The 143,541-nt window shown below is 38.8% G+C and overlaps 2 protein-coding genes and 1 long non-coding RNA gene across 5 annotated transcripts; 1 reads left to right on the top strand and 2 right to left on the bottom strand.

Annotated features, from left to right (window-relative positions):
* Positions 1 to 15,074: 15,074 nt before the first annotated feature.
* ZNF282 (zinc finger protein 282) lies at positions 15,075 to 51,928 on the bottom strand. Of its 2 annotated transcripts, none has more exons than XM_077149055.1 (8): positions 51,647 to 51,928; positions 48,487 to 48,906; positions 25,650 to 25,776; positions 24,970 to 25,089; positions 22,546 to 22,665; positions 21,241 to 21,354; positions 20,065 to 20,178; positions 15,075 to 17,568 (listed from the first exon to the last, which is right to left on the bottom strand). In XM_077149055.1, exons 1-8 carry the CDS (start codon positions 51,809 to 51,811, stop codon positions 16,790 to 16,792), a joined length of 1,959 nt encoding a protein of 652 aa, XP_077005170.1. In that variant the 5' UTR covers positions 51,812 to 51,928; the 3' UTR covers positions 15,075 to 16,789. The 2 variants fall into 2 exon arrangements, with proteins under 2 accessions (XP_077005170.1, XP_077005160.1); XM_077149045.1 differs by lacking the exon at positions 51,647 to 51,928 and adding an exon at positions 51,042 to 51,150.
* A 4,296-nt stretch (positions 51,929 to 56,224) lies between these two features.
* On the bottom strand, positions 56,225 to 130,807 carry ZNF398 (zinc finger protein 398). Of its 2 annotated transcripts, none has more exons than XM_077149006.1 (6): positions 130,438 to 130,807; positions 126,762 to 127,157; positions 116,911 to 117,037; positions 112,934 to 113,047; positions 64,233 to 64,346; positions 56,225 to 63,315 (listed from the first exon to the last, which is right to left on the bottom strand). In XM_077149006.1, the coding sequence occupies exons 1-6, from the start codon at positions 130,459 to 130,461 to the stop codon at positions 62,162 to 62,164; spliced, it is 1,929 nt and encodes a 642-aa protein (XP_077005121.1). In that variant the 5' UTR covers positions 130,462 to 130,807; the 3' UTR covers positions 56,225 to 62,161. The 2 variants fall into 2 exon arrangements, with proteins under 2 accessions (XP_077005121.1, XP_077005115.1); XM_077149000.1 differs by lacking the exon at positions 130,438 to 130,807 and adding an exon at positions 130,261 to 130,396.
* A 113-nt stretch (positions 130,808 to 130,920) lies between these two features.
* Positions 130,921 to 135,177, top strand: LOC143673985 (uncharacterized). The gene is made up of 3 exons (XR_013170805.1): positions 130,921 to 131,466; positions 134,337 to 134,386; positions 134,962 to 135,177. It is a non-coding gene; the product is annotated as an uncharacterized LOC143673985 (long non-coding RNA).
* The last annotated feature ends 8,364 nt before the right edge of the window (positions 135,178 to 143,541 follow it).

Below are 143,541 nucleotides of genomic sequence, written 5' to 3'. Positions count from 1 at the left end.
TCTGCCACTGATACTTTATTAGTTACATTTCTTTTCCCCCTTTTGGTCAGGATGGAATTGTTGATCCCACCACCTGGAGGTTATTCTTATGCATTATATGGATATCCCTTTTTAGTTTATGGTATGTTGGAGTGGCTGGAGGGAAGTACCTGAAACTTTTGAACTGTTTCCAGTAGCCTTGATTCTTGAAGATGATTGTATAACGATATAACTTTTGTAATGTGACTGTGTGATTGTGAAAATCTTGTGTCTGTTGTTCCTTTTATCCAGGGTATGGAAAAATGATTTTAAAAAATAAGGATAAAAATAAATAAATAATAGGAGGGGATAAAGGGTAAAAAGTTGGGTAGATTGAAATACTAGTGGTCAATGAGAGGGAGGGATAAGGGGTATGGGATATATGAGTTTTTCTTTTGTCTTTTTATTTCTTTTTCTGGAGTGATGCAAATATTCTAAAAATGATCATGGTGATGAATCCACAACTATATGATGATATGAAGAGTTCAAGAAGGATTGGTATTAATTCTTCCTTCTTTTCCTGGTCAGACAAGTTACTTTAAAAATATATATTTTTTATTGAGATATCTTCACAAACCACACAGTCCATCCAAAGTACACCAACAATGTCTTACAATATCATCACATAGTTGTGCATTCATCACATAATCATATAAATTTTGCACCAAATAAACATCTCTACCTTTGTTCTCACATGGAAATGGAAGTTTTAAAATATAGACCTCAGCATCCTTCAACCTGTATTCTGATTTACCTTAGTCCTATCCAGATGAGATTTATTTGTATCTCTAGTTGAAGTCTGATCACTTTTTCAACTTTTTAAAAAGTTGCTACATGGGGAAATGCTTACTTGCATAGCTTCAGGGCTCTAACTGTGAGTCTCAAGTGCCACACAAATGCATGAAATTACATAGAGTGACCAAGTTATCTGCAAAGAGCTCAGCATCTGAGAATTTATAAATAACAGCTAGAACTCAGGAACAGATGTGACTGCTATAAGAGTTTACAATCTAGGAACCTTTAAAATAGGCCTTAATCTGATAACCTATGCTCTCTATTTCAATTCTCTGAGTTTATGTATCACAGTTAGTCCATATGATTGAGGCATGATAATATTTGTCTTTTGTTTCTGACATTTCATTCAACATACTGTCCTGAGATTCATTGACCTAATTGCGTACCTCACAACTTCATTCTTTCTGGCAGCCGCTCAGTAGTCCATTGTATGTATACACCACAGTTCCCACTTCCATTCCTCACAGACAGTTACTTTTTTTTCCAACAAAATCAGTATAATCTTGATATCAAAACCAAAGACAGTACAATAAAGAAACATTGCAAGCCAATGTCTATCATGAACATGGCTGCAAAATTCAAAATAAAATGCTAATTAAACAAAACCAGGTGTTTATTTTAAAAGGGTAATATATCATAAACAAGTGGCATTTATGCAGAAATGCAAGGGCAGTTAAACATTGGGAAAAACAAGTATAATTTACTACATCAACAGATTAAAGGGAAAAAAAAAGATAATCACCTGAAAAAATGCAGCAAACAATACCCCTAGTGGTGAAAAATTAGGAGCATATCCTTTAAAATTGGGAACAAGAGATAGAAACTCCCACTTCCTACTTCTGTTTGTCATTGTACAAGATTCCCTAACAAGCGTTGTAAGGTAAGAAAAAGAATAAAGAAATGTGTGAAGATTGGAAAAAGAAGTAAAAGATGTAGGTGTTGGAATAGTCATTATTCATAAAGATATAATTGCCTACATAAAATGTCCCAAGAATATTCTGACAAATTGTTAGTAATAATAAGGGAGTTTACCAACATAGCTAGCTAGAAGACCAATGCACAATTTTCATTAGACGAACTTTATGTTGTTATTGTAAACTGCATTTTTTAAAATTATCTTTTCTGTTTATTATTGTTGCACGCCTATTATAAAGTTGCCAGTTTTCCCTAATTTGATCTATAGAGTCAATTTAATTAATTAATTTTTTTTGCTTTAATGTTTGTTCCCTCTATTATGTATTTCTTTTCAATCCACATGTTTTACTCATCTGTTGATGTTCTAGTTTGCTAGCTGTCAAAATGCAACATACCAGAAACAAAATGGCTTTTAAAATGGGAAATTTAATAAGTTGCTAGTTTAAAGTTCTAAGACTGAGAAAATGTCCCAATTAAAACAAGTCTATAGAAATATCCAATCAAAGGCATCCTAGTAAAGATACCTTGGTTCAAGAAGGCCGGTGAAATTGAGAGTTTCTCTCTCAAGTGAGAAGGCACATGGTGAACACAGTCACAGTTTCTCTCTCGACTGGAAGGGCACATGGTGAGCATGGAGACATCTGCTAGCTTTCTCTACTGGCTTCCTGTTTCATGAAGCTCCCCGGGAGGCATTTTCCTTCTTCATCTCCAAAAGTCTGCTTCCAATGGCTGTGTCTTTCTGTTCTGCTCTCTCTGAAATCTCCCTCATTCTCCAAAACGTTTCCTCTTTTATAGGATTCCAGTAAACTAATCAAGACCCACCTGAATGGGTGGAGACACATCTCCCCTAATCCATCTTAACAACCACTCATGATTGAGTCACATCTTCAGGGAGATTGTCTAATTACAGCTCCAAACATACAGTACTGAATAAGGATAAGAAGAAACATCTGCCTTTACAGAATGGAATTAGGATTAAAACACGGCTTTTCTAGGGTACATATATCCTTTCAAACTGGCACATTCCACTGTCTGGACCCCCCAAAAATGACATGTTTTTTCTATATACAAAGTACTTTAATTCCATCACGGTGTTAGAAATTGTTAAATCATTTCAGTAGCAATACTCTCATGGTCAGGTTCATGTGTCAACTTGGCCAAGTGGTGCTACCTGTTTGTCTGTTTGGGCAAGTGCTGACCTGTTTGCTGCAGGCACTGAACCCTTGCAGTTTCAAGAATCAGCAGAGCAAAGTCCATTAGACTTCAAAGTCTGAGAGTTATTTATCTTCAGAACTTTAGAAAGTAGCAGTCCCACCCTTTCCAAGGGTCTGCACAGAGGCCTGTCTCTGTGAACGCAACCTTGAGGGACACTGGGGAGATCACCTTTTTCTTGGCTCCACCCTCTCCAAGGGTCAGGGTTGCCACCTCTGGGGCACATGCTCAACTCCTCCATTTGGTGGCAGCCAGGCTCTCTCTAATGCCCAAGGAATATGCTTCATCCTCTCCAAGGCCTGAGGTGGCATAACTCTTCCACTGAAATGAGGTGGAAGGTCCATCCTCTGCCTTTGGGGCAAATTCACCATCTCCATGTGGCTGGTGGGGTTCATTCTCCTAGCCCAAGGCTTCTTGACTTCAGCCTTCAGCCTTCATGGTTTTGCCTCTGAAGTTATTTTTCATCCAAATTTGTCCCTTCTCTGTCCCTCTCAGTCCCAACTGGCAGTGATTCTCTTTATAAAACACTTTTGTTGGTTTTCTATGCAGTAGCCTTGGATCATGCCCATCAGACATAAGGAGTTTCCACAAATCCTTCCTGGATAACTCCATGTCCAATCCTGGCTTTCTCTGAAATGGCTGGCTGGTTCCACATTTGGTTAAATCCTCATACAAGACACTATTCTCTGGGGTCTCCCTTTCTTGAGGCCCAGAATTTTCCAGAACCTCAATTTCTGGTTTCTGTGTACCCAAGAGTACAGTTTTCAGCTTATCTCTTTCCTGTCACATTTCACTATAAGCTTTCCACATTTAATTTGGAGAGCTCTCCTGCTAAATATCCAAGTTCATGGCTTTTAAAATCTGCCTTCTAGCCAAAGCCACTAGTCAACTTTGCCAGATTATCTGCAATTTTAAAACAAGGCTTGCTTTCCTTCCAGTATATAATAACAAGTACCTCATTTCTGTCTAAGCCCTTATCAGAAGTGTCTTTAGAGTCCATATTTCTACCAATAGTCTCTTCAAAGAATTCAAGGCTTTTTCTATCAAGCTTCTCTTGACACCAACTCTTCCCGAATATTCTCCTTATCCATTTAAAAAGCCATTCCAACATGTTTGGTATTTGCAAACTGCAGCAGCACCCCACTCCTGGTACCAAAATCTATTCTAGTTTGCTAGCTGCCAGAATGCAATATACCAGAAACTGATGGTTTTTAAAAAGGGGAATTTAAAAAGTTGCTAGTTTACAGTTCTAATGTCCCAATTAAAACAAGTCTATAGAAATGTCCATTCTAAGGCATCCATGGAAAGATATCTTGGTTCAAGAAGGCCGATGAAGTTCAGAGTTTCTCTCTCAAGTGAGAAGGCACATGGCAAACATAGTCAGGGTTTCTCTCTCATCTGGAAAGACACGTGGTGAACACAGAATCATCTGCTAGCTTTCTCTCCTGGCTTCCTGCTGCATGAAGCTCCCTGGGAGGCATTTTCTTTCTTCATCTCCAATGGTCGCTGACTGGTGGACTCTGCTTCCAATGGCTGTATCTTTCTGTTCTTCTCTCTCTGAAATCTCCCTCATTCTCCAAAATGTTTCCTCTTTTATAGGATTCCAGTAAACTAATCAAGACCCACCCAAATGGGTGGAGACACATCTCTCCTAATCCATTTTAACAACCACTCTTGATTGAGTCACATCTCCACGGAGATTATCTAATTACAGCCTCAAACATAACATACAGTATGAATAAGGATTAGAAGTAACAGCAGCCTTTACAAAATGGAATTAGGATTAAAACATGGCTTTTCTAGGGTACATACATCCTTTCAAACTAGCATATGTCCTAACATATAGTCTATCTTAGAGAATAATCCATGTGCACTTGAAAAAAATGTGTATTCTTCTGTTGTTGGGCAAAGTAATCTATATCTATATCTTATCTATGGATAGACAAATAGATAAGACCTAGTTGGATAATAGTGTTGTTCATGTCCTCTATTTCCTTATTGATCTTCTGTCTAAATGAGCCATTCAATATTGAAAATGCTGTATTAAAATCTCCAACTATTATTGAAGAATTGACTTGAACAATTCTGTCAATGTTTGCTTCATGTATTTTTGCAATCTGCTGTTAGATGCATATATATTTATAATTGTTAAATCCTCTTTTTGAATTGACCTTTACATCTGCATGTTATGTCCTTCTTTGTCTCTTGTAACAGTCTTTTACTTAAAGTTTATTTTTGTTTGATATTAATATAGCTATGGCCATCCCAGTTCTCTTTTGATTATTATTTCATGAAGTATTCTTTTCCATCCTTTCACTTTCAACCTATTTGTGTCAATGGATCTGAGATGTGTTTCTTATAAAAGCATATAGTTGGGTCCTTCACCCATCCTGCCAATTTCTGCCTTTTGATTGAAGTGTTTAAACTATTTGAATTTAAGGAAACTACTAATATGGCAAGATTTATTTTTTGTAAGTCATACCTTTTTCATCCCTCCTTTCTTCCATACTGTCTTCCTTTTTGTTTAGATGGCTTTTATAATGAACCATTCTGAATTGATATTCTTTTCTTTAAAAAAGAAAACAGTTTTATTTGCACACCATTATCTCCTTTTTTGTGTTTGGATTTTTGAAAAGATATTTTCTTTATGGTTACCCTGATACTACACTTAGTATCCTAAATCTATTACAATATAGTTTGTGTTGATTCCCACTTGATTTTAGCCTACACATACACTGTTGCTCTTGTCAGAAATTACATCTTTATGCATCATGTGCCTAGTAACAATGATTTATGCTTTTCATGCATTTGAATTTTAAATCTTATAAAAGTTAAAAGAAGGGTGCATGGGTGGTTCAGTGGTAGAATGCATGCTTTCCATGCGTGAGACCCGGGTTCGATTTCCAGACCATGCACCAAAAAATAAATAAAATAAAAAATTAAAAGACAGCATTACAAATGAAAAATGCTGGCATTTATATTTACTCTTATTGTTATTCACACAGGAGACCTTTATTTATTCATCCAGCAGCATGATATCATCTAGTGTGCTTTCCTTTTCACTTGAGGACTTCTTTAGCATTTTCTGTAAGGCAGATCTAATGTTCATGAATTCCTTCAATTTTTGTCTGTCCATAAATGTCTTAATTTCTCCTTATTTTTGAAGGACAGCTTTGTCAGCTATGTTATTTTCAAGCAGCAGTTTTTTTGTTCGTTTGTTTTTTTCCGGCATTTTAAATATGTCCTCCCTCCTGCCCTCCATGGTTTGTATTGAGAAATCAGATGTTAATCTTATTAAGGATTTTCTATCTCTGTTGCATTGCTTCTCCTTTACTAATTTTAAGATCCTGTCTTTGTCCTTGGCATTCAACAGTTGGATCATAATGTGTCTCATTTTAGATCTGTTTGGGTTCATCCTGTTTAGCATTTGTTGGGCATTTCGGATTTGTATATTCATTTCTTTCATCAGATTTGGTAAGTTTTCTGTTATTTCTTCAAAAAAAGTTTTTGGCCTTTATCACTCTCTTCTCCTGGGACTCCGATGATGCATACATTTGTATACATGATGATGTCCTACAGTTTCCTCAGGGTCTTCATTTATTTTGTTGTTCTTTTTTTCTTTCTTCTCTTCAACCTGGACAATGTTGTTTCTTCAAGTTCACTCATCCTTTCCTCTGCATCCTCCAATCTGCTCTTGATCCCCTCTATAGAATTTTTCACTTCACCTACAGCTCTTTTGAATTCCAGAATTTCCATTTGCTTCCTTGTGATTTTTATCTCATTATTATAATTCTCTATTTATTTATTTATTTATTTATTTATTTATTTATTTATTTATTGTTTTCCTGATTTCCTTTAGGTTTTTGTCCATGTTTTCCTTTAGTTCATTGACTCTATTAATAGTCTTTCTAAAATCTTTGAGGCTGTGCTTTCTCCAGAATACTTTTTGTTCAATTCTTTCTTTTCATACTTCCCTGTTTCCTTGTAAGTAATTTCTGTCTTTAGAAACCGGACATTTCTAAAGAAATGTAAATAAAGTATTACGTTGAGATCACTCTGGAAATCTAGTTTTCCCACTCTTCAGTCCACCAGACTAAGAACAAGAAGAAAAAAGAAATAAAGAAAAAGAGGGCGGGGGTAGAGAGAGGAAAAAAATAAATAAAAACAAAAATCAAAAAAAGAAAACACACACACACAAAGGAAAAAATAATGTGCACTGCCTCTCCAAGTCAACTGCTATGTTCTGGTGGGAAGGCAGAGTTGCTGTGGAAACCCAGGTCAGCATCTCTAACTATCCCCTGGGGATCCACCAGACCCAAAAACACACAAGAGAGAAAGAAAAAGAAAACATCCTAAAAAACAGAAAAAGCGGTGCACTAGTTCTCTTTGTGTCCAGGTAGATGCTAGCATAAGGCCAGAAGATGCTGCTTGTGAGAAAACAGAGTTAAAGTCTGGTCCCTCAGGAATCTGCCAGACTCAACAACACAAGAAAGAAAAATAAGAAACCCAATCAACAAAAAGATTCACTGGATCTTTAAGACCTGGTAGGTGTCGGTGTGAGACCAGAGAGGGCTGAAACCAAGCCAGAACCTGCGGTCAGTCCTCACTGACCTGCCAGACCAAGAAACTCCCAAAAAGAGAAGGAAAAAAAAAGCCAAAGAAGGTGCACTAGTTCTGAAGTCCATGCAGGTGGATAGCGGTGGGAGGCTGGAAGCACTGCTGCTGGGAGGGCTGAAACAGGCCAGCTTTCCTGGTCCCTCAGAGACCCCTCAGGTTGACCTTGACCCTCAACCTCAATTTTTAGAGGAGGAGTTTTCCTCTGCCACCCCTGGACCCTCCAGGCTGAGTTGCTGCAGCTGCAGCCATTTCTGCAGCCACTGCTGTGGGTTGGACAATGCAGGCTGGTTGCTCATCTGTGTTTTCACCTAAAACTGAATCTTGGCAGCTTCTCACTTCCTCTGGCACTCTTGCAGTTGTTCTAAGAGTCCATTCTGGTTCTAGATTTACCACCAAGTTCATTCCAGTCTCCTTTTGCAGCTCCTTATTTTTTTCTAGTGAAGGAAGTGATTTGGAAAACTTCCTCCTCTGCTATTTTGCCCCTTTTACTTCTTTTGTTAAGGTTTCCTTTAGTTCTGAGGACATGTTTATAATGGCCATTTTGAAAACTTCCTGGTAAATCTTACATCTAGTCATTCTCACAGGAAGTTTCTGTTGCCTGATTTTTTTTTTTTTAAATCTGGTGTAGGATTTATACTTTCCTGCTTCTTCTCATGCCTCATAATTTTTTATTAGAAACTGGACATTTTAGATAACATACTGTGGCAATTCTGACTACCATCCACTCTGGGGGAGGCTTGTTATATATATATGTGTGTGTGTGTGTGTGTGTATTTTTTATTTGTTTAGTGACTGGCTGGATGTTTTAGTGAAGTCCATTTCCCTTCCCACAGTGTTAAATCTGCAATGCTGCTCCACGGGGAAGTGGGGCCTTGGGTGTGCACCTTGTAATGATAGTGGTTTGGAGAGGGTTCTCTTCCTCTCTTTTCCTGACTGCACCCCAATCAAGCCCCACCAATTGCCAGCTGATTGTTCAAGTGTTTTCAACAATGTCCTGGGGTATAAACTGCTCTGCCCAGTATTCCAGTCACATTATGGGTCCTTTGAAATAGTTTCTGAGGTTAGGTTTTGAAATTTGCTCATAAAGGAGGGCTTCTCCCATTTATTTCCCAGTTCTCTCTGTGTAAACTAGGCTGCCTCCATCTTTATCTCTTCCCAATCTCGCACCACCTCCACTGTTTTTGAGGTGCCCCTAGGCTTGACTTTTTCTAAATTCTGTTGCAAATGAAGTCAGTTCCTTTGGAAGGGATTAGGAGCTATCAGTTTTAAGGCCTGCTTCTCCCCCAAGACAAAATCTCTGAGCTGGGATCTGGAACTGGAGGTAGAGACTGTGGCAAGCTTCTCTCTAGGTGACTCCCTGCTCTAGGAGCTGAGTGCTCAGTGGCGGCAGGGGAAGCAGCCTGAAGTGCTCTCAGTTTGCCTGGATAAGGATGGTCAAGGCCCTGGTATACTCAGTGCACTGCCCAAGGTAGAGCCTCTATTCCATGTGTGGGCTGGGCAACAGAAGGGAGCCCCACCTTTCAACCACATGCACCCAGGACTCAGCCTTGGCAACAGGCAGCTGGGGACTGAATAAGAAACACTGACCTCCTGCTCCTCCTGTAAGAAAGTCCTCCAACTGGAAGGTGGCAGAAGAAGGAGCCCTACGTTCTTGGCTGCGGTAGTCTGGAATAGGATGTCTGCCTCTCATTGAGCTGGGAGAGGGGAAGGAGGGAGATGTCATGGTTCACATACCACAGATTCTTGCATTTCTTACTGAATTTTTATAGATGTTCTTGAAAAGATGTTTCTTCATTTGCTGTTTGTCCTTAGGACCATTTCCAGAGGCTTGAAATGTATATATATACAGTTTTGACGGCGAGCAGGTCAGCAGAGCTCATGTTGTCACGTCAAAGTCAATCTCCTCTAAACATTTTTTTATCAAAATGTTTATAGACCATGACTTTACTCCATTTAGTTTTTCACATATCTGTTTTGTTTCTCTTAGTAAGTCCCTAGATGGCAAGGATCATGTCATGTGTGGGGTAGCTGATGGTTGGTTAGCTGATGGCTGGGGGTAAGCGGCCATACTGAGTCAGTCACACAGATGCAGAGCACACAGCGCACGACTCAGGAGACAACCCTCAGGGGAAAATGGAAGGCGTCTGCTTTATTCAGGAAGTGCACAGGCTTATATAGGCTGGGAAGCATGCAGGGACATGTGTCAGGCTGGGATTGGTGGCCGTTGTTGCTAGGCTGGAGGGCAGATTACCGGGATTGGTCACCGTTGTTGCTAGGGTGGAGGGCAGATTTCAGGTTAACCATTTTGTGTTGCCTTGCATCAGCCACGGCAGCCATGTTAGTGATGTTTTATGGCTTCTCCAACAGTCATGTGTGCTCCTTTGCTCATATATATAATCCCCTGGACAGCATGCCCTTTTGGGCTTCCAGGTCAGTGAGAATCCCAGAGTGAATATAGCTTGACCCAGGCAGCCTCCCCTCCTGTCTATGTGTCCGTGCTGGACAGCTGTTAACTTTGTCAGGTTAGCATGTTGTTCTTCTCCCTTCCTTTTAGACACTTAAAGCTCCTCCCTGGGTTTAGCCCTGTATTAGAATGAGTGCTACCATCTTCTTATGTGACAGCTCCAGCCTGGTCACAGTGACTGTTTGAAGGGTGGGCTTCTGGCTCCACCGAGTCCAATCACAGCACTCTAGCATCCTGGATGGATTTAGTGATGGGCACATGACCCAAGCCTGGGAAGTCAGAGCTCTTCCCTGGGATTCTTCTAACTGGAGCTGAGGGAAAAGGAGAATTTCCTCTCTGGTAATGCTATAAAGATTTGAATCAAAGAACAGTTTTGTCCTCTATTTTTTGGAGAAAGTTGGTTTAAAAGAATGATCTCAACTTATAGAAAGGAGCAGAGATAAGAGACACATTGTTGTCTCTGTCAGGACTGGTTGTTCAGCTTTTCCTTTGAGTCTTCCAATGATTTCAGGTTTTTTCCAGAAAGTTTCCCTTTTCCCTTGGTTGGACACTCAGTTTCTGTGATTGTAACCAAAAGCATATTGACTAATAACAGTATCATTGTTCTTTGTGCATACAAACTGAGCAGTCCAGAAGGCAAGGACTACCTTTTATTCTGTGTCTCTACCTCTCTTAGACACACAGTTTCTTAGATGATGAGATATTTCTAACAATTCCGTGGGAAAAGAGGTGATAATCGTAATTGAGTGGAGGGGCAATCTTTCATAGGTGGAACCAGACCTGGGTCTGGAGAGAACAGGACTTGGAGAGAGATTTTCTGGCTCAGGATGCCTTGTGAATGAGGGCCTGAAGATGGGAATTGCTCTGGTATGGTTTAGAATTGGTCAAGAGACAGGCCTTGGTTGAGCACGGAGGGATAATTTTGGGCAACTCCATTGGGAGCCTCCATAGAAATATTAAGTTTTTGTGTTGTCATCACAGTTGTTGTGTAGAGAAAGAAAAGGTATTTTAAAGGGTGAAGGCAATCAATAGGGACCTGGTGAAATAAAAAAGATCACACATCTGATAGAAAACTATGCAACTGTGAAATGAAGAAAGTTTTAAATGTATTGCTCAGAAGGATCTCCTGGAGATTTCACTTTGTTGTTGTTGTTGTTTTTTAAGCAAAATGAAGAACAAAGTGTTTAGTATGATACAATTTCTTGGGGAAAAATAAGGGGGAATTAGAATATATACTTTTTTTGGTATATTCTTAGGAGTTTATGAGTATATGAGAACAGATAATTTGGATACTTCTTAGGAAAAGTATTTGTGTCTGGGCAACAATATTTTTTTTTACTGTTCATCCTTTGTACATTTTGAATATATTAATGTAAATCCTATTCAAAAATTCACTGGTTGATTGATGACAAAATAGTAGTAGGATTCCTCTTTGGGAGAGAGTAGTGTTTTTGTTTAGCAAAAAGGTTTTATGGTTCATTTTAATTGTGGAAAAGTAGATTTCAGGGCATGGCTTGGAAGGCAGAAGAGTATGCAAAGTAAAACTAAATTGTTCTACATCGTAAATTAGGATTTTGGAATTTACATGGGTATCCAGGAAAGAAGGGGTAAGGGGGCCCCAGAATGAGAGAGGAGAGCTAAATAGATAACAGAAGCAGGGAAGATAAAAGATTGAGAAGGGGAGGTGGCTAATTCTGAGAAATTACTGTAAGATGTGTTAAGAATAGGGATAGCTAATTTCTTAGGTCTGATTTTAGGTTGTTTGCTGTGCTAGGTTGAGATGAGACCCTTCCCGTAACTTCCAAAATATAACATCTGTTAAACTTAAGCATCTTATCCGGGGAAATCAAACAAAGAAAAGGCACTGTGTTCCTCATCTGGATTCATGCAGAGCTAAGAGAAGTGACCACCAACATGAGGCTAGTTATGTGATTTGAGAATGCAGAAAGCAAGAAATGGAGGCACGAATTTACAAATGGAGGCATGAATTTACAAAGGAGAACAAACCCCCTCTATTCCCAAATCCTCAAGATGTTTTCACACCATATGTAGGATGGAGACTCAAGCTGCTTTACGGTTCAAGAATATTGACCCCATAGGGATGGTGGCTGGGAACACCCAGGTAACCAAACTGTTCATATTTCTGATACTGAATACGGGATCTCCCTTGAATCTTGAAAAGGAGAAAAATCATAGGCCGTTTTCTTTTATGACAGGAGAAAGTAAACCTGTAGAAATTATTATGCTGATAGGTGAGATGGGTTTAAAATTATTTTAAGATATTTGAAGAGTTTTCTTTAAGCCACATTCCAAGTGTCTCACTGCAAAGAGTGATTTTTTTATGGAAGCAGGCATATAGGAGCCTCTCAGGGACAGGGTGGGATGTATGTATGTATGTGATTTAGATATACACCCAGGGCCCCTCTTCTAAAGACTTGGTTTAGAGAGATCCCTCCTTAATGTTCCCTAAGGAGTCATTGGGAATGGAATGACAGCCATGGCCTTCCCCAAACTGCCCTGCAAAGCTCCAGTAAACACATGACCTGGTGATAGGATTCTCTATTGCATGTTTTAAATAAATAACTGTAGACGGCCTACAGTTGGACAAGAACCATGAAACACTAGTGTGAAGTTTTGACTTTTTCCCCTTACTCTCTGCCAACACTCAGTTCCCAGGGGCCAGATCTCAGAGAGCCAGTAATAATGCCTGATTCTTTGATCATATAATTATGTACCCAGGATTTTTCATTCTGTGGTATCTAGCTTAAATCTGCCTTTTCAAGACTTCCATTTTCATCTTCTCTGACCTTCTTTTAGAGCTATGTACTCTGCTTCTAAGTGTACCTCAGGGGGCTGTAGTGGGGGCCAATGGCACAGTGGATCCCAGGTTAAATGGCAATCTATGTCTATAGAACAGTCTTGGTGTTCAAGGTCCAGTTGTGACTCACCTTTCAATTACATCGCCTTCAACTTCTTCACACAAATTTGGCTCTGACCCAGCCAATCTCCTGCCTCGTTTCACCCTCAACCCAGTTTCCTTTCTTTCCATCTGCCCTATTCCAACTTTTCTGACTCTTAAAGCATCGTGAGCTATGGCTCCTTACATCACTCCCTTGGCAAGCAAAATATGCTTCCTTGTATCACCAGTTTCCTCTCCGTGAGAGCCTGTCTCCTAGACTCCAGGCATCTGAACTCCTTATAGTCCCCATCCTGACTGGGCATATTAAACAATAACAAAGCAATTTATTGAGCAAAACAGCCCCTCTAAAACAGTATTTACCAACCTTGCCCAGGCTGGTATCATTGTGGGGTCCTAAGGGCAATCAAGTATGTACTTCTCAAATCTCCACACTTATGTACTCATAGGCTTTCTAGTAGGTTTGTTTATACATATCTTCTGTTAGATTTCAGGCTTCTAGAGGACAAGGACAGGGTCTCATACTTCCTTGTTCCCTAATAGATGTTTGCTAAATACTGAATGATGATCCAGCCCCCCATCAATTCTCAATCTCATCCTGCTAACTCCTGTTTTCCTCTTTATATCTCAAACTGGCAAAAGGTAAGGAAGAGACTAAGGCCATGAGAATGAAGGCCACTGAAGGTAACCAGTTACTGAAGGTTCTCTAGCTCTCTGAGCTCTCTAGAGCCGCTGCCTTTGCAGAGAAAATGGAATGCTACAATCTTTGTCTCCCTGTTAGAACTCTCCTGGCTGACAGGGACACAAAGCCCAGAAATAATATACTCTGAGATGAGGAAGTGTCACGGTTAGGGACAGGTGTCAACTTGGCCAAGTTGTGGTACCTGTTCACCTGATTGGGCAAGCACTGGCCTGTCTGTTGCAATGAGAACATTTCATAGGATTAGGTCATGATCACGTCAGCTACATCCACAGCTGATTCCATTTGTAATCAGTCAAAGGGGAGTGTCTTCTGCAATTAGTGATGCTAAATGCAATCATGGGAAGCCTTTTAAGGAGGACTCAGAGGAGACAGGTTCCATTCCTGCTTTGGCTGGTGAGCCTCTCCTGTGGAGTTCATCCAGGCCATCCATTGGAGTCATCGGCTTCGCAGCCTGCCCTGTGGATTTTGGACTCTGCGTTCCTACGGTCACATGAGACACTTTCATAAATTTTATATTTGCAAGTGTTCCCTGTTGATTCTGTTTCTCTAGAGAATCCTAACTAATACAGGAAGCAAATCAAGTATTTGGGAAGTTGAATGTAGTTCTGGAAGTGCATATAAGCAGCTGTTAGCAGTGGAAGCTTCTCAGTGGGGTGTCAGGTAGGAGTTTTCCTCTTCACTGTCTTCTTTTACCATTTGAATTTTTATCAGATGTATGCATTTTTTAAAATTACTTTCATAAACACATTTCAGAAAGAAAATAAAATTCTACCCCAAAAGCAGGGCCACTGTAAGTGGACCCCAGGGTCTATGCTGAGGATCTTAATTGCCTAGGAGCTGGCAGTGATCAAATTCTGAATTTCGGTCACATTTGATCCTTTTGGCGGCAGAGCTTAATATTGGATTCTGCTAGGGCCTGTGCTGGAGGTTGGGGCAACTCATGGTGTAGCTGAAGGGAATTCAATGCAGTGGGATCCAAGAGGCTAGGACCCAGGAAACCAGGGAACTAGTCTTGGCTTTCTTACAAAAATCAGTCACTAACCCTCTTTGGAAATTTGCTCCTTGATGGTAAAGGGATTAGACTAAATCTAAGTGTTCAAATTTTCAAAACCCATGCCTCAACAGTGATGTTTCTCTTCTTCATACTCCCAATAGCCAATAAAATTTATTGGATGTTTTTTATAATTTAGATTATGAAAATGATTTTCTACATGCTTTTTAAAAGTAACAACCAAATCATTAGACTAATGCATCTCCTTTGCTGTAACAAAACAACTGAAACTTCTCATTTTTTCATTTTACGTACTTTTCTTAAGATCTGTCTCTTTCAAAGAGTAGAACAATCCCCTTTTCCCCACACCTAAATCCCAAATAACCAGATTCCACTTCATTGAGGCTTTACAGCAGGAAGGCAAGCTGGAGAACACTCTGGCTTTGTGAACAAGCAATCTGCAATCTGGATACTTTTTATTTAATTTCAAGAATTCCCTTTGCACGGCAAAAAGGGGTCTGAGGAAAGCAGAGCAGCACAGACGAGGGGAAGGGTGGAAGCAGAATGCTCACAAAGGTGGTGCCAAGTGCTGGCTGCCCACTGTGTTCCCTGGCTGGGAGAAAAGCGGAGGTTGATGGGGAGAAGCACGAAAAGTCATTCTTGACACAAGGGTTCTGGGGCAAGCCACCCCACCCAAATGTCTGGCCATGCAAGTTGCAGAAGTGGAGACTGTGGCCCCTCAGGACATAGTGCCTGGAGCCATGGCGCAGATGCACCAACTTGAAAAGGGAGTCCTTTGGGTACTTCCCAAAGTGCCTGCAGGGTCTGGAGCAGATTAGGGTCTGTGACCATGTCCATGAGCATGGTTAACTAACAGATAGCACCAATTGAGAGGCTCAGGGCAGGAGAGAGACTGAGGCACTCAGACTCTCTAGCACCCACTTGCCTGGCTCTCCTGGGAAGAGACCCACTTCCTTGATGGCTGCTCTCTGCAGCAAAAGCCCCTCCCTTACCCCTCTGTGCCCTTGGGAAACTGGAATACATTTTCAGGATGAGGTCTGACCCAGGGCACCAGCTGCCTCTGGAGGGCCAGGTCACTATTGTGCAGTGAAAAGATGCTGCTGCACCAGATTGAGGCCGGAAGTGGGAAGGACAGACTGGGGGCAAGGAGGGGCTACTGCCCAGGAACTCTCACATAGGAAGAGGCTTTCTAAAGTACAGCCTGGGGCATTTTGCAACCACTCTGTTCCCCATTACCCATAACCCCACAAGCTGGCCCCTGGTTGCTTTTGACTTTTTTTGGTGGGAGAGGGGGAAGGAAAGAGACTAGGAGAGGCCAGGCCAGAGAGGTCTCTCAGACAGCAGAGGTAGGGCAGTGTGGTATGGTGGCAGACACTGCACTGGCAGTCAGGAGACCTGTGGTTCTGGTCCCAGCTCTACCACTCTCTTGTGCAGTCTTGGGTAAACTGTTTCTATATCTCATTTCCTCAGTTACCAAGTCAGGAAAATTCTTCTGCACCTATCTCAGAGGGATAGGCTAAGGGTGAAAATAGATAATAGAAAACACTTTTTAAAAAAGTATAAAGCGCTTTTCACGCGAGGCAGTGTTGTCATCATAAAGATGTTATCCCTTAGCACATCCCTCATCTCACCATTATACTTTGCTTCTTTATTCCAGGGCATCCCTTAATCTTAGGACCTTATTTCCTCTATCTCTGAAGGTGAGGTGCCCAAGATCCCTGGTTGTTTCCCTGGTCAGGATCTATGACCCCCGAGGCCACATGGGCAGGCAGGTGAATTGGTCCTGGCCCCTTTTACAGAGATAGCCTGAGGGGAGTGGCGAAGACTCTTGCTTCCTTACTGCTCCTTCTGGCACTTACCCTGGGGAAACCTCACAGAGGGCCATTTGGTCCAACCTAAGAGATGATCTGGGCTGTCTACTCAGGCCAGGCAGGTCTAGGGTACCCCTCTCCAACTCTTGGGGTACCCTGTCTGGAGTGCAATTTCTGTTCCCAATATCCAGTAGGTGGTGGTTAGAGGGAGGGAAGGGAGCCAAGAATGATGGGGCAGGATCTTCAGTACTCAGGAGCCCCCAGGCCCGCCAACCCGCCCCCTGCTCCAGTCACCAGGCCCCTCTCCCCTCCCCCTTCCCCAGCCCTAGTCTCGCTCGGGTGGTGCCTGGAGGGGCCGCGGAGCACCAAGACCCAGGCCACCGCTGTGCACGCGGAGGTGGTCCTTGAGTGACTCCTTGTAGCGGAAGCTTTTGCCGCACTCGCCGCACTGATAGGGCCGCTCGCCCGTGTGGATGCGCTGGTGCTTGAGCAGGTTCTGCTTGCGGATGAAGCTCTTACCGCAGAGAGCGCACTGGAAGGGCCGCTCGCCCGTGTGCAGCCGCTGGTGGTTCTGAAGGTGCTCCTTGCGGCTGTAGGTTTTCTCGCACTCCGAGCACTTGTAGGGCCGCTCGCCGCGGTGCGTCATCTGGTGGCGGATGAGGCCCGAGTGGCAGTTGAAGCTCTTCTCGCACTCTGCACACTCGTAGGGCCGCTCCTTGGTGTGACTGCGGTGGTGGATGATGAGGCTCTTGCGCACGCCGAAGCTCTTGCCGCACTCCGGACATGAGTAGGGCTTGCTGCGACCCCCGTGCAGAAAGAGGCTCCGCCGGAGGCCGCCTGGACAGCAGCTGCCGCACCCGCCGCCCGCGCCCCCACCTGCACCGCCACCCTCCCCGCCGGCCGAGGCGTTGTTTTGCGCCTCACACGCACCCCGCTCGCCAGGGAGTGTGGAGAAACTGTCCTCCAGCATTCCACCAGCCCCGCGGCTCGGCGGGCCGCCTGGATTCTCGGCCACCGGGAGTGGGGGGAGACTCTGCTGATGGGGCTGGGGCTGGGGCTGTGGAGGGACTTGGGGCGGGTTCTTCACCATCAACATGCTGTCACCTGGGAAAGGAGACAAGAAATGAGAGGCTGACAGTGCTTTTGCCTCGACCCCATTGTCCCTGGGGGGAGATCCAGATCTTTTAACTGATTTTCACTATAAAGCTTTGCTAGTCATAGGCTATCTGGGCCTCAAGGTTCTCTCTTAAGAAGGGGGGGGGCCTGAACAAGATAATCTTAGGGCTTCAGGGCTCCCTGGCCCTCTGACCTCCCAAAGCCACTCTGTTGGAGAGCACCAGAAACAGATCAAGGAGGTAGCACACACAACGGACAAGAAACAAGAAACACCTCTAGAGTTCTGAGGGTTAAGGAATAGGGAGGCAGGGAGGGGAATAAGTTACCTTGGAAGAATTTCTGCCAAGCCCAAAGTTAAAATGACCAGGCTTAATTGTAGTCTGCAGGACAATTTAGCTAAGGAGAATCTCTCAACTGGAGGGAAGGAATCTGTCAGAAGTTACCCTACGAATGGAATGTGCAGACCTGGGACCATGTGCACCCGATTTGCAGTCTGTTTCCACCAAGACAGACCCAAGCATCTGACGCCCTCTGGACCCTGTTAACACTGTGTTCCGCCTCTTGGGCCTCTCAGTCCCTCTTGGCCCTGAGGCTGGCCAGCCTGCCTGGCCATGACACTGCCTCTGCAGTGATGCCTTTTTGTTGCACTCTAACACCTCCAGGCAATGAGTCTATAGCAGGCCTTGGCATTAAGTGGGGGACAAAATTCCAGCCCTGAGCATCAGAACAGTGATCTCAGCCTCAGAACTCTGTCTTCTAAGGGACTACTCAGTTTTCCAACTATATCTGGGATTATTTTTATTACTTCAACAGTCCCTCTGGGCTTTCCTTTACCCTCATCACTTCTTCTGGGCCGAACAACCTCTAGTTCACATTCCCATCTCTCTGGAGAAGTCCTTCTCTTCCATTTAGAGGTAGCCTGCAGAAGGACTGTGAAGAAGGTGACACGAGCTCTGGAAGGACTGTGAAGAAGGTGACACTTGAGCTCTGTTCCCTCACTTCTCATGGACACCCTTTCTCTTATCTGTGCTCCCAAGGATAAAATACCTCAAGGTATGAATTGGCATATCCAAACTAAAGAAGTTAAAGGTTGGTAATTTGCAGAACCTTGCAAGTTCTTCATAGATTTTCCAAGATCCACCTCCTCAACTGCATAGCTTCCTGGGAAAAGGCTCCTTCCAGCCCATGCCCTAGGGCTGACTTGGAAAAAGCAGAAGGTAGGAAGATGGCATAGAAAGTAATGACAGGAATTGGATGAAGTAATTGATCACAAATGAACTACAGTGAGATGTGTAAGAAAATATAAAGAGTTCTGATGGGCTATTTAGATGACACTCAGTGCAGTGAACTGCAGGATTTTTGTCCCTGAGTCATGGCAGACAGAAGAGCCAAGAAGTCATGTGAACAAGCGTGTGAATCACTGAAAAGGCAAGACTGTGAAATGGCCAGCAAGCACTGTACAGAGGCCCTCCTTTCTCTAAGCCAGTACTGCATGGCAGAACACATCAAAAGTGAGAGTCTCCTTTACAGAATTGCCTCATTTTTGCAACTGAAAAACTATGGACAAGCTGATGAAGACTTTACGCATGGTACGTTTAAAAATGGGACCCTTTTCTGAATTGAAGGCTTTGAATTATATAACCGAGCAATGTTTGCAGTTGTACTTTTTCAATTGCTAATTTCAAAAGTGATTATAATATATTAAAAAAATTGAAAAAAAAAAGTGTAAGGTAGACCTGAGGGACAAGTGTTCAGGCAATATTTCTTGGCACAATATTTGATGAACTAGTCAGCCCGGGGACCGTGGAGAAAGAATTGGAACAGGCTGCTGTCATTTCTTTCTCTCCTCTCAGTCATTCCACTGGCTTTTCCCCCACTTCATCTCACCATACCAACAGGTTAGAAAGAGAACTACTTTAAATTCTATTTTAAACAAGCGGATGCCTCTCCCATTATTGCCAAATCCTCTAACTACCACACTTGAACTAAGTTTATCTCACAAAGAATGTAAACTATTTACTTGAGTTTGAAACAGCTTTTCATATTCAGAAACAGGCCATGTCCTCAAGCTTCAGCATCTAATCTAGTAACTCCTGGGCGTCAGTCTGAGGTGATTTGGGTCAATGTTTCCTAGTTATGTGAGTCATAACTAGACTACTGCCATCAACTCCTGCCTCTTTTCCTAATATCAATGTTAAGTATCAGATCCAAGAATCAGCAGCCAAGGGGATTCCCTGCCTGTGTAAGTTGTTAGCCAGGCCTACAAGCTAACCTCTTGCCAGGAACTACTGGCTCAACTCTCTCCTGCCCCACATCAAAAGCAAAGGGCTTAGTGCTATGGTACAGATTTTTGAGAGGCTGCTGTTGGCAGAACATTACCCAATAAGGGAGGAGGTTGAGGTGAGACTCTCATCCCTCAACCCAGGTCTCAGATGTTCAGTTCTAAACAAAACATCCAGGAGTTCAGATGGATGCATTACTCACCAGTGCCAGAGTCTAATCCGAGCTCTCCTTCCACTGAGTCACGTGAGCCCCATGGGTACGGCTGCTCCTCCTGCTTGATCCATGACAAGATGTCATGTGCTGAAATCAGAGACTCTGTTTTCATAGAGAAAGGCAGTCTTAGGTTTTGCTCATTTCTGTTGAGTATCCCATCAAAAGGGTGAAAAACAGTTATATGCAAAGGTCAGTGCTCTGGCTGGCAGAGCTTGTGGCATTTTTGGTATCTGTTTCATTTACTGGCAGTTTCTTCTTACCCTAAAGTACCTTCATAAATGGGATCTCATTTGCTGCTCAGTACATTTCAACGAGGCCCACAGAGAATGAGACTTGTCCCAAAAGTCTGTGTAGCGGCAGAACCAAGATTAGAACTCAGGTCTTCCAATTTGGTTCACTGACTCCCAGAAGAACCTGTGGCCCATAACAGGCCAGAGGAAAGCCTAATCTTGACGGTCAACAGAATACTCAATATGACTGAAATATCGGCAATGGCAGAAGGAGTGACTGAAGAGCTGCAATGCAATGAAGACAAAGCTCTTCATCAGGAAGGCTCTGTCTTTCCTTCACTGTAAAATTATAAAGCTGACAAACTATAAGGAATCCTAGGTTTTACTGCTGACATGGGTGGGATGACACTTTGATGCCAGAACTACAAATAAGATAAAACCGGACTTCTCCAGTGTGGTACACATATAAGCACACAGCGCACAAGCCCCAAGCAGGTGGAGCTCCTGTATTGCTCTTTTGTGCTTCCTTATATACCTGAGCCCTCCCCAGAAATATCTTGAGAGACATCTGTTAGTATTCACTCAACAGAAATTCCAGAAAATGTAAGTTATTTTCTACACAGAAATATACACAGTTTTCAGAGGCTATTTGGGTCGATTTTATTGTTCAAAAATCAATACTGAAATAATTTCAGTATTAATTACACTGATATGAGAAAATCTCAATTTAATGATTCCTTTTGGAAAATCCTCTCCATTTGACTAATAGTCATATTCCAAAACCTGTTTAAAGCCACTAACATGACAGTTTTATTCTGTGAGCTTTTTGTTGGCCTATGACCAAAAACAACTTAATCTAATTGATTTCCCAGCAGTTATAAAAATTAGCTGAGATGCTGGTTTTCCTTGATAGTCATTCTAGCATGTTTCTCACCTGAATTGGGGTCTGTTGGAATATCTCTCTCTACCAAATCCTGCTGATCCCACACACACTGATGGTCCTCCTGTTTAATTCTGGACAAGAGGTCCTGGGCAGAAATTGGGGAGTCTATTTGTGGAAACAAGAGCAACAAAAACATCAGAAAATGCTATAGTATGGTTAGTTTGTATTTTGAGTAAAACTGATTTCATATAATTACTTCTTTCCTCTAAAACTCAGATATAATTAAATTATTCTAATTAATTGAGGTTTTAAGTCAGCTTGGCTCTTTTGCTGTAAACAATTTGATACTATCAAGAAGTGATAGAACAGTGACCTCAAGGTCACTGATGTACAAGAATCTTAATGTACTTCACGAACTTAAACCTCCTGAATGAGATTCACGCTCTAGGACTGAACGCCACCATTATTTCTCTGGCAGCACCACTGAAAGAGGTACTCCTCATTCTAGAAAAATGACATCTTCCAGGAAGGCTTTTATCTTAATTATCTTAATGGGATTTTTCCAAGATCTATCTTATATTTTCTTTGTTCTGTGAATCTATTAAACCTAATTTGCCTTTTCTTGACATTTTAGCTCTCTGAGGATAGCTATACTGTATAGTAACACTGTGATGCTTTCAAGGAACGTGGCCTAATGAAAAGTAAACGGGCTTTCCTCTACTTAGAGGCTATATCACTTACCTATGGGTATGAGGCTTTGACTAAGGGGACAATGAGATTTTTGGAGCTCTTATCTGTGGATAAGTAAAGAGCGACAATACGTTAACATAGCCGCTCTAAGAGAGTCCACACAGAGCCAGAATGCAGCTGGCGTATCATCTAAGAGGAAATACACAGAGTATACCACACAGCTGCTACCATGTGGGTGCCTGGCACAAAGGTGGCAAGCCATAAATATTCGTTTGAATACGTGAAAACTATTCCAGGTCAGAAGCAGGTGACCTACATATTCACCCACGCAAGGTGCCTACTGAGGTACCTTATACTTAGTAGTTCTGCCATTTTTTTTTAAGAGAAGAGAGGAATAGTTGAAAACTGATAAACTGACATTCTGAAGCAGAGAAGAAACAGAACAAGCTATGCTGTGATATGATAGCAAACTGACAGTCCCTTGTGCCGTGTTTATGTCCACGGAGAAATCCAATCTCACAGCCCAGTACTAGATCCACAGTTCTTTCAGGGCTTCTTGTAAAGCCCTCTGGTCCATGCACATGACAGACAACTTTAGTGGCCTGCAAACCACACTAAACTCTTCCTTACCTCTCTCTGGTTTGGGCTACTATTTGGCTCACTCACCGGTAATGGATTCCGTGGGGATTTCTCTGTCCTCCAGGCCCCGCTGACTACGGATGCAAAGTGCTTCCTCTCGCTTAACCTGAGAGGATGTATCCTGTGCAGCCATCAGGGGTTCTGCTCCTGGGGACAGAGAATCACATCATCTGGTGTCATTTTGCTGCGTGACTGTCTCCAGGCCCTTCTTGGGGCCAGGAGCTGAACAAACAGCCAGCAAATGAACATGGTTGGCAGCACTTGCCAGTGAATAGTACAGAGGTCTCAGGTTTCTGTTGGTAGCTATGGGGGAACCCAAGGAGCAGAAGGTTCTGGGAACAGAGAAGCTATCAATCTCTAAGATAAAGGGATAGGCCAAGCAGCAAAATAAGGTGTGATAAGGACAGAGAGACAGTTCTGGAAATAATCCCATGCTATGTAACTGGCTGGGTGCTAATTAGGACTAGATCATAAGTTTGATCTCTGTGTAGGAGTCAGTGGGCCTTGTTCTTCATTCCAGTCAGGAAGAGCTGGCCAGACTCTGGCCAGATAGACACACACATATGTGTTTGTGTGTGTGTGTGTGTGTATGCATATATTAAGAAGTTAGACTGGGAAAAGACACAACCAAGTCTTATTTTTAGATGGATAATGCATACCAATGACATATCCTCTACACTGAGCCCTAAGGTGTAGGTTCCATGCTGCAATATATTAGTCCCTGACAGAAGACAGCTTAGGTACTAGGCACTTCATTCCTAGATGAGGAATTGGAAAACTTTTAAATTTCAACTGTGCCACCAACTGAGTGGACACGTCATTTAAACTCTTTGGATAGTGGTCTCTCAATCTCATCTATAAAATGGGTAAAGTGATTCCTATTCTTTCTAGTGCAGAGTGACGGTATAAAACTCAATGAAATTGTTGAGGTTACAGTACTTTTAAAAAAGCTATCGCATAGTACTAGGTACTTGTTATGATTAAGTTTATGTGTCCACTTGGCTTGGGTATAGTGTTTAGTTGCTTGGTCAAAAAAGCACTGGCCTGATTGTTACTGTGAGGGTATTTCATAGCTTTAAATAATCAGTCAGTTGCTTGCATCTAAGACTGATTACATCTGCAATCAACAAAGGAGACTGCTTTCAGCAATGTGACAAATCTCATCCAATTAGTTGAAGGCCAAAAAGGAGAACTGATGATTTTAGCAGTCAGAAAGAATTTCTATCTCTACTTCAGTCAGTTAGCTCTCCTGAGGAATTCACTAAAACCTTCATCAGAGTTCCCAACTTGCAGTCTGCCCTACAGAATGTGGACGTGCCAATCCCCACAGATGCATGAGCCAATTCCTATAATAAATCTCAAAATATTTACATATATATACATATATCCTGTCGGTTCTGTTTCTCTGGAGAATGCTAATATAACGTTACCATAGCTGCTGAGTGCAAACATTTGCAGTACTTAAGACTGGTAAGGAGCCATTTATAAGAAATGTCCAGAATTTTGCCAGGAAGTGGAGTTGCCAGGGAGTGGGGGAAGGTAGAATGGGAAGTGACTGGTTAATGGGTACAGGGTTTCTGTTTGGAGGGATGAAAATGTTCTGGAATTAGACAGTGGTGTTGGTTGTACAACTTTGTAAGCTACTAAATCGTATACTTTAAAAAGGTGAATTTTATGGTATGTTAACTATACCTCAATAAAAAGAAAACACTGGGAAAGAGGGGGAAAGTTTTACTGTCCGCACATAGATTTTACCTAGTTCAACATGAATCAGGAGAATAAGGCCCAGAGAAGCTGAAAGACCTTTAGGATAGAGCTGAACTTCCATCCCAGGGAAAGTTGACCAAGGGTAATGTTCTTAAATAAATGGATTTCTTCAGGACTTAAGATTCCTTCTTGAGTGAGGCAAAGGCCTGAAGGATGAGTCGGACTGTGATGTGTACGTGTGTGTGTGTGTGTGTGTGTGTGTGTGTGTGTGTGTCTGAACAAGAATGAGATGATAACACTGTAGATTACAACCAAGCAATAAGCAATGGTGCAAGGCAAAACTACCCAACCACTACCTCTTGTCAACCTCCCAGAACCTGATGGCCTGGGTTTCGTTGGCTGCTTCCAAATCCAGGGCCTCTTGCTGTAGATCCCCATCTAGGCCTGGGAGGTTACACAAGCCTAAACCCTTCTTTTCTATACTCAACTTACCTGTGGTTCCAGAGTTACAAGGTTTAACTCAAAATACAAACACTGACAGTGGGATCTCAGGCCCTGAAATCTCTGACTATAAGTAACCATTAAATTTCAACTATAGCAGTACTGGACCCTATGAGCAACTCAATAGATACTCTCTCTTGAACATATGCAGTAGTAATTCCCAGGAGGCAGAGTGCACAGAATAGCCAGGCTTTTCCTTTTCTGCCCTTCCTTGCAGGTAGGGCTATTTTCAGCCATCATCACCTGTGTCTGGATCCACTGGGATCTCTCTTTCTTCTGGATTACGATGTTCCCACACACAAGGCTCTTCCCTTGGCTCAACCTGGGATGGAGCATCTGGCTTGGGCACTGCATCCTTTGCATCTGGAAACGAATTGGAAGGGAAGTACTGAGTGAAGTTTATCAATGATTCTAGATCAAGGGAAAAAAGGCAGAGGTCTACTCTACCCCAACTTTCTATTCCCACTAGCATGTCTCCTCTGGATGGCAGCACTTCTGTGGGGATAAACTGCTACCATCCAGAGGGAACACACGAAATCTTTTAGAAGAACCTGGAAAACAAGACAGTAGATTCCCTTATTTCTAGTGCAGAATTAGCTGGTCTCTGAAAACCAACAGGAGGCCAATTTTGGCTTATCCAAGAATATACAGATGCACCAAGGGGTTAGAGAAGTAAAATGATAGTTTGCTCCTACTCCAAATAGCAGCAGGGTAGTGCTGAATTCTATGGTAGTAGGTCTTATCACTGGGATTTTAATTTTTATCCTATTATAAGTAGTTCTGTCTTACACTAAAATCAGTTTCTTGAGTTCCCATTATGTATAAACAGGAAAGCCCTTGCCCAGGTAGTACTAATATTGGTTAATAAACATTTCACAGTCCTCTTCAGAAACTGCTCACTGAAGAAGGAAGGTATACCTTACCCAGGGACATAAGGGTTTTGTAGTTCTCCTTAACAAGGTTGTTGTAAAGCTCCTTCTGCCATTCATCCAAGTTCTTCCACTCGTCCTCAGAGAAGTAAACAGCAATGTCGACAAAAGTCACTGGCACCTGGGACAGCAAGAGTTTTATTCTAGCACCTCCTAGCCAACTCTCCAAGGTCATCACCTCCCCCTTCACCTGAAGGCCCCAAGACCTATTCCATCATTAGAACTTTTACTGTCCTTTGTTTCCTACTCTGCATCCTCCAAATTCCAGCCCAGGTGAGTCTGGTTTTAATGGAGTTAGTGCACTCCATTCTTGATATTCTGGAGATTATGATAACAATCATGATCAATGCTGCCCTTTCCTGGGCATTTACTCACATCCTGTCTTGCTTTGTTACTTAGATAAACTGGCTGTTGGAAGGTAAGGTTGTAGTCACTGTGCTGCTTTTGTCATTCAGAGTGACAAGGTGTGGAGGTTCTCAGAGTAGGTATCAGTCAGTAAAGTTCAGTAAAACCCTGTTACAAAACCTGTATTTCAGGTCAGGTCAGTTACTTTCCTTTTTTCCTTCTTCACAAAAACACGTAAAATCTAAAGGCATGTTCTAAACTCAAGGATCTTAGTCTGTTTTCTTAGACTGTTTCTTAGTCTGTATCCCAAGCATCTAGAAGCATATAGTAAAGAGCCAACAAATACTTGTTGAATAAGTAGAGTGTCAATACTTAGGAAGTTCCACGGTAGCCTGAGTCATTGTCTAATGTCAATTACTTGTTATTCAAGATATTCTCATCTGTTATAGAGAAGAAGTTATTATTTCAGTTTCATAGGGATCCTCATCTGTGTTCATTTCAGTCACTTACCAGTGTGGCCTCACCTTGGACTTAATCATTAAAATGGTTTTAATTCCATGACTTTAATAACCGAACTCCCCTTCTCTGATCACATCTTTCCCTCTTACCACTTTCAAATCCCTACTGAACCAGCTTTTCATTCTCACTTTGAAATGCAACCCCTCAAATCTCTCCCACCCTCTAATCCTAGTCGTTAGTCTTCTTACCTGCCTCTAGAGGACCAAAACTAGCATCTACGGTACCTTTGTATGAATTAGAACGACATCACTGTGGGCAGAGACAGCCCCACACCTCATGCCTAGCTTGATGAGCATGCAGTGCTTTTAGACAAATTGGAATCAGCTCCTGCACCAGGGTCACGGAGCCCTAAGGGCGTCATGTGCCGGCACATTGTGCACAACTGTATGCAGTGGCCCTGACCCTATCCACTGATGCCTCAATTGCATCTTTAGAATCAGAACTAGAACTTTTAATTCTCTGCACCTGCCACTATAATCCAGGATAAATCTCCCACCTGGGAAAATTGTCACAGACTACTTTCTTCATTTTAACTCCCTGGTGCTAGATAAAATTCACAAAATCCTACAGTCAACATCCATCATAAATTCATACCACTTATCTCGTGTCTGCTTAGGAAACCTTTAGTTGATCTCTTGTTGACACCTTGCTGTGTTCCCTGGGATGTTTGTTTCAAACTTTTTTATTTTCATTTTAATTTATTATTATTTATATTAGAGAAGTTGTAGGTTTATAGAAAAATCATGGATAAAATACAGGGTTCCCATATACTACCTTATTAGTAACATTGTGCAATGGTGTGGTACCCTTGTTACAAACGATGAAAGTACATTTTTATAATTGCACCATTAACTGTAGTCCATGGTTTAACTTAATGGCTTTCATTGTGTTGTGCAGTTCCATGGATTTTAAAAAAAATTTTATTCTAGTAATATATATATATAACCTAAAAGTTCCCCTTTTAACCACATTCAATGATATAATTCAGTGCTGCTAATTATGTTCACAATATTGGGCTACCATCATCACCATCCATTACCAAAATTTTTCCAATCCCAAGCAGGAACTCTGTACATTTTATGCCTCAACACTGTATTTCCTACCCCTACCCCATCCCATGGTAACCTATATTCTAGATTCTAAGAGTTTGCTTATTCTAGTAATTTTTTATCAGTGAGATCATACAATATTTGTCCTTTTGTGGTGGGATTATTTCATTGAACATGATGTCTTCAAGTTCGATCCATGTTATCACATATATCAGAATTCCATTCCTTTTTAGGGCTGAATAATATTTCATTGTATGTATACATAGCATTTGATTTATCCAATCATTGGTTGATGGACACTTTGTTTGCTTCCATCCTTTGACAACTGTGAACAATGCCACTTTTTTTTTTGTGGGGGGAGGGTGCATGGTCTGGGAATTGAACCCAGGTCTCCTGCATGGAAGGTGAACATTCTACCACTGAACCATCCATACACCCTAGAGCAATGCCACTTTGAAGATGGTGTGCAAATAACTGTTTTGAATATCTACTTTCAATTCTTTGGCGCATATACTTAGAAACGGGATTGCCGGGTCATATGGTAATTATATACTTACTTTCTAAGGAACTGCCAAACTGTCTTCTATAGCAGCTGCACCATTTTACATTCCCATCAGCAGTGAATGAAGGTTCCTATTTTTCCACATACTCTCCACATTTGTAATTTTCTGTTCTTATAATAGTAGTCATTGTAGTGGGTATGGAATGAGATCTCACTGTGGTTTTGATTTGCATTTCCCTGATGACAAAGAACACCTTTTTACGTGTTTATTGGTCATTTGTATATCGTCTTTAGAGAAATGTCAATTCAAGTCCTTTGCCCATTTTTTGATTGAGTTGTCTTTCTATTCTTCAGTTGAAGAATCTTTTAATATATTTTGGATATTATAATCCTTATTGGATATGTGATTTCCAAATATTTTCTCCTAATATGTAGTTGTTACTTTACTTTCATAATCAAGTTCTTTGAGGCACAAAATTTTTTAATTTTGATGAGGTCCCACTTATGAATTTTTTCTTTTATTGCTTGCGCTTTGGGTGTAAAGTCAAGAAGCCACTGCTAACCAAGGCCCTAAAGATGCTTCCCTGTTTTCTTCTAGGAGGTTTCACGGTTCTGGCTCTATTATTTAGGGCTTTGATACATTTTGAGCTAATTTTTATATTTGGAATGAGGTAGGCGGCTACCTTCATTCTTTTCTAAATGGAGATATTTTTTCTAGTACCATTTGTTAAAAGACTATTCTTTCTCAATTGAGTGATCTCCTTGTCAAAATTTCCTTGGCCATAAATGTGAGTGTTGATTTTTGAACTCGCAATTCAATTCCATTCGTCTATATGTCTGTCCTTGTGCCAGTACTATACTATTTTGATTACCGTGGTTTGGGAATAAGTTTAAGAAGTTGTAAGGCCCCCAACTTCATTCTTCTTTCCCAAGAGGCTTTATTTGGGGACCCTTACCCTTCTAAATAAATTTGATGATTGGCTTTTCCATTTCTGCAAAGAAGGGTGATGAATTTTGATTGGATTGCCTTGTATCTGCAAATTGCTGTAGACAGAACTGACATCTTAACAATATTTAGTCTTACAGTCTATGAACATGGAATGCCCTTGCATTTACTCAGGCCTTTTGATTTCTTTTAGCAATGTTTTGTAGTTCTCTGTGTAGAAGTTCTTTATATACTTGTTTAGATTCATTCCTAGATATTTGATTCTTTTAGTTGCTATTGTAAATGGATTTTTTTCTTGATTTCTTCTTCTGATTGTTCATTACTAGTGTACAGAAACACAACAAATTTTGGGGTCTTGAGCTTGTACCATGTTGCTGAATTTATTATCTCTAGGAGCTTTGTTGTAAAATTTTCCAGGATTTCCTATATATATAGGATGCCATATTCAAATAGGGAAAGTCTTACTTCTTCCTTTACCATTTGAATGCCTTTTATTTCTTTTCTTGTCAAATTTATCTGGCAAGAAATTCCAGTACAATTTTGAAAAACAGTGATAATAGTGGGCATCCTTGTGTTAGAGGGATCTTAACATCATCATTAAATATGATATTAGCTGTGGGTTTTTCCATATAGGTACTTTATCATGTTGAGGAAGTTTCCTTCTATTCCTAGTTTTCTGAGTGTTTTTTATCAATAAGAGGTGCAAGAGTTTGTCAAATGCCTTTTCTGCAGCAAATGAGATTATCATGTGTTTCTTCTCCCCTTCATTCTATTTATGTGGTGGATTATATTAATTGATTATCTTACTTACTTCAGATAAATTCCATTTGATCAAGGTGTGTGATTCTTTTAATGTGCTGTTGGATTTGGCTTGCTAGTATTTTGTTGAGGATTTTGCAGGTATATTCATAAGAGATATTGGTCTGTAATTTTCATTTCTTGTGGTATCTTTAGCCTTAGTATGAGGTTGATATTGGCCTTGTAGAATAAATCAGGGAGTGTTCCTTACTCTTCAATTTGTCAGAAGGGTTTAAGCAGGATTGGTGTTAGTTCTTGGAATATTTGGTAAAATTCACCTGTGAAGCAATCTGATCCTGGGCTTTTTTTTTTGCAAGGCTTATGATTACTGATTTTCTTTGTTTGTTGAGATCTTGTGTTTCTTCTTGAGTTAGTATAGGGAATATGTACTTTCTAGGAAGTTTTCCATTCCAACCAGGTTATCTCAATTGTTGGTATACAATTGTTCACAGTATTCTCTTTTTTTTTTTTTTTTTTTTTTAAATTTTTTAATCAAAAAAAAGAAAAGAAATTAACACAACATTTAGAAATCATTCCATTCTACAAATGCACTCAGTAATTCTTAGTATCATCACATAGATGTATGATCATCATTTCTTAGTACATTTGCATCGATTTAGGAAAAGAACTAGCAAAACAGCAGAAAAAAATATAGAATGTTATTATAGAGAAGAGAATTAAAATAATAATACTAATAATATATATATATATATATAAAGGAAAAAGAAAAAAAAACAAAAACAAAAGATGCAAACACACAAACAAACAAACAAAAAACCATATTTCAGGTGCAGCTTCATTCAGTGTTCCAACATAATTACATTACACTTAGGTATTATTGTGCTGTCCATTTTTGAGTTTTTGTATCTAGTCCTGTTGCACAGTCTGTATCCCTTCAGCTCCAATTACCCATTATCTTACCCTGTTTCTAACTCCTGCTGGTCTCTGTTACCAATGATATATTCCAAGCTGATTCTCGAATGTCGGTTCACATCAGTGGGACCTTACAGTATTTGTCCTTTAGTTTTGGGCTAGACTCACTCAGCATAATGTTCTCTAGGTCCATCCATGTTATTACATGCTTCATAAGTTTAGTCTGTCTTAAAGCTGCATTATATTCCATCGTATGTATATACCACAGTTTGTTTAGCCACTCGTCTGTTGATGAACATTTTGGCTGTTTCCATCTCTTTGCAATTATAGATAATGCTGCTATAAACACTGGTGTGCAAATGTCCGTCTGTGTCTTTGCCCTTAAGTCCCTTGAGTAGATACTTAGCAGTGGTATTGCTGGGTCGTAATCCATTCTGCCATTCTATGTCTTTTGATTGGGAAATTCAGTTCATTAACTTTTAGTATTATTACTGTTTGGATAATATTTTCCTCTACCATTTTGGCTTTTGTATTATATATATCATATCTGATTTTCCTTCTTTCTACACTTTACTCCATACCTCTCTCTTCTGTCTTTTCGTATCTGACTCTAGTGCTCCCTTTAGTATTTCTTGCAGAGCTGGTCTCTTGGTCACAAATTCTCTCAGTGACTTTTTGTCTATAAATGTTTTAATTTCTCCTTCATTTTTGAAGGACAATTTTGCTGGATATAGGAGTCTTGGTTGGCAGTTTTTCTCTTTTAGTAATTTAAATATATCATCCCACTGTCTTCTAGCTTCCATGGTTTCTGCTGAGAAATCTACACATAGTCTTATTGGGTTTCCCTTGTATGTGACAGATTGTTTTTCTCTTGCTGCTTTCAAGATCCTCTCTTTCTCTTTGACCTCTGACATTCTAACTAGTAAGTGTCTTGGAGAACGCCTATTTGGGTCTATTCTCTTTGGGGTGCGCTGCACTTCTTGGATCTGTAAATTTAGGTCTTTCATAAGAGTTGGGAAATTTTCAGTGATAATTTCTTCCATTAGTTTTTCTCCTCCTTTTCCCTTCTCTTCTCCTTCTGGGACACCCACAACACGTATATTTGTGCGCTTCATATTGTCATTCAGTTCCCTGATCCCCTGCTCAAGTTTTTCCATTCTTTTCCCTATAGTTTCTGTTTCTTTTTGGAATTCAGATGTTCCATCCTCCAGTTCACTAATTGTAGCTTCTGCCTCTTTAGATCTACCATTGTAGGTATCCATTGTTTTTTCCATTTTTTCTTCTTTGTCCTTCACTCCCATAAGTTCTGTGATTTGTTTTTTCAGATTTTCTATTTCTTCTTTTTGTTCAGCCCATGTCTTCTTCATGTCCTCCCTCAATTTATTGATTTGGTTTTTGAAGAATTTTTCCATTTCTGTTCGTATATTCAGCATTAGTTGTTTCAGCTCCTGTATCTCATTTGAACTATTGGTTTGTTCCTTTGACTGGGCCATATCTTCAGTTTTCCGAGCAGTCATCCATTATTTTCTGCTGGTGTCTGGGCATTTGATCAGATTTCCCTGGGTGTGTTACGCAGCTGGTTGAAAGCTTTTTCTGTGAAATCTCTGGGCTCTGTTTTTCTTTTCCTGCCCAGTAGGTGGCGCTCGTGGCGCTCGTCTGTCTGCACCGCAGTTGGCCCGGGAAACCGCGCGTGGAGGTGGGGGTCGCTGGCCGCCGCGGCTTGGGAGAGTGCCGGTCCTAATTGCCCAGCTGGCCCAAAACGCCAAGCGTGACGGGAGGGCCCCGCTATCCAACGTTCCCAGTCAGGCCGGTGAGCCACGTGCGTGGAGGGGACCCCAGTCGCCAGCCGCCCCAGCCGGGAAAACGTGCGCCCCTCGGGTAGCTCACCGCAGCAGATTCTCCCTGCCCGTTCAGCTGTTCCAGAATGGGGTACGCTGTCTTTTTGGTCTCTGTCGTGACTCCGGGAGCTGTTTCGTATTGTTTCTGTTTCTTTAGTTGCTTTTCTGGAGGAGGAACTAAGACCCGCGCGTCTTACTAAGCCGCCATCTTCTCCGGAAGTCCACAGTATTCTCTTATAGTTCATTTCACTGGGGTCGGTAGCTATGTCCCCTTTTCATTTCTGATTTGAGTTATTTTGTATCCTCTCTTTTTTCTGTAAAGATTTGTCAATTTTATGGATTTTCAAAGAAAAAACTTTAGGTTTTATTCTCTCTATTTTTTATAAACAGTAAATATTTATCTCCTCTCTAATCTTTGTTATTTCCTTCCTTCTACTCACTTTGGGTTTAATTCACTCCTCTTTTTCTAGTTCTTCTAATTTTGAGGTTAGGTCTCTGATTTGCAGTCCTTTTATAATGTAAGCATTTAGATATATAAATTTCCCTCTTGGCCTAGATTGTAAGCTCTTATAGCAGTCACATTTAGCCCTGAGTGGTAATTATTATTTCTGGATTTTGAGAGGCTGTTTTATATACGTACAACCTGGCATTTAGAGTTAAGAATGAAGCCATTCATACCGTGTTCATGGATTGGAAGACTAAATATAGTTAAGATGTCAATCCTACCTAAATTGATTTACAGATTCAATGCAATACCAATCAAAATCCCAACAACTTATTTTTCAGAAATAGAAAAACCAATAAGCAAATTTATCTGGAAGGGCAGGGTGCCCCGAATTGCTAAAAGCATCTTGAGGAAAAAAAATGAAGCTGGAGGTCTCGCGCTGCCTGACTTTAAGGCATATTATGAAGCCACAGTGGTCAAAACAGCATGGTATTGGCATAAAGATAGATATATTGACCAATGGAATCGAATAGAGTGCTCAGATATAGACCCTCTCATCTATGGACATTTGATCTTTGATAAGGCAGTCAAGCCAACTCACCTGGGACAGAGCAGTCTCTTCAATAAATGGTGCCTAGAGAACTGGATATCCATATGCAAAAGAATGAAAGAAGACCCGTATCTCACACCCTATACAAAAGTTAACTCAAAATGGATCAAAGATCTAAACATTAGGTCTAAGACCATAAAACAGTTAGAGGAAAATGTTGGGAGATATCTTATGGATCTTACAACTGGAGGCGGTTTTATGGACCTTAAACCTAAAGCAAGAGCACTGAAGAAGGAAATAAATAAATGGGAACTCCTCAAAATTAAACACTTTTGTGCATCAAAGAACTTCATCAAGAAAGTAGAAAGACAGCCTTCACAATGGGAGACAATATTTGGAAATGATATATCAGATAAAGGTCTAGTATCCAGAATTTATAAAGAGATTGTTCATCTCAACAACAAAAAGACAGCCAACCCAATTACAAAATGGGAAAAAGACTTGAACAGACACCTCTCAGAGGAGGAAATACAAATGGCCAAAAGGCACATGAAGAGATGCTCAATGTCCCTGGCCATTAGAGAAATGCAAATCAAAACCACAATGAGATATCATCTCACACCCACCAGAATGGCCATTATCAACAAAACAGAAAATGACAAGTGCTGGAGAGGATGCGGAGAAAGAGGCACACTTATCCACTGTTGGTGGGAATGTCAAATGGTGCAACCACTGTGGAAGGCAGTTTGGCGGTTCCTCAAAAAGCTGAATATAGAATTGCCATACGACCCAGCAATACCATTGCTGGGAATATACTCAAAGGACTTAAGGACAAAGACACAAACGGACATTTGCACACCAATGTTTATAGCAGCGTTATTTACAATTGCAAAGAGATGGAAACAGCCGAAATCTCCATCAACAGAAGAGTGGCTAAACAAACTGTGGTATATATATACGATGGAATACTATGCAGCTTTAAGACAGGATAAACTTATGAAGCATGTAATAACATGGATGGACCTAGAGAACATTATGCTGAGTGAGTCTAGCCAAAAACTAAAGGACAAATACTGTATGGTCCCACTGATGTGAACAGACATTCGAGAATAAATTTGGAATATGTCCTTGATAACAGAGTCCAGCAGGAGGTAGAAACAGGGTAAGACAATGGCCAATTGGAGTTGAAGGGATACAGACGGTGTAACAGGACTAGATACAAAAACTCAAAAATGGACAGCACAATAATACCTAATTGTAAACTAATCATGTTAAAACACTGAATGAAGCTGCCTCTGAGCTATAGGTTTTTGTTTTGTTTTGTTTTGTTTTGTTTTGATTTTACTATTATCACTTTTATTTTTTTCGCTATATTAACATTCTATATCTTTTTCGGTTATGTTGCTAGTTCTTCTAAACCAATGCATATGTACTAAGAAATGATGATCATGCATCTATGTGATGATGTTAAGAATTAATGAATGCATATGTAGAATGGTATGATCTTTAAATGTTGGGTTAATTCCTTTTTTTCCGTTAATTAAAAAAAAAAAAAGAGAGAGAAGGGATAATTGGAGCTGAAGGGATACAGACTGTACAACGGGACTGGATATAAAAACTCAGAAATGGACAGCACAATACTACCCAATTGTAATGCAATTATGTTAAAACACTGAATGAAGCTGCATGTGAGTTATAGGTTTTTTTTTCTTCTCTATTATTGTTTTAATTCTTATTCTGTTGTCTTTTTATTTCTTTTTCTAAATCGATGCAAATGTACTAAGAAATGATGAATATGCAACTATGTGATGTTATTAAGAATTACTGATTGTACATGTAGATTGGAATGATTTCTAATTGTTTTGTTAATTCTTTTTTTAATTAATAAAAAAAAAAGAATGAAGCCATTCAGATCAGGATAAAAGTAATTCAGAAAACAAGGGTAAAAAAGACATTGTCTACATTTTAGAACCTCATCTTCTCTTTGAGACCAAAGGAAGAAAGGTTTATTTTGTCCAGAACATAAATTTTCTCAATCTGTCTGGATAGAAAATTTTCTCAATCTGTCTGGATAGATCACTTGAATAATCCATACACAGGGGGTCCAGAATAAGAATGAGGACCTTTAATCCTGTATAGCTAACGTAATGCCTAGATACATCCCAGAGTATATTAAGCAGACAATCAAAAAGTATTGGTGAAGTCCCTTGAGGATGGGAGAAAATATAAGGAACTGTTAAACTTAACCATTTGGGAAACCCCAGATACTGTGTCAAACTTTAGGGACATTCAAATCAATAGGCGAAGCCCTTGATCTTGAAGCTTGCTCTTGTGAAGCTTATGTATATAGTGGAGAAGTTTAACCTACCTATAGTAGCTATGACTAAGAGTTACTTTTGGAGGACCTTTTCTGTTGCTCAGATGTGGCTTCTCTCTCTCTCTCTCTCTCTAAGCCCAATTCTGCAAGTAAAATCATTGCCCTCCCCTATACATGAGACATGACATCCAGGGGGTGAAAGTCTCCATGGTGGCATGGGAGATGACTCCCATGGATGAGTCTGGCCCTGGCACTGTGGGATCAACAATGCCATTCTGTCCAAAAGGGGGAAAAGAAGTAGAACAAATAAGGGATCAGTGACCGAGAGAGTTCAAATAGTGTTGAGAGGCTACTCTGGAGATCACTCTTATGCAAGCTTCAGTCAGACATTGATACCTATCATAACTTGCCAAACCCCAACCAAAACCAATCCTAAAGAATACCTGGGGTATTATATAAGATTTTACAAAGGTTCCATGCACTAGGGTAACTTTCCAGAAACCTACAACCTCCAGATAGGTCACTGGACCAAATAAGTCCTGAAATACAGAGGGGCCAGACTCTCCAGAATATCAACCAGTTCCATCCCCCATCCCATATTATTGATAGCCCCTTTCAACATGAAAAATTTAGAATAGGCATAGTCCAAATAATCCTATAGAGTCAGAGAAAGGACACAGGCGATGGTGGAGTTATACAGAGAAGATATTCAGCACTATGATTGCTGAATCGGTATATTGATATTTCTTTTAGTCTCAACTACCTTAGAGTAGCTAGAAGTAAAAACCTAAAATGGTGGAATTGTAACCCATACCAAACTCTGAAATCTGTTCTATAACTAATTGTTGCAATGTGCTTTGGAATTCATTGCTTTTTAATATATATTTTATTTTTCACAAAAAAGAAAAAATTTCAATATTTCTTCTAGCCTCCAGGGTTTTGGAGAAGCTAGAAGGAAAAGTGTGAAATAGTGGAATGGCAACCCATAACAAACTCTGAAATCTGTTCCATATCTACTTATTGAAGTGTTCTTTGAAAATCATTGTGTTTTTCTCTTTGTATATATCTTGTATTTAACAATAAAAAACGTTCGCAATTTTTTTTTCATTTCAGCTCAGCTTTTGCTGTATCCCATATATTTTTAATATATATATATATACACACACATATATATATGTATATATATTTTTTGCATGCTGTATGGCAGGGGTCACGTTTCATTCTTTTTCCATGTGAGTAACCCATTATTGGCAGCACCATTTGTTGAATTTTTGTTTGTTTTTTGTTTTGGGGAGGTCATGGGCAGGGAATCGAACCCAGGTCTCTCACATGGGGGGCAAGAATTCTACTACTGAACCACCCTTATACCCCTTTTTAAATATTTTGCTTTTGTTTGTTGCATGAGCAGGCACTGGGAATCAAACTCGGGTCTCTGGCATGGCAGGTGAGAATTCTGCCATTGAGCCACCGTTGCACTGTCTTAAATATTTTCATTGACAGTTTTTACATACATACATTCCATATATGGTGTACAATCAGTCGCTCACAATAGCATCACATAGTTGTGTATTCCTCACCATGATCATTTTTTAGAACATCTTCATCACTCCAGAGAAAGAAATAAAAGGAAAAAGAAAAAACTCATACATACCATACTCCTTACCCCTCCCTCTCATTGACCACTAATATTTCCATCTACCCAATTTATTTGACCCTTTGTCCCCCCCGTTATTTATTCATCCTTTATCCATATTTTTTTTTACTCATCTGTCCATAAGCTAGATAAAAGGAACAACAGATACAAGGTTTTCACAATCCCAGAGCCACATTATAAAAGTTATATCTTTATACAATCATCTTTAAGAATCAAGGTGGGGGTGGTGGTGCAAGGGTAGTTCAGTGGTAGGATTCTAGCCTGCCATGCAGGAGACCCGGTTTGATTTCCGGACCATGGACTTTCCACCCCCCAAAAAAACCACACACACAAAAAACAAACAAACAAAAGAAAGAAAATAAATAAACAAAAATTCAACATATGATGTTGCAATAACAGGATACTCACATGGAAAAAGAATGAAATGTAACCCCTGCCATACATACAGCTAAAACAAACAAACAAAAAAGAATCAAGGCTATTGGATCACAGCTCAACAGTTTCAGGTACTTCCCTCCAGCCATTCCAATATACTGTAAACTAAAAAGGGATATGTATATAATGCATAAGAATAACCTCCAGGATAACCTCTTGACTCTGTTTGAAATCTCTCAGCCACTGACACTTTATTTTTTCTCATTTCTCCTTTACCCCTTTTGGTCAAGAAGGCTTTCTCAATTCCCTGATGCTGGGTCCTGGCTTATCTCAGGAGTTCTGTCCCACATTGCCAGGAGATTTACACCCCTGGGAGTCGTGTCTCACGTGGTGGTGGGGGTTGGCGGGGGAAGGGCAGTGAGTTCACCTGCTGAGTTGGCTTAGAGAGAGGCCACATCTGAGCAACAAAAGAGGTTCTCTGGGGGTGACTCTTAGGCCCAATTTTAAGTATGCTTAGCCTATCCTTTGCAGGAATTCATTTCATAGGGGCGAACTCCAAGATCAAGGGCTTGGCCTATTATTTGGTTTTCCCCACTGCTTGAGAGAATATGAGAAATTATCCAAATGGGGAAATTAAATATTTCCTCCTTTCTCTGAAGTCCCCTAAGGGGGCTTTGCAAATACTTACTGACTGCAAATTACTCTTGGATATATCAGGGCATCACAATAATCTGGACAAACCAACAAGGTCTCACACCCTGTTCAAGATTCCATGTACTTATGGTGTTCCACTAAACTGACCATACAAGTTAAATTAGGAAATGTACTACCCAAAATATAAATTTTGCACCAAATCAACATCTCTCCCTTTGGTCTCTCACAGAAGTTGAAGTTTGAAAATATGGACCATATCCTCTTTTACTCTGTATTCTCATTTACCTTAGTCCTATCCAGATCAGCTTCATTCATTCTCTACTGGAAGTTTGATCACTTAACTTTTTAAACAGTTCCTTTACGGGGTACTACTGACTTTCATAGCTACAGAGCTCTAACTCTGAGTCTCAGGTATCACATAAATACCTGAAGTTTCTGGGAACAACCAGGTTATAAAACAATCAGCTCAGTATCTCAGAATTTAGAAATAACAGTTAAAACTCCTGAATATATCTTACTATCGTAAGAGCTTATAATCTAGGAGCCTTTATAATAGGTCCCAACCTGATAACCCATGTTATTAATTTCAGTTCACCGAGTTTTTATATTACAGTTAGTCCATATGATTGAGGCACAATAATATTTGTCATTTTGTTCCTGATAGTTTCATTTAATATACAGACCTCAAGGTTCATACACACAGTTGCATGTCTCACAACTTCATTCCTTCTTGCGGCCACTCAGTAGTCCAGTGTATGTATAAACCACAGCTTCCCCTTTCATTCCTCAGTCATTGTACCACCTCCATTCTTTGTTGCATCCCATAAGTTTTAATAGTTTGTATTTTCATTTTCCAGTCACCTCAAGATATTTCCTAGTTTCCCTTATAATTTCCTTTCAACCTATTGGTTAATTTCCACTATTTATGAATTTTCCATTTTTCCTTTTGTTACTGATTTTTATCTTCATTGCATTGTGGTTGTAGAAGATACATGTATGATTTCAATATTTTAAAATTTACTGTGACTTGTTTTGTGACCTAAAATATGATCTATCCTGGAGAATGATCCACGTGCTGCACTCTCATAGAATGTATATTCTGCTTTTGTTAGGTTCAGTGTTATATATTATACATACACATATATATATACATATACATATATGTTAGATCTAGTTGATTTAGAGTATCATTCAAGTCTTATATTTCCTTATTGATCTTCTGTCAGGATGTCCTATCCATTATTGAAAGTGGTGTTTTAAAATCTCCTATTATTAATGTAAACTCTGCATTTCTCCCTTCAAATCTGGCAGTATGTCCTTTTTATATTTGGGTGCTCTGCTGTTAGGTGCATATATATTTATAATTGTTAGGTCTTCTTGTTGATTTTTTGTCTTCGACAGTTTTTGACTTAAAGTCTATTTTACCTGATATTGGCTAGCTCTCTTTTGGTTGCTATTGGCATGGCATATTTTTCACTTTTAACCTACTTATGTCTTTGATTTATGGTGAGTCTCTTGTAAACAGCATAAAGTTGGGTTATGTTTTTTTATCCATTCTGGCAATCTCTGCCTTTTGTTGGGAAAGTTTAATCCATTTACATTTAAAGTCACTACTGATAACAAAAGACTTTCTTCTGCCGTTGTCCTATTTAATCCCTATAAGTGTTATACCTATTTTGCCCCTCAATTCTTCTTTTGATGCCTAATTTCATATTTATTTGATTTTCTTGTATTGTATAATATTAAGTGCCTTCTCATTTCTATCTGGATATATTTTTCATATATTTTCCACGTAGTTACCATGGCGTTAAAGTTGAATGTCCTAAATATTTAACAATTATATTTGATATGATACCAACTTGATTTCAGTAGCATACACATTTACTGTTCCTATACCCTTTCATCTCCCTTTTGTACTTGTTACAAATTATATCTCTGTACATTGTATGTCTCAAACCACAGATTAACCATTATTTTTTAGCATTTGTATTTTAGCACCATCTAGGAAGTAAGAAGTGGAATTATATACCAAACAATACAATACAATAGTACTGGCATTTATAATTACCTATATGATTAATACACCAGAAGTTTTTATTTCTTTATGCCAGTTTGAACCACTGTATTAGCATCCTTTCCTTTCAGTCTGAAGAACAACGTTTTGAATTACTTGTAGGACAATTCTGGTAGTGATGAACTCTTTCAGCTTTTGTTTATCTGAAAGTTTTAACCTTTCCCTTTTTTTGAAAGAAAGCCTTGCTAGATAAAAAATTCTTGGTTGGCAACGGTTTTCTTTCAGCACTTTAAGTGTTTCAACCCACTACTTCTTGCCTCCATAATTTTTGATGAGAAATAGGAACCTAATCTAATTGGAACTCCCTTGTATATAACATGTCTCTTTTCTCTTGTAGCTTTCAGAACTTGTTCCTGGTCCTTCGCATTTGAGTTTGATCAGTATGTGATAGGGCATATTTTTCTTCATGTTTATCATGTTTGGTATTTTCTGGGCTTCTTGGATTGCATATTCATATCTTTTGCTAAGTTTAGGAAGTATTCTGTCATCATTTCTTTTAATATTCCTTCTGTCCCTTTCTCTCTTTTGTCTCCTTCTGGGAATCTCATAATGCATGTATTCTGCATATTGGTACACTTAATGGTGTTCTGGAGTTCTCTTAGGCTTTTAACACTTTTTTATAATTCTTTTTGTCTTCTACTCCTCAACTTGACTCATTTCAGTTGTCTTATATTTGAGTTCACTAGTTCTTTCTTCTGTCAACTCCAATCTGTGGCTGAAATCCTCCTAGAATTTTTCAGTTCAGTTAATTCAGTTCAGTTATTGTGGGTCTTCAACTCCAATAGTTCTGTTTGGTTCTTTTAAAAAATACATATCTCTTTACTGAGATTCTCTTATCATTCATTCATTGTTTTCCTGATATCCTTTGGTTCTCTGTAAATTCCTTCATCTCCTTGAGCATACTGAAGATCATTTTCCTTTTAAGTCTTTGTCTGGTATGTCCACAGTCCAGTCTTCTTCTTGATGATTTCTAGATTTTTATCCTCTCCTTTGAATGGGCCATCATTTTCTGTTCTTTTGTCTTGTAGTCTTTTGTTGCACACTGTACATTCTAATATTTTAAAATGTTACGTCTGGAATTTTTCCCTGAGATATGCGTTTCTTGAATTTATAACCAGCTGGTGATATGACAGAGATCTTCCTAAGTGTCAGGAGCTAACAAAACCAAGAATATATAAGCAAAAGCACTTTTCACCACCTTTCAAATTGGCTTTGCTTTGGCTGATGCTCTCTATCAGCAATAGCCCTCCTATCAAGGTCAGCCCAAGGCAAATGCAAAGTGCAGGTTCCTCTCTGTCTTTTCTGGGCCTGTGTATTGTCCTAGGCTTCTGCTTGCTAGCGGTCTTAGGAGTTCCTCTGTTTACAGGAGTTTGAATGCCCCTTCTAATTCTCAGGAAAGATGTTCTCACTCTGCTGGATTTTTCCATGGAAGGACTTGGAGCAGGGAAGCCTTTGCTCCAGGCTGTCCATCTTAATTGTTTTTCACACTGCTTTTGTTTATTAGAGGGCAATTTGGGGGTGGGGGGGGTGGGGGCATGGAGAGGATGCCATATGTCACAGAGGAGTTTTCCAAACTGTCCTGGGGAGGGGATGAGAGAAAGTTCAGGAAAGGCTTCCCAAAACTGTGCTTCCTTGACTCAGCCCTTATCCAGTCAATGCAGCCCTTCCAACTGTCCTCTACAACCCTGAGGAAGTATACTGTCCTCAAGTTTCCTCTGCCACCTTTATCCAGGATGGGTTGGAACGATGGCCATCCTCAGAACTGGTCCCCTAGAGATCCGAAGTAGCTAATCAAAAGCAGTGATCAAAGACTGGCCCATGCCTCCCCTCACCCTCCTCCCCACCGCCCCAGATCTCGGGGAATTTTTATGTCCTTCTCTGACATGGGCAAGCTACACCACACTACTGCCTGCCATGAGGGCGGGGGATTGGGTATCAGGGCAGAGAAAGCAATTTACTGATATTTTCAATAATTTACCAGCACTTTCCTCCTGCTCTTCCATGGATGCTTCACAGTATTCTTTTGACTCCAGAGCTTTAAAATAGTTGATTCAGACAGTTCCTTCCTATTTAATAGCTACTTATTCTAGTGGAGGCACTGATTCCTGGAGCTTTTTATTCTACCATCCTTTCCTTGCCCCTCTCCTCCTCACCAAGACCAAACTCCTCCACATTTACCCTTCATTTATACTCCACCTCTTTAATCTAAATAATGTTTTCTCTTTCACATCTTCAGTTTTCCCTTTGGCTCCTTCCTTTCAGGGTCATCCCGACCTAAGGAAGAACCTTCATTTAACTCTGCTACTTCAAATTACCATCCTCTCACTTTTTCCGTTCTGTTTTTGCTTCTTCAAAATCCAAACACAGTTTAACCTCTTAAAAAATATCTAAGCATCTACCTTCTCTGAAATTACACCTTTAAATAAAGGTCACTCTTTCTGACTTCTTTGAAATAGCTAGCACTAGGAACAATATACTTCTGATCTAGAAGTTTCTCCAGCTATTTTTCCCATAACTGTGTTGCCTCCTATCCTCTTGGCCCATGTCTTCTCTACTGCTTCTTCTTCCTACTCCAGGACCCAAGGTTCTTTCCTTATTCTTCTCTGGTTCATAACTTTTCCCCTGGCAATTTCAACTTACAACTTTACAACTTTGGCTGTTATCTCTTTACAGATGACTTCCTTCAACTTTCATTGCTCCCTTCACAAAGTTCACATATTCAACAGCCTTCTAAGTAGCTCCATTTAATCATCTTTTAAGTTTCTCACACTAAATATAGCTAAAACCAAATTCATTATCTTTTCCAACATACCAATTCCTCTGCCTCCCTTCACCATTTCATATGAAGGATCAAAACTATGGAGTCATATTCTTACAGTTGGAAACAGACCTCATTTTCTTAAAATTTTTGTAATTTTGTATATAGTAAGTACTTTTTGAAACTTACCACATACCCAACACTGAGCTGGGATTCAGCAGAAGTCTGAGACACAGTCCCAGGTTGCAGGTAGCCTATAATCTACATAGAAAGACTACCTAAGAACTATGAGTGATACAACAAATAGATAAAATAGAAGCAAAGAGGCACAAAGGATCTGAGAGAGAAGATCCTTCCTTGAATCTGAGAGCTTAAGAGAATGCATTAAGCCCTCCCAAGAATACATGATGAATTATAACTATGGCCAACGTCACTAATTAACTCCTATATTGTGTCACGGTTATGATGGTTTTAAAATATGTCTACAAATTCTTTGACAGTCTTAAAAAGCCTAAATCCCTTCCTCTTGAAGGTGGGCAGGACTTAGTGACTTGCTTTAAAAACAAATAAAACAGAAGTGACAGTATACTACTTATAAAATGATGATATATAAGACATGAGAGCCTTTGTCTTGGTTTCTCTCTCTGGATCACTTACTCTGGGGGAAGCCAACTGACATCCGGAGGACAGTTAAGCAGTACTATGAAGAGGGCATGTGGCAAGGAACTAGGGCTTCTTCTCAATAGCCAAGTGAGGGCATTATTTTGGAAGCGGATCCTCTAACTTCGATCATGTTTTCAAGTGACTGCAGCTTTGGCAAAGAGCTTGACTATAACGTCATGAGACTAAGAACCAGTTAAGCTGCTTCCAAATTTCTGACCCACAGAAATTCAAAGATGATTAATATTTATTGTTTTAGGCTGCTAAGTTTTGGGGTAATTTGTTACATAGCAATAGATAATATGATGATTTCCACACTGTTTTCCCATACACAAAAATCAATCCTCACAATTCCATGAAGTATTATTAACACCTCCATTTGACAGATGAGAACACTGAAACGCAGAGGGACCAGCTGAGAATTTACCTAATTATTTATTTATACTTCATTTCTTTCAAAGAAGAACTGAAGAGGCTCAGATACAACAAAAAACATACTTGTCCAATGTAGAAAAACCAGTATGTCACAAAGCCAGGATTCAAACCCAAGTCTTCTGATTCTGTGCTTATTTCATCACTTCTTGATAGCACATGTCAACTCAACACTTAATAAATGCTCATAAGGATGCAACACGGAGTTAAAGCATGCAGTATAGATAAGAAAAAAGGACCGGCTACTAAATGCTGATTACAATGAACAAGCAAAATAAGCAAAATCACACTGAAAACAAGTGGGCTGCAGAGGCCAGGGAATATTTTATGGAGGAACCAAAGCCACTACCAAAACTCCATTCTGTGACATCTCAATAAATAAATGTCAGACACCTCCCCTGTCAAAGTAATTAAGTTGATTGCCTCAGTAAATACAAAGACAAGACCTAGCCCCTTACACTGATGTGTTAGCTGGAGAGATTCATTCAGCAAATACTTTTTTTTTTTTCTCAGTGAAAGCTTTTTTTTAATTTATTAATTTAAAAAAATTAACAACAAACAAACAAAACATTAAGATATCATTCCATTCTACATATATAATCAGTAATTCTTAATATCATCACATAGTTGCATATTCATACTTTTTGAATACCAACTATCAGCCAGGTTCTGTTCTAAGCACTGGGGACAAAGCAGTAAACCATGCAGGATTTACATCTGGTCAGGGAAAACCACTCAAGAAGACACACAAAAAAAGTAACTATTTAAGATGTTCAATGGCATATCTACTTTGGAGAAAATTAGAACAGGTTCTGGGAAAAGAATATCCTGGGGTAGGGGTGAACTTGGTTATTTTATATAGGGTGGCCACAGAAGGGCATAGTGATAGAGTGATAACTGAGCAGGCACCTGATGGAAGGGAGGGAGGGAGCCATACAGATATCCAGGGAAAAGTACATGTGCTATGTTGGCACAACAAGGGGCCCATGTGTTGGGAAGGAGTGGGCAAGAGGGTGCGTAGCACAGATGAGACTGGAAAGGTGGGTAAAAAAGCAAAGGCCACTGAAGCAACTGTGGCTCTTATTGTGAGTAAGATGGGAAGCCATTTTACATCTATATGCAATGGAGAGATTGATTTGTAAAAAAAGATGGGAAGCCATTTCAGAGTTTTAAGCAGAGGTGTAATATGAATGATGTGTAATTTTAAAGGATCACTTGGGCTGCTCTGATGAGAACAGATTGTAAATGGCACAAGAATGGAGACAAAGAGAAAGTTTGGAGACTATGGCAATAATCAGATAAGAGATGAAAGTGGCTTGGCCCAGATAATGGTTAATGTGGCAAAGGTGGTGAGGAGTGGCCAGATTGTGGATTTTGAAGAAAATGCAGATCAAATCTGCTAACGTATTAGAAGTAGGGTGTGAGAATGAGAGGAGACAACTAGGATGACTACTCCAAGACTTCTGACCTGAGCAACTGAAAGGATGGAGTTATCTAAGGGAGACGGGAAAACTTTGGGAAGATCAAAATTTCAGGCAGAAGATCAGGAATTCATGTTCAGTCAGATATTTACTGACATCAAAGTGGAAATGTTGACGTAACAGGTAGGATCTGGCATTCAAGGAAGCCTGGCAAGATACAAAGAAAGAGACCTACAGATTATATTTAAACCATAAAACTGGATGAAATCATGAAGGGAGTGAGTACAGATAAAGTAAAAGACAAAGACTGAGCCTTGGACCATGCCAAACATTAAGAAATTAGGCAAAGGAAGTGAAACTAGCAAAGAAGACGGAAGAAACAGCTAGTAAGGTAGGAAAAAAGTCAAGAGAGAGAGTGTTCTAGAAGTCATCTGAAAAAGGTATTTCAAAGAGGGATTGATCACCTGTGTGATATGCTGCTGATGGGTCAAGGAGGGTGAAAACCAAGGCCAACCACTGGCTTTAATACTGTGCGCATTCTTAGAGCCATGCGAAGAGTAGAGAAGATGGAGGGGTGTGAGGGAAAGTCTGATTGGAGTGAGTTCCAGAGAGAATGACCCAACTACCAATTTACTGGAATACTGAGAACAGAGAACATGTTAACTGACACCACAGGGGATGCAATTAGCAGAATCTAGACAATGAGAAAGAAACTGGACAGGACAAATGATCCAGTTTCCTCCACAAATAAACTTCAAGGAAAGATAAAACAGATGGAAGAGGAACCTATGGATTAAAAAAGATTTATCAATCACAATGGACCTTATTTAAATAAATAAATGAAAATAATTATCAAATTCTTGAAGCAATTTGAACTTTGAACACTGAATGGATATTTGAGTACATTGAGGCTTTTATGTGTTGTTGTGGGGGAGGCGGTAATAATACTGTGACTGGGTTTTGTTTTTTGTTTTTGAGTCCTTACATTTTAGAGCTACATACTGAAATATTTGCAAATTAAATGAATGCTGTCTGGGATTTGCTTCAAAATAAAATGGGAGGGTTACAAAAATAAATAAATAAATAAAATGAAGGAGAAGAGTGCAGAAATTTAGATGAAACACGACTGGCCAACAGTTAAAGCTGAATGATGGGTATAAGGGGTTTTACCACACTATTCTGCCTACTTTATTTATTTTTTATTTATAATACATAACCACATACATACACAAACATTCTTGTCATATGATCATTCCATTCTTGTTATATAATCAATAACTCACACTATCATCACATAGTTAAATATTCATCATCATGATCATTTCGGAGAACATCTGCATCAATTCAGAAAAAGCAATAAAAAGAAAACAGAAAAAAATTCATATATACCATACCCCTTACCCCCCCTTCACCCATCACCAGCATTTCAATCTACTAAATTTATTTTAACATTTGTTCCCCCTATTATTTATTAATTTTTAATCCATATGTTTTACTTATCCGTCAATAAGGTAGACAAAAGGAGCATCAGACACAAGGTTCTCACAACCACACAGTCACACTGCAACAGCCATATCATCATACAATTATCTTCAAGAAACATGTATCCTGCCTACTTTATGTTTGAGTCATACATAGTTAAGAAGAAGGAAAAAGGAAAGAAAACGGGGGAAAAAGAATTGGAGACAGCAGCAAAAAAAAAATTGCAGACAGCAATTACAGACAACTCTTTAAAGGCATTTTGCCATAACCAGAAGAGAAATGAGGCAATCACTGGAGGGAGCCACAGGTCAAGGGATGTTTTTTATTACAGAGATGAGTAATATCACAAAATGTTTACATACTGATGGGACGATCCATACAGAGGGAAAATTGATGATGCAGAGGAGAAAGAGGAGGATTGGTGGGCGACTTCCTTGAGTAAGTGAAAGGAGATCTGATATGCAAGAGGCTGGTCTCAGACAGAAGCAGGGGACAATGAAGAGCATATGGGCACAGACACAGGTAGATGGGTACGTGTGGGGGTGGCATGTGTTTATCTCTTTTGAGTGACTTCATTTTCTCAGTGAAATAGAAAGCAACATCATCAACTGAGAATAAGGTGAGAAGGAAAAGTGTGAAATTATCCAGGAGATTGAGAGAGCAAGTGGAAGAAGGGATGTAGTACAAATTCTGAACTGTGAGGAGGGTCCACTTGAAGTTGATGGTTATGACTTGAAAGTGATTCCAGTTAACATGCTTTCAGGTCTTTCTCCAACCACATTCAGACATGCAGATACAAAGATAACTAGTGACATATGGTCATTTATAAGCATCAAGTGAAAACAAAAGGCAATAAAGAGCTGCAGGAATTTATGAGACAGTCAACCAGACAACTCAGAGAGGGTCAGGGACTAATGAGAGGAAAGGGTCAAAGACAGAAACATGCAGACCCTGTGGGGAGTGGATGGAGGTCAGTCTCATTGACGTTCAACACTAGAGACGAGGTTAATTGGAGAGGGGATTTAAGAGGTTCCTGAAATTAGAGAACAGAGAATAAGAGCACTGACTAATTGAAATCAAGGACTTTCGTCACCTATGCTGTTTCTCACCACCTTCCCTGCCCCTGGAGCTGCACATACCTTGGGAACCTCTCCCTTGCTACCTGGGGGCAGCCGCAGGACCCAGAAGTTCCTGTTTCTCAGCAGGTTCTCCATGTTCTCCAGCCGCCTCTGCAGCAGCCCATATTCCTGCAGCAGGGTCCCCAGCACGGCCCACTTGCTCTCCATGTGGTTTCCAAACTCCACGGCCGTCTTCTCACAGTCAGCCAGCTTCTTCTCGGCTGTCCCTGTCCTCCCCTCCAGGTTCAGCAGCTGGCTGGCCTGGGCATCTACCTTTCTCTCCACAGCCTGAATGGCAGCCACCACGGTCCAGAGTGAGATTTCTGCGGTAGGCAACTGGGGCTCACGCATCATGCGGTCAGGGAAGACAGGTGCCCTATCAGGGAAGGGTGGGAACTGGAAAGGCATTGGTCGCCGGGTGTCCATGTCCCATTCCTGAGCCTGTGTGCAGAGGGAGAAGTCCAGGGTGAGACTCTGTGTTAGAGGCAGGAGGGCAGCCAGAGAACAGGGGATCATATGCTATTGCTCTGCGTTCTGTCAAGCCTCCATCCTCAGGCTATGGCCCTTTAGAACCCCCAACGATAACCAGAATAACTAACCACCCAGCTAACCACCTCCCCATTTCCTGCCTGCAGGGGTCAGCCTGGTCACTACTTTACCCACCTTGACCCTTGGCAAATCAAGGCTGTGGAGCCCAACCTTAAATGTCACATACCATTTTCTTTGACTAGAATAGCAGCCCTCCTCAATGGCTAAACTTAATAATAAACACTGTATTTGACTAGTGGTTTGTTTATGTGTGTGTTTTCAAAGAAAGAATTTCCAGGCAAGCTATCATGCTCTAATCTTCCTAGCGATGTATAAGCAGGTTAGGGCAAGAATGATTATCTCTGCTTTCAAGATGATGAAACTGAAGATTAAGAGTACCAGTCCAAATATAAAGGTCAAGACAGAGAAGTGGCTGTTCCTTCCACAGTGCCTCACTTCACTGCCAACTGAAACAGCTCTAGGTGCTGCAGGTAACATAAAAACACATTTCAGGTAAGTGCTGCTGCCACCATTCCTGTCAGGGCCATGGCAGGGGGTAGAAAATTAGACAGCTCAGACTGAAGAACAGATGAGCAGTGTTTTGATTCCTCCAAAGTGAAAAGAAGTTTACAAAAAAAAAAACAAACACCAAAAAACCCCTCATTAGGATGGAAAAGGGGGGCAGTATTTGTTCCCATGCCCCGAGGCCTGCAGGCTGGGGCTAAGGAGAAAATCTCCTGGCCCCCACCCTGCTTCCTGAGGGAGGGGAAGTCCCATGGTCTGGGGCTTCCCCCCTTATCTTCCCTGGAAGGTGAGGCCTGTAGGTATTGGTTGGTGGTTGAACCATTATGGCCACAGGGATGAGTTGAGGGTGGTTAGCAATTCAATGACAATCTGGGAACTGAGCACTTGGAGCTTACCACGAAACAGCACTGGCCAAAAAAAAATCGCTCTCCTTTCCACAGAGACAGGAGAAGGTGCCATTTTCTAACCTCCCTGCTGCAGTTGTAGAGGCCCTCAGATTGGGAAAACTGGAGAACTGCCGCTTTGAGGTAATGTGGGCTCCTCTTTCCCTGCTCAGAGCCAGTGATGAGCACATCAACCACCTTCCCTAGAGTGGCTGTGACAGCCACCAGGAACACCCACCAGCTTCCTGAGAATCATTCTGCAATGTGGGAGAAAAGAGAGCAGGGCCCTGGGAATTCCAGTCCTTGCTAAGTAAGTGGTGGTGATATTTCCAACAAAACCATTCTTTTGGGCTCCTTCTGGGCTTCACTCAGGCCCAGCCCACAGCAGGGGATCAGCAGTTGACAGCAGAAGTCTAGAATGCCATAGGCCCCCATTTAATTTCCACAGATTTGGTGACTAAAGCCGAAAAATGATCCAACAACACAACGAACTCTTGGCCCAACTTGTCAGAACACAGCTGAGAAAAGGAGCTTAGGAAAGCTCTTCAGGTCATCTCTCAGAACCTACCTCCTATCTCATATACAGTTCTTTAAAAATGCATTATAAAACCTCAAGCAGATTAAAAACAGTGGATCAGAAGGCTGGGGGAAATGTAGATCTTTCTGATGCCTGACCAAATAGTAACAAGAGAAAACCACTACAGGTGAAATTAGAAAAGGCAGTGGGCAGTACTCTGGAACAGATTTAGAACCTGGTTCTCAAACTTGTCTGCACACTGATATCACTTAGGGAGTTTTAAGAAATACACGTGTCTAGTCTCCCTCCCTCAGCTTCTGATTTCATTGGTTTGGGATGAGGCTTGCTAGTCAGGAGTGTTAAAAGCTGCTCAGGTGATTCTAATGTCCAGCCAAGTCTGTCAAACACTGGTCTGAAGGCAGTCACCTCTCAATTGCCCCTGCTCTGAATAGCACCTCGGTGCAAAGGAAAAGTGAATTACTCATTATATTTTGATAAACAAGGGAGAAAAACATTAAATATATGTATTTTCATCAAACTGGTTACAATTTAAATACTGATGCGTGCACACAGACACACACACACATAAATTCCAGGCCGGGGCGTAAATACTGCCAACAAACCTTTCCCGCTGGCCCAGTGCACTGGGTCACGGCTCCTTCAGGTCCCAGGAATGCCCCCTGTGGCCATCTCCCCTGCCTCCCCACTGGGTATCCTCACGCCCAGGACGCCCACCGGCCTCAGGGAACTGCTGCTTCTCCCAGGCCGCGGCGTGCCGAGAGCGGCGAGTGCTGCGGGGCCTGCCAGGTGCGCCCAGTCCCCGGCGCCGGGCGAAGGCCGAAGCCGGATAGGACGCGGGACTTCAGGCCCGGTCGCGAGAGCCGGCCGGGAGGCAGGAATCCGCTTCAGGGCCCGCCCCGCCTCTGCCTCTGCCTCGCCGCGCGAGCCAGGGCAGCTGCCGGGTCCCATCTTGGGCCTCCGTTTCCACGTCTGTACGACGAGGGGGCTGGGCGAGGCTTTCCACGGTCCCTTCCAGCGCGCTGACGGCCGGCACGCTCCGGGGAGTGCCAAGGGCTGCAGGGCGCCCATCCCGCGCGGGCCGCCTAGCAGCTTCCGAGCACCCAGCCGGCCCGGCAGGGTCCGACCGCGGGCAACTTCCCGGGCCCGCCCCGCCCCCACCGGCGGAGGCGTCCGCAGCCATGGCGGTGGGGGCGGGGGCTGCACCCACCTGCATGGGAGGCATTCCCTCGGCCATTTCCCCGCGCAGTGCCGGCTCCTGGTGGCAGACCTCCTCCGGGGGCAGAGCCTGGGCCCAGCTCCAGGTCCCGCTGTCCAGCCCCAGGCCCTGGATGCCCAGCTGCTGAGGCTGCGGCCGTGTTGACACAAACTGCATCCTGGGAGTGCTGTTCCCCTCTCGGGCCGGCCTGGGAGAAGAACGTTTTCCAGGCGCCTTCCCCCTCGCTGGGGCCGGACAGCTCCATCTACAGCCCGTAGGAGCAAACAGTCCCCTTCGGCGGCGCTCCCCCGCCCCTCCGCAGCCAGCGCGCCAGCCAATGGCCTCCGAGCTCCTGCCCGCCTGCGGGGACCCGCCCTGCCGACTTCGGGGCTTGGGGGCCACAGTTGCCGCCAAAGCGGATACAGGGAGGTTTGGCGCGTAGAGCAAGGGCCCTAGGCGGGTATGTTCTTCAGAGCCCTTCAATCCTGGATGGCCTGCCTTAGTGCCCCAAACAATGCAATGATCTGGTCTGTGCGTTTGATTTCTGTTAATTCTGCAAATGTATTGAACATCCCAGGGGAAAATGGTGACTGCCCCTTTTGAAAAATTTGCAAGAATAATTCTACTTTCAGGTACTTTCTTTTGGCCTTCCTTTCCTTCGCTCACTGTTTGTAGGCTTTATATCCCCTCTCTTTTTCCAACCCAAATTTACTAGACCAAATCGCAGGGCTTTTGCATTGGTCAGGATGATAGAGAAGCAGTCCGTGCTAATGTGTCAAAAGAGGGCCAAACTCTTGCTCTGAGATAAGGTACATTGCATTTAAAAATGGCCTCTTCGAAAACCCTTTATTATAGGTCAACCGTGTGCCTTTAAAACTTCAGGCCAAGACAAAAGAGAAACCAAGGAGGCCAGAGTAGGCTGATGGAAAAGGTTGGGGTCAAGGAAAATTGTTAATTCATTCATTCCTCAAATATTTACTGAGCACTTACTATGTACCATGTACTGTTTAGGCAGAAGGTGGGCTTTGCTGTTGGATACACCTGGGTTTAAATTCCAGGTTAAATTCATTGGCAACAAGCTGTGACTTTGAACAATTCATTTAACTTTGAGCCTCACTCCATGTCCTCATATATAAATGAAGAAAATGCCTACCTGTAAGTTGTAAATGTTAAATGAGAATAGTGCTGAATACATAGTAGGCATTCAGCAAAGTTAGTTATTGCCAAAAGTTACTTGTGATTACCCTCAAAATAATGTCCACTTTATTTTCATAAATGACCAGTTCCTATCTTGTAATGAAGAAGATCTCCAAGCTATCAGCCTATATCCAGGCGAACCTGCTTCACAGGCGCCCCAGACTGGCACCCTTTATTCAATTGCACTTAGGAAAAAAAAAGTTGACATCATCTTAGTAAAATAAAGAACAAGTGAGACATGCAGTTAGAGCACCATATTCAGGAGGTTAATTAAACAAGTTCTTTCCTCTGTCAGGAACACTTCCAGAATACAAAAATTAGTATCTCACATACTTAGTACTCTCCTCAAGGAACTTACAGGCTAGAAAAGGTTATGTTCCCAGAAGTCAGCAGTTCCTTACCATCTGATCACAGGGTGCAGCCTGATTGTAAATACCATATCCACTATTATGCAGAGAACCAGGCACAGAGAATCCAAAAAGCTCCAGGTAAATTCATTTCCACAAGCAAGAAACATTTCAGAGCCTACATTCTGACCCATTGATCATCTACCACGAGAAGTGAGGTCTGGGTTAGTCCCAAGCAGTTAAGCTATCTTTTCAATATAAAGTAATATGTAAGTAGTTGTAACTACTTCCCATTTTACATAATAAGAAAGATTCATAGTATGTCCACTTCATGCTTATCTTTATAGAGGATGGATTTACACACTTTTATCCCTTATGGCTAGGGAGTGGCTGCCCAGGACAAGAAATTCAGTTCATGGTTGTAATATATGAGCAAAACTGCTTGGTTCAAGCATAATTTAAATGTACAGGCTTCATTGTATAAGCATTATATTATAACCAACAAGGCTAGCAACCACAGGCCACAAAATCCAGTAGTGAATACAAGGGCAATAAATAGGGCTATTAGGAGGCACTTCTGAGAAGGAAAACGAGAAGGGCATGAGGAGGGAACAGCCCAGGCCATGGACCCTATTACAGGTACACACTCCAGTGGTACTCCATGGGCTGATAGGGCTGAGAGATTGTTAGATGGGAGACATCCCGAACTGGGAGAAGTGTCCGATCATCAGATTAGTTTCTATGAATCATTGGGTAACTATGAGGCAGTTATCTAATTCATTGAGGAGCAGAATGAACAAGTGGATAAAGTGAATTATAAATGTTAAGTATCTATCATTGTTAATAAACATTTCTCAAAAGGGAAGAACCTACGATCCCTCAATCTCTGAGGCGGGAATGGGTGGGAATTGACTAATTTTCATTTCCTCACCTAGGAATTCCACAGCTATTGCCCTGGGATATTTGAAGTGATAGATGCTGAACTAAAGGATGGAGAAGCCAAACGAGAAGAGGATCAATAATTGCCAGAACATTTATGTACCTATCTTTTCCTAAGAATTCCTGCTGCTCTCAGCAGTCTGTGGCCTTTCAACGACAAGCTTTATTTGCAGGAAGAAAACCTCTAGATTTACTCTTAGCCAAGTAAGGAGGGTAACCAGATTTGCACTGACATCTTAGTGTCTCCCTATGCCAAATTTAACAAGCAGACTTAAGGATAACTAGTATTATCAAGGACAGAATAAAGAAAAGAGAGGGCAGCATCAGATTCTCAAGCTTTCCCTACCCACTGGCATGTACATGGCTACAACTTCTTACCTTAATTTTAGGACACTTCCTAGTTGTAATGCCAACCTCTAAGGAAGGGTAACTCCTAGGTTACAATGTCATTGTCATTCTAGTGTGACTAAAAATCAGAAGGCAGGACTTAATTGGAGGGGAGGATGGCATGCTGGGGGCAAAGTGATCAAGTTCCAAGGCTACTTAGAAGGGGCAGAAAATGGCAATGTAGGTGTCACAGTCAAATATTTTGTATTACCAAGTTTTAAGGACAATTTACTAGTTAACGAATTTTCAGCATACCTTTTTCAGACCCATCTTTTGCCAACATTTTTATTCCATCTTAAATACCCCCCCACACACACATACATATACACTCTTCTATCTCCCTCATTCTCACTAATTTCTGTTTTATACCTATGTAAAATTGGGAGAAAATACTATTTTTCTCCCTCTCGAGTTTACTCTCAGCCTAGTTTAACAACACGTTTCATCACCTTTACAAATTTTGATACTTTAGAGAAGTGAAGTTCATTGATTTCTTTTCAGTTTTTAAGGCTCTACATTATCTTTCCCGTTTTCCAATAAATAGGTAATTGCTTAGTGACTGGGCATGTTACTCAGCGGTTCCAACACAACAGAAACCTAGAGTTTAGAAAAGCTTTATGTCTAAACCTAGAGTTTAGAAGACATATTTTACGTTGGTAACAATTGTAGTACGATCTCTTGATTCTCCTGAAAGGGCAAACCTTCAATTTTTAAGTGTGGATTGAATTAAAAATGGTCAATTATTCATTCAAAATCAAGTCTAGTGCTCATGCAGAATAATACTGTTTTTTCAAACTCTGCTCTTACACAGAGGTGCTAGTCTTATCACAAAAGAGGTTAGGAAGGTTTACAGCACTGGCACTGGGTACCATTCTCACCTATGCTCATCTAATATCCTGCCAATGTTTTATATACCATGTTTCTGGAATCAGCCTACCCTAGGCACAGCCAAAGTGAATCCTGCTTCTCTGATTCTAGAGCCCTTAGCTTAAATTAACTATTGAGATAAGTCAGAACATTTTTTGACTCCCATAGCCTTATTTCCTTCTTGTCTTGCCTTTAGAACCAAATTATTATTTTCCAACATGAATTCAAAAACCGTTTATTAATCTCCAATCTATAGCTTCCTGTTCCAGTACAGCAAGCTAACTGGCCATTCCCAGTCCAATAATTCCTTTTCTCTTTCTATACTCTTGTAAACCTTGCAGACACGTAGACATGTTAGAATCATTTGGGAGTTTGTTTGTTTGTTTTGTTTTGTATATACAGGTACTATAGCAGACCAATTACATCTCATATATATATATATATTTAAGGTCCCCAGGTTATTCTAATATTCAGCCAAGGCTTGAGAACAAACCATTATTCCTCATATCCTATCTCAGCCCCACAAGATCATGAAAATCCTAAATTTTTACTTCTTAGCTAATGACATAAATGTATGATTGATTTGATATTCTTCTTCATTATTTTTATCCTGCTATTTACTCACTGAAGTTGACTTAGTAGGTCTTTTTTCTAATAAAATTTTCAAAAATTAGCTAATCAAGGCCGAGAACTGACTTGATACACATAGCCTTATGTATCTCCTTAATTTTTTTGTACCTCCTTAATTTTTAATTCTTCTTGTTTAACCCAACATGTCCAGTAATATGTCCATCTTTTTGACCCTGTTAATTCTCCATATATATAAAATTGGATATCTTATACTTTTCTGCATTTTATTTTGTTTTCAACTCTCCCTACAACATAATTCTGCTTCTCTCACTGCTCCCTTAGTTACAATCTTAGGCTAGTTTATCTCCAGTAGGGCAAACAGAGTAGAGTGAAGAAACGACTAATTTCCATTTTAAATGAAGATAAGCACCAACAATATCCAGGAAATTATATAACTGGCCAACAAGTACTTCTCCTGTATCTATTGTACCAGTACTTTCTTCTTCGGCCTACAATAGGTTTCAGAGTATTTTGAATATCTTTCTTCATTCAATCCTCACAACGTCCATGTCAATTAGGTAAAGCCAGTATTATCCTCACACTACAGATGAGAAAACTGAAAGCAAGATTTCCAAATTCCCTGGCTTTCCAAATTCCATTCCAGGCCCTTTTCATTACAGTAATCCTTTATTACACAAAACTTATATGGAAAAACAATCACTGAATGAATTCACTATCCTAGCACAATTTTGTTATTTTGGTGTGTTTTAATTTTCTGATGTTATTATTTTTTTTAATTGCAATCAAATGTATACCATGTATTTTAAATAAAATTTTATAGTTTTGCTAGACCTTTGACAGTTTGTTGGCTTTGGAGTAATTACAATATGGTTAGAATAAAATTTTTTATTCCCAAATAATTCATAACCTTCAAAAGTATTTATTCTGCTGTGTTGAAGCAGTCACTCAATAGGGTAGAACCAGACAGGGTAAACAGGACATGGAAAATAAAATCTTAAATCTTATAGAGTTGGGAAAGACTTTATATTACCATCTTGTTCAATCTTCACATTAGGATTAGTCAAATGAGATCTTCAGCAGTTCCCACTATATAGTTATTCATGAATAAGAATCCATATGCCTAGCAGCATATGGCATCATGAGAGATATAAAACAAAACATGGTCTGTATTTCTGGGTAGCTTAATTTTTAGACCTGTTTCATGATTTTACAGTGAAAACTGACTTTGCTAATAAACAAACAGAGCCACAAAACCCAATGAGGTTTTATCAAAGATTTTATTTGAAATGCAACCTGGCAGTCTTTGAGAGCATTGCAACACACTGCTTTTGAGGCTTCTCTGATTGGGCTGTATCCATCTGTCTTCTTTGGTGGATAGCTGGTATTATAATTTTTTGTTTTGAAGAGGCAATTTAATGGACCAAGTTGATATACATTTATTCTGTGTGTATACGACTATGGCCAGAGCTACTCACTTAAAAACAAACTGGAGTAGGGCCAGAAAGGGAGGAATGACACCCTAGAAAGTGACAAATTGCTCCTTTACAAGATACCCAACAGCACCTTCCAGGTCCTGTATGCAAGGAACAAGTTCTGGTGTATGATAGCATATATGAAGTAGAAGTCTTTTAAATAAATCTGATAAAGACTAAAAGAGATTCTCTCTTTTCCTGATAGTACTAGAAGTGCTATCCTGTGTGCAGTGGCCATGTGATTTGCCCCACTACAGCTGAGTGAACTAGGATAAACATGTAACCCAAGGGTAACCAATCCAAGGGTTGGCTGGAAACTTCTGGGGCCTGGTATAGAAAGAAGAGCTGAGCCAGATTCCCTATATTAGAACCGGCATTAAGAGAAACTAGAGAATCAGAGCTACAGTGTCATGGTACACAGAAATGTATGGGAGCTGTGAGGTACAGAAAAATAAGAGTAAAAGAATAAGCTAAATGGAAGCAAGAGAAGACAGCCAAAAGGCCAAGACATCAAGTGATCACGTGCTCAACAAGAGACAGAGCAGCCACTTTTGTAGGGCAGCCTCAGTTCTTGACACTTTCCACTTCAATATCAACCCAGCTATACCACCTTTCCTGCTTGATCTTGTAAAATCTTTCCTGATACCTATCATACTGAGCACCTTCTATGTGTTGGGCTTTGTGTCAAACACTTTACATAGTTTTCCTCCTAATTCCGAACACCTCTGAGACATAGGTATTATAATTCCTATTTTATAGATAAGGAAACTAAGGTGCAAAATGGTTAAATATTATATCAGTTATGTTTTTTATGATGAACCCAGGATTTGAATCTAGATCCAACTCCAGAATCCATGTTCTTAACCATTAAAGTGAACTTACCTACATGTATACTTATATTAAGGCCTTGTCACTCACACACTCCCCCCCTCTCCAATGTGACCTAACTTGAATATCTTTGTTTGTAAGAGCCTGTCAGTTTCCAATACAAAGTATGGCCCTGTGTACAAATCCTATGAGAAGTGGTGATTGCTTCCTTTGCTACAGGTAAGGAAAGGGAGTGAAGAGTCATAGGTATCCATCAAGCACACATAAATCTGATGATATCAGAGGTCCTGTTCCATAAAAATCTCTTTTCTGCAAAGATTTGCTTTTAAAAGTCCTCAGGCAGATATTAAGGATGATTTTGTCGTCTGAGAAGCAAAGACAAGAAGAAATCTGAGTACTCAAGAGGAAATCTCAAGAGGAAATCTGAGTACTGATGAAGTATTTGAGATCTTTATCTCATTTGGAATGAACAGATAAATGAGCTCAGGTCCTTTTTATCAATAAGGCCTTTGCAGATAGTGAACATTTGTCATTCCCCAATAAGCAAAAGGGTCTGGTCCTGGTTGACAGAGGCATGGACACCTACAAATCTTGAAAATGTTCTGGAGAGAAGCCAAGCAAGCCCCCAACATGAACTCAGCAGACTTTATTGTCAAAGATGAGAGAAGCTATGTAGAGCACTGCTCTGACTACAGCCCAGCTAAGGTGTTTCCAATATCAAGCCAGCAAAAAGGACCGGACTGGAGTCATTCTCTTTTACTTTCTAGGCAAGCAATCAACATCCATTTATTTTCAGATCTGTAGCTGAACTAGAGGTTCATTCAATGGTGAAATGAAAAGCCTAGTAAGCAGAGTGAATCGGGTTAGGCTCAACATCTGGATTCACTCACTGACCATTCCAACATTTAAAAAAGATCAAGGAGATGGTACTTATGACAGTACAGACTCATTAGCCTAGAGGGGAGACTTATGAAAAACACATTTCTGGGTCTTCCTATATCCTATCTTGTCTGATAATGACAACCAAACCTCAGATACTTCTTCAACTCCACAAGTAAACACATAGCTTCTCTCAGGAGCTTGTGATGGGCCCACTGTGTTGGCGTTTAGCTTATCTTTTCCATGGATCCATTTATTTATACAATTTTGATTCTTAAGTCAACAAACTATTTAGAGCTGGCCTGGCATCCTATTTTGTGGGGATTGGTAGAGGGAAAGGAGAACAGAATGTATAATAGTTGAATTCCCTATTTATACCAGGGTTGAGGATTGGGTAACACCTACTTCCATCTTTCTGGGATGGCCTGCACTTTCCCTTTCATTCAGCTTCATGGCTTTTGCTTAAATGCTTAGTATTTTAACGGTGTTCACTTTTTGCCAAAGTTTGGGTCCCTGCTGGCTACAGTTTCTTCCAGAAGGGGTCGTGGCGTCTATCTGCAGCATTTTTATCCACAGGTCTCAGACTTTGACAAGCTGTATCCTCAATAAATCATTGTACAAAAAGGAACTTTAAATGTTATCCACTCCAACATGTTCCAGCAAGTGTAGGAATTCTTTATAGAGCATATCCTGGCAAATGCTTGAATCCATTCAGAAAAGGGAACACCTGTCCTAAAGATAGTAGTTTCATTTTTCTCCTTTTCATGGGGTTAATCAAAATACAAAAGAGAGCTGATTCTTACATTCAAGTTCTTTAGTGGATCACCAATGAAGCCAGAATCCTGGCTTTGAAATTCCCAAAACCTCATGTAGGTTGATTCTAGAAACCCTCTAGCTAAAAAGCTCTTAATCCTAACATGCCAGGGTTCTGCCCATCTTCTGTCTTGCTTTGTTCATTACTCTCAGGACTTTTCATTGCTTTCAGACTCTAGGTTATAATAGCAAACTAGGTCTCGCATATTTTAAAAATCTGCCATAGTTCCTGGTATTGTGAAAGGCATGTAATAGATGTTTAGAAATGTGATTGTCCTGAAGAGCAACATGTTCACATTGAGCATGTTTGTTTGTAAGAGCCCTGCTGAGCCCACCTAAGGACTACTCAGAAGTCTTCAGGCAGATACTAAGGATGATTTTGTTGTCTGAGAAGCAAAGATATAGGGGTAGGGCACTGCCTACTAAACAAGAGCAAAGCTATCGAGGATAACCATGGCTATGCATCACTTGACAGGGTAAAGGTTGAGCAAGATAAAAAGGGAAAAAGTGGACCTCTCTCTTATTATTTTATTAAGAAAGTGCCCTGCCAAAATAGTCATAGACCTCACTTCAGGCATCTTAGAAAGATTCAAGAGAAATGAGAACTCAGGAATAAATAGCTTTTCTACCCAATATTTAAGGCTTCTGTCTTCTACCTCAGGTTCTAAGTAAGAGTAAAGCAAAAAATAAAATGGATTTCAGTCAAGTTTCAGCAAGAATTATTTTGCTTTGATTTTGAAGACTTATTTGGCCTTACCTGGATAGAAGCCAGAGACATAGACAGGATTTTGGCAGGAGAAGAAATGTATCACAATATTAATTTTTAAAAAAAATTTCTAGAGGCTCACTTTTTTCCTTTCAATGGACTCATTCTGCAGATAAAAATTTGAGATCTGTAAATGGAAAGGGGCTTATGCCCAGTGTCAAAACCACTTAGGAATAGGACCAGGTTTAGATGCTCCCAAATGTTTTAATGACCCTGACAAAAGAACACAGGTAGCCAAGACCCTAAGAGCAAAAAAAAAGCAGGAACACGCAGTCCTTGTCTATGGCTGGTATTAGCTCTCAGTTGTTTAGGAAGTTCCTCAATCTGCCCATTGTCGGTGGGGCAGTCAGATGGGGTGAACATACAAACTCTCTGATGGCTCAAGAAAGCTCTATTACAACACTATTATCATGTCACTACTTAGAGAATGAAAGCTGAGAGTCCACTGGCACTTTCTGAAACTCCATAACTTTTCTAGGAAGTTCTGTGATCTTTTCTGCTGATGACTGTCTAGAATATCAGATACCAGGAATGAAAAACCCAGCTTACTGGCTTGGAAAAGATAAGGAACAATTTGATAAAAAGGACTCCTAGAAGTGGTTCAGACACAAATTTTTGGAGTCCGGACACTGATGTGCCAGAAATTTCTCTGGGATCTCTAGCTTTTAAAGCTATGGCTAAAACAGTGATCCCAGGACAGTTACAAAGGTTTCTACAGGTTTAAATGCTCAGAAGAGCCTGAATGATTCAATTCAAGCCAGTGAAAGTTAAGAGCTGTTCTCCGAGCTTAAGAAGCTTTTAAAGACAGATTTCTTCTTCACCCAATGTTAAACAAAATGTATTACAAGAATTAATCTAGTAAACACAGGAAAGCAGTATTGAGCTATCATGTTAATATGGAAAGACAGCTATGTAGATTTGTGAACAGATCTCCACTGGTATCAAGAAAAGAGGGAATAACATAAACAGTGTCTTAACAAGCACTTTTTTACAATAATCACCTTATCTATAAAGGAATTAATGAAAGGCTTTAAACATTCTCATGCCTTTTAATGGGCTTCAAACTTTGGAGGCTCTTCCCCTGCACCAGACTCTACCTAGAGTAACATTCAATTTTCAAGCTATTATCCTGTAATCAATTACCAGTGGCCAAATCTTGCTTTTCAACTCTGTTGCAACATTCTTATAACTTCTGCTTATATAATATCTTTGAAAAGACAGGGATGCTGGGCTCCTTTCAAGGTCTTTCTGAGCTTCAAAATATGGTGTTTCTGAAATGTTGTCAAGTTCCAAAACTCAAGCATGTGCCTAGTCAAATGTGTAGGACCCCAAATTCATTAACATGCCAGATAATAATCATTGTGGGGGTAGAGGGACTCATTGGCTTTCTCTTGGATTTTTTGCCCTGCTGCAAGCATGGGTTACCATGAAATGACAAGAATTATAAAACTCCCCCTCCACTCCCTTCTCCATACCACTGGTTGGCCTCTAGGCCTTCAGTGTTAATGCCTAGGCCAGAAGTTTCAAGCCCAGTTAGGAGGGGACCTGGTGGGTCAGGTGGCTGTCTAGATGGGTCTCTATCATCCCCACAGCCTCCGTTGTGGCCCGACCGCAGGTGGTCCTTGAGTGTCTGTTTGTAGCGAAAGCTTCTGCCACAGTAGGAACAGGGGTAGGGCCGTTCGCCTGTATGGATACGCTGGTGTTTCATGAGATGGTGCTTTCGGATGAAACTCTTGCCGCAATGAGCACAGCTAAAGGGCCGCTCTCCTGTGTGCAGACGCCGGTGGTTCAGCAGGTGTTCCTTGCGCATAAAGCTCTTACTGCAGTCTGTGCATGGGTAAGGACGCTCACCTGTGTGAATCATCTGGTGGCGAATCAGAGCCGAGTGACCATTGAAGTCAATGCCACACTGAGGGCAGGAGAAAGGCCGCTCCTGCGCATGCCCCCGTTGATGGAGTAGGAGGCTGATTTTCAGGCTGAAGCTTCTGCCACACTGGGTACAGCGGAAGGGTCTCTCACTTGCATGAGCTCGGCGGTGGCTAGTGAGGCGGGCCTGGTCAGCAAAGCGCTTGGGGCAATCAGGACAGGGGAAAGGGCGCTCAGTACTATTATGGACCCGAAGATGGTAAGTGAGTCTTGATGGGTGAGTAAAAGTCCTGGCACAGTGTGGGCAGGTAGGGGGTGTCTCACTGGCATGTTCCTGGGAGTTACTACTGAGGTCAGACTGCTCAGGAAAGTGCTTAGGGCACTGGACACAGGATAAGGGGTGTTCATTAGTGTGGCTACATTCGTGAGTTAACAATATGTCTTGGTTGAAGCTCTTGCCACAGTGGTGGCATGAGAATATCTGCTCCCCAGCTGGAGGTGGAAGGGAGTAGCTACCCAACTGAGTAAAAGTCACTTGTCCCTCAGAGACTTCAGCCAGGTCAGTGGCTGGACGTCCAAAAGGTGTCATGGATGCAGACTGCTGGCCTTTAAAAGCCACATCTGAAAAACTATCCTTTGCTGCTGCTGGTGGAGAAGAGAAGGTGACTGGAATCTCAGGGCACAATGAGGCCCTAGCAAGGCCTTCAGCTTTGACCACCAACTCTTCATCTGAAAGAAAGGGCTAAAGAGTTATACCTGTAAGCTACAAGCTCATTAGCAACTCTATCTCCCCCCAACTTTCAGATTATATCCAGTCATATTACATAAATCTCATAAAGCCCAACTCTGGCTTCACATCCTTCTTTAGGTCTTCTGTAAATTTCTAAACAAAAACTGATATGTGTTCTCAGACTTCTCATTTCTTTCATATAAATCATCCATGAATTCTGGCACTTCACAATAGGTATGCCTCATATTGATAAGTGTTTCCCCCTAAGTTTCCTAAAGAGCAGAAACTCTTTACTTTTCATCTGCATTTTTCAGAGCATAACATAACATAGGGCACAGAAGAGCTTAAAAACAAGTAGCACTAAATTGTATAAACTATTGGGTTTCTTCTGATCTTGAGATTCTCCCTTTTATAATTCAGATATAAATACAGACTATATGTATAGATGGTACTAAATCTCTTGGGAGGAAGATATTTCTGTTTCTTCTCCCATCATCATTTTTCTTTTTACTGAGAGAGAGCTCTTAATCAACATTCCCATTTTTTCTTTGCCAATGATATTTGTTTCCATTGCCATTTCCTCACCCCATTTCCATTTTTGTTCTATCCTTTCTATCTGATTTTCAAATGTTCTTTTGTCCTTCTTCATCCTAATATTTTTGGTCCATCTGTATGCATGTATTTCTCTTCCTCTGACAATTCCAAGTTGTTTTTGCACTCAAGAGTGTGTTTTCTTGCTTACAATTTATATTAGTAGCATTTCTATTTCATTTCTAACTTATTAGTTCTTGAGCCTGCCTCCCTGCCATTTTCCCCCCATTTTCTTGCCTCCACAACCCCATTTTTCTGCTGTTCCTCAGTCAGTCCTAGCATGAGCAGGATCTGGGCATGAAGATCTCTTCAATATATTACTCACCAGCATAGGTACCTTTGTAAATGTCACTCTCCTTGGACTCCTGTGGGACTCCAGTCTGAGGCTCTTCCTCTTGTTTAATCCAAGACAAGATATCTGATGTTGAAATACCAGGTTCTATTTGTGGGAAAAAGAAGAGAATGGCCATCAGCGACTTGAATCAGAAGGTAAAATTAATCATTTTGGTTTGCTGAACACTGTTTTGCCCAAATATGCATTTTTTAGTTTATAATGTTATCATGCTTTAAAATTTTTCATTTTGAAATAATTTCAAACTTATTGGACAATTGCAAAAATAACATAAAACCCATATAAAGAACTCCAACATTACCCCACTTAGATACAACAAATTTTAACATTTTGCCATATCAAGTATTTATTTCTACCTGAACTACAACAAAAAAACGGAATGAGTCTTTTAAAAAATAAACACAAACACTAGGAAACCAATCCAAAAATGAAACCAAATTCATCTATTTTTACATGACATACTTAGTCTGATTCTATATTTTCACTGAGTCCATTTTAAAATAAATCACAATCTTTATTTTGGAGACAAGACCGTGACATACATTGCATTCTAACAGCACTCTTACTGTAAAACTATTTTTACTTTTTTTCTCTCACGAAACTCTTATGAAATAATATAGCAGGTACTATTTTCCCCATTTAAGTAGAGGAGCCCATTGATGTTAAATGGTAAAATGCCATGATGTTAAAGATTTGCTTTAAAATACATCGGAAAAAAACAAAAAAAAGAAGAGAAACAGTCTGATCAAAAAACTTTACTTTTTAAAGTTAATTAAAAAACAAGTACATTTCCAGAATTATAAAGCTAGGTCGGTTTAAACACTGATTCTGATACCCCAGAAACATACTTTTCTGATTTCCAATTTTGGACTCTAAGGAGAATCCTGAATCCTGGGAGTTTACAAATAATATTTGTAATCCATCAAGTCTTGGGGATTCTTCTTGCAAGAAAAAAGCATAGCCTTCAAAGGTTTTGCACATAACTTGCCTCATTTGGTTAGTACAGAAACAGCTGTGCTTGCTGTTTCAACCTAGGCCCCTAAGGCCTTTTTTGGCCTTAAAGGACAAGCTGGCAAGCTGACAAGGTCCGAGAGTAAATAAATTCAAGCTCTCCACTTCAAGCTTAGTTATTTCTCAAAAAAGATTTGTAGGCAGGTTGTGATTTTATTCCTAAGAAATGAACAGAACTTGCTGTTTTGCCCAATGCTTTTCAAATCAGTTAGAGATCACTGAAATCTAAAAGTGTGCCCAAAGCAGAATTAAGAGGTTGGACAAGACAGAGGCCCAAAAGACTGTCAAGTTTGTGTAGCATCTGGGAAATCCCAAATTTTAGTCCATGAAGCAGGTTGTCTTTCCAATTTCCTACTTGGAGCCATAGCCGAGGCTGAAGTGTATTCAAACAAAGTCCATTATATTTGTCTTATTTTTACCCCAGATTTTACACACACACACACACACACACACAAAAGAGAGAACAGAGAGGAAGCAGGGAAGAGGAAGCAGGAGAGAAGAAAGAGTGGAGGGAGGCAGGAGAGAGGAGAGGGAGGCAAGTGAGAGGAGAGGGAGGCAGGAGAGAGGAGAGAGGACAGGGAGGCAGGAGGAAAGAACTTGAGTGTAAGGAAGAGAATTAATATATATAGTGGTTATAACAATATATGTGTCTCAGAAACTTTGCCATTTTAACCAAATTTAAGTGTATTATTCAGTGGCATTAGTTACTTCTACAAAGTTGCATCATTGCCACCACCAATACCAAAACATTTCCTTACCCAAACCCAAACCTCTGAACCCACTAGGGGATAAATCCCCATATCCCTGTAATCCATTTTCTGTCTCTATTAATTTGCTTCTTCTCAATATTTCATATAAACAGAATCACACAATGTTTGTCCTTTTGTACCTGAATTATTTCAGAATTTCATTCATTTCCAAGGCTGAAGAATATGTCCCTGTACGTATACACCACATTTTATCTATTCACATTTGTTGATAAATATTTGGGTCCTTCTACCTTTTGGCTATTGTGCACAATGCTGTTAAGAATAATGGTGCACAAGTCTCTGAGTCCCTGCTTTCATTTTTGAGGGGTATATATTTAGAAATGGAATTGTTATCCATGTGGTAATTCTATGTTTGACTTTTGTTGAGAAAATGCCAAACTTTTCCACAGCAGTTGCACACTTTACATTTCCACCAGCAATACAGGAGTGCTCCAATTTTTCCAAATAATAGCTATCTGGGTGTGAAGTGGCATCTCATTGCGGTTTCGATTTATATTTTCCTAATGGTTAATGATGTTGAGCATTATTTCATGTATTTATTGGTTATGTGTTAATCTTCTTTGGAGAAACATCTATTCAAGTCCTTTGCCACATTTATTAATTGGGTTGTCTTTCTGTTGTTGATTTTAAGAGTTCTTACATATATTCTGGATATTGAACCCTTATGAAGTCTTTGGTTTCCAAATATTTTCTCCCATTCTCTAGGTTATCTTTTCTCTTTCTTGACAATGTCCTTTGATGAACAAAAATTTTAAATTACAATGAAATCCAATTTATCTTCTCTTTTGTTGCTGATGTTTTTGGTATCAAATATAAGAATCTATTGCCAAATACAAATCATGAAGATTTTCCCCTGCATTTTCTTCTAAGAATGTTATGGTTTTACCGCTCTCATTTAGGTCAATTGATGCATTCTGAGTAAATTTTTGTATATGAAATCCAATTTCATTCTTTTGCATGTGGATATTTAGTTGTTTCAGCACCGTTTGTTGAAGAGACTATTTTTTTCCCTGTTGTGTGGACTTGGGACCCTTGTCAAGTATCAGTTAGCCACAGACAGGTGGGTTTATTTCTGGACTCTCAAATATATTCCATCAGTCTTTTTTTGGTTTTTAAACTTTTTTTATTAATTAAAAAAATTAACATACAAAACATTAAAATATTATTCCATTCTATATATACAATCAGTAATTCTTAATATCATCACATAGTTGCATATTCATCATTTCTTAGAACATTTGCATCGATTTAGAAAAAGAAATAAAAAGACAACAGAAAAAGAAATAAAATGATAACAGAGAAAAACAAAGAGTATACATACCATACCCCTTACCCCTCACTTTCATTTACCACTAGCATTTCAAACTGAATTTATTTTAACATTTGTTCCCCCTATTATTTATTTTTATTCCATATGTTCTACTCTTCTGTTGATATAGTAGCTAAAAGGAGCATCAGACACAAGGTTTTCACATTTACAGAGTCTCATTGTGAAAGCTATATCATTGTTCAATCATCATCAAGAAACATGGCTACTGGAACACAGCTCTACATTTTCAGGCAGTTCCCTCCAACCTCTCCACTACATCTTGAACAACAAAGTGATATTTACTTAATGCATAAGAAAAACCTCCAAGATAACCTCTCAACTCTGTTTGGAATCTCTCAGCCATTAACACTTAGTCTCATTTCACTCTTCCGCCTTTGGTCGAAAAGTTTCTCTCAATCCCTTGATGTTAATTCTCAGCTCATTCTAGGGTTTTTCTCAGTCCCTTGATGCTGAGTCTCAGCTCATTCCAGGATCCCTGTCCCATGATCCACACCCCCGGGAGTCATGTCCCACACAGAGAGGGGGAGGGTGGTGAGACTGCTCATCACACTGGCTGGAGAGAGAGGCCACATCTGAGCAACAAAAGAGGCTCTCTTGGGGGTGACTCTTAGGCCTAAATTGTAAGTAGACTTGACCTATCCTTTGTGGGGTTAAGTTTCATATGAACAAACCCCAAGACTGGGGGCTCAGCCTATAGCTTTGGTTGTCTACATTGCTTGTGAGAATATCAAGAATTCAACTTGGGGAAGTTGAATTTCTCCCCACTCTCACCATTCTCCGAAGGGGACTTGCAAATACTTTTCCCATCACTGATCAAATCACTCTGGGATTCATCAGGACATCACTCTGGACAAACCAACAAAATCTCATGTCCTACCTGAGATTCCAAGTACTTATGACATTCAATCTCCATCAGTCTTTATGTCTATCATTACACCACTACTACACTGTTTTGCTTACTATAGTTTTGTAATAAGTTTTAAAATTAGAAATGTGTTCTCCAACTTCACTCTTTTCCAAGATGTTTTTGTCTGTTTGGGTCACCTGTCATTCCACATGAAATTGGGGATTAGCATTTTCATTTCTACAAAAAAATGCTGTTGAAATTTTGATAGGGATTGCATTGAATCTGTAGATATGATGTGAAGTATGCTCGTGTATCCTGTTGTTGTAGGGTATAATGTTCTATAAAGGTCTGTTAAGTCTGGCTCATTTACTGTATTATTCAAATTCTGTTTCTTTATTGATACTCTGTCTAGATGTTCTGTTCATTGATGACAGTGGTGAATTGATAGTCCTGAAATCTTAACATTATTAAGTCCTCTAATCCATCTTTAATTGCTTTCAACAATGTTTTGTACTTTTCAGTATATTTCTTTCACAACCTTGGCTATATTTACTCTTAGCTATTTTATTATTTTAAGTGCTATTGCAATTGAATTATCTCTTGATTTCATTTTTGGGTGATCACTGCTGGTACAAAGAAACACAACTGATTTTCATACTCCACAACCATGCTGAATTTCCTAATTAACGCTAATAGCTCTCTGTGGATTCTCTGGGATTTTCTGGATATAAGATCAGGCTATTTGCAAACAAAATAGTTTTACTTTTTCCTTTCCAATCAGGATAACTTTTATTTACTTTTCTGCTTAATTGTTCTGGCTAGAACTTCCAGTACAATGCTCAAAATAGTGGTGAAAGCAGGCATCCTTGCCTTATTCCTGACCAAAGGGAGAAAGCTTTCAGTCTTTCAGTTGATGTCAGCATGCTGGCTTATAGAATGAGTTAGGAAGAATTACCTATGCTTCAATATTTTGGAAGAGTTTGAACATGATTGGTGTTAGTTTTTCTTGGAGTGTCTTGCAGAATTCCCTAGTGAAACCATCTGGTCCTGGACTCTTCTTTTTTGAGAGGTGTTTAATTACATAGTCAATCTCCTTACTTGTTAATGGTCTGTTGAGATTTCCTACTTTTTCTTGAGTCAGTTTAGATAATTTGTGTGTTTCTAACAATTTGTTGATTTCATCTGGATTAACTAATTTTTGGCACACAGTTTTTCACAGTATGCTCTTAAAATCCCTTTTTATTTCTGTGAGATTGGTAATAATATCCCCATTTTCATTTCTGATTTTAGTTGTATTTTCTTTGTAATTTTATTGATCTTTTCAAAAATCCAACTTTTGGTTTTGTCTATTTTCTCTAATTGTGGAAGAGGATCTTTTAACAAAGAACCAGGTGATGAACTTTTTATTCATCAAAAATAAGACCTTTTCAAGGCTTGATTGTCTCTCTCCATTTTCTGAATGACTAGTACTCTAAAACTATTTTTGTTATCATTTTGAACTCATAAAATATTAAGTATTTGATGAGTGTTACCCATTGTAGTCATTACACCTTTTTTAAATTAAAAAATTTTTTTTTTAAAAAAAACACCAAACAAATGCAAACATTCCTATTTTGATCACTCTGTTCTATATATATATATAATCAGTAATTCACAATATCATCACATAGTTGCATATTCATCATCATGATCATTTCTTGGAACATTTGCTTCTATTCAGAAAAAGAAATAAAACGAAAACAGAAAAAAAAATTATACATACCATACCCCTTACCCTTCTCTTTCATTGATCACTAGCATTTCAAACTAACTTTATTCTAAAATTTGTTCCCCCTATTATTTATTTTTATTCCATATGTTCTACTCGTCTGTTGACAAGGTAGATAAAAGGAGCATCAGACAAAAGGTTTTCACAATCACACAGTCACACTGAAAGCTATATCATTATATAATCATTTTCAAGAGACATGGCTACTGGAACATAGCTCTACATTTTCAGGCAGTTCCCTCCAGCCTCTTCATTACATCTTGAAAAACAAGGTGATATCTACTTAATGCGCAAGAATAACCTCCAGGATAACCTCTCAACTCTGGAAGTTCTCAGCCGTTGATACTCTGTCTCATTTCACTCTTCCCCCTTTTGGTCGAGAAGGCTTTCTCAATCCCTTGATGCTGAGTCTCAGCTCATTCTAGGGTTATTCTTAATCCCTTGATGCTGAGTCTCAGTTCATTCTAGGATTTCTGTCCCATGTTGCCAGGAAGGTCCACACCCCTGGGAGTTATGTTCCATGTAGACAGAGGGAGGGTGGTGAGTTTGCTTGTTGTGTTGGCTGGAGAGAGAGGCCACATCTGAGCAATAAAAGAGGTTCTCTTGGGGATGATCTTAGGCCTAATTTTAAGTAGGCTTGACCTATCCTTTGTCGGGTTACGTTTCATATAAACAAACCTCAGGACTCAGGGCTCAGTTTGTCCACACTGCTTGTGAGAATATCAAGAATTCAACTTGGGGAAGTTGAATTTTCCCCCCTTCTCATTATTCTTTGCAAATACTTTTTTATTCACTGTTCAAATCACTCTGGTATTTATCGGGGGATCACTCTGGACAAACCAACAAAATCTCATGTCCTACTCAAGGTTCAATGTACTTATAGTGTTCAATTAAGCTGTCTACATAAGTTATATTAGGAAATGCACTACTCAAAATATAAATTTTGTACAAAATATTTTTTGCTTTAGTCTCACACAAGGTAAAATTTAAAAATATTAATTATCATCTATTTTTAGCACCTGTAGTAATGCCATTCCTTTGTTCTTCCTCATGCAAAAACATTTTTTAAATTTGTACATTTAGGCACTATCATTATATACTCTAGGCATTCCTAGATTATATCATCTCAATCTTTATCGTCTATCTTTCTTTCTGATTTCATTTGTGCCTCCAGCCCTCCTCTCTCTATTTTCTCACATTCAGCTTCATTCAGTATTTTAACATAATTGTATTACAGTTAGGCAGTATTGTGCTGTCCATTTCTGAGTTTTTACATTCAGTCCTGTTGCACAATCTGTATCCCTTCAGCTCCAATTACCCAATATCTTACCCTATTTCTATCTCCTGATGGTCTCTATTACCAACGAAATTCTCCGAGTTTATTCCCTAATGTCAGTTCATATCAGTGAGACCATACAGTATTTGTCCTTTTGTTTCTGGCTAATCTCACTCAGCATAATGTCCTTAAGGTCCATCCATGCTGTTACATACTTCATAACTTTATTCTGTCTTACAGCTGCACAATATTCCATCATATGTATATACCACAGTTTGTTTAGCCACTCGTCTGTTGATGGAAATTTTGGTTGTTTCCATCTCTTCGCAATTGTAAATAATGCTGCTATAAACACTGGTGTGCAAATATCCATTTGTGTCCTTGCCCTCATGTCCTCTGAACAGATACCTAGCAATGGTATTGCCAGGACATATGGCAATTCTATATTTAGCTTTTTTGAGGAACTGCCAAACTGCCTTCCACAGCGGTTGCACCATTTGACATTCCGACTAACAGTGGATAAGTGTGCCTCTTTCTCCACATCCTCTCCAGCACTTGTCATTTTCTGTTTTATTGATAATGGCCATTTTGGTGGGTATGAGATGATATCTCATTGTGGTTTGGATTTGCATTTCTCTAATAGCCAGGGAAGTTGAGCATCTCTTCATGTACCTTTTGGCCATTTGTATTTCCTCTTCTGAGAAGCGTTTGTTCAAGTTTTTTGCTCATTTTGTAATTGGGTTGGTTGTCTTTTTGTTGTTGAGTTGAACAATCTCTTTATAAATTCTGGATACTAGACCTTTATCTGATATGTCGTTTCCAAATATTGTCTCCCATTGTGTAGGCTGTCTTTTTACTTAAGTTCTTTGATGCGCAAAAGTGTTTAATTTTGAGGAGTTCCCATTTCTTTCTTTCATTCTTCAATGCTTGTGCCTTGGGTGTAAGGTCTAGGAAACCACCTCCAAGTATAGGATTTATAAGATATTTCCCTACATTTTCTTCTAACAGTTTTATGGTCTTAGATCTAATGTTTAGGTCTTTGATCCATTTTGAGTTAACTTTTGTATAGGGTGTGAAATATGGGTCCTCTTTCATTCTTTTGCATATGGATATCCAGTTCCCTAGGCACCATTTATTGAAGAGACTGTTCTGTCCCAGGTGAGTTGGCTTGACTGCCTTATCAAAGATCAATTGTCCATAGATAAGAGGGCCTATATCTGAACACTCTATTCAATTTCATTGGTCAATATATCTATCTTTATGCCAGTACTATGCTGTTTTGATCACTGTAGTTTCATAATATGCCTTAAAGTCAAGTAGCATGAAACCTCCAACTTCATTTTTTTTTCTCAGAATACTTTTAGCTATTCAGGGCCCCCTGCCCTTCCAGATAAATTTGGCTATTGGTTTTTCTATTTCTGAAAAGTAAGTTTTTGGGATTCTAATTGGTATTGTATTGAATCTGTAAATCAATTTAGGTAGAATTGACATCTTAACTATATTTAGTATTTCAATCCATGAATATAGTATGCCCTTCCATCTGTTTAGGTCTGCTGTGATTTCTTTTAACAATTTCTTGTAGTTTTCTTTGCATAGTTAAATTTATTTCTAAATAATTTATTCTTTTGGTTGCAATTGCAAATGGAATTTTTTCTTGATTTCCCTGATTGTTCTTTACTAGTGTACAGAAACACTACAGATTTTTGAGTGTTGATCTTGCAACCTGCCACTTTGCTGTACTCATTTATTAGCTCTAGTAGTTTCGCTGTGGATTTTATGGGGTTTGCCACATATAGTATCATATCATCTGTAAACAGAGTTTTACTTCTTCCTTTTCAATTTTGATACCTTGTATTTCTTTTTCTCGTCTAATTGCTCTGGCTAGAAATTCCAATACAATGTTAAATAACAGTGATGATAGTGGACATCCTTGTCTTGTTCCTGATCTTAGGGGGAAAGTTTTCAGTTTTTCCCCAATGAGGATGATGTTAGCTGTGGGTTTTTCATATATTCCCTTTATCATGTTGAGGATGTTCCCTTCTATTCCTATCCTTTGAAGTGTTTTCAACAGGAAAGGATGCTGAATTTTGTCAAATGCCTCTTTTGCATCAATCGAGAGGATCATGTGGTTTTTCTGCTTTGATTTGTTGATATGGTGTATTACATTATTTGACTTTCTTATGTTGAACCATCCTTGCATACTTGGGATGAATCCTACTTGGTCGTGATGTGTAATTCTTTTAATGTGTTGCTGGATTCTATTTGCTAGAATTTTGTTGAGGATTTTTGCATCTATGTTCACTAGAGAGATTGGTCTGTAGTTTTGTTTTTCTGTAATATCTTTGTCTGGCTTTGGTATGAGGGTGATATTGGTTTCATAGAGGGAGTTAGGCAGCTTTCCTTCCACTTCAATTTTCTGGAAGAGTTTGAGCAGGATTGGCACTAATTCACATGTGAAGCCATCTGGTTCTGGACTTTTCTTTTTGGGGAGCTTCTTAATGACTGATTCAATTTCTTTACTTGTGATTGCTTTGTTGAGGTCGTCTATTTCTTCTCAAGTCAAAGTTGGTTGTTCATGCCTTTCTAGAAAGTTGTCCATTTCATCTACACTGTTGTATTTATTAACATAAAGTTGTTCATAGTATCCTGTCATTACTTCCTTTATTTCTGTGATCAGTGGTTATATCTTCTCTTCCATTTCTGATCTTATTTATTTGCATCCTCTCTTTTCTTCTTTTTGTTGATCTTGCTAAGGGTCCATCAATCTTATTGATTTACTCCTAAAACCAGTTTCTGGTTTTGTTGATTTTCTCAATTGTTTTCATGTTCTCAATTTCATTTATTTCTGCTCTAATTTTCATTATTTCTTTCCTTTTGCTTGCTTTGGGGTTAGTTTGCTGTTCTTTCTTACTTCTTCGAAGTGAAAAGTTAATTCCTCAATCTTTGCCCTTTCTTCTTTTTTGAGATAGGCATTTAGGGCAATAAATTTCCCTCTTAGCACTGCCTTTGCTGCATCCCATAGGTTTTGATATGTTGTGTCTTCATTTGCATTTGCCTCGAGATATTTACTGATTTCTCTTGTAATTTCATCCTTGACCCACTGGTTGTTTAAGAGTGAGTTGTTGAGCCTCCACATATTTGTGAATTTTCTGGCACTCTGCCTATTATTGATTTCCAATTTCATTCCTTTATGGTCTGAGAAAGTGTTTTGTATGATTTCAATCTTTTTAAATTTATTGAGACTTACTTTCTAACGTAGCATATGGTCTATCCTTGAGCATGATCCATGAGCACTTGAGAAAAAAGGTGTATCCTGTTGTTGTAGGGTATAATGCTCTATAAAGGTCTGTTAAGTCTGGCTCATTTACTGTATTATTCAAATTCTGTTTCTTTATTGATACTCTGTCTAGATGTTCTGTTCATTGATGACAGTGGTGAATTGAAGTCTCCAAATATTGTGGTAGATGTGTCTATTTCTCTTTGCAGTGTTTTCAGTGTTTGCCATATGTATTTTGGGGCATTCTGGCTCGGTGCATAAATATTTATGATTGTTATGTCTTCATGTTGAATTGTTCCTTTTATTAGTACATAGTATCCTTCTTTGTCTCTTTTAACCTTTTTTTTATACTTTTTTTTATTAATTAAAAAAAGAATTAACAAAACAATTAGAAATCATTCCATTCTACATGTACAATCAGTAATTCTTAATAACATCACATAGTTGCATATTCATCATTTCTTAGTACATTTGCATCGATTTAGAAAAAGAAATAAAAAGACAACAGAATAAGAATTAAAACATTAATAGAAAGAAAAAAAAAAAAACCTATACCTCACATGCAGCTTCATTCAGTGTTTTAACATAATTGCATTACAATTGGGTAGTATTGTGCTGTCCATTTCTGAGTTTTTATATCCAGTCCCGTTGTACAGTCTGTATCCCTTCAGCTCCAATTACCCCTTCTCTTTTTTTTTTTTTTAATTAACGGAAAAAAAGAAATTAACCCAACATTTAGAAATCATACCATTCTACATATGCAATCAGTAATTCTTAACATCATCACATAGATACATGATCATCATTTCTTAGTACATTTGCATCGGTTTAGAAGAACTAGCAACATAACCGAAAAAGATATAGAATGTTAATATAGAGACAAAAATAAAAGTAATAATAGTAAAGTCAAAACAAAACAAAACAAAACAAAACAAAAACCAATAGCTCAGATGCGGCTTCATTCATTCTTGTGTTTTAACAAGATTACTTTACAGTTAGGTATTATTGTGCTGTCCATTTTTGAGTTTTTGTATCTAGTCCTGTTGCACAGTCTGTATCCCTTCAACTCCAATTGCCCATTATCTTACCCTGTTTCTACCTCCTGCTGGACTCTGTTACCAATGGCATATTCCAAATTTATTCTCGAATGTCTGTTCACATCAGTGGGACCATACAGTATTTGTCCTTTAGTTTTTGGCTAGACTCACTCAGCATAATGTTCTCTAGGTCCATCCATGTTATTACATGCTTCATAAGTTTATCCTGTCTTAAAGCTGCATAGTATTCCATTGTATGTATATACCACAGTTTGTTTAGCCACTCTTCTGTTGATGGAGATTTCGGCTGTTTCCATCTCTTTGCAATTGTAAATAACGCTGCTATAAACATTGGTGTGCAAATGTCCGTTTGTGTCTTTGCCCTTAAGTCCTTTGAGTATATTCCCAGCAATGGTATTGCTGGGTCATATGGCAATTCTATATTCAGCTTTTTGAGGAACCGCCAAACTGCCTTCCACAGTGGTTGCACCTTTTGACATTCCCACCAACAGTGGTAAGTGTGCCTCTTTCTCCGCATCCTCTCCAGCACTTGTCATTTTCTGTTTTGTTGATAATGGCCATTCTGGTGGGTGTGAGATGATATCTCATTGTGGTTTTGATTTGCATTTCTCTAATGGCCAGGGACATTGAGCATCTCTTCATGTGCCTTTTGGCCATTTGTATTTCCTCTTCTGATAGGTGTCTGTTCAAGTCTTTTTCCCATTTTGTAATTGGGTTGGCTGTCTTTTTGTTGTTGAGATGAACAATCTCTTTATAAATTCTGGATACTAGACCTTTATCTGATATATCATTTCCAAATATTGTCTCCCATTGTGTAGGCTGTCTTTCTACTTTCTTGATGAAGTTCTTTGATGCACAAAAGTGTTTAATTTTGAGGAGCTCCCATTTATTTATTTCCTTCTTCAGTGTTCTTGCTTTAGGTTTAAGGTCCATAAAACCGCCTCCAGTTGTAAGATCCATAAGATATCTCCCAACATTTTTCTCTAACTGTTTTATGGTCTTAAACCTAATGTTTAGATCTTTGATCCATTTTGAGTTAACTTTTGTATGGGGTGTGAGAGATGGGTCTTCTTTCATTCTTTTGCATATGGATATCCAGTTCTCTAGGCACCATTTATTGAAGAGACTGTTCTGTCCCAGGTGAGTTGGCTTGACTGCCTTATCAAAGATCAAATGTCCATAGATGAGAGGGTCTATATCTGAGCACTCTATTCGATTCCATTGGTCGATATATCTATCTTTATGCCAATACCATGCTGTTTTGACCACTATGGCTTCATAATATGCCTTAAAGTCAGGCAGCGCGAGACCTCCAGCTTCGTTTTTTTTCCTCAAGATGTTTTTAGGAATTCGGGGCACCCTGCCCTTCCAGATAAATTTGCTTATTGGTTTTTCTATTTCTGAAAAATAAGTTGTTGGGATTTTGATTGGTATTGCATTGAATCTTTAAATCAATTTAGGTAGAATTGACATCTTAACTATATTTAGTCTTCCAATCCATGAACACGGTATGCCCTTCCATCTATTTAGGTCTTCTGTGATTTCTTTTAACAGTTTTTTGTAGTTTTCTTTATATAGGTTTTTTGTCTCTTTAGTTAAATTTATTCCTAGGTATTTTATTCTTTTAGTTGCAATTGTAAATGGGATTCATTTCTTGATTTCCCCCTCTGCTTTTTCATTACTAGTGTATAGTAATGCTACAGATTTTTGAATGTTGATCTTGTAACCTGCTACTTTGCTGTACTCATTTATTAGCTCTAGTAGTTTTGTTGTGGATTTTTCCGGGTTTTCGACGTATAGTATCATATCGTCTGCAAACAGTGATAGTTTTACTTCTTCCTTTCCAATTTTGATGCCTTGTATTTCTTTTTCTTGTCTAATTGCTCTGGCTAGAACCTCCAACACGATGTTGAATAATAGTGGTGATAGTGGACATCCTTGTCTTGTTCCTGACCTTAGGGGGAAAGTTTTCTATTTTTCCCCATTGAGGATGATATTAGCTGTGGGTTTTTCATATATTCCCTCTATCATTTTAAGGAAGTTCCCTTGTATTCCTATCTTTTGAAGTGTTTTCAACAGGAAAGGATGTTGAATCTTGTCAAATGCCTTCTCTGCATCAATTGAGATGATCATGTGATTTTTCTGCTTTGATTTGTTGATATGGTGTATTACATTAATTGATTTTCTTATGTTGAACCATCCTTGCATACCTGGGATGAATCCTACTTGGTCGTGATGTATAATTCTTTTAATGTGTTGTTGGATACGATTTGCTAGAATTTTATTGAGGATTTTTGCATCTATATTCATTAGAGAGATTGGCCTGTAGTTTTCTTTTTTTGTAATATCTTTGCCTGGTTTTGGTATGAGGGTGATGTTGGCTTCATAGAATGAATTAGGTAGTTTTCCCTCCGCTTCAATTTTTTGAAGAGTTTGAGGAGAGTTGGTACTAATTCTTTCTGGAATGTTTGATAGAATTCAGATGTGAAGCCGTCTGGTCCTGGACTTTTCTTTTTAGGAAACTTTTGAATGACTGATTCAATTTCTTTACTTGTGATTGGTTTGTTGAGGTCATCTATGTCTTCTTGAGTCAAAGTTGGTTGTTCATGTCTTTCCAGGAACCCGTCCATTTCCTCTAAATTGTTGTATTTATTAGCGTAAAGTTGTTCATAGTATCCTGTTATTACCTCTTTTATTTCTGTGAGGTCAGTAGTTATGTCTCCTCTTCCATTTCTGATCTTATTTATTTGCATCCTCTCTCTTCTTCTTTTTGTCAATCTTGATAAGGGCCCATCAATCTTATTGATTTTCTCATAGAACCAACTTCTGGTCTTATTGATTTTCTCTATTGTTTTCATGTTTTCAATTTCATTTATTTCTGCTCTGATCTTTGTTATTTCTTTCCTTTTGCTTGCTTTGGGATTAGTTTGCTGTTCTTTCTCCAGTTCTTCCAAGTGAACAGTTAATTCCTGCATTTTTGCCTTTTCTTCTTTTTGATATAGGCATTTAGGGCAATAAATTTCCCTCTTAGCACTGCCTTTGCTGCATCCCATAAGTTTTGATATGTTGTGTTTTCATTTTCATTTGCCTCGAGGTATTTACTAATTTCTCTTGCAATTTCTTCTTTGACCCACTCGTTGTTTAAGAGTGTGTTGTTGAGCCTCCACGTATTTGTGAATTTTCTGGCATTCCGCCTATTATTGATTTCCAACTTCATTCCTTTATGATCCGAGAAAGTGTTGTGTATGATTTCAATCTTTTTAAATTTGTTAAGACTTGCTTTGTGACCCAGCATATGGTCTATCTTTGAAAATGATCCATGAGCACTTGAGAAAAAGGTGTACCCTGCTGTTGTGGGATTTAATGTCCTATAAATGTCTGTTAAGGCTAGCTCCTTTATAGTAATATTCAGATTCTCTATTTCTTTATTGATCCTCTGTCTAGATGTTCTGTCCATTGATGAGAGTGGGTAATTGAAGTCTCCAACTATTATGGTATTTGTGTCTATTTCCTTTTTCAGTGTTTGCAGTGTATTCCTCACGTATTTTGTTGCATTCTGGTTCGGTACGTAAATATTTATGATTGTTATGTCTTCTTCTTTAATTGTTCCTTTTATTAGTATATAGTGTCCTTCTTTGTCTCTTTTAACTGTTTTACATTTGAAGTCTAACTTGTTGGATATTAGTATAGCCACTCCTGCTCTTTTCTGGTTGTTATTTGCATGAAATATCTTTTCCCAACCTTTCACTTTCAACCTATGTTTATCTTTGGGTCTAAGATGTGTTTCCTGTAGACAGCATATAGAAGGATCCTGTTTTTTAATCCATTCTGCCATTCTATGTCTTTTGATTGGGGAATTCAGTCCATTATCATTTAGTGTTATTATTGTTTGGATAATATTTTCCTCTACCATTTTGCCTTTTGTATTATATATATCATATCTGACTCTCCTTCTTTCTACACTCTTCTCCATACCTCTCTCTTCTGTCTTTTCGGTTCTGACTCTAGTGCTCCCTTTAGTATTTCTTGCAGAGCTGGTCTCTTGGTCACAAATTCTCTCAGTGAATTTTTGCCTGAAAATGTTTTAATTCTTCCCTCATTTTTGAAGGACAATTTTGCTGGATATAGAGTTCTTGGTTGGCAGTTTTTCTCTTTTAGTAATTTAAATATATCATCCCACTGTCTTCTCGCCTCTGTGGTTTCTGCTAAGAAATCTATGCATAGTCTTATTGGGCTTCCCTCGTATGCGATAGACTGCTTTTCTCTTGCTGCTTTCAAGATTCTCTCTTTCTCTTTGACCTCTGACATTCTGATTAGTAAGTGTCTTGGAGTACATCTATTTGGATCTATTCTCTTTGGGGTACGCTGCACTTATTGGATCTGTAATTTTAAATCTTTCATTAGAGTTGGGAAATTTTCAGTGATAATTTCCTCCATTGGTTTTTCTCTCCTTTTCCCTTCTCTTCTCCTTCTGGGATACCCACAACATGTATACTCATGCGCTTCATATTGTCATTCAATTCCCTGAGTCCCTGCTCATATTTTTCCCTACATTTTCTTTTGCTTGTCGGATTTCAGATGTTCTATCCTCCAGTTCACTAATCCTATCTCCTGCCTCTCAAAATCTAACATTGTAGTTTCCACTGATTGTTTCATCTCTTCTGCTGTGCCTTTCATTCCCATAAGTTCTGTGATTTGTTTTTTCATACTTTCACTTTTTCTTTCTGGTCATTCCTTGCCTTCTTTATATCCTCCCTCAATTCATTGATTTGATTTTTGATGAGGTTTTTCATGTCTGTTCATATATTCTGAATTAATTATTTCAATTCCTGTATCTCATTTGAATTGTTGGTTTGTTCCTTTGACTGGACCATATCTTCAATTTTCTTAGTGTGAGTTGTTATTATTATTATTATTTTTTTGCTGGCATCTAGGCATTTAATTACCTTAATTAGTTTATTCTGGAGATTATTTTCCCTTCTTTTACCTAGGGTTTTCTTGCTGGATGAATTTGTTGTCTGTCTGTTCTTTGACATTCAGTTCAGCTTTTTCTGGACCTCTAGCTTAGGTTTTGTTTAGCAGAGGAGAATTTTTCAGTTTTTGTTTTCTTGTTTGTTGCCCTGCCTGTATGGTGCTATTTTCCCCCCAACCCTTAGGAGGGTCTACTTAGGTATTATAGACCCCAGCCGGATTTTCCTGGACCAAACTGGCCTCCTACAGGAGGAAAGAGTCACCTGCATCAGTTTTCCCTGAGGGTGAAACCCAGCAGGTTGAATGACTTTCCTGTGAAGTCTGTGACCTCTGTTTTTCTTATGCTGCCCAGTATGTGGCGCTTGTCTGCCTGCAGGTCCCATCAGCATAAGATGATGTGGCACCTTTAACTTTGGCAGACTCTTCCTGCTGTGGGCATGGTGGAGACAGAGGAGAGGTTGTAGGCTTGTTTTAATGGCTTCAAATTACCAAGCCCTGGTGGCTGAATTCCTTAAGGGAGGGATTCCACCTAAGTTGGGCTTCACGCCTCCCCTGGGGAAGGCACAGGCTCCAGACAAGTCCTCAAACAACCTTGTTTCTGCCTATGCCTGGGGCAGTTGCAGCCTGAGAAGTCCTGCTGCTGTATCCAAAGGCAGTCAAGCCTTTGCAGAAACACAGCCACAAAAACCTTTGTTTCTTTTTTTTTCTTTTTCTGTCAGCCCTGCCCCCTTGGCACCAGGGCAAAAATGAGCAACCTCCACTTTGACCAGGTTCACCTGAGCTGGGGGCCTATTTTTAGTTGTCAGAATTTGTTAATTAATTCCACAATTGGCATTTGGTTGGTCTCAGCCCCTGCTGCTGGTAAAGTCTCTTTCTTTTTCCCTTGGGAAGCAGCCTGTCGGGGAGGGCCACTGGCTGCCGTGGCTTGGGGAACTCATGGTTTTTGGAGGGCTCGCAGCCAGTCCAGCTGGTCCATACTGGGGTATGCTGTGTGTCTGGTCATTGACGTGGCCCCAGGAGCTGTTCTGTACTGTTCCTGGTTATTTAGTAGCTGTTCTGGAGGATGAACTAAATTGCACACCTTGCCAAGCTGCCATCTTGGCACCTCCCCTCTGTAGTTATTATACCTTTTGTTCCTCAAATTATCCTTTCTGTGACCAGTGGGAGCCCCTCCAGAGAAACTGTTATGTCCTTTCATACAACCCCAGATATCCAGGTTCCTTCATTTCTGGGTATGATAAACTATCCCAGGATCATCCTGTATATTTGTGGCCCCAGGCACATAATCAATGATCTTTTCAAGAAACTGATTTAGACAGCACAATCTAAATGGTAAAGCTCCTAATGGCTAATAGGTTATCATTGCATAGTAGGTCTTTTCAGTGAACAGAGGTATAAAATGCATACTTCCTGGAAAAAGAAAAGTTTATATTAATATTTATGATTCACATTTAAGATTATAGGAGTTCAATTATATCCTTTAATTTTATACATGGATCTCTTTTCTCTTAGTCTGCAAATCTTGGTTCTTAATGATATTAATCTAATCTTGGCTTTATGTAAATATGTTTTAAAATAATACCAATATTATTACTAATACTAATATGAATTCATTTTAAGGTTTCTTTACAGTTCTTTTAATCTTTAGGATATATCTCCTCTAGGGATATATAGTTAAAATATTATGTTTTAAAGTCACTTGAAATAAATCTATTTACATTACTAATGCTACACAGTTAGGATTAACTGCTTCAGTATGCGTTTGATTTTTTTAATTTAAATTTTGTTTTTAAATTATGTAAAATACAAAGTTCCAAAATCAACTCTGTAGAATAAGGACAGTAAGAGAGGTCTTAGCTTCCATCACCATTTCTTATCCCTCCATATAAGTAGCCATTTTTATTGCCTTTTGTTTTAATCTTCCATGGTTTCTTTGTGAAAGTATAAGCAAATATGTATAAATCTTCACATTTTTCATATTTTTTCCTCTTTAACAAATATATAAAATTTTTCTGCACCTTGTTTTTTACGTAACAATGATATATTCTGGAAATTTCTTTATAGCAGTATATACAGATTATTTTTCATAGCTGCATTACATAGATAAACATTGTTTATTCAACAGTCCCTTATTGATGGGTATGTTTTGGGTCTTTTGCTATAATATTAGACAGAAGACAACTAAAAACCATAGCCTCATGTACCCAAGTGTAGGATATGCCTGAGAATAGTACTGGCAATTTCTTCAGTTTAACCATACCCCGAGCAGATATTTGGCGGTATACAGAAAGGGCATCCTCCGACCAGTATCTGAGAAGTGGAAAGGGACTTGTGCTCTGGTCCAATTGGCCATCCCATTCACCCTCGCATTTGAAAAAAGAGGAAGAAGTTCTAACCCAAGGAAAAAGAAAGAAAAAAGCTTACTTGGTTCCTTTGATGATCAAATTTATTTAGACAGTATGGGGGTGCTATGGGGAATCCTGGATGAGTTTAAGGTTAGGAATCAAGTAGTTGCAGGATTTGAGTCATCCTTATTCTGGTGGGTCACCATCAACAAAAATGTGCATCAGCAAAGACTTATCAATTACACCAAGGATGAAGTTAAGGGAATAGTTAAATAGCTGGATGCTACTAGCCGAATGACATGGGAGAATAGGATGGCCCTAGACACGATGCTAGCTGAAAATGGAGACATTTGTGTTATGCTCGGGGTAGTTGTTGTACATTTATTTCCAATAATAAAGCCCCAAATGGAACTATCACCAAAGCTTTACAAGGCCTAACAGCCATATCTGAAGAATTGGTGGAAAACTCAGGCATTGAAAACCCCCTCACAGGATGGTTAGAAAGCTGGTTTGGGAAATGGAAAGGGTTGTTACTGTCCATGTTAATTTCTTTTTTTTTTTTTTTTTTGTTTGAAAATATACTTGTTTTATTTTTTTTTTTTTAGTTTTTTTTTTATTAATTAAAAAAAGAATTAACAAAACACTTAGAAATCATTCCAATCTACATGTACAATCAGTAATTCTTAATAACATCACATAGTTGCATATGTTAATTTCTTTAATCATCATAACTGGGGTAGTCATAGTACTAGGGTGTGTTATATTATCCCATATGCCCGAGGGCTAGCTCAGAGACTGATTGAAGCTGCCCTAACCAAGCAAATGCCTGTTCAGTACAGGCAAGGCAATCTGTATCCCTTTAAAGAGGAAGATCCCTATAATGGGTGTGAAAAAAGCTCTTATCAAATTTGGAAAACCCTGAATGTGAAAACTAAAATGAGTTTGAAAAGAAAGAGGGGGAATTTGTAATAATAAATTAAGTTTTGCTTTCACATAAGATGGCACAGGATGAAAGAAAAGGAACTCACTAAACAAAGGCTACAAAATGGCTCAGACTGGTCTTGCAGGCAGGGAAAGAGGAGGGCTTCTGATGCAAGCTAAGAATTGGCATCAAATGCTTATATAGGTAAAAACAAGTTTAAATAAGTAATTGCCAGGGTCACTGAAATGTAAAGCGTAATTAAAAGTGGGAACTTCAGTGAGAAATTTGATTTAGTTAGACTATCCAGATAGGCTGTAACCTCTGGAACATCCAATCAGCAGAGAAACAGGGGTGAGACCTGCATGCTAAGCTTAGGGTATAAAACTTGTGGCATCATATTGCTTGGTGTGCCAGCCATATTTTGGTTGTGTGCCCATTCTTGCAAGATCGTGAATAAATACTTTTCTTCTCCAAAACAAACAAACAAAAAAAGAGACAAAAATACTTGAGACATGAAACTACCATTCATAAAAATATAAAAACTTTTTTGAAACATTTGTAAAACAGGTGTGGGAGTGTAATATAGCCAGGTGGAATGTGTTAAATCTGTGTGTAATAAATAAAAACCTGTAGGTTTGATCATTTTCAGATGATCCTTGCTTAAACTAAAATAGTCTTGAAGCAATTAAAGAATTATCAGAAATTAGAATGCACTTAATTACTGATTTATTTAGGAAAGATGAGTTTGCTGGACAGAGAGAACAGATAGAAACATGGGATAATGACAACATACTTGGAACAAAGATGAACAAAGAATCTCCCCAGGACTATAAGTTTAATGATTCCACCTGAACTTGTTGGGTAAAGTTTTTCTCCAAAGAACTCTAGAAAATTGGAGTTCAATAATAAAACCACCATTGACAAAATAATGTCCTTCTCCATCCCTCCAACTCACACTCATGGTTGTCCCAGTTTGGCCCTAGTAATAGAGTTAAAGGAGAATTTCAGAAAATCTAAAAAGCTTACATTTTTCTGCATACTCCCATTCACTGTTATTCTCTACTAATTAAACTTAGATTTTTATCTAAGATACCAGTTACTGATGACTCAGGTAATAATAGTAATACCTGGGCAAATACTATGATTTCTCTTTCCTTTCACTGGGTTCAGATGATGTTGATGGAGGATTATCTGAATCCATATACTATAAAATTAATTCTAAGACATTTGGCTGTAAAAGGGGGATGACAGGGTCCCACATAGAACCACTGCTATTTCCATATATATTCTATTTATATATTTTTATTTAATTCTAAAGCCTAGCAGTTCTTCCTAAAACTCTAAAATGAAATACAGTAACTGACATATTATGGATTTTATTTCATAATAAATATGGATAAAACGCAAATGTATTTTACAAAATTAAGGTTTCTAAAAGTACACCAATATTTTGATATAAATGCATGGTTTGCGATGCAAATGTACTAAGAAACAATGATCATGCATCTATGTGATGATGTTAAGAATTACTGAGTGCATATGTAGAATGGTATGATTTCTAAATGTTGTGTTAATTTCTTTTTTTTTTTTTTTCCGTTAATAAAAAATAAAAATAAAAAATAAAAAAAAAAAAAGTAAATGCATGGTTTGATCTAAAAACAAATAGTATATTAAAATGGATTTTTTTAAAGATGAGGTTAGAGAAGTGAGAAGCTGCTTTCTCAAAAATTTTTTTATATTATAACAAAATGAATAAAGGATTTAAAAGGCTAGACTTCAATGAAGAACAATCTAAAAGTTTTTTTTTTTTAGTTCTGTCAAAAAAGCTAATAAAAATATTAGCATTAGTATCACCCATCTAGTATTCATGTGGAACGATCGTTATGCTGCTTAAGTGACTGGATATCAGTCTAATGCTATTCTCAGCTGAAAAGAATGAAGGCTCGTTAACTGTGTTAGGAGAAGGAAATTCCAAAATAGACTTCTGTGCAAAAAAAGAACTAGCATAGCAGGCCTGAGACTGCTTATCTTTAGACGGCCCATTGCAAGGCTGCCCCTTGGCTGGCAAGCAGTTCCCTAAACTAAAACTTTCTTTAAATGCTAAGAGTGGCTCATTATGCCTAAGCTGTTCAAACAATGTGGCTTATGCTAAATACCAATTTGGTGATGTGGTAGACAGAGGGTACCTATATGACCAACCCACAATAAAAACCTTGAGTACTGGTTCTCTAATGAATTTCTCTGGAAGACACCACTTTGCATGTACTGTCACAACTCATTCCTGATGGAATTAAGCACATCTTATCTTAGGCAACTCCAATGGGAGAGGACTTTTGGAAGCTTGTACCTGATTTCCTTCAGACTTCACCCAAATTGTCTAAAAACAAATAGTATGATATATTAAAATGGATAGTTCTTTGTATCCTCTCACTGTAATAAATCTTAGCTATGAGTACAATATGCTGAGTTCTATGAGTTCTTCTATACACTTAACAACCTAGAGGTGGTCATGGGGGCCCCCAATACAGCCTGTAGCATAATTTTGTCAAAATTACTGAAGCAATACTGGAAGAACACAGGGAACCAGTTTAAGAGGGCTCTCACTTGTCAACTTGACAATTTGAGCAACCAAAAGAAAATAAGTGAATTCATAAAAAGTCATGAATATCTAATTATATCCAAAATGGGGAAAAATGTAAAGGCTTCTAAAGGACACCCATGTGCGTTAATTTTCTTGAATGCTGCATATTGATTGGCCCAAGTTACATCTAGCCATCAAGTGTACCAATATATGCATTATGGGAGTCCCAGAAGAAAGGAAGGAGAGAAAAGAAGAAGGAATATTCAAAGAAATAATGTCATAAAACTCCCCAAATTCAATGAAAGGTATGAATATGTACATGTAAGAAGTCCAGTGAACCCCCAAAAGAATAAGCTCACAAAGAACTACATGCAGACACATAATAAATAAACTGTCAAATGCCAAGGATAAGGAGAAAGTTCTGAAAGTTGTAAGAGAAAAGCAATATGTTATATACAAGGGACTCCCAATAAGATAAAATGTTGATCTCCTATCAGAAACTATGGAGGCAAGAAGGCAGTGGGATGAAATATTTAAAGTGCTGAAAGAAAACAATTGCCAACCAAAAATTTTATATCCAGCAAGAATATCTCTCAAAAATAAGGGAAAATTGTGGGAGACCTATGTTCAATTCCCAGCCCATGCAATTCCCAAACAAACAAGCAAACAGACCAACAAAAACCAACGAACAAAAATCCAGCAAATGGGGTTGCAATAAGCGGATACTCACATGGAAAAAGAATGAAATGTGACACCCACAACATAGCATACAAAAAAAAAAAGGTTTCAAAACTGAGGGAAAAATTAAGACATTCCTAGATAAACAAAAGCTGAGGGAGTTTGTCAGCACTAGATACCCTACAAGCAATGCTAAAAGGAACTCTTAATACTGAAAGGAAAGGACACTACACAATGGATCAAAGTGGCATAAAGAAATAAAGACCTTTGGTAAAGATAATCATATGGGTGATTATAAATGTCAATACTATTGTGTTATAGTTTTTGGAATGTAACTTCACTTTTTACTAGTTCTAAAATGTCAATGCAAAAAAGTAATGCTAAATTTATGGTCTGGACATACAATGCATAAAGACCTAATGTATAACAAGTACAACAAAAAAGTGTGAGGATAGAAGGGCAAAGGAGAGTATATGTGTATGCTATTGTAGATAAGCAATTACCAAATCAAAGTGATTATTTTAGAGATTTAGAAAGTTAAATTTAAGGCCCCTGGTAACCACAAAAAATAGATGAAAAACATATTCAGAAAAAAAAATGCTAAGGAACTCAAAATGACACAACACACAAAAAATCAAATAATAATGAAAATAGGCATTAACTGAAAAGTTGAGGGACAAAAAAGTTATAAGACTTACAAAGAGTAAATTGCAAAGTGGCAAAAGAAAGTCTGCAATATCAGTAGTTACTTTAAATGTAAATGGTTTAAACTCTCCAGTCAAAAGGCAGACACTGGAATAATGGATAAAAAATCATGATCTAACTATATACTAATAATAAGAGACTCACCTTAAATTCAATAACAAAATATGTTGAAAGTGAAAGGATAGAAAAATATATACTACACAAATTGTAACCACAAGAGAGTCGGGGTAGCTATACTAATAATGGGTAAATAGACTGTAAGTCAAAAAATGTTACAAGGGACAAAGTAGGTCACTATATACCGATAAAGGGTTCAACTAAACCAGAAGACATAATAACAGATATATATGCATCTAATAGAATGTAAATAGCAAAAGATTTGAATACAGAATAGAATACAAATACCAATAGATTTGAATAGAGAAATAGACAGTCTTACATTAATTGAAGACATTAACATACCAATTTCAATAATGGATAGAGTATCTAGACAGAAGATCAATAAGGAAACAGAAGAATTGAATGATATCATAAACCAGTTAGATCTAACAGAGACATATGGAGAATGTCACCCAGCAGTAGTAAACTACACATGCTTCCTGAATGCACATGGATCGTTCTCTACAATAACCATGTCCAAGGTCACAAACCAAGTCTCAATAAATTTTAAATCATACAATGTCTGATCTCTAACCACCATTTTCTAGCTAGAAATCAATAACAGAGAGAAATGGAAAACTAATAAATATGTGGAAATTAACACACTCTTAGCCAAGAAGAAATCACAGGGGAAGTTAGGAAATATCTTGAGGCAAATGAAAAAACAATAACAATAACAACAAAACACAACATATGGGAAGCAGCAAAGGCATGCCAAGAGGGAAATTTATAACTCTAAATGCTCACATTAAAAAAGAAGAAATCTCATATCAGAGATCTAACTTCATAATTGGAGGATCAAGAAAAAGAAGCACACATTGGAGCTGAAGGGATACAGATAGTGCAACAGGACTGAATATAAAAACTCAGAAATGGACAGCACAATACCACCTAACTGTAATACAATTATGTTAAAACACTGAATGAAGCTGCATGTGAGAATGATAGAGGTAGGAGGGCTGGGGACATAAATGAAATCAGAAAGAAAGATAGATGGTAAAGATAGAGATGGTATAATCTAGGAATGCCTAGAGTGTATAATAATAGCGAAACGTACAATGTACAAATTTTAAAAATGTTTTTGCATGAGGAAGAACAAAGGAATGTCATTATTGCAGGGTGCTGAAAATAGATGATAATTAATACTTAAAATGTAACCTTATGTGTGAAACTAAAGCAAAAAATGTTTGTTACAAAATTTATATTTTGACTAGAGCATTTCCTAATATAACTGATGTAGATAGTTTGATTGAATGTCATAAGTACTTGGAATCTCAGGTAGGACATGAGATTTTGTTGGTTTGTCCAGAGTGATGCCCCAATGAATCCCAGAGTGATTTGATCAATGACGGGAAAAGTATTTGCAAGCCCCCTTCGGGGAATGGTGAGAGCGGGGAGAAATTCAACTTCCCCAAGTTGAATTCTTGATATTCTCACAGGCAGTGTGGACAACCAAAGCTATAGGCTGAGCCCCCAGTCTTGGGGTTTGTTCATATGAAACTTAACCCCACAAAGGATAGGTCAAGTCTACTTAAAATTTAGGTCTAAGAGTCACCCCCAAGAGAGCCTCTTTTGTTGCTCAGATGTGGCCTCTCTCTCCAGCCAGCGTGATGAGCAGTCTCACCACCCTCCCCCTCTCTGTGTGGGACATGACTCCCGGGGGTGTGGACCTTCCTGGATCGTGGGACAGGGATCCTGGAATGAGCTGAGACTCAGCATCAAGGGACTGAGAAAAACCCTAGAATGAGCTGAGAATTAACATCAAGGGATTGAGAGAAACTTTTTGACCAAAGGGGAAAGAGTGAAATGAAACTAAGTGTCAATGGCTGAGAGATTCCAAACAGGGTTGAGAGGTTATCTTGGAGGTTTTTCTTATGCATTAAGTAGGTATCACTTTGTTGTTCAAGATGTAGCGGAGAGGCTGGAGGGAACTGCCTGAAAATGTAGAGCTGTGTTCCAGTAGCCATGTTTCTTGATGATGATTGAACAATGATATAGCTTTCACAATGAGACTCTGTGAATGTGAAAACCTTGTGTCTGATGCTCCTTTTAGCTACTATATCAACAGAAGAGTAGAACATATGGAATAAAAATAAATAATGGGGGAACAAATGTTAAAACATATTTAGTTTGAAATGCTAGTGGTAAATGAAAGTGAGGGGTAAGGGGTATGGTATGTATACTCTTTGTTTTTCTCTGTTATCATTTTATTTCTTTTTCTGTTGTCTTTTTATTTCTTTTTCTAAATCGATGCAAATGTTTTAAGAAATGATGAATATGCAACTATGTGGTGATATTAAGAATTACTGATTGTATATGTAGAATGGAATGATATTTTAATGTTTTGTTTGTTAATTTTTTTTAATTAATAAAAAAGTTAAAAAAAAAAAGAAAAACAAGCACAAATTAAACTTGACCAAACATAAGGAAGTAAATAAAAAATATTAGAGAGGAAATAAATGAAGCAGAGAATAATTTTTTAAAAATTCAGAGAATCAACAAAACCAAAAGTTGACTCTCTAAACTGACTCAAGAAGAAAGGGAAAATTCTGAATTGAACACATAAGGAGATTGAATCAATACACAAAATCTTCCAACAAAGAAAAGCCCAGATGGCTCCACTGGTGAATTTTGCCAAACATAACAAGAATTAATACCAATCTTGTTCAAATTCTTCCACAACACTGAAGAGGAGGGAACACTTTCTAAGTCATTCTATGAGGCTAATATTACCCTAAAATGAAAGCCAGACAAAGGCAGCAAAAGAAAACAAAATTACAGACTAATATCCCTTATGAATATAGATGTAAAAATCCTCACCAAAATACTAGTGAACAGCACATTAAAAGATTCATGATCAATGGAGATTTATCCCAGTTATGCAAGGATAGTTCAATATAAGAAAATCAATTAATGTATTATACCACATTAACACAATGAAAGGAAAAGAACTGCATGGTCTCTCAATTGATGCAGAAAAAGACGTTCAACAAAATTCAGCACCCCTTCTTGATAAAAACAGAAAACAAGGAACAGAAGGAAACTTCCCCAACATGATAAAGGTCACATATAAAAACCCCACAGCTAATATCATACTCAACAGTCAAAGTCTGAAAGCATTCCCCCTAAGATCAGGAACAAGACAAGGATGCCCATTGCCACCACAGTTATTCAACACTGTCCTGGAAGTTCTAACCAGATTAATTACGCTAGGAAAAGAAACAAAAGGCACCAAATTGTAAAGGAAGATATAAAACTCTCACTATTTGCAGGCGACATGTTCCTACATATAGAATATCTTGAAACATCCACCACAAAGCTACTTGAGCCAATAAACAAATTTAGGAAAGCAGAGGGGTGCAAGATCAACAGGCAAAAATCAGCAGTATTTCCAGATACTAGTAATGAACACTTTGATGAGGAAACAATAAAAAATTCAATTTACAGTAGTGAAGTAAAAAATTATATATCTAGGAATAAAATGAACCAAGGATGTAAAGGACTAATATATGTAAAGTGGAGAATTACAAAACAATGCTAAAAGAAATCAAAGAACTTAGTAAATCTGGTCCATGGACTGGAAGACTGAATTATTGTTGAAATGTCAATTCTATCCAAAGAAATTTAAGATTAAATGTGATAACAATCAAAATACTAGCAACCTTCCGTGCAGAAACAGAAATGACAATGGTCAAATTTATATGGAAGGGAAAGGACAATCATTTTGAAAAAAAGAATGAAGTTGGACGACATACACTTGCTGATTTTAAAACTTATTATAAAGCTACAGCAATCAAAATGCCATGGTACTGGCACAAGGACAGATACAGAGACTGTTCTAGTTAGTAAGTTGCCAGAATGCGATATACCAGAAATGGAACAGCTTTTAAAAGGTGAATTTATTAAGTTATGTGGTAGTTAGGTTCATGTGTCCACTTGGTCAGGTGAAGGTGCCTAGTTTTGTTGCTGTGGACAGGAGCCAATGGCATGTGAAGCTCATCTGTTGCTGATATAATCTGCAGTCAGCTAGAAGGCATGCCTGCTGCAATGAATGATGTTTGATTTAATTGGCTGGAAGCTTAAATGAGAGAGCTCAATGTAGTAGAGCAGCTCAGCATACCTCATCTCAGCACCTGTACCTCAGCCCAGGCCTTTGGAGATGCAGAAAGGAATCATCTAGGGAAAGTCATGGAACCCAGAGGCCTGGAGAGAAGGCCAGCAGAGATCACCTTGTGCCTTCCCATGTAAGAAAGAACCTCAGTTGAAAGTTAGCTGCCTTTCCCCTTTTATTAAAAGCCAATCCATCTCTGGTAATAAATAAATAAAAGGGGATTTATTTATTCTGGCAGCTAGCAAACTAAAGAATTTGCAAGTTTACAATTCTAAGGCCATGGAAATGTTCAAATTATGGTACCAACATGAGGTTACCTTCACTTAAGAAAGGCTGATAAAGTTCAGGGTTTCTCTTTCAGCTGGAAGGGCACATGGTGACATATGCTAGCTTTCTCTCCCAGCTTCTTCTTTCATGAAGCTCCCCCAGGGGCATTTTCCTTCTTCATCTCCAAAGGTCTCTGGCTGGGTGGCTCTGTTGGTTCTGGTGGCTTTGAAGGTTTTTTACAAAATGGTTCCTTCTTAAAGGGCTCCAATAAGCAATGCCACCTTGAATAGGTGGAGACACATCTCCATGGAAACCATCTGATCAAAAGTTAACACCCATAATTGGGTGGGTCATATCTCCATGGAAACAATAAAAAAGATTCCACCCATCAATACTGAATGCGGATTAAAGGACACGGCTTTTCTGTTGCACATTATAGCTTCAAACCATTACATTCCACCCTTTGGACCCAAAAAAGACATGTTATTTCCAAATGCAAAATACATGCATTTCATAGCAATACCAGAAAGCCTTAAACCATTTCAGTAACAATACAAATACAATACAATGTCAGAAACAGTACAAAATCTCATCAAAGTCACCTACAGGCATGGTCTGTCCTAAGGCAAAACTCTCTCTGGCTCTGGACCTATAAAACTGAGAATAAATTATCTGCTGCCAATATACAAAGGAGGGACAGTCATAAGATACATGTTTCCTTTTCTATAGGGAGAAACTGGAAGGAACACGGAGTGACTGGATCCAAACAGTTCTGGAAACCTGCAGGGTAACTCCATTAGACTTCAAAGTCTGAGAGTCATTTATCCTCAGGGCTTTAGAAAGTGGCAGTCACACCCTTTCCAAAGGCCTACACAGTGACCCACCTGTCTCCAAATGCAACCTTGGGGGACACTGGGGAGAGCATCTTTTTCTTGGTTCCACCCTCTCCAAGCATTGGGGCCATACCTGGGCTCTCTGTCATCTCTGGAGCACTAGCTCAACCCCTCTAGAACAATGGGGTGGGAGCCAGGCTCTCCTTAATACAAGGAATATGCTCCACCCTCTCCAAGGCCTGGGACACAACTGTTCCTGAGTGAGGTGGAAGGCCTACCCTCTGCCTTCAGGGCAAACTCACCTTCTTGAAGTACTTGGGTGGGTCCATTCTCCTGGCCTGAGGTTTCCTGGCTTCAGACCTTAGCTCCCATGGTTCTGCCTTTGAAATTATTATTCCTTCAATGTGTCCCTTTTCTGTCCTTGTAAGTCCAGACTGGCATGGGTTCCATTTGTACAGATCCTACAACATTCTTGTTGGTCTTCTATGATTTAGGCTGGGATCGTGCCCATCAGACAAAAGGATTTTTCACAGATCCTTCCTGGATAACTCCATCTCAAATCCTCTCTTGTCCTGTAATGGCTGACTGCTTCCATGCTTGGTCAAGTCCTCACATGGGGAATTAATCCCTGGGGTCTTCCTTTCTGAAGCCCAGAATCTTCCAGAACATCAATTTCTGGTTTCTTTGTAAAGCAGAGTTCAGTTCTCAACTTATGTATTTCCTCTTGCATTTTACTACAAGCTTCAAAGAGCAACCAGACCACATTTTCCACATTTAGTTTGGAAATTTCTTCTGCTAAATTTCCATGTTCATCACTCTCAAATTCTGCCTTACATCTTCAAAGACTGCCTTCTTTCCAGTTTGGAACAACACATTCATCATTTCTGTCTAAAGCCTCATCAGAGATATCTTTAGAGTCCATAGTTTACCAACAGTCTCTTCAAACCATTCTAGGCCTCCTCTATCAAGCTCCTCACAACTCTTCCTGAATCTTCCTCTTATCCATTTAAAAAACCATCCCAACATGTTCAGTATTTGCAAACTGCAGCAGCACACCACTCCTGGTACCAAATTCTGTTCTAGTTAGCAAGCTGCCAGAATGCGATATACTAGAAATGCAACAGCTTTTAAAAAGGTGAATTCATTAAGTTGCAAGTTTACATTTTTAAGGCCTAATTAAAGCAGGACTGTAAAAACGTCTAATCTGAGGCATCCAGGGAAAGATATCTTGGTTCTAGAAGGCTGATGACGTTTAGGGTTTTGTCTCTCAGCTGGAAAGATACATGGCGACATCGCTAGCTTTCTCTTCAATGGATTCCCCAGGGCACTATCAGTTCTATTGGCTCTGTTGGTTCTGGTGGCTCTAAAGGTTTTTCCAAAATGGTTCCTTCTTAAAGAGCTCCAGTAAGCATCCCCATCTTGGATGGGTAGAGACACATATTCATGGAAACCATCTAATCAAAGGTTACCCACAGTTGGGTAGGCCACATCTCCATGGAAACAATAAAGATGATACCACCCAGTAACACTGAATGAGAATTATAGGACATGGCTTTTCTGGGTCTTCAAACCAGCACATTCTACCCTTTGGACCCTGTTCTAGTTTGCTAGCTGCCAGATTGCAATATATCAGAAATGGAATGGCTTTTAAAAGGGGAATTTAATAGGTTGCTAGTTTACAGTTCTAAGGCCAAGAAGATGTCCTAATTAAAACAAGTTTATAGAAATGTCCAATCTAAGGCATCAAGGGAAAGATGCCTTGATTCAAGAAGGCCAATGAAGTTCAGAGTTTCTCTCTCAAGTGGAAAGGCACATGGCAAACACGGTTAGGTATCCTCTCTCATCTGGAAAGGCACGTGGTGAACATGGAGTCACTTGCTAGCTTTCTCTCCTGGCTTCCTGTTTCATGAAGCTCCCCAGGAGGTGTTTTCCTTCTGCATCTCCGAAGTGCTGGCTGATGGACTCTCTGCTTTGTGGTGCTGTAGCATTCTCTGCTCTCTCTAAATCTCCTTGCTTTCTCTCTTGTCGTTCTCTTTTATAGAATTCCAGTAAACTAATCAAGACCTACCCAAATGGGTGGAGACACATCTCCCCTAATCCAGCTTATCAACCACTCTTGATTGAGTCACATCTCCAGGGAGATGATCTAATTACAGTTCCAAACATACAGTACTGAATAGGGATTAGAAGAAACAGATGCCTTTACAAAATGGAATTAGGATTAAAACATGGCCCTTCTAGGGTACATACATCCTTTCAAACTGGCACAGATCCCAAAACAGACATGTTATTTCCAAATGCAAAATACATTCATCCCATAACAATATCAGAAAGGCTTAAACCATTTCAGTAACAATACAAATACAATACAATGTTAAAAACAGTATAAAATCTCATCAAAGTCACCTGCAGGCATTCTGTCCTAAGGTAAAATTCTCCTCTGGCTCTGGATCTGTAAAACTCAGAACAAATTATTTGCTGCCAATATAGAAAGGACGGACAGTCATAGGACACGTTTCCATTTCTATAGGGAGAAATTGGAAGGAACACAGGGGTCACCAGACCCAAGCAGTTTCAAAAACCTGTGGGGCAAACTCTATTAGATTTCAAAATCTGAGAGTCATTTATCTTTGTGGCTTAGAAAGTGGTGTCCTATCCTTTCCAAGGGCCTATGCAGCAGCCCACCTCTCTCCCAATGCAAGTTTGGAGGACAATGGGGAGACCACCTTCTTCTCAGCTCCACCCTCTTAAAGCACTGGGGCAACACCTGGGCTCTCTGCCATCTCCAGGGCACATGCTCAACCCCTCCATTACAATGAGGTGGCAGCCAGGCTCTCCCAATCACCAGGGAATGTGCTCCACCCTCTTCAAGGCCTGAAACAGCACAACTCTTCCACTGCAAGGAGGTGGAAGGCCCACCCTCTGCCTTCTGGATAAATTTACCCTCACCAAGTACTTGAGTGGGTCTGCCCTCCAGGCTGGAGGTTTCTTAACTTCAGACCTTTGCTTCCATCATTCTGCCTTTGCAATTATTTTTTCTTCAATGTGTCCCTTTTCTGCCCTTCTTAGTCCAGACTAGCAGTGGTTCCATTTACGTAAATCCCGTAGCACTCTGGTTGGCTTTCTATGTAGCAGGGAAGGATCATGCCCATCAGACAGAAGGAGTTTCCACAAATCATTCCTGGATAGCTCCATCTTCAATCTTGCTTGTCCTGTAATGGCTGACTACTTCCATGGTTGGTTAAGTACTCACGTGGGGCAGTATTCTCTGGGGTCTTCCTTTCTGGAAGCCCAGAATTTTCCATACCATCAATTTCTGGTTTCTCCATACCCAAGAGTTCAGTTCTCAGCTTATCTCTCTCCTGTCACTTTCACTATAAGCTGCAAGAGAAACCAGGCTGCATTTTCCACATTTAATTTTGAAATCTCTTCTGCTAAATATCCAAGTTCGTACTTTTAAAATCTCCCCTTCATCTAAAGCCAGCAGTTAGTTTTGAAAAATTTTCTGCAACTTTAAAACAAGGGTTATCTTCCTTCCAGTTTGCAATACCATGTGTGTCATTTCTATCTAAGGCCTTATCAGAAGTATCTTTAGAGTCCACATTTTTACCAACAGTTGCCTCAAAGCATTCTAGGCCTTCTCTATTAAGCCCCTCACAACTCTTCCAGACCCTTTCCCTTATGCATTTAAAAAGCTGTTCCAACATGGTTGGTATTTGCAAACTGCAGCAGCACCCCACTTCTCTGGTACCAAAATCTTAGTTTTAGTTTGCAAGGTGCTGAATGTGATATACCAGAAACAGAATGGCTTCTAAAAAGGGGAATTTATTAAGTTGCAAGCTTACAGTTCTAAGGCCATGAAAACGTCCAAATTAAAGCAAAACTATAAAAATGTCCAATCTAAAGCATCCAGGGAAAGATACATTGGTTCAAAAAAGCTGATGACATTCATTCAGGGTTTTTTTCACAGCTGGAAAGGCTCTTGGCGAGATTTGCTAGCTTTCTCTTCAAAGGCTTCTCCAGGGCTGTCAGTTCTGGTGGTTCTAAAACTTTTTCCAAAATGGTCCCTCTTAAAGGGCTCCAGTAAGTTACTACACCTTGAATGGGTATAGACACATCTTCATGGAAACCATCTAATCAAAAGTTAACACCCACAATTAGTGGGCCACATCTCCATGGAAACAATCAAAAAGGTCTCACCCAGCAATACTGAATGAGAATTAAAAGACATTGCTTTTATGGGGTATATAATAGTTAAAACCAGCACAGCTATTAAGAAAAAGCAAAATAAGCGTTAGAGATGACGTGGAGAAATAGGAATGCTTGTTCATTGTTGGTGAGAATGTAAAATTGTACAGCTGCTGTGGAAGACAGTTTAGCAGTTCCACAGAAAGTTACGTATAAAATTACCACATGATCTGGCAATTCCACTTACAGGTATATACTCAAAAGAGCCAAAGCAGGGACTTGAACAGATATTTGCAAACTGATGTTCATAGTGACATTATTCACAATTGCAATACAATGGAAAAAAAACCAAATGTCCATCAACAGGTGAATGGATAAACAAATTGTGGTATATACAAGCAATGGAATATTATTCAGCTGTGAAAAGGGATAACGTTTTGATATATGCAACATGGATGAAACATGAAGACATCATGAAATAAGCCAGACACAAAAAGTCAAATATTGTATAATCTCACTGATATGAAACAATTAGAATAGGCAAATTCATAGAGTCAGAAACTAGAATACAAGGTACCAGAGCTTGGAGAGAGGGGGTTAGGCAAAGGCAAGTGTGGTAGTTTGGAGCTATGTATCCCACAAAACTATCTACTAAATCCATTCCTTGGGTAAGAACCTTGTAAATAGGATGTTTCGATGAGGGTATTTCAAATAAGGTGTGGCCCAGAATGGGTTTTAATCCTATTCTTGAAGGCTTTATAGAAAAGGTCACAGTGAGAGCAAAAAGCCACAGAGGGAGAAGCTAGAAGCTGAAATTCAACAGAACCTGGAAGAGAAAGGAGAGACCAGAAGAGGCTGCTGTGTATATTGCCATGTGACAGAGGAACCCAGGACAAGAATTACAGGCAGCCAGCACCAGAACACCAGACTTCAGGAAGAAAGCATTGCCTTGATGTTGCCTTGATTGGACTTCTAGTCTCAAAATTCTGAGCCAATAAATTCCCATTATTAAGTCAAATCATTGCATTAATTTGCTTTTGCAACAAGGAGACTACAACAAGGAGTGTGATGGTTAGGTTTTGTTGTCAAGTTGGCCAAGTGATTATGCTCAGTTGTTTGGTCAGGCAAGCACTGGCCTGTAACCATTGCTGCAAGGATATTTCATGGTTGGCTGATAAACCAGAAACCTGGCATATTAAATCATCAGTCAGTTGATTGCATCTGTGGCTGATTACATGTGCGATCAACTAAGCCATGTCTCCCATTATGAGATAATCCAATCAATTGAAGGCTTTTTTAAGGAAGAAGAGAGACTCTTTCACTGCTTCTTCAGTCAGCAAGCCTTTCCTGTAGAGTTCATCCAGACCATTCATTAGAGCCACGAACTATAGCCCACCCTATGGATTTTGAACTCTTCCATTCCCACCGTTGTGAGACACTTTTACAAATCTTGTATTTACAGATCTCTCCTATTGGTTCTCTTTCCCTAGAGAACCCTGACTAACATAGCTTGGTACCGGGAGTGGCTCCTGAGAAACAGAATCTTTTTACTTTTTAGAATTTGTTTATTCACTAATTCAATCTTAGTATACAAAGTCTCAGAATTCTAGTTCATACTGCTGTAATAAACAAATTACTGACACTGTTCTCCAAAGTTTCTTAGGTCAGCTCTTTTCCTTCTAATTCCCTACAGTATAGTTATGTGGTTTGTTTGTAATGCAGTTAGATTCACTTGTCACAATCTGCATTCCATCTTTTCCCTGACATTCTGGTTTGTTTGTTTTTTTTTTAGTTTTCATAAAATAAAATTTGTTTGTGGTGTACAGTTCTATGAGTTTTTTAAATTTATTTTTTTATTGACAAATCTTTGCACGCTTACATTTCATACATGGTATACAAGGAGTGGCTCACAATATCATTACATTGTTACATATTCATCAACACACTAATTTTTTAGAACATTTGCATCACTCCAGAAAAAGAAAGAAAAAGAAAAAAGAAAAAACTCATATCTAACATACTCCTTACACCTCCCTCTCATTGGCCAGTAGTATTTCCTTCTACTCAATTTATTTTACCTCTTATCCCCCCATTTTTTTTTTATCCATATTTTTTTTACTCACTGGTCCATACCCTGGATAAAAGGAGCATCAGACACAAGGTTTCACAATCACAGTCACATTGTAAAAGTTATATCTTTATATAACTGTCTTCAAGAATCAAGGCTACTGGAACACAGCACAACAGTTTCAGGTACTTCCCTCCAGCCACTCCAATACACCATAAACTAAAAAGGAATATCTAAATAATACCTAAGAATAACTTCTAGGATAACCTCTCAACTCTGTTTCATATCTCTCAGCCACTGACACTTCATTTTGTCTCATTTCTCTCTTCTTCTTTCTGGCCAAGAAGACTTTCTCAATCCCTTGATGCTGGGTCCTGGCTCATACTGGGAGTTCTGTCTCATGTTGCCAGGGGGATTTACACCCCTGAGAGTCTTGTCCCACACAGCAGAGAGAGAAAGGTGGTTGACCTGCTGAGTTGGCTTAGAGAGGCCACATCTGCACAAAAGAGGTTCTCTGGGGGTGACTAATAGGCCTAATTTTAAGTATGCTTAGCTTATACTTTGCAGGAATAAGTTTCCTAGGGACAAACATGTAGAGGGCTCGGCCTATTGATTTGGTTGTCCCCACTGCTTGTGAGAGTATCAGAAATTCTCCAAAAGGGGAAGCTGAATATTTTCACCTTTCTCCGCAGTCCCCCAAGAGGACTTTGCAAATACTTCTTTCTTCACTGCTCAAATTACTCTGGGATACATCGGGGCATCATACTAACCTGGACAAACCATAAAAATCTCACCATGTATTCAAGATTTATGTACTATGGTATTCAACTAAACTGACCATACAAGTTAAATTAGGTAATGCACTACCCAAAATATAAATTTTGCACCATATAAACATCTCTCCCTTTGGTCTCACACAGAAGCTGAAGTTTTAAAATATGGACAATTATCATCTTTTTATCCTGTATTCTGCTCTACCTTAGTCCTATCCAGATCAGCGTCCTTCATATCTCTACTAGAAGTCTGATCCCTTCCTCAACTTTTTAAATGGTTCTTGTATGGGGTACTCCTGTTGTTGTTGTTGTTTTTAATATTTATTTAATTTATTTATTCAACATAACATACAAACACAAACATTGTTACCACATGATCATTCCATTCTTGATATATATTCAGTAACTTACAATATCATCATAGTTGTATATTCATCATCATGATAATTTCTTAGAACATTTGCATCAATTCAGAAAAAGAAATAAAAAAACAGAAAAAAATATTCATACATACCATACTCCTTACCCCACCCTTTCATTGATCACTAGCATTTCAATCTACTAAATTTATTTTAACATTTGTTCCCCCTATTATTTATCTATTTTTAATTCATATGTTTTACTTGCCTGTCCATAAGGTAGATAAAAGAAGCATCAGATGCAAGTTTTTCACAATCACACAGTCACATTGTGAAAGCTATATCATTATACAATCATCTTCAAGAAACATGGCTAGTGGGACACAGCTGTACATTTTCAGGCAGTTCCCTCCAGCCTCTCTGTTATGCCTTAACTAAAAAGGTGACATCTATATAATGCGTAAGAATAACGTCCAGGATAACCTCTCGACTCTGTTTGGAATCTCTCAGCCACTGACACTTTATTTTGTCTCATTTCGCTCTTTCTGCTTTTGGTTGAGAAGGTTTTCTCAATCTCTTGATGCTGAGTCCCAGCTCATTCTAGGATTTCTGTCCCTCGTTGCCAGGAAGGTCCACACCCCTGGGACTCATGTCCACATAGAGAGGGGGAGGACAGTGAGTTTGCTTGTCGTGTTGGCTGAGAGAGAGAGGCCACATATGATCAACAAAAGAGGTTCTCTTGGGGGCGACTCTTAGGCCTTATTTTAAGAGGCTTAGCCTATCCTTTGTGGGGCTGAGTTTCATATGAACAAACCCCAAGACTGGGGGCTTAGCCTATTGCTTTGTTGTCCCCACTGCTTGTGAGAATATCAAGAATTCTCCACTTGGGAAAGTTCAATTTTCCCCCTTTCTCACCATTCCCCAGCACTGCTGACTTTTAATAGCTTCAGAGCTCTAACTCTGTGTCTCAGGTGTCACATAAATATCCTAAGTTTCTGGGAATGACCAGGTTATATATAAAGAGCTCAATACCTCAGAATTTAGAAATAACAGTTATAACTCCTAAATATATGTGACTACTGTAACAGCTTACAATCTAGGATCCTTTACAATGGCCCCAACCTGATAATCCATGCTCTCTACTTGAGTTCACCAAGTTTTTATATTATACTTAGTCCATATGAGTGAGACATGATATTTGTCTTTTTCCTGACATTTCATTCAACATACAATCCTTAAGGTTCATATACCTAGTTGCATGCCTCACAACTTCATTCTTTTCTGTGGCAGCTCAGAAGTCCATTGTATATATACACCATAGTTTCCCCTTCTATTCCTCAGTAGTTGTACCCTTAGGCCACCTTCATCCATTATGAATCTCAACAACTGCTGCCTAAAACACCAGTATTCAAATGTCCATTCATGTCCCAACACTCAGTTCCTCCAGGTAAATACTAGCCAACAGGGTTTCAGGATCATATGGCAACTCCATCCCTAGTCTCAGGGAATTATCACACTGCCCTCCAAGGGGCTGCATCTCTCAGTTTCCCTACTGACATGAATAGGTATATCTATTTCTCCACATTTTCTCTAGGATATTTTTCTCTGTGTTCATTTTTAAAGTTTTATTCACACATCATGCACTCTAACCTAAGTATACAGATATGCCATCACCACCATAATCTATATGAAGACATTTCCTTTTCCTTAACAAAGAATCCATACTCCTCTGCCATGCACCCACCTGTTGACATTTAGTTTTGACATATGCTTTTGTTACATTCAGTGGAAGCACATTACAATGTTACTGTTGACTACAGACCCCATCTTGCATTGATTGCACTTTTTCCAATATACCTCTGAGCTGGTTTGAAAAGATCATGTACCTAGAAAAGCCAAGTTTTAATCCCGATCCATCTTATAGAGGCAGCCCTTTCTTTTAATCCTATTCAGCACTATAGGTAGAAAACTTGATTAGAGTATCTCCATAGAAAGGTGACTTACTTGCCCAATTGTGGGTTGATTAGAGGGAGATGTGACTCCACCCATTCCAGGTGGGTCTTGATTAGTTAACTGGAATCCTTTAAAGAGGAAGCATTTTGGAAAAAGCTTGAGAGCCCACACAGCCAGAGACCTTTGTTGATGAAGAAGGAAAACATCCCCAGGATAGCTTCATGAAACAAGCCTGGAGAGAAAGCTAGCAGATGTCGCCATGTTTGCCAGAGCCTTTCCAGTTAAGAGAGAAAACTTGAACTTCATTGGCTTTTTTTTTTTAATATTTTTATCGAGAAATCTTCATACACATACAGTCCAACTATATTAAATAATCAGTGGCTCACAAGGTATCTGTATTTTTAAAAATGGACTCAGAAAATTTGTTTTTTTCTTTGATGGCCTCGATATGCACATAAACAAAATTTCCAAGATGGCAATTAAAAAAAAGTTTGTAGTTTTGTACTTTCAATGCCAAGGGGAGTGTATTATTTTCAATCATTGGAAGATCTGCTTCAAAACATAAGGATAAATATTACAAAATTTTAAGTAACACTAGTTGAAATATTCCTCTTCGGCTTTAAGGCCCCAAATACACCAATTTTATGGCATGTGGTTTCACCAAGGTCTCTGCAATTACCTGGGGATTCTTTGGCTTGGCAACAGGGTAAGCAACCTTGCAGGATGCTTCAAAATAAGGCTCTTGATTTGGTATGAATCCATTTGGTAAATTCTAGTCTTTCCAAAACAGGCTTCTTTTCAGATCTATAATGTTTGGAATATAATTTAGGATGTAGAGATGCCAGGTGCTCTTTCAGCTCATTGGCCTCCAGTTTACATTGGCAGGGATCTTGTCTCAACAAAAGCACCAAGATTTGGTATCTCATTGCATTCAGCAATAAAAGTAGACCGAAGGACATGTAGGTCTGGCATTACTGTACTTTCTTCCTTTCAACAGTTTCTGATGTAAGTTAGCCTCAGGAGTTGTAAAGATAAATATTTGTAATCACAATGATAGATTACATTTTATTTAATTATTGTTAAGAGGAAACTATTTTAGAAATCACAAAATGGCAACTGACAATTTTCTATTACCTAACTATGTACTTAGCATATGATAAAGACATTTTAAACAAGTGGAAAGTCAAATTTAGAAATTTGTGTCAGCAGACTGCTTGATACACTAGGTACCTCTGAGTTTGAGCCAATCAAGAAACTTGGGAGTCTTTCAATAATTGCTGGAAGTTCCTGCAATAATAGCCTATGATGTTCAGTTTTACAGCTTTTTATATTGCCAGTATTTTCAGAGATACATGAATAGTGGAAAACAAAGAACTGGCAGTTTTAAGAGAAATGTGACATCCTTTTATTTTTCAACAGGCCTCGTATGACTAAATCTAGAGTTGGGCCTCACCTGAATGCGTGGGGAAAAATAGTCTTGGTTCTTCTTAGACTTAGCTGCAACTCTATTAACTTTCCCTTCATGTTAGCAGTAACATCTTAGGCATAATCATGCATTTTATTCATATTGACTCTGATTTACTGTGAATAATTTTATAACTATGGTAAGTTAGTTTTGGCCACCTCTTCGTCATCAATAGAAACCTATTTAAAAGTAGTCTTTGATGTTTTCTGTATTTATCATACATAAACCAATAGTTGTTTTTTTCATTGCACTATCAGTCTTCTCATAAAATAGTAATGAATAAGATGAAGAAAAAAATCTTAATCTAGGATAATATCATAATAAATGTCATAATCTTATTTATGGCATCCTGCAACAATTCTATCTTTATCATTCCAAAGATTATGAATTTGTATATTTACAGAAATCAGCTCATTGGCTTTTCCTGAGTGAAGATAACCTCTTGCTGGTACTTTAATTTGGACATTTTTATAGATTTGCTTTAATTGGGATATTTTCATGGCCTTAGAACTGTAAACTTGGAGCTTAATAAATTCCCCCTTTTAGAAGCCATTCTGTTTCTGGTATATCACATTCTGGCAGCTAGCAGACTAGAACACCATTCATTTCAACACCTTGCAATGTTGACATTCATTTGTTCTTCCCCATACAAAAATGCTTTTTATTTGCACATTTAATCACCATCACTGTCCACTTTAGGCATATACCATCTCAGTTTTTATCCTTCTGGTTCCATATGTGCCCCCAGCCCTTCTCCCTCAATCATACTCACATTTAGCTTCATTCAGTGTACTTATATTATTGTACTACAATCAGGTAGTATTATGCTATCCATTTCTGAATTTTTACAATCAGTCCCATGGCACAATCTGTATTCCTTCAGCACCAAATGCCTAATCTCTACCCTATTTCTCTCTCTGAAAACCTGCATTCTTAATTGAAATTCTCCATGTTTGCTCATTAATGTTAGTTCATATTAGTGAGACCATACAGTATTTATCCTTTTAATTCTGGTTAATTTCACTCAGCATTATTTCCTCAAAGCTGATCCACGTTGTTACATGCTTCATGACTTTATTCTGTCCTACAGCTGTGAAATACTCCATTGTATGTGTATACCGCAGCTTCTTTAGCCACTCATATGTTGATGGACACTTGGGCTGTTTCAATCTCTTGGCAATTGTAAATAATGCTGCTATAAACATTGAGAAACAGAATCTTAAGAATGGGAATTTACCACTGGTTTTCTACTCTGACTAGATTCAGAGGTACTAAGACTCAGTTTCCAAAAAATCAAGATGGCTCTGTCAGTCCATGGGGTGAGTTGACAAAACATACTCAAAATATCATCATTAGATTATTCAACTTGTATGCTTGTACAAGGCAAAGCTCTGGGTGAGAATGTTTTTGACACCTTTACCGAGTTTTATGGAATTAAAAGGTATAATGATGTTGGCTAGTTGTTGTTAGATACGGTGTATACAGTGATGAGGGAAAGGAATAGCTGAAGTTTTCAAATTTGCATCTTAATTGCCATATGAACAATGTAAAAGTTTTCATGTGTGCCCTGAAAGAAAATCTTGTTTCCTATGGTCAGACTTGAGATCTCTGAAAAGCAGACACAAGACTCATTGTGCAAGTGACAGATTTACAACGTAAACTAAAATCTCAACTTTATAGGGTGTTTCCTGTTAAAATAAAGGCTTTGATTGCAAAAGAATGGGATCCTGAAACACGGGATGGTGATATATGGCTTGATAATGATGACAATGGGGAGGTGAGGTCCCTGGAATCTGCTGAACCTGTGCTAGATAGACCTGTAATGGATTACACTGAGGAAAGAGCTTCCTTCTCCAGCCTACTCTGAGGAAACAGCTTCCCCGCCTCCAGTCTCCCCAGAGGAGTCTGCTATCCAACCTCCACCTAATGAGACTAACCCTTCAGTACCTGCTGACCCTGTAGCCATCTCCCCTGGGGAAACAGCCCTCACTCCTCTATCTACAGCAACTAATCCTGTTTCACCAGATGAAACTGCAACAGAATGCCCTGAGGTAACTGGCTTGAAAGACACTTCAATTTCTTTTTATGACTCACCCCCATCACCCCTCTTTTGTTCAAGACCTGTAACTAGACTAAAGTCCCTACAGGCCCCGAAAGGTGAGGTATAAAGTGTGACCCATGAGGCAGTACACTATACTTCAAAAGAACTGCATGAGTTTTCCAATCTATCTAGACAAAAATCAGGGGAAAATCTGTGGGAGTGGATATTAAGGGTATGGGATAATGGTAGAAGGAATATAAAGTTGGATCAAGCTGAATTTATTGAAATGGGCCAACTAGACTGAGATTATGCACTCAACGTTGTAGCTTGGGGGTTAGAAAGGGCATTAACAGTTTGGATGTTTGGATGAAACACAGATCAAAAGGTGGCCAACATTATGTGAGGTCAAAATGCCAGAACTGCCCTGGTATAATATAGATGAGGGAATCCAGAGACTTAGAGAGATTCGAATGTTAGAGTCGATTTATCATGGAAGACCTGCTCTCACACTTCAGGAACATCCAGAGGACACATCTTTCACCAGAACCTTGAGAAATAAATTCGTGAGACCATCATCCCTGAGGAGTTCTGGAGTTGCCCTTCTCTGTAGGTCAGATATTACTGCTGTCACTGAACTAGAAACCTTAAACACAATGGGGATTATTGGATCCCAAGTTGGCAGGAGCCATGTGGTAACAGTTAATCACCATAGACAAGGTGAGTGTAGCCACCATGATGGACAGCAGACTCAAAGTAGCAGTCAAATTAATCTGACTCACAGAGATCTGTGATGTTGGCTAGTAGATCATGAGGTACTTAGAAGTAAAGTAGATGGGCAGTCTATTAAATTCTCATTTGGCTATATAAGCAGAATTCTAGGTCAACTAACAGAAGTCTAACTTGAATTACAAAAACAGAGAGTCACAGCCTCTTAATCAATTCCCAGATTTGAGACAGTTTACAGACCCAGGGCCCCTTGAATGAGGGGAGGGGAGGGTATCCTTGGGGAAGGACCCTTTTACACTGCCCAAAATTTACACCATTAACCTTCCTCCCAGCCTTCCCCAAGGAGACCTACAGCCTTTCACTAGGGTGACTGTGCACTGGGGAAAAGGAAATGATCAGATATTTTAGGGATTATTGGACACTGGCTTGGAAGTGACACTAATTCCAGAAGACCCAAAATGTCAGTCTGGTTCACCAGTCAGAGTAGGAGCTTATAGAGATCAGGTGATCAATGGAGTCTCACAGTGTATCCAGTGGGTCTTCAGACCCATTCTGTGGTCATTTCCCCAGTTCCAGAATGCATAATTGGAATAGACATACTCAGCAATTGGCAGAACCATTCCACTGGTTCTCTGATTCAAGGAGTGAGGGTTATCATGGTAGGAAAGGTCAAGTGGAAGGCACTAGAACTAACCCTACCTACCAAAATAGTGAATCAGAAATAATACCTAATCCTGGAGGGACTGCAGAGATTAGCACCACTCTTAGAGAATTGAAGGATACAGGGGTGGCGATTTCCATCACATCCCGATGCAACATTTCTATTTGGCCTATGCAGAACACAGATGAGTCTTAGGGGATGACAGCGGATTATCGTAAACTTAACCAGGTGGTGAATCCAATTGCAGCTGCTATTCCAGATGTGGTATCACCGCTTCAGCAAATCAACACATCGCCTGGTACCTGGTATGCAGTTATTGATCCGACAAATGCTTCTTTTTCAAAAGCAGTCAGTAAGGACCACCAAAAAACGTTTGCATTCAGCTGGCAAGGCCAGGAGTATAGCTTCACTTTCCTGCCTCAGGGGTATATCAATTCTCCAGCCCTATGTCACCATCTTATTTACAGAAACCTAGATCATTTCTCCCTCCCATGAGACATCATACTGGTCCATTATATTGATGATATGCTGATTGGACTCAGTGAGCAAGAAGTAGTAACTACTCTAGACGTATTGGTGGGATGGGAGATAAATCCAACAAAAATACAGGTGCCTTACACCTCCGTGAAATTTCCAGGTGTTCAGTGATATGGGGCATGTAGCAATATCCTCTCTACGATGAAGGATAAGCTGTTGTATCTGGACCCTCCTATGACCAAAAAAGAGGCACAATGCCTACTCGGAATTTTTGGATTTTGGAGACAACATATTTCTCATTTGGGTATGCTACTGCAGCCCATTTACCAAGTGACCAGAAAAGTTGCTAGTTTTAAGTAGGGACCGGCACAAGAGGAGCCTCTGAGATGTGTTCAGGATGCTGTTCAAGTTGCTGTGCCACTTAGGTCATGTGATCCAGCAGATCCAATGTGCTAGAAGTGTCAGTGGCAAATATGTATGCTGTCTGGAGCCTTTGACAGGCCTCATAGGAGAATCACAATATAGACCCTTAGAATTTTGGAGCAAAGCCTTACCATGTATTGCAGATAACTACTCTTCTTTTGAGAAACAGCTTTTAGCCTGCTACTGGGCCTTGGTAGAGACTGAACACTTAACCATGGGCCACCAACGTACTGTGAGACCTGAGTTGTCTATCATGAGCTGGATGTTGTCTGACCCACCAAGCTATAAAGTTGGGTGTGCTCAGCAACACTCCATGATAGAATGGAAATGGTATATATGAGATAGGGCCAGAGCAGGTCCTGAAGGCACAAGTAAGTTACATGAGGAAGTGGCCAAATGTAGCCATAGGCCCCACTCCTGCCACATTACCTTCTCTTTTCCAGACTAGAGCTAAGGCCTCTTGGGGAATTCCTTACAGTTAACCGAGAAAGAGAAAATTTGGGCCTGATGTACAGATGGTTCTGCATGATATGCAGGGACCAGCCCAAAGTGGACAGCTGTAATACTACAACCCCATTCGTGGATGTCCTTAATGGAGAGTGGTGAGGGGAAATCCTCCTACTGGGTGGAACTTTGAGCAGTGCACTTGGTTGTTCATTTTGCTTGGAAGGAGAACTGGCCAGAGGTGTGTCTGTATATTGACTTACGGGCTGTTGCTAATGGTTTGGCTGGCTGGTCAGGGACTTGGAAGGAGTATAACTGGAAAATTGGTGACAAAGAGGTCTGGGGAAGAGGTATATGGATAGACCTTTCTGAGTGGGCAAATAATATGAAGATATTTGTGCCCCATGTGAATGTTCACCAGAGGGTGACTTCAGCAGAGGAAGGTTTTAATAATCAAGTGGATAAGATGACCCATCTTGTGGATACAAGTCATTCTCTTTCCTCAGCCACTTTTGCCACTAACCAATGCATCCATGATCAAAGAAGGCATGGTGGAAGGGATGGAGGTTATGCATGGGCTCAACAATACGGGCTTTCACTCACAAAGGCTGACATGGCTACAGCCACTGCTAAGTGCCTAGTTTGTCAGCAGCAGAGACCCACATTCAGTCCCCAATATTCCCCAAGGGAATTAGCTGCCTACATGGTGGCAGGCTGATTAACTGGACCACTTTCATCATGGAAGAGGCAGTGATTTGTTCTAACTGGAATAGACACATACTTCGGATATGGGTTTGCATTAACTGCCTGAAATGCTTCTGGAAAAACTACCATCCATGGACTTATGGAATACCTTATTCACCATCACAGTATTCCACACAGCATTGCTTCTGATCAGGGAACCCATTTCACAGCAAATGAAGTGCAGGAAGGGGCACAGGCTCATCAAATTCTCTGGTCTTACCATGTTCCCCATCATCCAGAGGCAGCTGAGTTGATAGATCAGTGGAATGGTCTTTTGAAGACCCAATTATAGTGCCAAGTAGGTGGCAATACCTTGCCGAGCTGAGGCAGTGTTCTCCAGAAGGCTGTGCATGCTCTGAATCAACCTCTACTCACTACCATACCTAGTGGTCCACTAGAAAATTTTCTGCCTCCTGTCCCTGAAACCTTACGCTCTGCTGGCCTACACGTCTTAGTTCCAAAAGGAAGTGTGCTCCTACCAGGAGACACAACGATGAGTCCATTGAATTGGAAGTTAAAACTGTCACATGGCCACTTTGGGCTTCTCATGCCACTGAATTAACAGGCACAAAAGGGGATTACTATTCTGTCTGGGGTGATTGATCTGACTATGAAGGGGAAATAGGACTGCAACTGCACAATGGAGGTAAAGAAGAGTTTTCCTGGAATACAGACCATCCCCTAGGGCATCTCTTACTACTACCGTGCCCTGCGATTACAGTCAATGGCAGGACTACCCATGGCCCAGAAACTTCAGGAATGAAGGTCTGGGTCACTCCACCTGGCAAAGAAACATGGCCAGCTGAAGTGCTTGCTGAGGGTAAAAGGAACATGGAATGAGTAGTAGAAGAAGGTAGTGATAAATATGAACTACGACCACGTGACCAGTTACAGAACTGAGGACTGTGATTGTATGCTTATTTCCTCCCTGTTTTGTTATAAGTATGTTTGTATTTGTACATAAGCAAATATCTTGCTTTCCTCTTATCATATGACATAAGTTGCATTGATCATGTTATGGTATTTAAGTCATAGGATATGAAATTTAAGAGTGAATGTTACCTAAGGATTTGCACCCTATTCTAGAGAGATATAGTGTATTTCCAGTTTATGCAGGACACTTGAGTATTGTTAGGTGAACTATATATCTGTTATTGTTCTCTATTTGTAAATTAAGTATATTTCAAGGTGATGTATGAAAGATGGTATAGCTGCCATGTTGACAAGGGGTGGACTGTGATGGTTAGCTTCTGGTGTCAACTTGGCCAAGTCATTATGCCCAGTTGTCTGGTCAGGCAAGCACTGGCCTGACTGTTGCTGCAAGGATATTTTGTAGCTGGCTGATAATCTGAAAGGCTGATGTATTAAATCATCAGTCAACTGATGGCATCTGGATGATTACATCTGTGATCAACTAAGGAGTGCCTCCCACAATGAGATAATCCAATGAGTTAAAGGCTTTTAAGGGAGATGAGAGACTCTCACTGCTTCTTCAGCTAGTGAGTCTCTTCTGTGGAGTTCTTTCAGACCCTTCATCGGAGCTGCCAGCTTCACAGCCTGCCTTACGGATTTTGGACTCTTCCAAACCCATGGTTTCGTGAAAAACCTTTATAAATCTTATATTTTCAGATATCTCCTAATGGTTCTCTTTCTCTAGAGAACCCTGACTAACACAGGGAGTTATTGCTTAATCGGTACAGAATTTCTATATGGGGAGATAGAAAAGTTTTCGCAATGGATGGAGGCGATGGCAGTACTACATTTTTATTGTAATTAATACTATTGAATCATATATCTCAATGCAATTAAAAGGAGAATATTTTAGGTTATATATATGTTACAAAAATTTAAAAATACACAAAGAAGCAGGATTTTATAGCACAGTGAACCCTAATGTAAATTATGGACTACAGTTAATAGAACAGTTATAATCTTTCATCAATTGTAATGAAGTTACCACACTAATGCAAAGTGTTAATAATAGGGATAAATGAGTGTGAAGGAGGTATATGGGAACTCTATATTTTTTGCATGATCTATCTGTAAACCTACAACTTCTCTATAAAGAAAAAAAAGAGAAAAATAAAAAGAAAAAAAATGGTACCTAAATGAAACTTTCAAACATCATTACAAAATCAAATTACTTGTATCTTTTCTACCCATTCCCCAAAATAAAATGGTATACTCACTTATACTCAATGAGGGCTGTGTCAGGTAATTAATAATGTAGTCAAGGTGATATTTCCAATAATAGATCTTTCTGTAATTATGTCACCCATCTTTATTTGTGATATTCTTTTAGATTCATTACTAATATCCATGATATCAAGATTACTTATATTCAACCGATTACATGCCTAAGCATAATCACCTATCATTTTAAAAATAATAGGAGTTATAGCAGGATAAGCATTGCTCAAAACTCACAGAAGGTACACTTAAGATCTGGCATTTCAATGTACATAAATTTTACTTGAAAATAATAAAACAACCAAAAAACATTGAACTTTAGACTAATGACATTCATGGTAAAGTATTTAGAGGAATATGTACAGATATCTGCATTCATTTTGAAATAGACTGAAAATAGGACAGATTGATCAATCTATAGATGGATAGAGACGCAGATATGGATATGTGATAATCAAACATATCAAATGTTAGTGGTAGAATCTAGGTAGTGGGTATATAATTGTTTACTGTCAAATTATTTAAAACTTTTTTGGTTGAAAATTTTCATCATAAAATTTTAGAAAAAAATAATAGTGTGTGGGACAGGGGGTGGATTGTAAGAGTAGTTCATTTAATAGAAATATCTAGAGGATAAACTTTCTATTAGCTTTCTACCCAGCAAAGTTAAAAAAAAAAAAAAAGGATTACAATTTTCTGATAGCAAAGTTCTGACTAGAGAGAAACAATACAACCAGATTTTGGCTAGTAGCCTTTCTCACATAATATCAAATAGCTGTCAATCAAACAAAAGGGAGGATTAGTGATAGCTGGCTACCCAGATTTGGCAAAATCCATTTTGCCCAGTTGATGTCTACAGAGTCGACTTGTTAAGCGCATTTTTGAGATACCATGTGGAATCCTAGTACCTTCAGCATTTCTGAATAACAGCGCATCCATTCTCTCTAGCCACTTCAAAGCAGATGAGCATAGCTGCTTCCTTCTTTACCTAAGGGCATGTTTAATTTACTAAATATCTAGGTCTTAGAACTTTTGTCATGAAATACAATTAATAAGCCTTACATGTGTGAAGGCATTGGATAAGGCGATCTCTAAGTTCCCTCTTCTACTTAAATCCCTGATGATTTATTCAAAGTCTAGTTGTTTAAATACTGACAAACTTCAGAAGGCCCAATGCTCTGTTTACTTAATTCAGCCATCCTCTCCAACCAGGAAAGAGAATCTAGAAGAGGATAATCTCTTTTCTCACTTACCTTCAGTGGGGTCTGTGGGAATCTCATTTTCCTCAGGCCCTGCCTGATCCTCTGTATTACGTTCTCCTTCTGGTTGAATCTGAGATAAGACATCAGGTTGATTCATGGCATAATCTAGGATAGGAAAAAGAGGGAGAGGGTATGGCAAAGAAAAGGTTAATAGGGATGACAATTAATTGCCATCAAGGTTGAGTTGAAGGCTTTATCCAGGTCCTCAATCCCTGCGATTTTCTTTCAGACTCCATATCACTTCTATCATGACCATCCAACTCCAACTACAGATGATATCTGTTCTGGAAAGCAGGTAAGAGAGGTATGGAAAAAGTGCATGTGCTACTTTATCACTGCCCACCTACAACTTTCAGTGAATAAGAGTGACAGTATGTCCCAAAGGAATGAAATCAAGCACTTTTCAAAGTGAAATGACCACCTTGGCATACCCACAATTCTGAACTTCATTCTACGTCAAGCGTGAGGCTAGAGAATGAGAATGAGGACACTGGAAGTAAAGGGACTTTCCTGAGTCCTCTTGGAGCTGCCATCACTTCATTCAAAAAGTGCCAACTCATTTTTCTTTTTCCTTTTATTTCTTTTTCAGGAGTGATGTAAATTTCCTAAAAATGATCATGGTGATGAAAACACAATATGCGATGATAATTGTGAGCAACAAATTGTATGTACATCATATATGGACTGTACATCTGTGAAGATTTGTCAATAAAAAATACATATATATTACTAAAAAAATACAAAATTATGCTGTATCCATATTAGTAGGAGAGGATCCAGGTTTTATGTAGCCTGAAGCTCATATAATTTGGAGGAGCACTTTTTTTTTTAACTTTTTGTGTTACATAATATAACATACATACAAAGCAAAGAAAGAAAAAAGCAATAGTTTTAAAAGCACTCTTCAACAAGTAGTTACAGGACAGATCCCAGATATCCCATTATCTCAGATTTTTCCTTCTAGCTGCTCCAGAACATTGGAGTCTAGAAGAAATAAACTTTTTTATCACAGTCGACTTTCTTTTTGTTTTTTCTGAAAAATAACATATATACCAAAAAGCAATAAATTTCAAAGCATAACACAACAATTAGTTGTAGAATAGATTTCAGAGTTTGATATGGGTTACAATTCTACAATTTCAGGTTTTTACTTCTATGCTCTAATATACTGGAGACTAAAAGAAATATCAATATGATTCAGCAATCATACTTGTTTTGTTAAATTCCACCTTCTCTGTATAACTCCACCACCACTTTTTTAATTAATTAATTTTTTATTTATGATACATAACCACATACAAACACAAACATTCTTATCATATGATCATTCCGGTCTTGTTATACAATCAATAACTAACACTATCAGTCTCCACCATCACTTTTGATCTTTCTCCCACTCTGTAGGGATATTTGGGCTATGGCCATTCTAACTTTTTCATGTTGGGAGGGGCTGTCAATAATATGGGGTAGGGAGATGGAACTAGCTGATGTTCTGAAGTGGCTGGGCCCTCTAGGTTTCAGGACTTATCTGGTCCAGGGACCCATCTGGAGGTTGCAGGTTTCTGGAAAGTTACCCTAGTACATGGAACCTTTGTAGAATCTTACATATTGCCCAAGGTGTTATTTAGGTTTGTCTGTAATGGTTTTGGTTGGGGTTTGACAAGTTATGATAGGTAGCAATGTCTAATTGAAGCTTGCACAATAGTGACCTCCAGAGTAGCCTCTCGATTCTATATGAACTCTCAAGCTGCCGATACCTTATTTGTTATACTTCTCTTCCCCCTTTTGGTCAGGATGGCCTTGTTGATCCCAGGGTGCCAGGGCCAGACTCATCCATGGGAGTCATCTTCCTTGCCACCAGGGAGATTTTCACCCCTGGATATCACGTCCTATGTAGTGGGGAAGGCAATGATTTCACTTGCAGAGTTGGGCTTAGAGGCAGTGAGACCACAACCCAGCAACAAAGGAGGTCTGGAAGAGCACTTTTTAATAACATTTTACAAATGAATTCATTCAAAACTACTAGATCTTTTCAAGTCTTGGGAAGAGGGGAGGTATATTCTACTGATGGGCCTTGACCTTATGTTTCAAAAGCTTCTTGGTAAATCTGCCTTTGCATATTACAGTTGGATAGCAAGATCACACAATCCCGAAGGTGGTCAGAACTTTTGCTTGTTCCCTGAGATTATTCTTTTTGGATTTTAATATCCTAATTGCAAATCGGGCAAGTGCACTCTGAATAAAATTATTTCTAAGGTTCTTTTCAATTTCACAGCTTTAGTTTTCAATTGGAGAAATTCCTATTTTGACCTATGTCAAAATGGAAAAAACAAATGGACATTGTAGCTTTATTCTGGTACTCTAATTTACATGGTTATTTCCTGATAATCCAGATTCATAATTTTTTTCATGGCAATATAGTTGTTACTATTCTCAGAAGTCTCAATTTGATATGATTTCTTATTCCTATTTTGTAGTAATGTAGTGATATTCATAACTATTTTGAAGTCAAGATCTTGGGTTCCAGCTCCAGATCATAATACGGGGGCACAAAGAGTTTTATGGGAAAAGGGGAAGGGGGGAATTATCCCTATAGTTTGTTTCCTCTTTCTCTGCAATTCTTCGAATTGAAAACTTGGACTATTAATCGAATTAATTAACATGGTATCTGAAGTTGAAGTGATATTTGAATTGTCTACATTAGCTGGGTTTTATCATTTTACAGACAGATTGGTGCATGTAGAAGTTAGATGATTATCACTGATACTTGTGAAGATCTTTGCAGAATTATTTTTCAAGAATCTGTATACCTATTTGTTTTATATATATATATATATATGTGAATATATAGAGAAACATTTTTCAGAGATATGCCAAAGTGTTTAGTTTGGTGTCAATTTCTAATGATTTTAAATAACTTCTGAAAACTAAAAGACAATCTTTAAGTCTTCATAAAAAAATACTGTGCTAATTTTTAAAAATTATTATGAAAAATTGTAAATCTTCATCAAATTTGTTTCATGAAACTCCATATATCTATAATACAGCTTTAATCATCAATATTTTTCCATACTTGTTTCTTCTTCCCCCCTTTTATTTTATTTAAAACATATTTCAGATGTGATGACCTTTTGGATATATATAAAAGAGCTTTTTCATATATAATTATCATGTACCACACCTAATAAATATTAATAACATTTCTTAATTTTTAAATATCTAATATCCAGTCCATTTTCATATTTCTCCATTATCTACAAGATACATTTATGGTTGGTTTATCCAGAGTAAAAAAACAAACAAACAAAAAACTGTGCTAATCCTAGTAGATAGGGAGCTCACTGACGGTGGAAAATATGCCTTATATCCTTTTGTGCGCTTAAAATCTATATAAGTAACTCCCATTAATGAAATGTTGATTGATAAAATAATTTCAAATTTACAGAGCATCATTGCTATTCAAAATGTATGTTGGAAATCATTCCATTCTACATATGCAATCAGTAATTCTTAACATCATCACATAGATGCATGATCATCATTTCTTAGTACATTTGCATCGATTTAGGGAAAGAACTAGCAAAACAACAGAAAAAGATATGGAATGTTAATAAAGAGAAAAAAATAAAAATAATAATAATAGTAAAAAAAAAAGACAAACAAACAGACAGACAAAAAAAATGTATGTTGGAAACAACAGCTTTTGTATTTTCCTATAATTAAAGTAACAAAAATTCAATGTGATGCCATTGTACATTTCTCATGGTTAACAAAGAAGAAATATTCATAATTCTACCATCTATTAAACCAATACCTATTAACATTTGTGGTTCAATAAATTTTCCAAAAACAGTTCACTGTATTTATACCTGTGCCTCCATATTTCCATTAGTTTCTATATACACACAAGACTAATCTTTTAAAAGTTTTCTGATCTTAAAAAAAAAAAAGTGCCAGCTCAGCCTTACCCATGGAGACAAGAGACTCATAGTTGCCCTTCATGATATTCTTGTAAAGTTCCTTTTGCCATTCTTCTAATTTTTCCCACTCTGGAGTGGAAAAGTAGATGGAGACATCGTCAAATGTCACAGGCACCTAAAATTACAATCACACTTGGGTTAGTCCCTCCCACTGTAATTCAATCATTCTAAATCTTTACTGAGTGCCTAATAGTTGCAAAGAACTATGGGAAGTACTAAAGAGATACAGGAAAAACTTAGACACAGATCTAACCTCCAGGAGTTCACAATAATTTTCAAGGAGAAAGGTAAAAAATCTTAGAGCTAAGAGTTTTTGGAGGATAGAGAACATTACTTGTAAATGATCATTCATAAAGAGTTAGGCACAAATGCAAAGCAATATTTAATTAATATAATATAACATATGCTGAATATTCACCTAGTTACAATATTTGCCCTAAGTATCAAGATTATAAAATGTGGTTTCTGCCTCAAAGGAACATGTGAAGGCCTAATTAATGACTCGAATAGGAAATAGGCTGGGATGATTCTAGAAGAGATTGGACTTTGGCTAGTCCTAAAGGACAGGTAGGTTATATTAGGTCTAATGAGAATGGGAAAAGCATTTAAACAAAGAAAATTGCAGAGTGCATTCAGAGGACAATCATGAATTCTTCCTAGATTAGAGTCAAGGTTTCACGAAGGCAATAGCCTGGGACTAACTGAAGACTTCTAGACAGAACAGAATTCCTCCATCCTCCAACAGTGTTGGGGAACGGCACACTTAAAGCTAAGCACTTATCCATAGGCAAAAACTAGAAGGCTCTTGTAAAGAAATACAAGAAATTCTGGGGAAAAGGAAGGCACCTAGTATGGATAGTATTACCTATGTTCAGATTTCCTCATCCAGGTATTTAGCTATTCCTCATCATGATGGCTGGCACTTCGTCCTTCCACATGACAGCTTTCTATAGCTTTTTTTTTTAATTCAACTTTTTAATTTTTAAATACTTTCAAACTTACAGGACAGTTATAAAAATAATAGAAACCTCATAAGTAGCAAACTCCAACCACACCCCTAGATGTTCAGATCCACCAAATGTAATATTTTGCCACATCTGCCTCATCATTCTGTCTATCCATCCACCTATCTATCAACCCACTTTCTGAACAACTGAGTGTAGGTTGCATACACTATGCCCCTTGAATACTTAATACTACCATGTATATTTATTTCCCAAGAACAAGGATATTCATTTAAATAACCACCCTAAGGGCCATTATCAAGTTCAAAAAATTTAATACTGATACAAAGCTTACAATCTATATTTCATTTTTTTCATGTTCCAGTAATATCCCTTTGAGCCTCTTCTCCTCCCTTATTTGATTCCATACAGGAGAATGGTTATTATATTTAACTGTCATTGTTTCTTTAGTTGCTTTTCTCTTTTTTTAACTGTGGGAACATATATACAACATATATACAACTTTCACATCTTAGCCACTTTCAAGCATACAATTCAGTGGGCTTAATTACATTTATTGTGTTGCAGTACACTCACCAACTCTCCACTACCAAAACCTTCCCATCTCCCCAAAGAGATATCCTATACCCAATTATGCATTAACTTCCCATTCCCCCTGCCCCTGGCAACCTGTATACTAATCTCTGTCTTTATGAGTTTGCATATCCTCAGATATTTTCTTTGTAGCTATTGGGGGGCTTAAATTTAATATTCTAAATCTATAACAATCTTATTACTTTGATACCAACTTAAATAGTATACACAAGCTATGTTTCTATACCCTTCCATCCCCCCACTTTTATGTAGTTCTTGTCACAAATTACGTCAGTCCAAAACCATTGATTTATCACTATTATCTTATTCATTTGCCTTTTAGATCCTATAGGTAGTAAAAAAGTGGAGTTACTTATCAAATATATAAAAGTACTGCATTTATATTTACCTATGCCATTATCCTTACCAGAGATCTTTATTTCTTCATGAGTCTTCAATCTACTGTCTATTGTCCTTTCCACTCAACTTGCAGAATATTTCTTGTGGGGCTGGTTTAGTAATGACAAACTCCTCAGCTTTTGTTTATCTGAGAATGTCTTAATTTCTCTCTCAGTTTTGAAAGACAGTTTTGCCATATATAGAATTCTTGGTTGGCCATTTTTTTGCTTTCAGCACTGTGAATATATCTTCCCACTGCCTTCTTGCTTCTATGGTTTCTGATGGGAAACTGGCCCTTAATATTATTGTGGTTCCCTTGCATGTGAAATATTTCCACTCTCTTGTGACTTTCAGAATTCTCCCATTATCTTTGGCAATCAACGGTTTGATGATACCAATGGTGCAGTGTGAGTCTATTTGGGTTTATTCTGTTGGGAATTCATTGACTATCTTGGATGTATATATTTGGATCTTTCATTAAATTTGGGAAGTTTTCTGCCACTACTTCTTTAATTATTCTTTCTGCCCCTTTTTCTCTGTCATCTCCTTCTGAGACTCCCACAATGAGTATATTGAAACACTTGATGGTAACCACAGGTTCCTCAGGCTCTGTTCACTTTTCTTCATTTTTCTTCTTCCTGCTTCTCACACTGGATGATTTCAACTGTTTATATTCAAGTTTACTGATTCTTTCTTCTGCCAGCTCCAATCTGCTGTTGAGACCCTCTAGGGAATTTTAAAATTTTGCTACAAACGTAGAATCTGAAATAATATCAATGAACTTTTTGTATTTTCTTACTTGAAATTTTACAAGTTATTTTGCACTTTGAATGGATCTTTTATATATGCATGATTTTGTAACAATCTGCATTGGTCACCTGGAAAAAATTGGTTCACTGAATGTTGACATATTTCAACATCAAAAAAATAACAATCATTAATATCACTACCAATTTCATTAGAAGAACTGAGAGAGCTTTGAGAAGCTGTCAAGCTCATGGTGGCAGATTCAAGTTTTCCAAAATTCTAATTTTCCTTTGAAAGCTTGAATATTGGCATTGACAATAAATACTGTCAGTTGTTTTCCTTGAAACAACTTTATTTTCAAGAAAATATATGACAAATACCCAAGCCTGAATAACCAGTTTGTTACTTTTTAAAGTGAAAATGCTGTTCCATGAAGAAAATCAGTTCAGCTCACAATTCAAATAACTGCCCAACTGCTTTTCTTCATGACAACCATTGTACTTGAGTATGTAACAGGGGTGCATCATGTGTATTTCCCATGTCTTCACATAGAACACTTAAAGGATAGTTGAGATATAATTAAATTAGTAAGTTTACTGCTTCTTCAAGGGTATTCTTAAGTGAAACTGGCTTTTTTTTCTTTTATAGTTAGTAGTGAGGAACATAAGAATTACTAGCAAATGTATTACTCACTGCCTTCAGTGCTAAGCTTGGGCAGTTTTACCCACCATTGCCTTATACCACCAGTGCAAATGTCAATGTAAAAATACAAATAATGTCTTGGTGTTATTATGAAAGTAATTTTGTCCTTCAAGTCTGTGAATCACACTTTAAGACCTGTCGTGACAGAAAAATTATTTGAGTAACTGCCATATGCAAAGTTCTACAGAGGAATTAAAGGATAAATCAGATAGAGCTTAAGCTCACAGACTTTTAAGGGAATTTAATACATAGTAGAAAATTAGATGTCTAAGATAAGTGAGGCTAAAGGGCTGTAAGAATTCAGAAAACAATAATTTTTAAATGTGGAACACTGAGGAAGGCTTTATGAGAGGTGACTTTTGAACTGGACCATTAAGGGTAGGAAGAAGAACATTCTAAATGGAGGCACCATGACCAAAATAGGAGAAAGCTTTAAGGGGCATGGTCACGGCAAAACCAATGCATTCAGTTTGGCTGGAGAATAGGGTGTGAAAAGGGGAGTACTGCAAAAAGGGGAGTACTGTTTCCATGAGACATGGTTGGAAAGTTAGGATGGGATTAGGCTAAGGAGTTTGGATTTTATTTTGTTTGTAATGGAAGAATTCTGAGCAAAAATGTGACCTGATTCTAGTTAGTACTTTGAGAATAGGAATTTAGCAACAGTTATATAATTGGGGGTAGGGAGGGTGTTAGAAGGTTTTTGAGTGAAATCAAGCAAGAGTCAATGAGGACTTGGGTACAGCTACAAAGGGAGGAGTATAGAAGATGTGGACAAGATTTCCAAAGTAGAATCAATAGGATATGATGTTTTTTGAAGGCAGGGTCCATGTCTTAATCATATCTAACCTATACAACATTGAGCACAGTGCTTTGCACACAGGTGCTAAGCAAATGTCTAGTGAATCAAAAAATACTATGGAAATTCACACAATAGAGAGCTCAGTGCTGTCTGAAATAAGGAAGGCTTCATGGAATAAGAGGAACTTGGTTATACTTCTAGTCCCCCTCTATTAAGACTACCTCCCTAAGATTATTACAGTTGTATGTGGGTTCAATACCTATCAAAATTTCCTGCCTGGATCATAGAGTAAAATGGGAGGAGAATTACAGGAATTTTTTTGTCTGAGCTGCCCCTATCTCTTGGCTAAGAACATTGTGAGAGTGGAGACTATTTTGACCCCATTTTGAGTGTTGTTTTGGTGACTCTCTATCTCTAAAAATCCTATTTTCTGCAGCAGCGGCTGATGATAAGTTGTTTCAGAATGACCCACACTTTGATGGAATCACTCCTATTACTCCAATGTCTGGCCTTCTTTAGAATCCAATTTTGTCAGTTCACCTAGAAAATATTCAGGCTCTGGAGATTTGATAAAAACAAAAACAAAAACAAAACAAAACAAGCAAACTCACAAGAGAGATTAATACTAAGGATGAAAGTATTTTAAATTTATATTAGATTTGGTCTGACATTCAGGCTGGTCTGCTTAGAAAACAAAGTTGTGGTATAGAAGATTATTTGATGTTTATAAAATCAGAGTTGGGGGTGTGGCTCTTAGCAGAAGAGAGCTGTACTCTGGAATGTCAGATAAACTGCTGTCTACTCTAGGGAAACTTTACTCTGGAAAAAAAATAAAATAAAAGACCAGCTTTTACACAGTTGGATAAATATACATTTTCTTCCTCTCCAATCCATTTTCCAGTCTCTACATGGTTTGCACTGGATATTATAGTTTACAAGATCAAAATTTACTGCCATTTTATAGGTCTTACATTCATCTTCATAAACATAACACATCCTTTAGCAATACCATTAAACAATTGATATTTTTTTCTCTCAAATTGCTTCATTTGGGTCAGCCTTTTCTCCTAAACTAGATATTCTGGTCCTTGTGGACTAGAACTATAAATTTACTCCTATTCAATGTATCTGCACCTCTGAGCTGAGGATTTCTCTGGATTCTTCTACTGCAGTCCTCTCCTGTGTATAGTCAAAGACATAGTTTTCCCACTCAATTTTAGAACTTAGCACACTCCCGTCCTGTCACTCAATGAGAAACTCATCAAAAACACTGGTTCAGTGAGGCCTCACCTTCTCATTCTTAGTACTGTTACAGATATAATCCCTCTTGATCTTATTTACTGTCATCTCAATAGAATTCTGGGACAGGAGGGAAGCAAATGTGTACTCACTTCACAATCTTGAACCAAAAGCCCATCTGGGTCCTTTATTTCCATTTTGTCCAAATTTATCATGCGTATTTTTGTTGTAAGCTACTATGAATCGTTTGTGTAATGAGATCAGATAAAAATAAATTCTTTATTGAGTATCTACACTTGAGTTCAGCTTTGTGTTGGGTACTGCGCAGGATGTAAAGATGAGTAATTTATGAAAAGGAGTAAAAAGTGGTCACTTCAAATTGAGGTTCAGAATAGTGAGCTCGTCTATCTTACCATCCCCACAAGAGAGTTAAATTCCAGCAGCATTTACCCCAAAACTGAGAACACAGACCTTGTCACTAAAGAAATTTAAATGAGAAAGCATGCAAAGGAAAAATATATTGTTAAACAGACCTAAATGGTGACAGAGGAAACATGCTAGCTTCCTATATTTAATCTATTAATCAACTCATGAATATGAACACACAACATTTAAGAACTAACATCAAGTGCATGTAAGATTTTTCTGTAAACCTACATCTCTAATAAGAAATAATAAAATAAAGGTAAATAACATCAAAAAACAAAACAAAAGCTAATATCACCAAGATGAACAAATACTATAAATGATCTTAAAGGAAAAAAGTAATTCAGGTAACAGAATAAACTAAAAATCAAACAAACCTCTGGTATATAGTCTCAAAGAGATTCAAGTAGACACTGCATCCATCAAAAAAAATCAGTTTGCTTTAAAAAAAACTGAGCAGAAAAGAAGATCTTGAAAATTAATGGGGGTGAGGAGATGAAATTTTATAAAAAAAAATAGAATCATAGAAGAAAAATTCCCCAGAGCTGAAAAGTCTTCTGTTTGAAAGGTCACACCAAGTGCCCAACATAAATTTGAAAGGACCTATACACAGAAATATTCTTAATACATTTTAGAAAACAAGTATAAATACAAGATAACAAAAGCTTCCAGGGAGAAAAAAAAAATTCAAAACAAACAAATGAGAATTACCCCAAGTTTAAATTATCCCAAATTTTTAACACTAATTAAATTTCTAACACTAAGTTTAAATTACCTCAAAGAACTTCTGGAGGGCCTTCGGGTTCACAATTTGTTTATTTCTCAAACAGTGTAGGAAAGATTTTCTATCAGTATAACCTTAATATCTTTCCCAATTACCGTCTCATTCTCTGCTCTTCACCGCAAAATTTGAAAGAGTTGTTCTTATTGTTATTCTCTCCATCTTCTTCTAGCTTCCCATTCATTCTTCAACCCACTCCATTCATTCCTCTCCCCACCATTCCACAGAAACAACTCTTGTCAAAGCCACCAGTGACTATAATGTTGCCAAAGGATATTAACATCCTCATCTTTCCAGACCTCTCAGTAATATATTCAACCTAAATGACACTTCTGTCCCGGAGATGCTTTTATTCTCCTTGTCCCTGTGACACCATATACTTTTCCTGTTTTATTTTTCTAGCTCACTGGCTACTTCTCAGTCTCCTTTGTTAACTCCTGCTACCCCTGGAGCTTGATCTTCAGACTCCTTTCCTTGTTTATTCACTTTCTCTCCCAAAGTAATCACTTCTAGTCTCATGACTTACAATACCATCCATATGTCAACAACTCTCAAATATTTCTCTCTCCCTTGAGCTTTAGAGTTCACTTAACATCTTTCTTAATGGTATCACAGGCATCTCAAACCTAACACTACCAAAGAAGAACTTCTAATTCCTTCCTACCCCCAAGGCTATTCTTTTTTTTAAAAATATTTTTACAGCCATACATGGTATACAATCAATAGCTCACAACAGTTGTGTATTCTTCACCATGATCACTTTTAGAGCATTTGCTTCATTCCAGAAAAAGAAATTAAAAAAAGAACTCATACAATCCATATCCCTTACCCCTCCCTCTCACTGACCACCAGTATTTCAATCTACCCAATTTTTTACCCTTTATCTCCCCTTATTATTTATTTATTATCCTAATGTTTTTGCTCATCTGTCCATACCCTGGGTAGAAGGAGCATCAGACACTAAGCTGATTTCACAATCACAAAGTCTCATTGTAAAAGTTATATCATTATATAACTGTCTTCAAGAAATCAATGCTACCGGAATATAGCTCAACAATTTCAGGTATTTCCCTCCAGCCACTCCACTACTTCATAAACTAAAAAGGGATATCTAAATAATGCATAAGAATAACCTCCAGGATAACCTCTCAATTCTGTTTGAAATCTCAGTCACTGAAACTTTACTTTGTCTCATTTCTCTCTTTCTCCTTTTGTCAAGAAGTCTTTCTCAATTCCATGATACAAGGCTATTCTTACCCAAGGTCTTCCTTATTTCAGTAAATGCCAACAGCATCCATCTAGCTCTTCAAACCAAAAGTCTAAGAGTCAGTAAACCTAAGGTGGTTAACAGAGTATGTTCTGGAGCCAACTGGGTTGAAATAAAATTGTTATTTATACTTATAACCTATATGATCTTTGGCAAATTAGGGTTCTTGTGAGAACTATAAGATTTAAAATAAGTATTAAATAAAGTAAAACATTAAGTTGTACGTAAATTACCATCCAGGAAATTTATAATTATTGCCCTTAATTCCTCATTGCCTAATTTTCATTAGTGAGTCCTATTATCAATTTTACCATCAAAACATTCTACATCTGTCCACTTCTCTCCAACTCCTCTACTGCTATGCTCATCCAAGCCACTTGCACCCTTATGATTATTACAGCTGTCTTATTTTCTCCCTGCTTCTGTTTTTGTCCCCATGATCCATTCTCCACAAAGCAGCCAAAGTGATTCTTTTAGAATATATGATTTCTCTGCTTAAAATCCTCCAATTTCTTCCCACAACATTTAGAATAAAATTCAACCTCCTTATTTTGGTCTTAAATGCTTACATCAGTGGCTTGCAACCTAGTTGCATATTAGAATCATCAATGGGACTTTAAAATTATTAATGCTTAGGGCCCATCTTGGATGTATTAAGTCAAATCTCTAGGTATGCTACCCATCAAAATTTTAAAAGCCCTTCAAGTGACTTTTATGTACAGCCCAGGGCTGAAAAACACTGCCCTAAGTAATTTGGTTCCCCATCCATTTCTTCAATCATGGTTCTATCTGTTTACCATATAGCAATGAACTGGTCTTTTTCCTTTCCCTCAGTGTTCTAAGTTTGCTTGTGGCTTAGAGACTTCGTACTAGCTATTTTTTTTTTTCTGACTAGAAAGCTCTTCCTCAGATCTTCTCATGGTTGAGTCCTTCCCATCATTCAGTCTCAGCTTAAAATCTTAGCTGTTTAATAAGACTTTGACTGACATTCAGTCTAAAATAGATCCCCAAACAGTACTTTATTTTTATCAGAACATTTAAGCGTATTTCCTTAGTTGTTTTTTTTACTGTGTTTCTTTTCCCACTAAAATGTAAGCTCCAGAAAAGTGGGAAAGCTTATGCAAATTATTCACTCAGTGTTTTCCTGATGTAGACCACACAAATAATGTGTTCAAGAAATATCTGTTGGGCGGGCCACGGTGGCTCAGCAGGCAGGAATGCTTGCCTGCGATGCCAGAGGACCCGGGTTCGATTCCCGGTGCCTGCCCATGTTAAAAAAAAAAAAAAATCTGTTAAATGAATGAGTAAATAAATGGGCATGCTTGGAAACTAGCTGCTACAAGCCGAAGCTTAAAAGTAATGTTTATTTCCTTTTGTTTTATGAGCTATTTCCTACAAAAAGGCTGGGCCCTAGCATTACAGCACTCTCTTTCTAAAAGGATGCTAAAGGACAGGATATGTATCAACACTAGACCCAGAGTTAATCCAAACCCTTAGATTAACCATTTCACTCTATATTCTTTCTCTTGTCCTCCCTAATTTGTCCACCAGAATTGCCAACAAATTCAAACTGATTGATTTAGATAATATTTAATTCAATTTCCACACCAAGATTCTAGCAGACAGGCTGACTAAGAAACAAGTGATTCAGAAATAATATATGAAGGATAAAGCAAAAGAGAAAAAATCCATCTGCCAGGTGACCTACTTTGAATTAGAAAGTTTTCCAATTTGAAGGGTATACTTCAAATGGGCACTAAATTGAACCCAGAATGCTTCCTAAATAGGTAAACATAAAACAACTTTGTGGTTTCCTCTGCCTAAGATAGTTTAAGACATTTTACAAAAAATAAAAATATCTAAGTGATTGCTCCAGATTACCCTTTACTACTTGTCTAAGATCTAGCAGTACCATTTTACATCCAGAAGTGAAGATATTACCTTTGGGATATCTCCTTTAATACCTGGGGGCAGCCTCAGGATCCAGAAGTTCCTATTTCTCAGCAGATTCTCCAAGTTCTCCAGTCGCCTCTGCAGCAGCCCGTACTCCTGCAACAGAGTCCCCAGCATGGCCCACTTGCCATCCAGCTGGTTGCCAAGCTCAGCCACTGTCTTTTCACAGCTGGCTAACTTCTTCTCTGCTGTCCCTGTCCGCCCTTCTAGATGTAGGAGTCGCCGGCTGTGGACATCCACCTTTCTTTCTATGGCCTGTACAGCTGCCACGACTGTCCATAAGGAGATGGCTGCTGTTTGCAGATGTGCCTCATTTGTTGCTGGAGGTGTGGGAAGAGGAAGGGGCTGCAGGGATGTAAGGCACTCGGAGTCCCATTCAGAAGTCTGCCATGTAGTGGAGAGATGGGACAAGACATTGAGTATTAGAAGGAACCCTAATTCCAAACTAAAATCAGTTAAAGACTGCTTAACCGTCCACCCCAGACTAATCTAAATATAGTTTTAGTACAGTCTGCTTAAGCCTCATCTTACTATAGCTCACTGGCATCAAAAAGCCAAGAGGACTGCTTTGATGATTCAGAGATCAATTAGGTAAGAGAGTGAATGCATGAAATTGGATCCTTAAGAACCAGGCTGACATATTCCCGAGGATGTTAAGACCAATCATCCAGAGGCTCAGGTTGCTGCTGCTTCTTTTATCTCTGGAAAGGGCCTAAATGGACAGAGATCCTTTTCAGGTTTCACTGAGCTCAGTTAGGGCCCTCTGATACATCCCTTATATACTTACATTTTGGCCCTTTCTACCATTCTGGTTACAAACCACAATTCGTAATAATCATTACAAATTATTACTAGCTTAATAAACTGAGATTGTTGAGTCTGACGAAAACAGATAGTATTTTCAAATATTTGAGGGTTATAAGCAGAAGGCAGAACAGACTTATTTAATCTTATACTGTATTACTCCAGAAGGCAAAAGTAAGCAAAATACGGAATTTTCAGACAAACAAATTTTGGGCTATAATTTTTAAACTAGATCTTTCCAAGAAACTGCAGGCTGCCCCATCACTGATGATAATTATCTTTTTTTTTTTTTGCATGGTCAGGCACCAGGAAACAAACCCAGGTCTCAGGCATGGTGGGACAGAACTCTACCTGGTGAGCCACTGTGGCCCACTGATGATAATTAAAGAGTGGTATAAAAGGAAGAAACTTCTACAATAAATAGGTTCAACTAGGAAGATTTCTACAAAGCCTTCTAATTCTATGAACTTGATAAAGCATTCTCTGGCCACAACTTCCCATCTTACCAGCTTACCTTCCTTACTGTCATTTTACCTGGTCTGCAATCTCATGAATAGCTCCAGTTCCTTAACCATTCCATTCATTCCTGGTTTATCAGCCTGTTCCTGGCTTTGCTTTCTTCCCTGGATGATCATTTCAGCACCTTCAACCCCTTCACTCCATTATCTTTCTGCTCAGCTAACCTCCAGTTTTCAATCAATACAAATGTTCTCAGTTTCTGTAAGCAGGCTGGTAAGCCTTACTAAAAGAAATCACACAACTGTGTAAACCAGCATCAACACATACCAATGATCTCTAATCTCAGTGGGAACATGAATATTGCCCGGTGTCTTCCATGTTTCTTTTCCCATTCCATAAAGTGGCTACTACAAACCCTCAAGATTCTCTTTAAACTTTCAGTACAGTGCTTCTCAAGCTAGTGTATGAAAGACTCATCTGGAGAGCTCATTGAAATGCAGATTTTGATTTAGTAGGCCTGGTAATAAAATTGAGATGCTGCATTTTTAACAAGCTTCTAGGTGATGCTAACACCTCAGGGTGCACATTCTCAGAGTAAGGCCCTATCCACTCCAAGAAGCCCACTCACTCTCAGGAAATGATCTGGACTTCTACTTTAAGGATAAATTTATAGTCATTACATGTAAACTGTCAACTTTCTCTTCTTTTCCTTCACACCCCTTCCCACTTCAAATTTATCAGTAATTTTATCCATGCTTTCTCCTTTCCTTCTCAGGGGAAAAAAAAAAGTTTATCCTATCTAACACTAAACTCTTCCCTTATGCACTGAATGCCATCCCCTTCCACCGGTATAGGAACATTGTTCCTTTCTCTTTCTTATCTTTAACATTTCAATCTTTCCTGATTCTTCTCAATAAAACAGACTGTCCAATATGGTAGCCACTAGCTGTATATGGCTATAGAGCCCTTGAAATGTGGCTGGTTACGTTGAGATGTGCTGTGAGTTCAAAATATATGCCAGATTTTGAAGACTTAATATGGGAGAATTTTAAAAGATCTCACTAGTAATTTCTAAATATTGATTACACGTTGAAATATTTTTATTATAGCAGTTAAATAAAGTATAACATTAAAATCCATCTATTTCTTCTTACTTTCTAAACATGACTAACAGAAAATTTAAAGTTATACATGTGGTTCCCATTATATTTCTACTGGATAGTACTAGCACAGACAAATGATCATCCTTGCCACCTTAAAAAAAAAAAAAGATTGGAAAAATTTTAAATAGTTCCAGGACTAGAGATGGCTTTCCCCTCTGCTTTATTTCCCCATGCACTGCTACTGCTCCTTTTTATCGCCCATCTGAGTTAAACTTCTTCCTTTTGTACTTTCCCATCACTACCCAATGGATCTGTCTGGCTCCTGATCCACTAAAATGGCTCTCCTTGAGGTCACCAAAAGCTTTCCAGTTGGTAAATCCAATGAATTCTTTTCAGCCCTTATGTTACTTGACTACTCCCTCCTTATTCTATCTGGTTCCTGTGTGCAGTCATCTCCGTAGGCCTGGCAACTGGTAGACGGCTTGGCACACTGAAGGCCTTCAGTAAACATTCATTGAATGAATAAACACACAGATAAGGCTAATTCCACCCTAAGAGCCTGTGCCAGTCATTCATTCAGCAAATATCTATGGAGGGCCTCCAGTGCCTGTTATGTACTAGGCACAGAGAAACCCCTGTCCTCACTAAGTCTGGTGGGAGGGGATGCTTCAACACAAATTTTACTAAGTTACCACCACACATATGGCTCAGGTAGACGGCACTGACAATGATTTTTTTCCCCAGAGCTGTGAGAATGGCTGAGTGATTAGAAAACAAAACAAACAACGCTTCCCTATTTTCTGACAGACTGTAGTAGGGCTAGGAGGAAGGCCAGGAGCAGCCCCTCTGCCTTTTTTCACTCATTCTTCGAATAGTGTGAAAGAATCTCTCCGCTTAAAACCTCCAAATCAAGTAATCCCTGGATCTCACAACTGGAAGACCGAGGGTTTCAGGGTGAGGGGCAGAGCGTTAATTCCTCTTTAGAGCAGTGATCAATGTTAACTGATATCCCTGCTTCACACCCAATCCCTCCGGCCCCTCCCCCGGACCAGCTGCAGCTACAAAAACCGGGTGCGACAGGCGAAATGGCAGCGCAGATTCCCAGCATGGGCTGGTCTAACCTCGGGAGAAGGCGCCTGTTCTCGGCGGCTCGGGTTGCCACCCCGTTTCCCGGGCAGCCATCGCACCCTGACAGGGCCTCCGACTTCCCGCCCGCCTTCTCTCAAAGGTCTGAGTCGCACAGCCGTAGGCATCGAGACTTCCCGGGCGCACAACACGCCGCGCGCGGGTCGCCTTACCGGAGCCGAAGCCGCCTCGGCCATGGCCCTGCGCTCTTCCTCCCTGGACCTCCGGGAGTTGCCGTCGCCGCGAGCGGCCACACGCAAGGTCGGCCTCCCGGTCCTCTCTGCAGGCGATGCTGCGGGCTCTGACCCTTCCTTCCCCGCCGCTCGTTCTCCGCGGGAACTGTGCGATCCGGGTCTGCACAGGACGGTCTGGGCGGGCAGGGACGCGTCCGGTTGCGTTCCCGGGGGGCAACGGCCCTGAGCTGCGTTGGCGGCCGACCCCGCTAGAGCTCAGGTCGCGAAGCAGGCTCAGCCGCACTCGGCCCGCAGAGGCCCCTCAGCTGTCGCTTTGTGGGCACCGAGTGCACCCTGGGAACGGCTTCTGCCTAGACGCGCCTGAGGCTCGCGTCGCAAGGCAAACCGCGGCCAGCGCGCCCCCTGCTGGCCCGTGCGCGCCGCGCGTCCCCGCGTTCCCAACACGCTCCCGACGCGCGCCCTCGGCCCCAAGGGCTGACTGGGGTCACCTCTGCCCTTTCTGGTTTTGTCGTTTTCTGTTTATGTTGTTATATTGAGCCGAAGTGTATTCTTCTGTTTTCTCAGAGGACGAGCGAATGTTCAGCGTATTGTAGTTTAGATCCCAAGGGCAAACCAGGAGTTATTCTGGGAAGTTATTTTTTTCGCAGAGAACCAATAATCAGACGCTTACCAAAGGGAAATCTGTGTTCCCAGATGGCAGCCAAACTTAGAAAGTTGGAAATACACACAGCAGGAGAATCGGATGGAAGACTAACGCCAAAGTGAACGTGTGGGTTAGCATGAATGACCAAGAGGCAGATTTTATAAATGTTGTTGCCAAGGTGAAACGGTTCACATTCCAGGTGTCCCCGTGTTGGAACCAAAACTATTCCACGGTTTTCCTTACATCTCAGATAATTGGTTTTCTGAGACCTGGAATTCTTGAGGTCAAGCAAAGATAGAGCCTAAAGTTATGGTTTACTGGATCTGTGCTAATGGACAGGAAAGAACAAAGAAACCCTATGGAGGGTATGTGTGTGATGTAATGAGTATGTATGTTGTAGTAAGACAACCATATAAGCCTGATTGGCCTACAAAATCCTCATTTCAAACATGCTGAATATGAATCAAAGTTCTCCCAAGCCAGTATTTCAACAAATAATTCAAGTCAGTGCCTATGACAGTAAAAGAATAGTTAAAAAATATATGAGAGCTGTCCAGGATAGACAATCTTAAAACAAGAAATAATGTTCTTTAGCACCAGCTCTTGGGCATACTAAGTTATTTTTAGACTTTGACTATATATGGGGAATTAATTTGAGGTGCACCTGAATGTACATTTTGCTCAAATGCTGAATGGTTGATGATTAAAACTGTCATTTAGCTGAATCAAAATATCATCTTAAAGGAATTAACTTCTTGATTACAAGAAAAAAATTTCAAAAATTTTAGAAAAGAACTAATGTTTAAATTTTATTATTAAAAATATAATTGTTAAAATGTAGAAGTTTCACTTTATAAAGCAAAACAGTAATTTTCAGCCCCTGTCATCCCTTAGATGCTCTATGGTCACTAATACGGACATTTGCATTACTATATAGACACTTAGAACTGAGCTCCATGGAGCAGCAAGCTATTATGTGGCTAGCTTTGTCGGTATAGTATGGCAATGTTGCCACCAATTCATTAAATGTCCCTTCTTCTAATTGGGAATTTATATGGTAAAGACTTTTCTCCTATTTAAATCTTGATCTCAGAAGATTTTTTTGATGGTGATGTCATTTCATTGAAGCAATTTCACTGACTGAAGTTTTGTGCATTGTTTGAAGAAGCACAATATATTTAAAAGCAAATGTAAGATTGTTGTTATCAAATACTTTAGTTTCTAATATTTCTGTCTGCTCTTGCTGCTATACACAATTACTAGGAAAAAAATGTCTCTAATGTTTGGATCTAGAAATGTGACAATGGAGCAATTTCATTGGTTTTCATGATAATGAAATAAATGCAGCTTTGGTCTGCAACCTAGCTTTCCTTATGTGCACACCAATTTCCACATCTTCCCTAAAGTGAATCAAAGGAAGATCTTTTTAGCAGGAATTATTAAGAACTACTTGCACTCTCAAGGCAAGTTCCAGCAAATTGTTTCTCTGCAAGCAACCACTGATTATTTGTAAGTCTTGCTAGTTGGTAATTGTGCCAGTTTGAAGCTATTATGTACCCTAGAAAAGCCATGTCCTTTAATCCTCATTCAATATTGCTGGGTGGGGCCTTTTTGATTGTTTCCATGGAGATGTGACCCACCCAATTAGATGATTAAATGGTTTCCACGGATATATGTCTCCACCCATTCAAGGTAGGGTTGCTTACTGGAGCCCTTTAAGAGGGAAGCATTTTACAAAAGTTTTAGAGCGCACCCAGCCAGGGTCCTTTGGAAATGCATAAAGAAAACGTCCCCAGGGAAGCCACTGAAAAAGCCTGGAAAGAAAGCTAGCAGACATTGCCATGTCGCCATGTGCCTTTTCAGCTGAGAGATAAACTCCAAATGTCATCGGCTATCTTGAGCCAAGGCATCTTTCCCTGGATGCCTTAATTGGACATTTTTATAGCCTTGCCTTCATTTGGACATTTACATGGTCTTAGAATGTAAACTTAAGCTTAATAAATTCCCCTTTTTAAAAGCTGTTCTAATTCTGGTGTATCACATTCTGGCAACTTATAAACTAAGACAGTAATAGTCTCTGGAGAATCAAAATTAAGCTTTTTTATTCTATCACCTTTGAAAGAAGTAATAGCCACTATTTCATTTTGTTTAAATAGGTTATATATGTACATGACGAGACAATTTCAAAATCTCTTGTGCATCATGTAATTTGTCATTGACTGAAGAAAATTGTGAAAGTGGTGTACCACTTTTCTACTTATGCCAGTAATTTTCTATTATATCATTTTAAACTAAAATCATTTTCTGAATATAAAATTGAAGGTTGTGAACAACCTATAGTATGTTTGCACAGCTTTCACCATATTTGCTCCATGGTCAATGTCAATTTCATAAATTTCTCTTTACTGATTTCTCATTGCACAAATATTTCTCAAAATCAGACTCACTGTGTGTTAGACCCAGGAACTCTCATCAAATAAGGAAAGGATAAGCCCTTTGGATTGATTAATCCTCTATGTTGTTAAACTTAAAAAATCAATGTTGATTCTTCATGTCCAAATGTTTTATATACCAGATACTGTGGTAGCATATTTAATAATTTCATTAACCTTTTTTTGCATGGCAGAATATACATCAGGAAAAAAGGTTTAGGAATGTTTCCCAAAGAAATAAATATTTAGATTTAATGCCTTGGGTGAATATTAAACACCCTTTCTCTTTAATTGCTGAAAATGGTTATCAATCTAGACCAATTATTTCAACAAGCTTTAAAAGAAAATTAGCCTTCACAGATCCCAAACCATGAGGAATTGTTTAATTAAAGCATTCTAGTATAGTCCATTATTTAGGGAGGAAAAATGTGTTTTGAGTACTTCATTTTTTCTAAACTTTCTCCTTCATCTATGTGTTTAATAATGCCTAAATCAAAGATGGTTTTTTACATGACTTTTTTTTCCCTCTTTGTGAAATTTTGAGGCAGCAAAGTTGACAATTGGCTTTTAATTTATCCTCCTAATATGTAATGAGTTATAAAGTCTTATTATTATTATTTTTTACATTGCTTTTAGAAGTCGTTGCTTTTATAATTGGGTCCAACTTTCCCTCCCCTACGGCCCACACAAGAACTGAGACCCAATGCTTTCTACCCCTAGACTGTCCCTTTGTGCAGAGGTTGGGAAATAGTGGGTAGGAAATAAAATAAATGACAAAATTGTCACTATTATATTTCTTATAGTGCTTCTAACCTCAGGATGAGCATATTCAATGGACAACAGCCTAAACCCGGTAAGTTTCCAGAAGGGTTTGGCTGGGCAGGTAGTTCTTATTCCTGAGTCTCCATTCCTCAATCAATCCTTAGTTGCTGTGATAGGAGGTTTAGTGCAGTGGGGACATTTCACATATAGAAACTGCTGTTGATGTTACTACTGTGCCCTCCTTTGCCTCCTGGAATTCCTGATTCTATCTACTTTCTCTGTATTTAAAAAAAATGTTTAAATGGTAAAAAAAAAAGTAAAATAAAATACATTGTCAGATTTTGCACTCCAAGTTACACCTGGAATTTAGAATGCCTAAATTTTAAAGTGGATATTCAGAAATTAACAATGAACATGAATGCTATGCCATGTTTATCTGAAGATTGTGGCACTGATGTGACATAATGGTAATCTATACAATCACACTGTGAAGGTTTGGAGGCTTTATGGACCCCAGCACATTACCTTCTTAGAGTTGATCCATTCCTATTGGTGTGAATCTGTTGTATGTGGGACTTTTAAAAATAGATTATCCAGCTGGGGCGTGGCCCAGGGTGGATGGAACTTAATCTGAACTGGAGTCCTTTATTTGTGGGATAAATACAGACAGAGAGAAACCCCAGGAAGCCAGAAGCTGAAAGCAATGAAACCTGGAAGAGAAGAGACCAGCAGAAGCCACCATGTGCCTTACCATGTGACAGAGGAGTCCAGGATCACTGGCAATTGGTTTTGGGGAGAAAGCATCACCTAATGATACCTTGATCTGGGCATTTTTACTGCGTCAGAACTGTAGGCTTGTAAGCTAATAAATCCCCATTGTTAAAAGCTAGCCATTTCTGGTGTATTGCATTTAGTAGCCTGGCAGACTAAAACATACACCATCATTGCTCATGAACAATTTAGATGTCAGATGTCAGAAATAATGCTGAGTGAACATTAAGCTATTGATCCTTGCTAAGGCCTAAGCCAAAGCTGAACAGCAGGTTTAGTCAAACATTGAGCCCAAAGCCAAAAAGCAATGTAGTCCTCATACAGGTGTATGTGAAAGACTTAGCAATTGCGACAGTGGTCAGATTATTATGATTATAGATGAAAATTTCCAAGTGATTATTATCCATTCAGGCTAAATCAAAGTATCAATGTCATTTTTAAATTATTTAAATAGTTTCATGTTTAGGGGGTGCAAGAGTAGAAGTTCAGTGGTAGAATTCTCACCTGCCATGCGGGAGACCCAGGTTCGATTCCTGGCCCATGCACTTCCTCAAAACAAGCAAACAACAAACAAACAGCAAAAATTCAACAAATGGTGCTGCAATAATGGGATACTCACATGGAAAAAGAATGAAATGTGACCCCACTGTACAGCATACAAAAAAAAGAGAACTGTTAAATAATTTCATGTTTATGTGATATAAAAAGGTTGAAATTATTTTGTAATTTTATTACCAACGGCCGCCAAAATTCTGAGGTTAACACATTTACTTTTTTTTGCTTTTCTCCATTCATATTTATTATTATTTTCTTGTACTTTGCCGAATATTTAAAATATACAAAGATTTATAAAGAAGACAAAAGTCATCTGTAATCCTCCTATCCAAAGATAACCACTTTTAGCATTTTGGTATCATCCTACCAGGCTTCTTTTATGTGTATTTGTGGTTTTTATTAACATACTTGTAATCAAAAATACTCTTTTTAAATCTGCCTTCGTTACTTAATATATGAACATCTTCCATAGCATCAACTATTCTTCTAAAACATATTTCTACATAATATTTCATTGTATATATTTCATAATTTATTTATAAATTTAGATTCCAGTTTTTCACCACTAAAAACCTTAATATGATTTTACTTGTCCGTAAGTCTTATTTTATGGTTTCCATAGAATAAGAAAATAAAATTGTTTGCTTATAATTAGTTGCTGGGAATGGAAGATTACTGCACAAAAGGGAATTATTTAAGCTCTTGAACCATACAGCCAGCTTGCTATTCAGAGAGGTTACGCCAACTTTTACTTCCACCAGCAGTAAAAACTGGGGTGAGGAGAAAAAAAAAGCAAGTAACTTCAATTGAATACATAATATATAATTATGTCATAAAAACAAGAAATGAAAAGCAGTAGTAAGTAGTATATAGGGAAAAAATTTACTCTTGTCCTGGGGGTGTCAGGTAAGGTTTCCTGGAAAAGGTAATATTTTAGCTGAGTCTTGAAGGAAAAATAGTATTTATCAGTGGTCCTGAGAATGGGAGATGCGCATTCTAAGCAGAATGAGCAGTGATGCAAAACCAGAGGTAAGCATTAGCATGGTGTATTGAGAATACTGCATGTAATGCAGCACTGCTGGATCTTAAAACATGATCACATGGGGAGTAGAGCACCAATGCGGAAGAAGATTAGAGAGGTAGGCAAGCTGACTGATTTCTCCAAAACTTGACAAATGAAGCTTGAAAAAAATTAAAATGAAGTAAAGAAACAAACATTTAACTAGTAATTACTGTTTGTTGGGCACTTTACACAATCACATAATTTAATCCTTACATCAACCATGTGAAGTAGATATCTCCATTTTTATTTTATAGTTTATGTGAATTTTTGATGGGAAAATTTCCCTGGTGTTTCTACACATCTTTCATCCCAAACTATCTTTTCCAAGATATTTATATGGCAAATAGCTTAGGGGGACATCATTACCAGAGCTATATGAGCTTTTTTGGAAAAATAAACATTCATGGTTAAAAAAATTCAAGGAGTGGAGAAATACAGAGAGTACAAACTCAAAGTCCCACTTCCCTTCCCCCAATCCACTTCCATTCTCTCCCCATAGGCAATTATTTATACTTCCAAACCTCATAAATACATAAACAGTAATTTTATTTTTACATAAATAAGATCATTCTTTTTATCTACCTATCCACCAATCTATCTCTCTAGTGCTGAGATATGCTTTTTTTTCAAATAACAATGGAGAGCATCCCATTTCACTTAATTAGAACCACCTCATACTTTTAATATTTGAATAAAATGGTCATAAATGGATATGTTATGTGTATACTTTTTCTCTATTGGTGAACATTTAGATTGTTACCAATTTTTCACCCATAAAAAATGCTGCAAAAAATCTTTGACATACCTCTCTGGCACATGCTATTCCTCTGGGATGTGAGTGAATCTGATGACTCAAAGAGTAGGCACACTTACATTTTTAATGTTGTAATCACCGTACACATTTTTGTAATAATTTACATCCCCAGCAAATGATTTTCTGACTTCTTTTTCAGTCAATTACTGAGAGATGAGTGCTAAAATATCTAGCTATAATTGTAGGTTTGTCTATTTTTCCTTTCAATTCAATCAGTTCTTCTTTATATATTTTGAAATTATATTATTATAGGCATACATATTTAGGGTTGATATATGTTTATTGCAATATCTTCATAAGCCGTATAGTCCATCCAAAGCATACAGTCAGTGGCTCACAATAGCATCACTGACATAGCCTCTTGATGAATTGGCTCTTTTATCTTCATGAAATGTCCCTCTTTATCCCTGACAATAGTCCTTATTTTGAAATCTACTTTGTCTCGTATTTATATAGCCAGTCAAGCTTTCTTTTTTCATATTTTTACCTATTGAGGTTGCATTTTTAATGTGGTATTCTTGTAGACTCCATGTAGTTAACCTTGCTTTTCTTTCTTTCTTTCTTAATCCAATCTGACAATCTCTGCTTTTTTAGATGCGTATTTAGACCATTTACAGTTTTGGTATGGTTAAGATTAAATCTATCATATTGTCTGTTTTCTGTTTGTTCCATCTCTTCTCTGTTCCCTCTTTTCTGCTTGTTTTTGTATTGAATATTTTTATGAATCCATTTTGTCCTCAACCTTGGCTTATTCTCTGTATTAGTTTCCTAGGGATGCCATATCAAATTACCACAAACTAGGTGGTTTAAAAGAGAAATGTATTCTCTTACAGTTCTAGAGGCTAGACATCTGAAATCAAGGTGTCAACAGGGTCATGCTCCCTCTGAAAGGTTGAATTAGTCAGGGTTCTCCAGAGAAACAGAATGGACAGGACATATCTATATATGTGAACAATGTATTATGAGGAATTGGCTCATGTAACCATGGAGATGGGCAAATCTGAACTCCTAGGGCAGGCCACAAGCTGGACACTCCAATGAATGTAATTCTGAAGTCCAGCAAGTCCAAATATTTCCCTGGGGAAGCTGTCTGAGTGAATCTAAGGCAGAAATTCTTCTTCTGATTTCTAAGATCATTGGTTCTAACTTTTAAGACCTCCAACTGATTGGATGAGGAGACTCCCCACATTACTGAAGGCAATCTCCTTTTGTTGATTGTACATGCAATCAACTGATTATAGATGCAAATCCATTTACAAAATACCCTCACCATAATAACCAGGCCAGTGTTTGCTTGACCAAACAACTGGACATAATGACCTAACCAAGTTAACTATCACAAGGTTCTAGGGAAGAATCCTTCCTTGCCTCCTCCATCTTTATGTGGTCTCAGGTGTTCCTTAGCTTGTGAATGCAAAATTCCAATCTCTGCCTCTGTCTTCACAATACCTTTTTCCCTTTCTGTTTGTGTATGTCCAAATCCCCCTCTCCTTTCTCATAGAAAGATAACAGTCATTGGATTTAGGGCTCACACTAAATCCAGGATAATTTCATCTTGAGATCCTTAGCCAATTAAATCTACAAAGATCCTAATTAGGAATAAGACCACATTCTGAGGCTTTGTGTGGATGAATTTGGGAGGGGGGCAGCGTTATTCCCCTTACACTAGCTATAACTCTTACTTTCATTTTTAGTGGGTTTACCATATACACCGTTAATTTATAACCCTTACCTTCAGATAACTTTTTATCACTTCCTGTATAGTGTGAAGATCCTACAAGAGTTGTACTTTCATTTTCCACTCTTGTCCTTTGTGCTATTGTTGTCATTCACTTTACTTCTATTTCTGCTATAAAGTCCATAATACATAGTAATTATTTTTGCTCTAAATTTCAATGATCTTTTTTATCATATTTTAACGTTTTCATTGTGAAATATATATACAGAAAAAAAGAAAAAGCAATAATTTTCAAAGTACATTTTTTCATGACATAGTTGTATATTCATCATCATGATCATTTCTTAGAACATTTGCATCAATTCAGAAAAAGAAATAAAAAGAAAACAGAAAAAAATATTCATACATACCATACTCCTCACCCCTCCCTTTCATTGATCACTAGCATTTCAATCTACTAAATTTATTTTAACATTTGTCCCCCCATTATTTATTTATTTTTAATCCATATGTTTTACTCATCTGTTGATAAGGTAGATAGAAGAAGTATCAGACACAGGGTTTTCACAATCACACAGTCACATTATGAAAGCTATATCATTATACAATCATCTTCAAGAAACATGACTAGTGGGACACAGCTCTACATTTTCAGGCAGCTCCCTCCAGCCTCTCTGTTATGCCTTAACTAAAAAGGTGATATCTATTTAATGCATAAGAATAACCTCCAGGATAACCTCTTAACTCTGGAATCTCTCAGCCATTGACACTATATTTTGTCTCATTTCACTTTTCCCCTTTTGGTCAAGAAGTTTTTCTCAATCCCTTGGTGCTGAGTCCCAGTTCATTCTAGGATTTCTGTCCCACGTTGCCAGGAAGGTCCACACCCCTGGGAATCCTGTCCCATGTAGCTGCGGGAGGACGGTGAGTTTGCTTGTTGTGTTGGCTGGAGAGAGAGGCCACATCTGAGCAACAAAAGAGGTTTTCTTGGGGATGACTCATAGGCCTAATTTTAAGTCAACTTACCCTATCCTTTGTGGGGTTGAGTTTCATATGAACAAACCCCAAGATTGGGGGCTTAGCCTATTGCTTTGGTTGTCCCCACTGCTTGTGAGAATTACAAGAATTCTCCACTTGGGGAAGTTGAATTTTCCCTCTTTCTCACCATTCCCCCAAGGGGGCTTTGCAAATACTTTTTCATTCACTGTTCAAATCCTTCTGGGATTTGCCCTCATGTCCTCTGAGTAGATACCTAGCAATGGTATTGCCGGGTCATAGGACAATTTTCTATACTTAGCTTCCTGAGGAACCACCAAACTACCTTCCATAGTGGTTGTACCATTTGACATTCCCGCCAACAGTGGATTAAGTGTGCCTCTTTCTCCACATCCTCTCCAGCACTTGTCGTTTTCTGTTTTATTGATAATGACCATTCTGGTGGGTGTGAGAAGATATCTCATTGTGGTTTTGATTTGCATTTCCCTAATAGCCAGGGAAGTTGAGCATCTTTCCATGTGCCTTTTGGCCATTTGCATTTCCTCTTCTGAGAAGTGTCTGTTCAAGTCTTTTGCCCATTTTGTAATTGGGTTGTCTGTCTTTTTGTTGTTGAGTTGAACAATCTCTTTATATACTCTGGATATTAGACCTTTATCTGATATATCATTTCCAAATATTGTCTCCCATTGTGTAGGCTGTCTTTTTAATTTCTTGATGAAGTTCTTTGATGCTCAAAAGTGTTTAATTTTGAGGAGTTCCCATTTCTTTCTTTCTTTCTTCAATGCTCGTGCTTTGGGTGTAAGCTCTAGGAAACCACCTCCTATTGTAAGATTTATAAGATATTTCCGTACATTTTCTTCTAAAAGTTTTATGGTCTTAGATCTAATGTTTAGGTCTTTGATCCATTTTGAGTTAACTTTTGTATAGGGTGTGAGATATGGATCCTCTTTCGTTCTTTTGCATGTGGATATCCAGTTCTCTAGGCACCATCTATTGAAGAGACTGTTCTTTCCCAGGTGAGTTGGCTTGACTGCCTTATCAAAGATCAATTGTCCATAGATGAGAGGGTCTATATCTGAACACTCTATTCAATTCCACTGGTCAGTTTATCTATCTATGCTGTTTTGACCACCATAGCTTCATAATATGCCTTAAAGTCAGGTAGCATGAGACCTCCAAGTTCATTTTTCTTTCTCAGGATACTTTTAACTATTAGGGGCATCCTGCTCTTCCAGATAAATTTGGTTATTGGTTTTTCTGTTTCTGAAAAGTAAGTTTTTGAGATTTAAAAAAATTTTTTTTAAATACCAAAAAACACCAAACAAACGCAAATATTCTTAACTTTTGATCATTCCATTCTACATATATAATCAGTAATTAACAATATCATCGCATAGTTGAATATTCATCATCATGGTCATTTCTTGGAACATTTGCATCTATTCAGGAAAAGAAATAAAAATAAAACAGAAAAAAAATTCATACATACCATACTCCTTACCCCACCCTTTAATTGATCACTAGCATTTCAAACTAAATTTATTTTAACATTCGTTCCCCCTATTATTTATTTTTATTCCATATGTTCTACTTGTCTGTTGACAAGGTAGGTAAAAGGAGCATCAGACACAAGTTTTGACAATCACACAGTCATATTGTGAAAGCCATATCATTATACAATCATCTTCAAGAGACATGGCTACTAGAACACAGGTCTATATTTTCAGGCAGTTCCCTCCAGCCTCTCTATTACATTTTGACTAACAAGGTGATATCTATTTAATGTGTAAGAATAACCTCCAGGATAACCTGTCGCCTCTGTCTGGAAACTCTCAGCCATAGACACTTTACTTTGTCTCATTTCGCTGTTCCCCCTTTTGGTCGAGAAGGTTTTCTCAAACCCTTAATGCTGAGTCCCAGTTCATTCTAGGATTTCTGTCCCACATTGCCAGGAAGGTTCACACCCCTGGGAGTCATGTCCCATGTAGCAGCGGGAGGACGGTGAGTTTGCTTGTTGTGTTGGCTGGAGAGAGAGGCCACATCTGAGCAACAAAAGAGGTTCTCTTGAGGGTGACTCTTAGGCCTAATTTTAAGTAGGCTTGACCTATCCTTCATGGGGTTAAGTTTCATATGAACAAACCCCAAGATTAGGGGCCAAACCTATTGCTTTGGTTGTCTGCACTGCTTGTGAGAATATCAAGAATTCAACTTGGGGAAGTTGCATTTCTCCCCGTCCTCACCATTCCCCGAAGGGGGCTTTGCAAATACTTTTTCATTCACTGTTCAAATCACTCTGAGATTTATCAGGGCATCACTCTGGACAAACGAACAAAATCCCTTGTCCTGCTCAAGGTTTCATGTACTTATGGTATTCAATTAAACTGTCTTCATAAGTTATATTAGGAAATGCACTAGTCAAAATACAAATTTTGTAACAAATAAACATTTTTTGCTTTAGTCTCACACATAAGTTAAAATTTTAAAATATTAATTGCCATCTATTTTCCACACCCTGCAGTAATGACATTCCTTTGTTCTTCTTCATGCAAAAGCAATTTTTAAATTTGTACATTTAGTCACTATTATTATACACTCTAGGCATTCTTACATTATACCATCTCAGTCTTTATTATCTATCTTTCTTTCTGATTTCATATGTGGTCCCAGCCCTCCTCCCTCTAATATTTTCACATTGAGCTCCAGTCACTGTTTTAACATAATTGTACTACAGTTAGGTAGTATTGTGCTGTCCATTTCTGAGTTTTTACATTCAGTCCTGCTGTACGGTCTGTATCCCTTCAGCTCCAATTACCCAATATCTTACCCTATTTCTATCTCCTGATGGTCTCTGTTACCAATGAAATTCTCCAAGTTTATTCACTAATGTCAGTTCATATTAGTGAGACCATACAGTATTTGTCCTTTTGTTTCTGGCTAATCTCACTCAGCATAATGTCCTTAAGGTCCATCCATGTTGTTACATACTTCATAACTTTATTCCGTCTTACAGCTGCATAATATTCCATTGTATGTATATACCACAGTTTGTTTAGCCACTTGTCTGTTGATGGACATTTTGGTTGTTTCCATCTCTTTGCAATTGTAAATAATGATGCTATAAACATTGGTGTGCAAATGTCCGTTTGTGTCCTTGCGCTCATGTCCTCTGAGTAGATACTTAGCAATGGTATTGCCAGGTCATATGGCAATTCTATATTTAGCTTTTTGAGGAACCTCCAAGCTGCATTCCACAGCGGTTGTACCATTTGACATTCCCACCAAAGATTTTGGGATTTTAATTGGTATTGCATTGAATCTGTAAATCAATTTAGGTAGCATTGACATCTTAACTATATTTAGTCTTCCAAT

Source organism: Tamandua tetradactyla, chromosome 1, assembly GCF_023851605.1.
Source record: "Tamandua tetradactyla isolate mTamTet1 chromosome 1, mTamTet1.pri, whole genome shotgun sequence".
In the NCBI taxonomy this organism is placed as follows: Eukaryota; Metazoa; Chordata; class Mammalia; order Pilosa; family Myrmecophagidae; genus Tamandua; species Tamandua tetradactyla.
Note: the sequence above shows the minus strand (reverse complement) of the source record. Positions and strands in the feature narration are given on the sequence as shown.

What these genes read in the sequence shown, in the direction of transcription:
- ZNF282 (XM_077149055.1), bottom strand. Translation starts at nt 51,811, where the DNA reads ATGCAGTTTGTGTCAACACGGCCGCAGCCTCAGCAGCTGGGCATCCAG. An exon ending in GCAAGGGAGAGGTTCCCAAG is followed by an intron (nt 25,777 to 48,486) that starts GTATGTGCAGCT and finishes TTGCTGTCCCAG; the next exon opens with GTGCCAGTGACTTTTGTCGA. An exon ending in CGGATTAGACTCTGGCACTG is followed by an intron (nt 17,569 to 20,064) that starts GTGAGTAATGCA and finishes CTCCTTTCCCAG; the next exon opens with GTGACAGCATGTTGATGGTG.
- ZNF398 (XM_077149000.1), bottom strand. Translation starts at nt 130,392, where the DNA reads ATGCCTACGGCTGTGCGACTCAGACCTTTGAGAGAAGGCGGGCGGGAA. An exon ending in AACAGGCGCCTTCTCCCGAG is followed by an intron (nt 127,158 to 130,260) that starts GTTAGACCAGCC and finishes ACTACATGGCAG; the next exon opens with ACTTCTGAATGGGACTCCGA. An exon ending in TGAGTCTCTTGTCTCCATGG is followed by an intron (nt 113,048 to 116,910) that starts GTAAGGCTGAGC and finishes TTCCTATCCTAG; the next exon opens with ATTATGCCATGAATCAACCT.